This window comes from Puma concolor, unplaced genomic scaffold (assembly GCF_028749965.1).
Source record: "Puma concolor isolate L17-30 unplaced genomic scaffold, mPumCon1.1.hap2 unalloc_scaffold_78, whole genome shotgun sequence".
Lineage (NCBI taxonomy): Eukaryota > Metazoa > Chordata > Mammalia > Carnivora > Felidae > Puma > Puma concolor.
In genome coordinates this window covers 21,375-148,384 of record NW_028240289.1, presented here as the reverse complement: position 1 = coordinate 148,384, position 127,010 = coordinate 21,375, and the positions used below count along the sequence as shown (strand labels likewise).

Here is a 127,010-nt window from a genome sequence, read left to right as displayed (position 1 = left end):
TTACACCTTCCAGAAATGCTTGCCCTCAGTGTCCCTCAGTGATTTAAAACTGTTGTATCTCACGGACTCCCTTTTCCTAAATTATTATTAAGAAAGGCCCTTTCCTCTCATGGACCTTTTTTCGCCCTAAATTAAATTAGTTAATATTATAGACAACCCTTTGAAAACTTACAATAATGTCCTTTAGGATTGTTAAATTTCCATTATTTCTCTTCCCTTACATTGAGCCGACATGGTTTTCGGAATCCCAGCCTGCTTGTTTCTACCACTTTTAACGGGAACTCACGGCGTAAGGTCTTTCCTGCTCAGTCCCGACCCTGTACTCTGCTGTTTGCTCTCCTGTGGCCTCCAGGGTCTCTGTAAGGTGCTGTCTGTGCAGTTGCTTCTCCTGCGCCATGGGGGACCCGCCTTGCTGTGGAACATCCCGAAACACCTCTGCGTGGCTTTTCCTCTGTGCTCATGACAGAGCAGGATGAGTAAAGGTAGCTGCTTTCGTTTTTGCTTTTTCCGCATAGTATTAGGATAAGCTCAGGATGAGTGTCCTAATCCCTTGGTTGATATTTAGGATTCGAAAACTTTTTTTAAGTGTATTTATTTCGACAGGGATGGCGCAAGTAGGGGAGGGGCAGAGAGAGAGGGAGAGACAGAGAATCCCAAGCAGGCTTCTCGCTGTCAGTGGCGAGCCTGACGCGGGGCTCGAGCCCATAAAGCCATGAGATCGCGACCCGAGCTGAAATCAAGAGTCAGACGCTTAACCAACTGAGTCGCCCGGGCACCCCTGCTTGGATTTTAAAATTTTTTTTGTAAAAGTGTCAGTGGCATCCTCTTTGCTACCCCCCCTCCCCCCATTCACTTTGCCTTTGAGGCTCACAGCCATCTGTAACTTACCATGTGAGAGCTCATTCTTGGTTAGAACTTTTCTGCCGGTGGTGTTTGCGTGACCTGATGACCTATTTATAATTTATTTTAGCCTAAAATACCTAAATCACTTTGATAACCATACTTCATATATAGCACTGTAAAGGGTTTGGCAGTTTCTTGAAAAGTTAAACATACATTTACTTTTCGACCCACGAATTTCACTCTTACAGATTTACCTAAGATAATCGAAAACCTGTGTCCACAGGAAGACTTCTGGGTTCTTCTGGGTTCACACGAAGATGTTCACAGCAGCTTTATTCATAATATCCCAGAGCCAGAAAACACAAACATCCCGCACGACCCACAGTGGTAGAACAGAGAAACACATTGTTTTTGTTCACGCAACAGCATGCAGCGAGCCGTGGAAGGGACAGACCACTGGGACACGACAGTGGACGGCATCTCAGTGATACTGCGGCAGGCTGATAGACTCGAGTTCAAAACGGGACATGTTGCGTGAGTCCGTTTAGATAACATTCTAACGAGCAAGGCTAATCTGTAGCGGACAAAAGTCACAAATAGTGGTAGCCTTGGGGGCAAAGTCTGATTCAGAAGGACCGTGGAGATTTTACGGAGAGATTAAATGTTCCGTGTCCTTTGTCGTCGTTGCTCTTATTATTTTTATCAAGATGTTTATTATTTTCTGAAGGATTCTTTTGCTTAAAAATTATTTTATTTTTATTTTTGACGAATAAGAATGGTATATACTTCAGCGTACGTGTACATCATACAGTACACGATGACTTGATCCACGTGTGCCTATGAAGCGGTCGCTGCAGTCAAGTCAAGGGATGCACCCGTGCCCGCCAGGGCTGGGGTGTGTGTGGCGACAGCACCGAAAGTCTCCTTCCAGCGGTTTTCCATTTGGACTACAGCAGTTTTGGTTCCAGACCCGTCCTCTACATCAGATTCCAGAACTTTCTCATCTTATACCTGAAAGTTTGTAACCTTTTTTATTCAGTGTGCATAGTTAGTATTTCACGTTTATTTGTGTAGAAGTTATCACAAATGGGCAGAGACGTCCTAGAGTTGGCTGGCTTGTCCCCTACCTGCTGAAGGCCACGCTGTGTCCAAGTCCTTTGCTTTCTGAAACTCACACAGGGTGCGGGTTGTGTCCGTCTTCTGTGGACACGCAGGAAGGCTGCTGAGTAAACGAGCAGCAGGGGGATCGGTGCTTCCCTGGGCTGTTACTGGTCTCTTCTTTTCTTTGCGTTTTAACTTCCTTTTGTGTATAGACACTTGCTCTACGTAAAAGAAGAGAGAATTGCGTATTGACCACCGCATACCTGCCACCCAGCTTCAGTGATGACCGTGTCGCTGTGCCTTTCGTCTGCACATCCCCTCCCCTTTTTGATTGCTGGTGTAGTTTAAAGCAAATCTCTGTCATCGTGTAATTTCAGCCATAAAGGCTTCTGTATAGGTTTCTACTGGGAAATGACATTTTTTTTTACACAAAAACCTCAATTACATGCCATGTTCATGCCTGACAGGCCCACGTAGCAATAATACCTTCATCCTCGGGCCATGTTCAGTTTCCCTCAACTGTCTGAAAAGATTCTTTTTAAGTCGTTTTGTTCAAATCAGGGTCCTTAAGTGGTTACATGTGGCACTGGATTGGTATGTGTCTGTGTCTGTTTTACTCTTTTAAGTTCCTCTGTCTCTTTTTTTAAATGATCATCTTTTTCATTTTAATTCCGGTGTAATTGACATACAGTGCTACGTTAGTTTCAGGTGTAGGATATGGTGACTCAACAGTTCTACCTGTTACCCGGTGCTCATCACAATACGTGCACTCTTTAGTCCCGCTCACCTCTTTTCCCCACCCCCACCCACCTCTCTCCTGATAACCATTGATTTGCTCTCTGTACGTAAGAGTCTGGTTTTTGTTCCTTTTTCTCATTCTTTGTTTTGTTTCCTAAATCCCACGTATAAGTGAAATCATCTGGTATTTGTCTTTCTCCGACCCTTGGCATCATACCGTCTAGATCCATCCATATTGTTGCAGATGGCAGGATCTCATCCTTTTTTATGGCTGCATAATCTCCCATTGTGTATACACCACACCTTCTTTGTCCGTTCATCTTTTCATGGGCACTCGGGCTGCTTCCGTGCTTTGCCTGTCGTCAGTAATGCTGCTATAAACATAAGGGTGCGTACAGCTTTTCAAATTAGTGTTTTCATAATCTTTGGGTAAAAACTCAGAAGTAGAATGACTGGGTCATATGGTAATTCTATTTTTAGTTTCTTGTGGAGCCTCTGGACTGTTTTCCACAGTGGCTGCACCAGTGTGCATTCCCACCAGAAAGTTTGTAACCTTTGACCGTCTTCTCCCCCATTTCCCCCACACCCCAGCCCCGGACACCTGCCAATCTGATCTATACTCCTGTGACGTTGGCCTTTTAGATTCCACATGTAAGTGAGATAATATAGCGTTTGTCTTTCTGTGTCTAGTTTATTTTAATTAGCAGAATGCCCTCTAGTTTCATCTGTGTTACCACAAATTAGCAGGATTTCCTCCTTTTTTAGGACTGGACTTCTGTTTCATGTTTATTTTTGAGAGAGAGAGACACAGAGCATAAGCAGGGGGAGGGGCAGAGAGAGAGGGAAACACAGATTCTGAAGCAGCTCCAGGCTCCGAGCTGTCAGCACAGAGCCCGACACGGGGCTCAAAGTCACGAGCCGTGAGATCATGACCTGAGCCGAAGTCGGACATGTAACTGTGACTGAGCCACCCAGGCGCCCCACGGACTGAATAATATTCTGATATTATATCTCCTCTAGTTTGTATACATACATGGTGTGTGTGTGGCATTTTCTTGATTCATTCATCTACTGACAGACCACTTGGCTCTTGTGAATCATCTTTGCTGTGTCGATAGGGCTTTAATATTGGAGAGCTGATAGGACATTAATATGCAAGAGTAGCCATAAGAGGACATTTTGCTCTTATGATGCAATCGTGTCACTAGGAATCAAAGGAAGGGGGGTGTACTCACCCATCCGCCAGCTTAACGATTAGAATTTGAAGTCTGACGACGAAATTCAAACCCTAGGGCACAGATTATCACAGACAGCGCGTGTTGAAAAGTATTTTAAAGGCAGTGCGCTTTAACCTCCTTGTTTCGCAAATGGGAAGACGAAAGCTCGGAGGCACGGGGGGAGGAAAACCCGCGATAAGCTGCCCGTGTTGTGCATCGCCTCCTTGTTCCCACGGGTGACACCCCGTCCAGCCCAGAAGAGGTGGGGAACAGCTGTTCGTTCCTCTCCGCCCCACACCCAGGCCTCGGGAACGGCTGTGCTCTCCGAGGTGCGTGGTCAGAGCAAGGGGTCTGCCCGTGTATCGTGTTTATAGGGACTCCTGTCGGGTGACTGAGAACCCAGCTTGAGACCAGCTACAGTTCCCCTCCCCAGAAGAGAGAGAAAGTGTTCAAAGAACGAATTGGTTCGCGAACACCGTGTGTCTAGCGTGAGGTTTTTAGGCAGGAGGGTCTCTGTGTGTCCGGATCGAGGGATTCAGACGCTGTCCTCATGACTTAATCTGTGTCTCTTAGCCTCGCTCTCCTTTGGGTTAGCCTCAGTCTCCGATAAGCTCTTTCCCAGGACTTTGGGGGAAAAAAATGTACAACAAATGTTTCTAATTACTGGTGAGGAAGAGAGAGAGAGAGAGTATGTTAGGACGGAATCTTTTCTCTGGAGTTCCTCAAAACTGGCAGCAGTCAAGTTAGGATGCTGTTTACAGATGGTGAGGGAACAGCATAGGCTTTTGCAACCCCATACGGCCCTGCCACGCTTTGGGGGCATCGGGCTTTCAGAGTGCTCTTGATTTTTTCTGCCGGCCTTGCCCTGACACCGGGCTGTCTACCCGAGCAGAGGACCTGGGCAGTATCTGCAGCCGGACCGCAACTGGGAAGTTACGACTGATACGGCGTGCGCAGTACGGAGCCACAGCACCTGGTCGGGAGGCCTGTGGTCTGCGTGTGGCTGGGTGCAGCCAAGCCAACAGGGTGCCCGGGTTAAAGGGGGGGAGGCGGACCCCAGGTAGGAGGCCCGGCAGAGGCCAGAGCGGAGAACGCACCTCCCGCAGAGCCCGATCCGGGGGCAGACACGGGAGTGGCAGCACTAGGTGAGGGTCTCGGAGGAGCGGCCGGCAGTCTTGCGGCTGGTGTTCAAGCGCAAGAAGGAAGGCGTGCCGGCGGGCTTCCGTTCTGATGCCTTGGGGTCCCGCGCAGTTAGTTCCTTTCTGTCATTCTCGCTCCTGGGGAAGCTGTCGCTCCAGACTTCTGCGGGTCTTGCGTCTTCACCCCTTTGCAGCGACGATCGTCAGGGTGGGATTCTGTCAGCCTCTGGGAACGCCTGTGGCACACGTGTGTTCCGGACTGCAGTCGCCACAGGGGTTTGCACGCCAGCTGGGGCTCGCGTTTGAGACACACCTGAACTACGGCCCCCTGGCTGCCCTGACGTCCCCTGCCCCTCCTTCACTCAGAGGATCCTGGGCCTGTGAATTGGCTCCAGCCTGGAATTCGTCCAGGCACCGTGACTTGCCGCGGAGAATCAAGTCAAACTTGTGTCCGCTGAAACCTGGAACTTTTCCCGTGGACACGGATGAGAAGATAGCAGGCCACCCTGTCTCTTCCAGCTCCGGGGACACTGGGATCAGGCAGCCACCAGGCCGGGTCATTCCGACGGCGGCTTCAGGTCCGTCCAGGATGCGAGCCACCCCGGCTTCGTCTCTGAGTGTTGTCGTAGCCACATGGCCCTGCCGCGCCAGGCCCCACCCCCACCCCCCGCCGTGCGTTGAGAAACCCCCTTGGATGGGCCTTCCTGGCCCACACCACACACTTGTGCACACGTGCCACTGCACCCTCCGGGACGTATTTCGCACAACCTTGGTGCAGGGATCGTCTGTGATAATGCAGCTCGGGGATTCTTCTAGAAGAAATCCACTCTAGCAGTCCAGTGTTGCACAGACTGGAAGAGATACCAGGAAGGTCTGGTGTTTCAGTTGTATTTGAAAAAGCATTGGCCACTTTTGGAACGTACTCCCAAGCCAGCACAAGCCCGTGGAACCCAGCATCTCTGTTGAGTGCACGTTGTTGTGTGAATGCCCTGGGATCTCTTCTGTGCAGGGGAGGGTGTGTGATAGATTGCCAGGATCACCGGTACCTGTGGGCAGAATACTGAGGGACTGATTCATCCATTCTTTCGTCTGTTCATTCACATCCCTTCATTCCCCAGCCATTCGTTGAGAACAGTGCTTTGCAACGATGTGGATGGAGCTAGAGAACGTCATGCTGAGCTCAGTCAGCAAAAGACAAGGAGCATATGATTTCACTCATGTGGAATTTAAGAAACGAAACAAATGGAAAACAAAGGGGGGGCTTAAAAAAGAGGAAGAAGGACAAACCAAGAAACAGACTCTTCGCTATAGAGAACACACTGATGGCTACCAGAGCGGAGGGAGGTGGACCATGGGGGAAATAGGTGATGGGGATTAAAGGGTGCACTTGTGATGAGCCCTGGGTGATGCATGGAGTTGCCAAATCATGATATCGGACACCTGACACTGATAATGACACTTACACTGGCATTTAAGGAAGAAGAGGAATGGCGAGTAATCGACCTTTAGGAGCGAAAGGTATCTGTGTGGTTAAGAAAGAGAAAGGGGGCTTGAGATGGTGTCGTAGGCAGACAGTGACCGCATTTTGTAGAATGTGAGAGGCCACCCCGTGGGGAGTCTGCTATTCTAAGTGCAGTGGGAAGGACTTTAAGCCAGGATGTAACAGAATTTTATTTTGCTTATAGAACTTACCATGGTTGTTGTTTGGAGAACAGGCTTAGGGCGGCAAGCTTAGTGGTGAGGAAGCTTGTTAGAAGACAGCCTTTGGGTCCTTGGAGAGAAGTCACAGCGGTAGCTTGTGCTGGAGTAGCTAAGATCTAGCGTCCGCCTTTTCCCCAAACCCCTCTACTGCTGGTGTCCCTGCAGCCCAGAGCTTTGGGCTTCTGGGGGCAGCTAACTGGTCCTGCCATGGGGTGGCCATGAGAGCTGCTCCCTCCTGAGCCGGGGGTAGAGTTTGGATCGGACCAGGGTAGTGGCCCCATCGTGGCAGGTGGCTGGAGAATAATAACCTTCGTTTTACCCAGTGCAGCACACTTTTGGCAAACTTTTATGCTACTTTTACCAAATAGCTATATACAACTTCAGAAATAAAGTTGTAATTTGTAACACTTGATATTTTAATAGAAATATACATGGCGCCTATAAATAATTCTTTTTTTTTTACCTTCATTTATTTTTGAGAGACAGAGAGAGACAGAGCACAAGTGGGGGAGGGGCAGAGAGAGAAGGAGACACAGAATCCAACGCAGGCTCCGGGCTCTGAACTGTCAGCACAGAGCCCAACGTGGGGCTCGAACTCAACAAACCGTGAGGTTGTGACCTGAGCTGAAGTCCGACACTCAACCGACTGAGCCACCCAGGCGCTCCGATAATTTTTTAAGTTTTTATTTATTATTTATTTTTGAGAGACAGAGAGAGACAGAGCATGAGCAGGGGAGGGGCAGAGAGAGAGGGAGACAGAATCTGAAACAGGCTCCAGGCTCTGAGCTGTCAGCACAGAGACCGATGCAAGGCTTGAACTCACACGCTGTGAAATCATGACCTGAGCCGAAGTCGAAGGCTTAACTGACTGAGCCACCCAGGCACCCCTGTAAATAATTCTATGTCACAGCAATTTAATTTGCAATCAATTTTTTAGTAGATTATATTTAAATAAATGTTCTTTAAAAGCATAATGTGTAAAAGCATAAAATTATATATACACACACACACACACATAAAGTTATATAATTAATAAAATGTTTTATAAATTAAGGAATTTTTATCTTATTATATTTAATTATGCCCTTTCTTTTTCTTTCTTTCTTTTTTCTTTTTTTTTTTATTAAAAGTACCAAGATACGAATATGCAGGGAGTTGTGTATGAATTAAACAGCTACATCGAACAGCGATTAGATACAGGAGGAGACAATCAGTTACTCCTTTATGAATTGAGCAGCATCATTAAAATAGGTAAGAAATGTTTTATATTCCTTCTGGTAGAACTTTTGAACCAAAGTGTCTTTTATTCTGTTGCAGAAAATGGAAAGAGTAATATACTTATTACAAGGCAAATGCAAGTTATTTATTTGCTTCTGTTCTCGGGCTAAGTTTGAAGTGAAAATACTCTATTCTGAAACGACCAGAATGAGTCAAACCTAAAACTTCCTAACTTACCCAGTCTCAAAAAAGTATCTGCTAGATGTGCAAATGGAATATACTATGCTTTCTAAATAAAGCCTAGTTTCTTTGGAACGTGTAGTTTTGTTGAATTAAATCACATCTTTACGAAGGAAATCCTTAATTTTTAAGCAACACAAAGCATTTTAAATTTATTGGGGCAGATGGCAGATCTACGTACTTTGATCACCTCTTTTCTGATGGGGAAGCTGTGGCAAAGGCAGGCCAAATATTTGACCCAAGGCCGCACGAGTGAAAAGGAGTGAACCGTGAGTCTATAGGCAAGCGATCCTGCGGGAGTAATATCGGTTATCTGCCGTGGGAACTGCCTTCACATGGCCCTGAAGCAGTGTTAGGAGAGTTAAGCCGTGTTCTCTTCGTGAGGCTGCATGGATACGTGCATCATCCTCTTTGGGTGATGCTTGCCTTGATTACTCATTATTATGAATATTGTGTCTGGTATTTTTTAGTACTTTAACAATTAAATCCCGTTCTTAAACGAAACATATTTAACAATAGTTGTAACATTTAAAGTTTCACAAACATATTATTGCGTAGTGCACTGGCTGCTGTGTGCATGTGAGGATGTCACGTCTTAAAGTTTGCAATAGCTGATAAATAATGAATGAAAATGTTCTATGTCATTGAATAAAGCCATAAATTGGTTGGCTCGATTCGCTGCATGACCGTTAATTATGTTAACAAGCCCTTTCACAAGATTCCTCTCTGAGGTCTCACCTTAAAGAATTCATACGTGGTCTGTTCTTCCATTGAGATTAGTTTCTTCCTTTTTTATTACTTTGGCAGCCACAAAAGCTGATGGATTTGCACTGTATTTCCTTGGAGAGTGCAATAACGTAAGTATCTGAATTTAGATTCTGGTGCTCTAGATAAGAACGTGTCATAAGCTCTTTAAAAAAGGTCAGCTGGGCTACAAACCACAGACACATGGCAATTAAGTACTTCAAACTCATTTTGTATTTCGTTTCTGTCTACGGTTGTTGCCAGGTGAAAATCTCACCAGCGTGGCAACGTTTGGGCATGAAATCTCACAGTTTACTTACTGTTTTGGTTTTGGTCTGTCTTATGAATGGCACCTCTAGACCGTTCTGTACAGAAGATGCTTCGGCACTGTGGGCTGGGGTGTCAGGGACGGCGTATGCCCTTTTCAGCACACTGCCTGCAGTAGAATAAAGCAAGGACAAAAGTGGAGCATTTTTTAGGTGAGTTCTTTGGACTTCCTGAAGGCCACTGAAACAGTGTGGGGACGGCGTTACTCCGTGGAGACCCCTGAGCCACGGTGGCCAGAGCTCACACTTCCGTGGTGTGCCTGTCTTAGTGTTGCGTGCCACAGGCTGGAGCCTCTGTTTCTGTTGCAGCTTACTCAGAGCACAGCCCATGGTCAAATGCAGCGTGCATAAGCAGTTCAAGATGTTCAGCTTACTGGCATTTGATTTTTGTTGTGACGTTAAAACCACACACGTAACATCTTAAAAGAATATTCTGAGCCAATAAGAATTACGTTCATAGGTTAACTGTATAGAAAGCATTTATAAATACATTTGGAAGAATTTCACTGTGTATTTCTTATGTGTTAGGCATTGTTCTTGGAGATTTGGGGTTTTCTTTTGCACTGTGATGCTTGTATTCATGAGTAATCAAATGTGTGCTATTTATGGTTTATAAAATGGTAATAGGAATAGAGACGCAAGTATTCCGAGACGTTTAATGGTGCTCGTGAATAATACAGTAACGCAAAGGATGAAAAGTCGTTGCACAAAAATGTTTCCCGGCCGATTCACTGAACCCATCGTTGATCCTTTTTGTTCCCTCCCCTTGCATCGTAAAAATTTACGTTACAGGATTAAAAGCTCTTTGGGGCAAGGACCTTTTCTTACTAATCTTTGCATTCACCCAGCATCTCTCCTAGTGCCTTCCATGTACAGAGACAAGAGTTCCATTAAGTTGAATTATTCAGATAACACTCCTGCTTCCAAAAACTTTAAATGATACTTCAGACACTGGTAGTTTTAAATGGCTAAGTTACTAAAATAACAAAGAGATCTCATTCTTCCCTGTTCATTCTAAAAATTTATTTCTAAAATTTTGGGACTTTTATTTAAAAATTAAGAATTCCGCGGGGCGCCTGGGTGGCGCAGTCGGTTAAGCGTCCGACTTCAGCCAGGTCACGATCTCGCGGTCCGTGAGTTCGAGCCCCGCGTCAGGCTCTGGGCTGATGGCTCGGAGCCTGGAGCCTCTTTCCGATTCTGTGTCTCCCTCTCTCTCTGCCCCTCCCCCGTTCATGCTCTGTCTCTCTCTGTCCCAAAAATAAATAAAAAACGTTGAAAAATAAATAAATAAACGTTAAAAAAAAAAAAAAACCACAATGCAGTAGAGAACTTTTCATCTAAGATAAAGTAAGGATTACTACCAGCAAAAACATAGATGTGGTACAAGAAGCAAAATAAGGTGTTATATCCTAGTGATATAAATTTAATGCTTAAGGATATTTCATATGCCTCATCTTTGTGCTTCTTACTCACTTTTATTATACTTCACATCCTTCAGCAACCTGCTTTGAAACACCTTTCCGTGGGCTGTAAGAAAAAGTACAATTCAGATCTCCAGAAAACCAAAACATTACAAATTATATGATTGTAGAAAGATACATTTCAATGATTTGCTTTAAAAATGCATTTATTTTATAGTTATACGACGTGGACATTTAAAAATATAAATGTTTGTGGTGCCTGACTGGCTCAGTCGGTAAGGATCTGACTCTTGATTTGGGCTCAGGTCATGATCTCCGTCATGAGACTGAACCCCATGTCAGGCTCTGTGCTGAGTGTGGAGCCTGCTTGAGATTCTCTCGCTCTCTCTCTCTCTCTCTCTCTACCCCTGCCCTGCTCATGTGCTCTAGATAGATAGATAGATAGATAGATAGATAGATAGATAGATAGAGATAGATAGATGTTTTCCACAGTGACAAACTTACCCATTCTTTGGAATTACAGACATTTATTAAACTCTCCCATGGTGCCATTCTAAAAAATACATTAAAATATTTCTTCCTTTTTATTCTACTGATGTCCTCTTTCTCCTTCATTATGTTTCCTTGCTCTTATTGCAAAACTAATACCAATCTGAGAGGATAGTATTAGTCACTCAGATTACTATATGGCAATGTAGTGATGAATTTCAGATTGTGTTCCACGAGGTAATGAAAGAATTTCTTTTCAAGTCAGAAGTGCCTTTCTCTATTAATTTATGGCATTTTAAGACAAAACTGTACTACTAAAAGATTAAGAATGGCTCGCACTGACCCATAAAGTCAGGTTCCCTGGAAGGCATGGTGGCATTTATGTGGCATTCACTTACCATCAAGGAGCAGTGTTTTCCTCAGTTGCTTGGCCTCCTTGTCTGTAAGCTCAATCCCCATGTCTTTTAGAGTATTTTGTAGGTCCCTGGAATCAACCTTTTCTCCTTTGAAAAGACAGAATAGTTACAGGTTAAACTATTAACGGACAATCTGATTATTTAACACGATCTAAACATTTACTTTTGCTGCTCTAGTCCTTACTCTGATACCAGAATGAAAAGGAAAGATGGAGTGAAAGATTTTCTAATAAAAAGAGTCAAATGCTAAATAAAAAATAGAATTTGTCCCTCGATATTAGCAAATGGGATGTATCCCTAACACTGGGAATGATATCACATAGTACAGAAGCAAATCTGGTCATATAATTATCCAGAAATAAGGTCAAGAGACGGTTAGTATGATACAAGACACAATTAACAAAGTGTGACATATTTTACTTTACTTTGTTAAAACTATGTAATTAGCTGTTGGTAATGGACTTTTATTTCTACAGCTCCACCCTGCTTTTGCTGTGATCATCTAGGTTTGGGTGTATAAATAAGAGCCAGGCACTTTTACTGAAAAAAAGCATCAAAGAATATATGACTTACAATGAAGAAATAGTCCTTTTGTTTTACTTATAAACCCAGATAATGTTAGATTAAGATGTTGATCAGTAGATGCACATATTTATCAAAATGAATACTGAAAGTATGTGAATCTGTAAAGCAGTAGTAGAATTTTGAGAAAATGCTATTAAAATTTTTAGTGTAAACCACAATTTGTTGCAAATCATTTATAACAAATTCTTGCCTGTAAAAGCTTTCACTTCATCCTTCAAAGTTTTCAGAGCAACTGTATTATCAACTGTAACAGAAAAAACACATAACTTGAAGCTCATAAAATGATATAAAATAGCATAAGAACGCTCTCCTCCCCTTCAGATTATAACAGCATTTTGTTACTGGGCATTTTGTTATGCACTTTAAATAGCCATTCAGGAATTCAAGCTGATTCAAAGAATATGCTTGAATATAGAACAGAAGAAAAGATTTAAAATATTAAAAATATACTTATTTAAAAAATGTAAATTTGACTTTCTATTTCATAAAATATCAACTCTTGAATTTGATAACAAAAAGATGAGATTCAAAAGCGGCCATTTTGGAAAGGCAAACTTTGTTGTCCTCAGAACTTCGCAGACTCTTCTAGTGGCCATGCCACCTGTGTCCAAATACTACATTCTCAACTTCTTTGTCAGTGTTCTTGTCCCATCTACAATCTGGACCTCTTCTGCGTAAAAAGTTCCCTCGTTCCATTCCTTTCATTGCTAACGGTACATAACACCTAAAGCTCAAAATCCAATGGTATCTCACGTGCTCACCACTGACTGGCAGGTTTTCTTTCAGATCTTCAAGTTCCTGGTCTGTGAGCTTGATTCCCATGTCACCTAGAACGGTTTCCAGGTTTTTGATGTCAACTTTCCCTTAATCAGAAAGAGAAAGGCTCGTGAGGGAAATTTAGTGACTCTAAAAAAGTTATTTTTAGATTATTTTTTTAAGAGAGTAAGGGTCTTCTTACCAAGACTTGAAGCTAAAATTTTATTACCAAAACACGAATACCACAAAGCCCAACTCTGGGCAAATATTTATAATACGGAGTACAGTAACAGAATCAACATGGCATTTAAGGTTAATGGTAAAATATAGTCAGTGTTCCAATGGGAATTTAGGTTTATAGTGACTTTGTGCTCACCTGTAATAGCTTTCATTCCTTCCATCACGTCATGCAGATCAACATTCCCGTTTGCTACAGAAGTCCAAAAGAGACATGTAATCAATGACATGAGCTCAGAAAAAGATACACTTTGTTTTTAGAGTATAATAAAGTCCAGCTAAATTTGTCTCACAACATAATTTTAATTGATACCCCTTTAAATCGAAGATCAAGATAAATAGATCCTGAATGCTACCTTTGGTACTCACCATCAACTTGTAGGTCTCCTGACAATCCAGCAAATTCCTCGTCTGTGAGCCCCATTCCCATATTTCCCAAACTAGTATGGAGGTAATTCTTTTTAATCTTCCCATCTTAGGAAAGAGACAGTAAAGCAACACTTGAAAAAAAAAAGTTGTATAATAGTAAAATTTAAAAATGTTTTTTAGGAAAACTATTATTAACTTCAATGACCACATATTATTAAAACAAAAGAAACAAAAGATAAAATATATTTCATGCCTCTGTTATTATTACACTTTGACAAGGCTGAAATCCCAAATAGGCTTTTCCACTTAAAGACTCAAATAGAAAGTCAATGGAGTCAGAACCGCATTTCCTTTAGTCTATTCTTGTGGACAAGCCTACAAAGTAAGACAAGGTTAAGGTGCTGGAACAAACAGAACTGCAGACCACTAACTTAATTACTCTGCATAAAAAGTAGGGTTCTTTTTTGTTTACTGGCTTGACTTATTAGTGATTATTGTAGCTGACCATTGCTTTTCAATAACAACCAGGGTTTTTTGTTTGTTTTTGCCAGGGTTGGTTTTTCTTCTTGAGAAAAAGTTGAAAAAAATCTAAGAAGACAGTGGACTTCCTGCCAAGAGAAAGTGTATATTAACAGCAGGTAAGATGTAGTTACGCTGGGAGAATTATAAATAAAAGCTTATATAGGGCCAAGATTCATGCTTGGATGGTGTACCTGGAGACCTAGATAACATGCCTTATAATTTCGTTTTTTACTTACTTTTGAGAGACTTCATAGCCTTCAGTAGTCTATTACGATATAACTTTCCATTGGCTGTAAGAAAAGTCATAATTCATGTAATGGTAGAATGAATACGAGTTTCACAAAAATAGCATGAACTGAATAATTTCAGAAGCAGAAAATGCAGTCTTGTATCAACATACAAAAATCAACTGTATTGCTATAGAGTTGCAACAAGCAAATGAAAAGAAAACTTAAGAAAGCAATTTCATTTACAAGAGCATGAAAAGCATAAAATGCCTAAGAATAATTTTAACAAAAGAAGTACAAAACTTATACTCTGGAGACTCTAAACCACTATAGAAAGAAATTAAAGAAGACCTAAATAAATGAAAAGACATCCTATGTTTATGGATTGGAAGACTTAATACTGTGAATGTAACAATATTCCCTAAACTGATCCACGGAGTCAATACATTCTTATAAAAAATTCCAGCTGGTTTGTTTGCAGAAACTGATGAGCTGGTCCTAATATTCATATGATAAAGCTCAGGCTCCAAAAAGCAAAAGTAATCTTAAAAAGGAAAAAGAAGTAGGGGACTCACACTTTTGAGTTTAAAAACTACAAAGTGACAGTAATCAAGACAGGGAGGTACTGGCATAAAACTAGATATATACATTAATGGAATAGAATTTACAATCCAGAAATAAACCTTCCAATGTTTGGTCAGCTGATTTTTGACAAAGGTACTTGCACATTCAATGAAGAAAGAACAGTCTTTTTAATAAATGGTGCTGGGACAACTGGACAGTCACATGCAAAGAGAATATTCTTTTGGATCCCTAGCTCACATTTTATACAAAAAGTAACTCAAAATGGATCAAAGACCTAATTGTAAGTGTTAAAACTATAAAAATGTTGAAAGAAAACATGACTGTAAATTTTCTTAACCTTAGATTAGACATTTTTGTAATATATGACACCCAAACACAAGCAACAAAAGAAAAAGTTATACCCTGGACATCATCAAAGTTAAAAATCTTTTGTGCATCAAGGAACACTGTCAAGAAAGTAAAAAGATAATTCACAGGACAGGAGAAAACTTTTGCAATCATGTATCTGATAAGGAACTTCTATCTAGAAAATATAAGGGACTTGTATCTAGAATGTATAAAGAACTTCTACGATTCAATAAGAAGAAGATAACCAAATTTAAAAACGGATGAGGGTTATGAGTGGATTTTTCTCCAAAGGAGGTATACGTTTAGCCAATATTCACATGAAAAGATGCTTAACATCATTAGCAATCAGGGTAATGCAAGTCGAAACCAGAATAAGATACCACCTCATACCCACTAGGATATTATCAAAGGACAGAAGTAACAAGTGTTGACCAGGATGCGGAGGAACTGGGACTCTGATACACCGCTGGTGGAAATGGAAAGTAATGCAGCCTCTTTGGAAAACAGCCTGCACTTCCTCAAAAGGTGAAACACAGAATTACCATATGACCCAACAATTTCTCTCTTAGGTATATACCCAAGACAAATGAAAATATATATCCATGTAAAAACTTGTACATGAACGTTCATAGGAGAATTATTCATAATAGCTAAAATGTGGAAACAATCCAAATGCGCATCAACCAACGAATGGATAAATAAAATGTGTTATATCCATAGAATAGCCTATTATTCAGCAGCGAAAAGAAACAAAGTACAGTTGACTTTAGAAAAACAGAGGTTTGAACTGTGCAGGTCCATTTATACGTGGGTTTTGTTTTTTTTTTTTATAGTATAGCACTGTAAATGTATTTTCTCTTCCTTATGATTTTCTTAAATTATTTTTTTAATGTTGATTTAGTTTTGAGAGAGAGCTGTCAGCACAGATCCTGATGCAGGGCTCGAACCCACAAACCGTGAGATCATGACCTGAGCTCAAGTCAGACGCTTAACTGACTGAGCCACCCAGGTGCCCCACCTTATGATTTTCTTATTAGCATCTTATTTTCTCTGGCTTACCTATTGTAAGAATAGGGTATATAATACATATAACAACAAAATGTACGTTAATTGACTTTACGTTACCAGTTAGGCTTCTGGTCATCAGTAAGCAATTAGTAGTTAAGTTTTTGGAGAGTCAAAAGTTATACACAGATTTTCGACTACACAGGGAGTCAGTGCTCTTAACCCGTGTTGTTCAAGCGTCAACTGTATTAATACATAACAGGACAGAGATAAACCTGGAAAACATTATGTTGAGTGAAACTAGTCACTACGGACCACGTATTATATGATTCTATTTATGTGGAATATCCAGAATAGGGAAACTGATGGAGACAGAAAATAGATTAGTGGTTGCCCAGGGCTGAGGGAGATGGAGAAATTGGGAGGTGACTGTTAATAGGTATGGAATATCTTTCTGGGATAATAAAAATGTTCTAAAATTGATTGTTGTGATGAATGTGGTGAATACATTAGAATTCACTTAATTGTATGCTATATTGGGTTACTTGTACAATATGTGGATGATAATTCGGTAGTACCATTATAAATATTTCACTTATGGGGTGCCTGGATGACTCAGGTGGCTAAGCGTCTGACTTCGGCTCAGGTGGTGATCTCGCAGTTTGTGAGTTTGAGCCTCGCGTCAGGCTCTGTGCTGACAACTCAGAGTCTGGAGCCTGCTTCGGATTCTGTGTCTCCCTCTCTCTCTCTGCCCCTCCCCTGCTCGTGCTCTATCACTCTCTGTCTCTCAAAAATAAATAAACATTAAAAATTTTTTAAAAAATGTTTCACCTAAAATTTTCATCTTTATATAACAGTGAAATTAAGGAAGAGAAGGCTTTTTCTTTTTTTTTTAAATTTTTTTTTTTTTCAACGTTTATTTATTTTTGGGACAGAGAGAGACACAGCATGAACGGGGGAGGGGCAGAGAGAGAGGGAGACACAGAATCGGAAACAGGCTCCAGGCTCTGAGCCATCAGCCCAGAGCCCGACGCGGGGCTCGAACTCACGGAGCGCGAGATCGTGACCTGGCTGAAGTCGGACGCTTAACCGACTGCGCCACCCAGGCGCCCCGAGAAGGCTTTTTCGATATGATAAGCTGGTCCCCTTGAGTGGGCCTACTGTACTGTACAAATATCTCTTTGCTTTCTTTTTAATTCTGACTTTTATTTTTAATTTCTTCCATTGCTCGCTTATCTCTCTCTTTTTCCTTCTTATGGTATAAGCCCTGAAGGGAGACAGTAGACATTTGTTGGCTCTGATGGCAACTTACATCTGAGGAGTTGCTTGGCTTCTAAAATAAACTCTAAACGACACTTACTGTTTTAAGATGTAGCTTACATTTTAGTTTTTTAAAAATGTTCCATCATGTTTGAGAAGAAGTGAAAATTTTCATGCAGATCTGCAAAAATCTAATTTCCTTGGAAGCTCCCACAGACACTTGTATGACTCACCATCAATTGGCAGTATTTTCAGCAGCTTCTCTAGTTCCTCATCTGTGAGCTCAATTCCGAGATTTCCCAGAACATTTTTTAGCTCACTAGATTCAATCTTCTCACCTTTGAAAATAAGAAATTTGGTATACATCTTCATTTCAGATAGCAGTAATAATTTCTTTTTTTTTTAAAGTTTTTAAATGTTTTATCACTTATTTTTGAGAGAGAGAGCGAGTGGGCGAGGGGCAGAGAGAGGGAGACACAGAATCTGAAGCAGGCTCCAGGCCCTGAGCTGTCAGCACAGAGCCTGATGCAGGGCTTGAACTCACAAGCTGCGAGATCATGACCTGAGCCGAAGTCGGACGATTAACCGACTGAGCCACCCAGGCACCTCCAGATAATAGTAATTATTTCTAATGAAAAAAGTTATTTTAGGATAATTAATACCATCTCCTTGTTTTCAGACTGAAAACTACAGTAATAAAAACAAACAAACATTTTCAACTACAGAATCAATGTAGATGATAGGTCAAATTTATTTTCTTAATGTGAACAAGAGAGTCTTCTAAAATCAGGACAGACTACTTTCAGAATGAAATTTGATCTATTAGTTAGAAAAATAGATGCTTATATGAATTTTTCTTTGAAAAAGTATTTTAATTTAAAAAATAAGAATTATATGATAAATACAATAAATTCATTACTTCCATCAATTTTAGGCTTCACTCTCTAATTTGCTGTGCCATTCTATACTGTGGTTATTAAACACTGGTGAAGTGAATTACATTATTGGCATAAACAACAGAGATTGTAGAATTTGAAAGCAAGAAATAGTATGGTAATTTCATTGCAAAATCAGATAATTTTATATCAATACATGTAACACTAGAAGCAAATATTTCATTAATAAATATAGAGAAATGTCAGAATTTACAAGTCAGTGATGAAGTACCAGGAAATATTAGCAAAAACCAAAATTTAATGTAGATAATTGGAATCCTAATTTTATAGTAACTTTTCAGTCACCTGTAAAATCTGTGATGTTTTCCATCAGTGTTTCTAGAGGAATTTTCTCATCAACTATAAGAGAAGATAAAATCGCAGTATATTATAGATCCCATATATTATGGATCACATATATCATATAGACTTCAAATATTACATTCTAGATATAATACAAAAGTTTGTGGGAAAACATGGGAAGAACTATAACAGTTGCACTTAACTATGTGTCAGGCCCCATCATAATTGCTAATATTTACTTAAACAAATATTTTTGAACACACTTTTTAGATTATTATTCTAGTCCACTTTTATTCTAAGACAAGCATGAATAACAAGAAAATTCTAAACATGAAAACCACGCAATCGCAATGGTGCAGTTTGGCCTATAATATCTCAAATTTATTTGTGTTAGTAAGGGGAGGTTACTTAGAAGTGAATGTGTCTAAAGAATCTGCATTCTTGTATTCAAAACTGGAAAGACTCAACTACTAAACATGATACTTACAGAGAACATAAAAGTCATACATATCACACATATAGAAAACTGGTTTAATTTTGACTTTGTTAACTGGATACTCATAAACTCAAATGACATTCTCTGTGTTTTAGTCATTGATATGGTGTCTCACACTGCTCTTGGGCCTTCCCTTCTCCCTATGAAAAAGGGCATTTCCCCGCCCCCCCCCCCCCCCAAGTTTCTTGTAACTAACCTCTCTCCGGGGTTAACTAGTATATATGATAATATGCTTATCACCAACATGTATGTTTTCAGCCAGATCTTTAAGTTCCGTATCTGCAAGCTTTATCCCCAGGTTGTTCAGAACAGTGCCCAGGTTGTTCATATTGACCTTCCCACCTAAGAAAAGTGACGGTCCATAAGGAATATTAAATGACTTCAAAAGAGAATTTCTTACACTTTTTTGATACACATATCCCATTGTGAATTTCTTAAGCAGTAGATCATTATTCACAAAATTTGCTTCGGACCAAACAGAAAATGTTTGCTCTAAAGTGAAAAAAATAAATTAATGTTCAACAATTTTAGCACAGAGACAAAATATTCTAAGCAGTCAATTACAAATTTAGAACTATGGCTACTTCCCTTGAGACTTGTCTTGGGGACCAGCCTACAGAAACACAAGGTTTTAAATGGCATTTAATACTGAAATTAGTTTGAGAATAAGGTACAGAAATATGGGCTCAGAGTACAGAAAAGTCTCTCAAGAAATGGATGAAAAAGGGAAGAAAGAGATTGAGTTGTGGCCAAAAAGGGGTGTGGAGAGTTCTAGTTTGCTTATTTTATAGGATGGTGTATGTGGAACATGTGAATGGGCTGAAGAGGTTGAAAATGGCCAGTGGGGCAAGGTCTTAAAAGATACGGGAGACAGTGGAGTCAAGGGCATCCTGGTAAGCTTTGAGGAGGAAGAGGGACTTCTCACTCATCCTTTATACTAACATGGGTGTGCTTAAAGATACCTGAATAGGGAGGGATTGAAGATGTAAAGCTGAGGGCTATCACTCTTGCCAGCCTCGATTTTCTTAATGAATTAAAAAAAAAAAATCTGGTTGAGAAAATGGTGTTCAGTGAATGCTTAGGGAATTCTGGTACTGGAGGCAAACATTATTTAGTTCTAAACAATAGTAGGTTGACTTTTGATGAATGAACTGCCAATTTAGTTTTTTCTATTTATTACGTTCTCTGGATCACTGCTCATCATTTATATTTTTTCCCATGTAAACATGAAATTTGATATTTCTCTTCCTGAAAATTTCGAAAATGACAAGAAAGTGTGGTGCTTTACTTCCAAGACAGAACATCAGATTCAACTGCTAAAATAAAGATTGAGGTCCAAAAAAGCATACATTTGCAATCAGTACATATGACAGATGGCAGCATTCAAATTCACATCTTGGAAACAGTATAAAATGAAGATCTCATATTCATTTGTATTCTTATTATGTTTCTCACTCACCTTTAAGGGACTTTACACCATCTGGCAACCTGTTCTTAAAGACCTTGTTTTCATCTATAAAAAAGAACACAATTAAGGTCATAGAGAAATGATGTGGCTATTCACTAAAACTTTAGTAAAACTGAGATTTTCATGATTTGCCCTAGAAACTTCCCTCATTAAAATAAAGTTTGAGAGAAAATTAGGGAAAGTTTATAATATGGCAAGTCTATCTAAAATTTAGCATAGAAGGCACTCTATAACATACACAGCTTTTTTGGAAAATATCACCTCTGACCTTTTATCCCCTTCTAGTCTAACACCACTTCTTTCCCTTGGTTGCTTCCCACAATTGCCTATACGTATCTAAAAAGGTAAGGGTAGCCTCAGAAATGTAGTCCCCTTGATGGCATGAGTCAGCATCATGGGGATGATTATTCCAAAACAGAGAGTTAAACTGCATAGATGGAAATTTCCCTCTAGAATGAGTGAACATTTAAATTATTTTGTTTGGTATTTGTTTGTTTATTTACTGTTGCATCTTAGCAAATGGGGATAGTTTGAGTTTCTAAAAAAAAAAAAGCTTAAGAGGAGACAAAACAAACACGGGGTAAAAAAGCCAGGCAAAACAAGAAACAGACTCCTAACTATAGGGAACAAACTGATGGTCACCAGAGGGGAAGATGGCGAGGGAAGGGTGACACAGGTGATGGGGATGAAGGAGGGCACTTGTGATGAGCACAGGGTGATGTGTGGATGTGTTGAATCACCAAATTGTACACCCGAAACTAGTATTACACTGTATGTTAACTAACTGGAATTTAAATTAAAAAATCTTTAAAAGCTTCAAAGAAGACTTTAAGGTCACATCAGTATATAAATGCCTACCGTTGAAAGGCAGATTTTTCAGCAGCTTCAAACGTTCCTTATCTGTGAACTCTATTCCCATGTTTTTCAGAATAGCTTTCACATCTTTGACATCAACCTCCCTTCCTTAAAAAAATAGACATCATTACATATATACGAATTTAAAGGATCATCTAATGACTCCAAACAGGGAAAATTAATCTATGGCTATGTAGATTAAATCGGTACAGAATAAAGAGCATAGGCCAATGAGACCTCTCCAGATATACTGACGATGACTTTCACAGAAAAAGAATTTGATCTCTAAGTGCTAATAAAAGAAGTCACAGTCACAATGACAATGGCAAGGCAACTCTGAACCCTGTGAGATTTACATTATGTATCTGCTATTCAATTGGAATATTATAAATTACTTATTCAAATAAATGTATAAAATAAGGTAAGATCTGTTAGTCTCATTTTTTGTCAGTTATCTGTAGTCTTTATCAAAATTTTACTTCATATATTATTTCACTAGTACAGAGTTTGGCCATTCTAAAAAAGAGAAGAGCAAAATATACAAATAAAAAATATACCAGAAAACAAATGAGTTGCTAGTAATTTAATGAACAAATAAATGCCATAACTAATATGGCAATTGAGCAATAATGATGCAATATAATTACTATAAATACTAAATGTTTTAGATTCATAATTTCTCTCTTACCTGTAGTAGCTTTTACTCCATCCATCACCTCTTTCAGACCAACCATTCCATTAGCTACAAGAAAAGGCACAATGAAAATAATGTCAGAAGCCCAGAAGACAAATTTAAGGCATATATTTTAAGGAAACAATTCCATTAAAAATTCCTTACATCTTCATTTTACCTGAGACCATTTAGAAAATGCCTGGATCTCAGGGAGTTAAGATGATCTCCATTAATACAAAGGTCTCTTGTATACTAGAAACTGGGTCAGGAAAAGTGTGCTCTTCCTAGTATTTTGGATGCCATTATAAGCCATAGCTGAAGATACTATTGGAGTTGGCCAGGTATTCTGGTAACTTTACTTCATGTACCAACAAACAGCTGAGGAAGGGACCACTAATCCAGCTTGGTATGTTCTAAGATTGCTTCCTGCAGGAGATGTGTGTGAACTACATTAATGTATCAGAGCAGTTGATATGAAATATGGAAGGATGGAAGAGACTTCACATGGAGGAGAAGTTGAGAAAAATGTCCAGGGACATCATGCTATGCATGTGAAACTACAAGCAGCTCAACATGGCTTGAACAGTTAGAAAAATGAGAGAAGATATGTCCACACAGGCAGATGGAGCTTGAAGGTCTCATGCACTATGATAAAAATCTTTGAACACATTTTCGAGTGAAGATTTCATTAGACAGAAGGATAGATAGAAGAATGGCTTGACTTCTCTATAAATAGATTTTCATATCCCTATTATTTTGCTTTCTTATTATTTAGGCTATTAGAGTCCTGACAGCACCCTCTGCAGTTTTTGGTATATTTACGGAAAGATGATGCTGTTTTAGGTTAATTGTAATGAAGATCCAAGATTTATTCTGACTTTAAAATTGGGCTCTCCTCCAAGTGTCCATCAATAGATGAATGGATAAAGACGTAGCACATATGTGTGTGTGTGTGTGCATGTGTGCATGTGCGCGCGCGCGTGCGTGTGCGTGTGTGTGATGGAGTATTATTCAGCCTTAAAAAAGAATGGAATCTTGCCATTTGCAACAACATGGATGGAGCTAAAGAGTATAATGCTAAGAGAAATGTTAAAGACAAATACTATACTATTTCACTCATATGTGAAATTTAAGAAACAAAATGAGTAAACAAAGAAAAAAAAAAAAGAAGAGAGAGACAAACCAAGAAGTAGACTCTTAACTATAGAGAACAAACTGGTAGTTACCAGAGGGGAGGTGGGTGGGGGAATGGGTGAAACAGGTGATGGGGACTAAAGAGTATACTTATCACATATATATAGAATTGTTGATATATTGTATACCTGAAATAATATAATTTTCTATGTTAACTATATTGGAATTAAAATTAAAGACTTAAGTAAAAAAAATAAAATTGGGCTCTCCTCCAAACTTTCTAACATGTATCTGTCAATTAAATCTATTTTCAAACCTATCAGATATAAAGGAAAAATTAAAAAATGGCCTGAGGACATCTGTAGTGTTCACCATCAACTTGTAGATTTTTGGACAGCTTTGCAAGTTCCTCTTCCGTGAGCTCAAGTCCCAATTTTTTAAGGGTGTTGTCCAGGTTATTTACATGAACCTTTCCCCCTTAGGAAAGACAGAAGGTAGGAACATGAAAAAAAAAGTGTATTATGCCAAAATTCTGCATGCATATCAACTTTCTATTTATTTACTTATTATGTTTGTTTGTTTAAGGTGAAGTGATTTTTTCGTGCATGGAGAAGGGGTGTACAGAGTTGAAAAAAAATGCAAGTTCCATATGGAACTTCCTACAAGATAAAATATACGCTGTTATCAGTTAAAATGTGGGTAGACTGCAAGAATCATAAATAAGGAATGATACCAAAGTGAGGAGCCAGAATTCATAATTGGAATAAAAGTGTCAAGTTGGGGAATGTCAGACAGTATGACTTTTAATTGGGTCTTACTCACCATTGAGAGATTTCACACCCTTTAGCAACCTGTTGTGATATACCTTTCCAGCAGCTGTAAGAAAAGCCATAATTCATGCAATGGGGAAATTAACATGAAATCACAAAAATGGTGTGAAATAAATAATAATTTAAATAAATAATTTCAAAAATAACATTTTAAGAAGAGTTGTCTCTAATTTTTAGTTTATTTCATCTAATATAATGAAGTTTGGAAACAAAAACCTCTCTCCTTGTGACAAACTTCTTTATTCCAGTACCTGGGGAAGTCTCCTTGCTCAAACATGAGTATAGCTTCCCTTTGCTTTTAAATTTCTGCTTCCCATCTTTATTTTTTTGTCATGGATCTCCAATCTTTCTTTTTTTTTCTCTTCTCATGATATGAACAAATTAGTAGCTTGATAGGTAACAATATGTTTAGCTGTTAATGTCAACTCTTGTCTAAAGGGTTATTTAACTTCCAATATAAATTCTAAGCGACAGTAACAGGTTTCTATATACTTAAAACTCAATTTAATATTTTTTCTTTTATACTTTTGGAGAAAAATAAATAGAAACAAAGTTGGAAATATTTACACAGACCTAAAGACCAACAAAAGACCTCCATGACACCTCTATTAATCTCACCGTCAATTGGCAGTGTTTTCAGTAGCTTCTCTTTTTCCTGATCTGTGAGCTCAATCCCCAGGCTTCCCAGGAAAATTTTCAGGTCATTAGAATCGACCTTCTCATCTTTTAAGAGAGGGAACAATAGACATATAAGCTTTTGGAACTCTGGTATTCTATCAAGTTGTAAAATATGTTCTATGAAGTTTAATGATATCCTAATATCAAGATGAGGTGTTAGGCGAAGATGTTCTCAATTGCAGAACCGTTGAGCATATCTTATGGTAATAAAGCATATCTTTAGGAGCATATCTTATGGTATCTTATGGTAATAAAATACCACATTTATTATAAATTAAAGACCTTTTTTCCTAAAGCTGGAAAAAAACAACTTTCAGAATAAAATCTGATGAGTGAATTAAGATAACGCAGATTCGTATATAAATTATTCTTCAAAAACATTTGCTTTGGTAAGAATTATTGATGATATCAGGAATACATTATCTTGATCATTTCTAAGCTTCACCATGCCATTTTCTATACATTTCTAGATATTTTTCATTTAAACATTTGTGACCCAAAGCATGTTACTTGCACAAGTAACAGAAAACTTAGGATTTAAAATTGACATATAGTCTTGTATCCTAGTGTAGAAACTTTCCTAATGTCAATCCAGGATTCATATATTTAAAAATAAAACATCAGAATTTATAAGATACCAGAAATACCACTGAAAAAAAACTATTATAAAGGACCGAAACCCTAGATTTACATCAACTTCTCATTTACCTGTAAAAGTTTGCAGTTCCTTCATCGGTGTTTTAGGAGAAGTCCTCCTATCAACTGCAAAAGAAAATTAAAGTCATAATGAGATATAAAAGACTCATGAAATATCGTGAAAAACAATGTGGGAATAAATATAATAAATCCTAACTTACTATGTGCCAGGCATTATCTTAAGTACTTTATATATGCTTACTTAAGAACTATTTACTGAAGAATATCTTTCTAGGCTATTAATTTATTCAGTTTTCATTGTCTTCATTAATACTAGAAAGAAAAGCCTAAACATAAAAACATGCCATTTCAAAAATATTAATTTTACTTATAGTTCTCTACCATTTCAAAGCTATACGCATTAGTAATGGGAAGAAATTCAGAAGTACCGTCATCTAAGTGGCCTGCATGTTTCTTTTTAAAATGTGGAAGACTGTCCTCTAGTGACCATAATATGGGTAAAGAACATAAAAGACATTCATACAAAGGGCAATGTTTTCACGGTGACTTGGTAGCTGGCTGCTTATATGCTGTTTACATGCTTTGCCCGTACTTATAGCTTCCTACTATCAGTGTAGATTACCATTCCTAAGGGCCCTTTCCCTCGCAACCTTTATTGTCCAAGCTCTCCCAACATGGAACTATGGTATCTGGAAACTTGCTCACCATCACCAGGGAGATTTTGAGTCAGAGCCTCAAGTTCCTTATCTGAGAGCTTGATTCCCATATTATCCAGTATTGCGTTCAAGTCGTTGACATTGACTTTCCCATCTAAGGAAAGAGAGTCCATGAAGAAAATTATGTAACTTCAAAAAAGAGGTTCATAAAGCTTTTAGAGACACATGCCCTGTTGTGAATTGCATGAGCTATATGCTAGTGTTCACAAAGATTACATATCATTTCGGGAGGGGGGGGGGTCATATATTCTCTAAAGCCTATTCACAGACCCCCCTTAGTAGTAAGGTTAATAATCCTTGTTCTAAAATGTGAAAAAAAAAAACACACCAATTTTAGAACAAGAGACTAAGGACCTTATTATGCCTATAGAGAAAGTCAACTATGACATTAGAACGAAGGTCACTTCTCGTGAGATTTGTCTTGGGGATCAGACTATAAAATACAAAGTTTTAAATACCATTGAATAAATGCTAAGTGAATTCTAGTTCTGGAGGCAAACATTTTTTACTTCTAAACAGTAAGTTTTGATGACTGAATTCCCAGTTTAGTATTTATCTGCAGCTGATTAAATTCCCTGAATCAGTGCTAATCTTGTCTGTCACATTTTGCTATGCAAACTTGAAATCTGGTATTTTTTCTCTTGAAAAGTTTGGAAGAATCTTGAGAAAGTAGAAGGCTTTCTTCCTAGATATAAAGTAAAAGATCAGCAGCTAACGTGAAGCTTGATCTTCAGTGGGAGCATAAATTTGCAGTCAGTATATATGATCAGTATAGCAGCAACCACTAATACCTTGGAAACAGTATAAAAGCAAGGATCCCATATTGGTCTGCACTCTCATTATGCTGCTCACGTACCTTTTAGAGACATCACAACTTCTAGCAACCTGTTTTGAAAGATCTTGTCATCATCTATAAGAAAAGGCAGAATTTAAGTCACAGAGAAATGTGGAAAATCACAGAGAAATTAGGAAAAATGACTTTTCAAGAGTTTTCTCTTATTTTAATAAAATTTGAGAGAAAATCGGGTGAAATTTAGCACATCATGCACACCTCTGTTCTTCTTCCCAATCCTGCCTTTATTCACTTCCAATTATTAATCCTTTCTTCTTTCACAAATCCCAGTTTAACCTTTGTTTTTTCCTTGTTTGTTTTTCACTATTGATAAAAAGACCCATCGTAATGGAAATGCTGCTTCCTAATCTAAAAGTAAAACCACTTAGGGATTCATTTCAGGTATAAGTGGACATTCTAAAAAAAATTTTTTTTGAAATGGATTTTCTATTTTCTAGAACTTAGGAAATGGAGATAATTTTAGAGCTTCTCGCAGACACAGAAATCTAAAACTTCTTTTTGGGGACAGCTGGGTGGTGCAGTTAATTAAGCATCCAACTCTTGGTTTTGGCTCAGGTCATATCTCACGGGTTGTGAGATCGAGCTCTGAGTCCGGCTCTGTGCTGACAGTGCGGAGCCTGCTCGGGAATCTTTCGCTCTCCCTCTCTCTCTGCTCCTCCCTAACTCACACATGTTCTCACCCTCTCAATATGAATAAATAAACTTAAAAAAAAACCTCTCTTTGAATACATCAATATTTAAAATGCTTACCCTTAAAAGGAAGAGTTTTCACCAGCTCCAAGCATTCTTTACCTTTGAGCTCGATCCCCATGTTTCCCAGAACAGCTTTAACGCTATTGACATCAACATTTTCTCCTTAATAAAAAGATTAAAACAATGACATACATGGAATTTAAGTACAATCAAATTATTGCAAATAATTAAACTAAATTAGGATGCTAAAACAATAGGATTATGAGCTGGGGAAAGTAATGATCACTGAGCTCTGCCCAAATACATGGAGATAATGTCATTTATGGAAACATAATTGCCTTTTTTAAAATAAGTTTATTTATTTTTGAGACAGAGAGAGACAGAGCATGAATGGGGGAGGGGCAGAGAGAGAGGGAGACACAGAATCAGAAGCAGGCTCCAGGCTCTGAGCCATCAGCCCAGAGCCCGACGCAGGGCTCCAACTCACGGACCGTGAGATCGTGACCTGAGCTGAAGTCAGACGCTTAACCGATTGAGCCACCCAGGTGCCCCAGCTTTCTAAAGGCTAATAAGAGATGGCACTGTCACTCTTAAATACTGAGAACAATACTGAGGGGTGATCGGGGGTAGGGGAGAGGGGAAAGTGGGTGATGGGCATCGAGGAGGGCACCTGTTGGGATGAGCACTGGGTGTTGTATGGAAACCAATTTGACAATAAATTATACTTAATAAAAAAACAAGAGAGAGAGAGATGGCACTCTCAACGGTGGTCATGAGAATGTATCCACAGGAGTTCCAACTATGGAGAACATAATTAACCAAGGGCCCCACCTTCTGCTTTGAAAGTAACCTGTGTTTTTTTGCACTAATGCCATATGTATCATTGGCACTGGCCAATCACAAGTGCAGCCAAGATACTAGGGGAGCCCTGTTCCTGGAAGATACAGGATGGTGATTCTAACCAGAGGATTCTTGAAAGCACTTTTGCCAGGCCCTCCTCAGACTGCATGACAATCTAGGATGCTTCCGCCCAAACATTTCTTCCTCTTTCCTTCACCTGGTGACAGATTTGCCCTGCAGTCTGACAGCCTCCCAGCCTTTCAGGCATCCTCCTTATTTTCTCTTACGCAGGCATTTCCCCTAATAATGTCCTGGCATGTTTAACCCTGCCCCGGCTTTTGCTTCTTGGGAGGCTTGGACTAACATACTCAAAATGACAATGACACAAAGTGGGTATTATAGATCTCTTTTGTCAATTTTCAAGCTGCAGATGGCTTATCTTCATAATTCTATTGACATGAAGAATGTATCACCTCTCCTTTAAGTAATTACCAGGGACTTTTCCAAAGATCCATTTCACCTTTTATTGTACATTTTGGCTGTCTTAAAATAAGGAAAATGAAGTGTATTCGTGAAGAATACATCAGAAAATTCTCCAATTTCTGGGCTACTGGTTATGAAAACCTTAAACAAATAGGAGGTAAAAATGATAGAATTAGCCTAGCAATTAAGGCATGAAGAAAAACAGTTCTGTAAAAATTAGGATCCTATGTTTACATTAACTTCTCAATCACCTGTGACAGCTTTCACGCCATCCGTCACTTTATTCAGATCAACTTTTCCATTAGCTATGAAGAGAAGGGACAATTGAGACATGTAATCAATGTCATGAGCTCCAAAAAACATATACAAAGGACATACGTTGATGGAAAATTCCAGATAAATTCCATTAATATCATAATTTTATACACACTTATATTAAATCTCTGAATTTCAAGGATTTAAGCTGATCTATTTTTCCAGTGTTTCTGGATCATTGGTATTTATCAGCTCTCTGGTAGCACTTCAGGTACTGCTGTGAGCCATGAGTGCCATAGCTCATATAGGAACCACTAATTCAAACTAGAGTGTTAAATGAATACATCATAGAGTATGTAGTGCCTGGCAAGTTAAAATATCAGATTTTAACTAAAGGAAAGGGGAATGCATAGAAAGAGTCTTCTACATGGAAGAGAGGCTGAGAAATATAAAGTAAAACCACACCTGGGTACAACATATACAACATATACATATGCAGTGCATGGAGAACTATAGTCGGTTCAGCACTGCAGAAGAATAAAGTATGGATTTGGGAAAGGAAAGTTCATACAAGAGAGGAAGGTTGGACTCAGATTATTAAGGGATTTGTAAGTAATTTTAAGAAGCTTAGCCTTTATCTACTAGGTTATATAGAATCATTGAGTGGTTGGTTATAAGTTCAAGAATGATATGGACCAATTTGCATTTTATTTTAATTTTCTTTAACTTTAAATTATAATTAATTTTATTATTACAAAATTACATTTATATTGAAATATATAGAGAGTGATGTCATCAAGATGGTGACATAAGTTTTTCCTGACTTCAGTCCCCCTCACAAAAAGACCATCTTGCAAGTATCCACAGACAAGACACCATTGTGAAAATCCCAGGGTATGGTTGTGAGGCTGTGAATCTCCCTGAAACCACAGAGACTGAGAAGGACCACATTAGAAGGGTAAGACAATCAGCTATGCTCTGACTGCACTGCCCTCTCCCAGGCTAGTATAGTGCTGCACTGAGAGGGCTTCCCAGAGCTATGGTTTCTCTGGTGGGAAAAAGAGAGCCCAAGGTAGACATCCAGCTCCTCCAGAGTTGTGGGTTGCTTCCTGGAAGGCCCACCTGGGTCCTGTCCCATAGGTATTGGGGGGGAGGTATCCGTGGGTCTTAACCATTTGAGATCAGAATGAGATGGAGAAGGGAAACATGGCTTACGTTAACCAGCACTTGGATCTTGGCAGATTGTTTCTCCTAGCAGCAGTGCCTGAGTAGATATCTGACACAGTGGTTTTGCCCATCTGCAGAGCCAAAATGGTGGTCCCTCTGGCCAGGGAACCATTCTGCTTGATTTGGGTCCCCAGCCAATAAGCCTTTCTGGCCTGGGAACCTCTTCGATCACCCCATCCAGATGAGGAAGCAAATTCATGGCTCCTGCCTATTGCTGAGTATAGATAGTCCTCTGTCCTGCCTGACCAGAAAACCTATTGAGACCATCCCAGAGACTGTGTAGATTACCCTACAGCCCCTCTTACAGCAGCGCCTGAGTGAAGAGCCCACTCATTGGCTCTGTCTCTCTGCAGAACTGAGCTAGTGGCACTATCTGGCCAGGGATACTGATGGATACTCCTGCCCGACTCAGGTACCCAGCCAATAAGCCTTATCAGCAAAGGAGCCTATGATATAGAGACTGGGCTGGGAAGGAAATTCAAAGCCCTGACCAGGGATGAATATAGCTTCCAGCCTTATCTGACCAAGAAGCCTAACCAGAACACCTGGGAAGTTGCATAGTCCATCCTACAGATCTGGTTATAATGGTGCCTGAGCAGAGACCCCAAAATTGACAACCTAGAAGAAACGGATAAATTATTCCTAGAAACATACAACCTACTGAGATTGAATCATGAAGAAACAGAAAATCTGAAGAGACCAAAAACAAGTAAGGATATTGAGTCAATAATCAAAATCTTCTTCCCCAAAAGTCCAGGACAAATGGTTTTATTGCTGAATTTTTACCATTTAATGAAGAGTTAACACCAATCCTTCTCAAATTCTTCCCAAAAAATTTAAGAGGAGGGAACACTGCCAAACTCATTTACAAGGTAGCATTTACCCTGATACCAAAGCCAGACAAAGATACTACAAAAAAATTAAAACTATAGGCCAATGTCCCTGACGAATATAAATGCAAAAATTCTCAACAAAATTCTAGCAAACCAATTCAATAGCACATTAAAAGGATCATATAGCATGATTAAGTGGGATTCATCCCTAGGATGCAAAGATATTTCACCATGTGCAAATCCATAAATGTGACATACTGCATTAATAGAATGAAAGATAAAAATCACATGATCATCTCAATTGATGCAGAAAAAGCATACGACAAAATTCAACATCCATTCATGATAAAAGCTGTCACTAAATTAGGTATAGAAGGAAAGAATCTCAACATAATAAAGGCCATGTATGACAATACTCAATACTTAACATCATATTCTAACAGTGAAAGGTTGAAAGCTTTTCCTCTATAATCAGAAATAAGACAAGTGCTCACTCTTACCACTCCTATTCAGTATAGTACTAGAAGTGTTAGCTAGAACAATTAGGCAAGAAAAGAAATAAAAGTCACCAGAATCAGAAAGAAAGAAAGAAAGAAAGAAAGAAAGAAAGAAAGAAAGAAAGAAAGAAAGAAAGAAGTAAAAGTGTGTCTATTTGCAGATGACATTATTTTAAGTATAGAAAATCCTAAAGACTCAACCAAAAAAAAATAATAACTTGTTAAATTTAATGAATGAATTCAGTAAAGATGCAGGATACAAAATCAACATACAAAAATCAATGGTGTTTCTATATACTAACAATGAATTATCAGAAAAAGAAATGAAGAAAATAATCTCACTTACAACAGCATCACAAACTATAAAGTACTTAGGAGTAAATTTGGAAGAGACACAAATAGAAAGATATCCTGTGTTCATAGATTAGAAGAATTATTAACCTTAAAATGTCCACACTAAGGGAATGCCATCTATAGATTCAGTGTAATTCTTAAGATTCCGATGGCATTTTTTACACATACATAAAACATAATCCTAAAATTCATTTGGAACCACAAAAGCTAAACCAATCCTCAAAAGAAGGGTAAAGCTGGAGGATCACAATTTTTTACTTCAAACTGTATTATAAAGCTATAGTAATCAAAACAGTATGGCACTGGCATAAAAACACACACTTGGACCAATGAAAGAGAATCAAGGGCTTAGATACAAACTCATACATATATGGCCAACTTCTATTTGACACAGAAGCCAACAATATTCAAGCAAGCCTAGAATACTCAATGGAGAAAAGAGTGTCTTCATTAAATGTTGTTAGGAAAATTGGATATTTACATGACAAAGAGTGAGATTAGACCCCTGTCTTATACTGTTCACAAAAATCAACTCAAAATGAATTAAAGAATTAAATGTAAGGCCTGAAAGCGTACATAAAACTCCCAAGGGAAACGGAGAAAAAACCTCTTTGATGTTGCTCTTGGCAATGATTTTTTGGATGTGACTCCTACAAAGCACAAGCAACAATATAAAAAATAAATAAGTAGGGCTACATCAAACTGAAAAGCTTCTCTGCATGGCAAAATAACCATAAGAGACCCTTAAATACAGAGAACAAACTGAGGTTGATGAGGTTTGGAGGGGAGGTAAATGGGTGACAGGCACTAAGGAGGGCACTTTTCAGGATGAGCACTGGGTGTCATATGTAAGAGATGAATCTCTGGGTTCTACTCTTGAAGCTAAGACTACACTGTATGTTCACTAACTTGAGAATAATAATAATAAAAAAAGAATCAACAAAATGAAAAGACAGCCTATGTAATGGAAGAAAATATTTACAAACCATGTATCTTATAAGAGGTTAATATCCAAACTATATAAGGAACTCATATACCTCAATAACAAAGAAACCAAATAACACAATTTAAAAATGGGTGAAATATCTGAAAAGACATTTTTCCAAGGAAGATATTCAAAGGGCCAACGGGTCCATTAAAAGGTGGCTCATCCTCGCTAATCATCAGGGAAATGTAAATCAAAACCACAATGACGTATCACCTCACACCTGTTAGAATGGCTATCATCAAAAAGACAAGAGATAGAAAGTACTGGTAAGGATGTGGGAGAAAGGGAAGCCTCGTGCACTGCTGGTGAAAGTGTAAATTGGTGCAGCCAACGTGAAGAGTATGAAGGTTCCTCAAAAAATTAAAAATGGAACTACATATGATCCAGAAATTATGATTTGGGTATATATCCAAAGTAAACAAAATCACTGTCTTGAAGAGATAACTACATCTTCACATCCATTATAGCATAATTTATAATAGCAAAGACATGGAAGAAACCTAAGCATCCATTGATGGAGGGATACATAAAGAAAATGTGGGGTATATATACAATGGGATATGAGGGTATATATGAGTTTTGGAAGCGTGTGGGTGTTTAGGAATTTGTCCATTTCTTCTAGGTTGTCCAGTTTGTTGGCATATAATTTTTCATAGTATTCCCTGATAATTGCTTGTATCTCTGAGGGATTGGTTGTAATAATTCCATTTTCATTCATGATTTTATCTATTTGGGTCATCTCCCTTTTCTTTTTGAGAAGCCTGGCTAGAGGTTTATCGATTTTGTTTATTTTTTCAAAAAACCAACTCTTGGTTTCGTTGATCTGCTCTACAGTTTTTTTAGATTCTATACTGTTTATTTCTGCTCTGATCTTTATTATTTCTCTTCTTCTGCTGGGTTTAGGCTGCCTTTGCTGTTCTGCTTCTATTTCCTTTAGGTGTGCCGTTAGATTTTGTATTTAGGATTTTTCTTGTTTCTTGAGATAGGCCTGGATTGCAATGTATTTTCCTCTCAGGACTGCCTTCGCTGCATCCCAAAGCATTTGGATTGTTGTATTTTCATTTTCACTTGTTTCCATATATTTTTTAATTTCTTCTCTAATTGCCTGGTTGACCCATTCATTCTTTAGTAGGGTGTTCTTTAACCTCCATACTTTCGGAGGTTTTCCAGACTTTTTCCTGCGGTTGATTTCAAGCTTCATAGCATTGTGGTCTGAAAGTATGCATGGTATGATCTCAATTCTTGTATACTTATGAAGGGCTGTTTTGTGACCCAGTATGTGATCTACCTTGGAGAATGTTCCATGTGCACTCGAGAAGAAAGTATATTCTGTTGCTTTGGGATGCAGAGTTCCAAATATATCTGTCAAGTCCATCTGATCCAATGTATCATTCAGGACCCTTGTTTCTTTATTGACCGTGTGTCTAGATGATCTATCCATTTCTGTAAATGGAGTGTTAAAGTCCCCTGCAATTACCACATTCTTATCAATAAGGTTGCTTATGTTTATGAGTAATTGTTTTATATATTTGGGGGCTCCTGTATTCGGCGCATAGACATTTATAATTGTTAGCTCTTCCTGATGGATAGACCCTGTAATTATTATATAATGCCCTTCTTCATCTCTTGTTACAGCCTTTAATTTAAAGTCTAGTTTGTCTGATATAAGTATGGCTACTCCAGCTTTCTTTTGACTTCCAGTAGCATGATAAATAGTTCTCCATCCCCTCACTCTCAATCTAAAGGTGTCCTCAGGTCTAAAATGAGTCTCTTGTAGACAGCAAATAGATGGGTCTTGTGTTTTTTTTATCCATTCTGATACCCTATGTCTTTTGGTTGGCGCATTTAGTCCATTTACATTCAGTGTTATTATAGAAAGATACGGGTTTAGAGTCATTGTGATGTCTGTAGGTTTCATGCTTGTAGCGATGTCTCTGGTACTTTGTCTCACAGGGTCCCCCTTAGGATCTCTTGTAGGGCTGGTTTAGTGGTGACGAATTCCTTCAGGTTTTGTTTGTTTGGGAAAACCTTTATCTCTCCTTCTATTCTAAATGACAGACTTGCTGGATAAAGGATTCTCAGCTGCATATTTTTCCTGTTCATCACATTGAAGATCTCCTGCCATTCCTTTCTGGCCTGCCACGTTTCAGAAGAGAGATCGGTCATGAGTCTTATAGGTCTCCCTCTATATGTTAGAGCACGTTTATCCCTCGCTGCTTTCAGAATTTTCTCTTTATCCTTGTATTTTGCCAGTTTCACGATGATATGTCGTGCAGAAGATCGATTCAAGCTACGTCTGAAGGGAGTTCTCTGTGCCTCTTGGATTTCTATGCCTTTTTCCTTCCCCAGATCAGGGAAGTTCTCAGCTATGATTTCTTCAAGTACACCTTCAGCACCTTTCCCTCTCTCTTCCTCCTCTGGAATACCAATTATGCGTAGATTATTTCTTTTTAGTGCATCACTTAGTTCTCTAATTTTCCCCTCATACTCCTGGATTTTTTTATCTCTCTTTTTCTCAGCTTCTTCTTTTTCCATAATTTTATCTTCTAGTTCACCTATTCTCCCCTCTGCCTCTTCAATCTGAAGCGTGGTCATTTCATTTTGCAGCTCGTTTATCGCATTTTTTAGCTCCTCCTGACTATTCCTTAGTCCCTTGATCTCTGTAGCAATAGATTCTCTGCTGTCCTCTATACTGTTTTCAAGCCCAGTGATTAATTTTATGACTATTACTGTTAATTCACTTTCTGTTACATTGTTTAAATCCTTTTTGATCATTTCGTTAGCTGTCGTTATTTCCTGGAGATTCTTTTGAGGGGAATTCTTCCGTTTGGTCATTTTGGATACTTTCTGGAGTGGTGCGGAACTGCAGGGCACTTCCCCTGTGCTGTCTTGAATAACTCGCGTTGGTGGGTGGGGCCGCAGTCAGACCTGATGTCTGCCCCCAGCCCACCGCTGGGGCCACAGTCAGACTGGTGTGTGCCTTCTCTTCCCCTCTCCTAGGGGCGGGATTCACTGTGGGGTGGTGTGGCCTCTCTGGGCTACTTGCACACTGCCTGGCTTGTGGTGCTGGGGATCTGGCGTATTAGCTGGGGTAGATAGGCAAGGTGCATGGGGGGCGGGAGGGGCAGGCTCAGCTCACTTCTCCTTCTGTGATCCGCTTTGGGAGGGGCCCTGCAGCAGCTGGAGGGAGTCAGGCGCGCCGCCGGAGGTGTGGGTCCGCAGAAGCACAGCGTTGGGTGTTTGCGTGGCGCAAGCGAGTTCCCTGGCAGGAACTGGTTCCCTTTGGGATTTTGGCTGGGGGGTGGGCGAGGGAGATGGCGCTGGCGAGCGCCTTTCTTCCCCGCCAAACTGAGCTGTGTTGTCCCGGGGCTCAGCAACTCTCCCTCCCATTGTCCTCCAGCCCTCCTGTTCTCGGAGCAGAGCTGTTAGCTTATAACCTTCCAGATGTCAAGTCCCGCTTGCTGTCGGAACACACTCCGTCCGGCCCCTCCGCTTCTGCAAGCCAGACTCGGGGGCTCTGCTTGGCTGGCGGGCTGCCCCTCCGCCCCGACTCCCTCCCGCCAGTCTGTAGCACGCACGGCCTCTCCGCCCTTCCTACCCTCTTCCGTGGGCCTCTCGTCTGCGCTTGGCTCTGGAGACTCCGTTCTGCTAGTCTTCTGGGGGTTTTCTGGGTTATTTAGGCAGGTGTAGGTGGAATCTAAGTGATCAGCAGGATGCGGTGAGCCCAGCGTCCTCCTACGCCGCCATCTTCCTCTCCGTCCTAACTCTACTATTCACTGATTTAATACAGAATATTTTTCCCCCACATAGAAGAGGTGTCATATATTAATGTCAAATTAAAAAAAAAAAAGAATTTGCTACCAAGACACACAATTGAAATTATTTATTTTTATTTATTATTTTGAAAGAGAAAGAGAGACAGAGAGAGAGAGAGAATGAGTGAGTGAGGGGCAGAGATAAAGAGAGGGACAGAAATCCCAAGCAGGCTCCATGTTTTCAGGGCAGAGCCCCATGTGGCGCTTGATATCATGAACCTCAGACCATGACCCGAGTCAAAATCAAAAGTCAGCTGCTTAACCAACTGAGCCACCCAGGCACCCCAGAATTTAAATTTTATTACTAACATGCAGAGATTTAAAAGTGTAACTCTAAGAAATTAGATAAAAAACGATCTATCAAATGAAGGATAAAATGGTAGAAAAAGCAAAGAAATAAAAGTCTTTGAAATATAATTTTGAGTAAAACTTATATTCTTAGATTTATATTAACTTCTCACCTGTAAGAGTTTTCACTCCATCCATCAATTTATCAAGATCAACCTTCCCATTATCTATAAAAAAAGGTAAAGATAAAAATAATAAAATGATGCAGACTCAGAAAAACAGAGTATTAAAACCTTATATTGTGAAAGTCCACTTCTTTTCATTGTGCTCTATGTCAATCCTCAACTTATAAATCCAGTTCTTCAGAAATTCTAGGATAGAAGACGTGCCCTATTCCCTATCAGAGGTGAGCCAACTATCGTCCATTGGCCAAATCCAGCCCACTGCCACGTATCTTTTTATTTGTTCACCACCTAGCTTTATATGGCCCATGAGCTAAGAATCATTTTTACATTTTCAAATGATTGTAAAACCCAAAAGGATATTATTTGTGACACATAAAACTTACACAAATTTAAAATTTTAGTGTCCATAAATAACATTTTATTGGAACACAGCCACACTAATTTGTTTACACATTGTTTACAGCTGCTTTTGTACTACAACAACATTACTGAGAAGTAGGACAGAGATCACATCAACCACAAAGCCTGAAGTATTTATTATTTGACCTTTATAGAAACATTGCTGACCCTGCCCTAGAAGATAGAGTCCACTCAGAGGCAATTTATACTCCTGAATTGTTTAGATTCACCCTACTTTATAAACCTGGAAGAAACTATTATTGATGTTGGCCATGTTCTATGACCCTGCTCAATTATGGTATATCCATAAAGCCTACCTATCATTGTATGATAAAAGGAAAAATGAAGTAATCTTTCATATATTCCCAATATAATTTTTTTTGAAAAGTCTTTTCAATTACTATGATAATCATGGAATGGCCAGTGACATATGACTGGTGTATTTTTGAAGCAATTGTTAAAAAACTTCATTCATCTCATCATAGGCAAATTTCCCTTTTTTTTCTTATTTTCCACTCTTTACTTAGTCATCATACATTAGTTACTGACAAGTGGTCAAGAAGTTCCTAAGAAGAGTTCCTAAGAAGAGGTATGGTATTTAACAGGATCACAAAAGATTGCCACTGAAACTGCTAGGTTGGCTCGTCACATCTCCACAGATTTTGATGGTAATGAGACAATGAGCCCAAATGGATTAAGATAGTTTATTACTTATACCCAAGAAGTAAGATCAGCATGGTGTTGGATCTCTGCCACTTTAGTCCCAGAATACAACACGGAACCAGCTGGACAGTGGACGGGTGGGACATGCGATGAGTCGTTCTGCTGCTGGGAAGCTCACTCAAATGGTACCCAACAAGTTTTATAGACTTATACAGAAATCTGCAGCTCTATCCTAAGGGAGAGAGGCGGAAAGTTGTGTTCAACTGAAACTAAGGAGATGAATGAGAAATGACCTTGTGACCGTCTCCTGTAGATAGGGAAACAGATGGAGACACTGCTTGGTGGCAGCTCTTCACAAGGCTGTCTACTTCCCCTTGTTCCAGGAGGAACTGTGACGCTTTCAAGAAAGACTATGGTAAGATTGTGGTCAAGATGTATTTATGTGGCCTAGGTGGAGATGTGCAAAGTTGTGAGAGAAGAACCATTTCCCTCAAATTACGTATCTAATATTTGAAATGTGCTAGGTCTTAAGGGCACAAAGATAATTAAAGTACACTTTCTACTTTCAAGGACTTCAGAGTTCGGAAAAACTGGTTATGCTGAGTAAACAAAATTCAGAGATAGTGTACTTTTATGGAAGACTCTGATCAAATTGCCTGAAATTTTCCCATATACACCACATAGGAATTTTCCTTTTCCATAAATAACAAGTTAAATTAGGAGATTAGTATCTATTATTGTCGAGCCAAGTATTTTATTTATTGATATATATTTTTTAATATAATTTACTGTCAAATTGGCTTACATACAACACTCAATACTCATCCCAACAAGTGCCCTCCTCAATGCCCATCACCCTCTTTCCCCTCTCCCCCACCCTCCATCAACCCTCAGTTTGTTCTCTGTATTTAAGTATCTCTTGTGGTTTGCCTCCCTCCCTCTCTGTAACTATTTCTTTTTTTTCCCCTTCCCATCTCCCATGGTCTTCTGTGAAGTTTCTCAAGATCCACATGAGTAAAAACATATGATATCTGTCTTTCTCTTACTTATTTCACTTAGCATAATACCTTCCGGTTCCATCCACGTTGCTGCAAATGGCATGATTTTATTCTTTCTCATTGCCAAGTAGTATTCCATTGTATATATAAACCATATTTGCTCTATCCATTCATCAGTTGATGGACATTTTGGCTCTTTCCATAATTTGGCTATTGTTGAAAGTGCTGCTGTAAATATTGGGGTACATGAGCCCCTATGCATCAGCACTCCTGTATCCCTTGGGGAAATTCCTAGCAGGGGGTCATAGGATAGTTCTATTTTTAGTTTTCTGAGGAACCTCCACACTGTTTTCCAGAGCGGCTCTACCAGTTTGCATTCCCACCAACACTGCAAGAGGGTTCCCATTTCTTCACAGCCTGGCCAGCATCTATAATCACCTGATTTGTTCATTTTAGCCACTCTGACCACTCTGATCACTTGGTGTGACGTGGTATCCCAGCGTGAGTGTGGCTTTGATTTGTATTTCCCTGATGATGAGTGATATCGAGCATCGTTTCATGTGTCCATTGGCCATCTGGATGTCTTCTTTGGAAAAGTGTCTATTCATGTCTTCTGCCCATTTCTTCACTGGATTATTTGTTTTTCAGGTGTGGAGTTTGCGAGTTCTTTATAGATTTTGGATACTAGCCCTTTATCCGGTATGTCATTTGCAAATATCTTCTCCCGTTCCGTTCCATCGGTTGCCTTTTAGTTTTGTTGATTGTTTCCTTTGTAGTGCAGGAGCTTTTTATCTTGATGAGGTCCCAATAGTTCATTTTTGCTTTTAATTTCCTTGCCTTTGGAGAGGTGTCGAGCAAAAATTGCTGTGGCTGAGGTCAAAGAGATTGTATTTTAAATATACATATGTCCTATTGTAAAAGATAGATTACAAACTGTAAGAAGAACATGAAAATCATCTAGGCCTGGAAATAGGCTAACTTCCTTTTTTTTCCCTATAATTTAGAAAATTTATTTTATATCATTGAATGATGTTTAGAGTTAAGCCGATTTTTAAAATATCACTCTTATGCAGGGGCGCCTGGGTGGCTCAGTTGGTTGAGCGTCCGACTTCGGCTCAGGTCAAGATCTCGCAGTCTGTGAGGTCAAGCCCCCCACCTCGGGCTCTATGCTGACAGCTCAGAGCCTGGAGCCTGCTTCAGATTCTGTGTCTCCCTCTCTCTCTGCCCCTTCCCTGCTTGTAGTCTCTCTCTCTCTCTCTCTCTCTCTCTCTCTCTCTCTCAAAAATAAATAAGAAACATTAAAAAAAATTTAAAAATTAAAAAAAATTAAAATGTCATGCTTATGCAAACATAAAAATATGTGAGATACACTTGCAATTACTATAATTTCATATTTAGAATCTAATTCTTTTAAATTGCTGTTCAGCTCTTCAACTCAGAATCACTGGTGTCTGCTTTTGTCTCCAAAATATTGTCCAGTGTGCTATCAACAGCACTGGTGACACAGCATTTCTTAGATGAGGGCTCCATTAGAGTTTTTTATTGAAAGCAAACAAGAAATTAAAAATGTTTCTTGAGAGTAGTTGACACATAAGGCTACATTGGTTTTAGGTGTACAACGCAGTCATCTGATAGGTTTTTATACGTGATGCCACAGCACCACAGGTCTAGCTACCGTCTGTCACCATACAACGCTATTACAATATCATTGATTATATTCCTTATACGGTGTCTTTTATTCCCATGACTTATTCATTCCATTACTGGAAGCCTGTATCTCCTACTCCTCTGCATCCATTTTGCTAATACTCACATCCCCACCCCTCCGGCAATCAGTTTGTTCTCTGTATTTACAGGTCTGATTGGTTTTTTGTTCGTTTATTGACTTTTTTTTAGATTCTACGTGTGAGTGAATTGATATATTTGTCTTTCTCTGACTTACTTCACTTAGCATAATACCCTCTAGGTCCATCTGTGTTGTCCCAAATGGCAAGATTTCATCTTTCTTGACGAATATGGCTGAGTAATATTCCAGTGTGTGTGTGTCTTCTTTGTCCATTCATCTATTGATAGGCACTTAGGATGCTTCCATATTGTGGCTATTATAAATAATGCTGCAATAAACATAGAGTGCATCTATCTTTTTGAATTAGTATTTTTGTTTTCTTTGGGTAAATACTCAGTAGTGGAATTATTGGATTATATGGTATTTCTAGTTTTAATTTCTTGAGGAACCTCCATACTGTTTTCCATAGTGGCTGTACCAATTTACATTCCCATCAGTAGTGCACAAGAGTTCTTTTCCTCTACATCCTCACCAACAATTGTTATCCTCACCAACACTTATTATTCTCATTGTTTTGATTTTAGCCAGTCTGACAGGTCTGAGTTGATATCTCATTGTGGTTTTTATTTGCACTTCTCTGATAATGAGTGATACTGAGCATCTTTTCATGTGTCTTTTGGCCATCTGTATGACTTCTTTGGAAAAGTATCTATTCAGATCCTATGCTCATTTTAAAAATCAGATTTTTTTTTTTTTTTTTTTTTTTTGGTGTTGAGTTGTATAAGTTCTTCATATTTTTTGGATATTAACCCCTTATTGGATATATCATTTGCAAATATCTTCTCCCATTCAGTAGGTTGCCTTTTTGTTTTGTTGATAGTTTCCACCACCGTGCAAAAAAGGCTTTTATTTTGAGGTAGTCCCAATAGTTTACTTTTGCTTTTGTTTCCCTTGTGTTAGAAGACATATCTAGAAAAATGTTGCTACAGCTGATATCAAAGAGATTACTGCTTGTGTTCTCTTCTAGGACTTTTATGGTTTCACGTCTCACAGTTAGGTTTTTAATACATTTTGAATTTATTTTTGTGTATGGTATTAAAGAGTGGTCCAGTTTCATTATTTTATATGTAGCTGTCTAGTTTTCCGGACAAATGGTCCAACAATACCATTTGTTGAAGAAACTGTCTATTCTCTATTGTATATTCTTGCCTCTTTTGTCATAGACTAATTGACCATATCATCACGGGGTTATTTCCGGGCTCTCTATTCTGTTCCTTTGATCCCTGTGTCTGTTTTTATGCCAGCACCATACTGTTTTGATTAGTATGGCTTTGAAGTAGATCTTGAAATATGGAATTGTGACATCTCCAACTTTGTTTTTCTTTCTCAAGATTACTTTGGCTATTGGGGGTCTTTTGCAGTTCCAAACAAATTTTAGGATTATTTTTTCTAGTTTTGTAGAACGCGCTTTTGGTAAATTGCACTGAATTGTAGGTTGCTTTGGATAGTATGGACATTTTAACAATATTTGTTCTTCCAATCCCTACGCATGGAATATCTTTCTATTTGTTTGTTGTGTCATCTTCAAATTCTTTCACCAATGTGTTATAGTTTTCAGAGCACAGATTTTTTTTCCCTCTTTGGTTAAATTTATTCCTATTTCATTCTTTTTGGTGCAATTAAAGTTAACAAGAAATTTTGACAAGTTGATGTCTGATGTCCATCCTCATTGCTTGGAACTTTATTTTACCTTTGTGAGGGATTTGGCAGTTTCTTTTGCCTTCACTTACACTGTATGGTGTATCATAGGCAATTCTTTTGTGTATGCATCATTAACAACAGGTAGTATAGATTTTCTACTTGTGGGTTTCTTTCTTTCTTAGGTCCAAAAAGCATTTTGTTGTAGCTTTGCAATAAAATTTTGAAAAACAGAATTGTGGTCTTTCCTCCAATGGTGAGATGTTTTCTTCACTAATCATAAATTTATACTTTGCCACTGTTCCCATGCTTTTCCTGTATACACAACTTTCCCTTCAATTCTTAATGACAGCGCAATTTTTTTGGAGAAGTTTTTAAACAGCAATTAAACTCAACGCATGGGGTACCAACAATACACAACTGAAAGTGGTAATGTGCCACAGTGACAGGCTAAAACCAAATTCACAAATGCAGACTCAATGACAAGAATGTAATAACTCTACTATGTGATTGGTAACAATTATAAGATGCATCCTGATTCACATGCTAAAATGTGAAAGTATTATTTACATATATATATTTTTTAATTTTTTTAATTTTAAAGAATATATATTTTTTAAATAATGAAATATGAGGCTGATTCTGATTCTGCCATGGCCGTATCAGCTCTCTACAATCTATTTTTCCTGATGATTAGACTAAAAGTCTAAAGAAAACACAAAAAGCAACAACACTAGACTATAGAAGAGAACCAAAACTTGCAGAAGTGACTGGCAACGGGGGTGAGCCTTCTGTTTTGGTTTTCTCTTTTCCCTAATGGCTTTGTCCTGAGGGTGGGGCCCCAATCACAGAACTGCAAGGCAGAGCAGGAAGCTAAGACTGATTAAAAACTCCATCTCTTTGACCAGGGAAACCTGGAAAAGAGGCCCCTTCAGGCTGGAAAATATGGGGTAATTCCAGAGAGGAGAGAACAATGGAGAAAGGGATCCCCTAATTCTGTGTATGAATCTGTAAAAGTCTTGGGCTCACTTTTGAGTTGTGCATGCATGAGACAGATACAAAGAAAGCATTCTTGCAATGGCTTTGAGAACTGAATTAATATTTAAACCAGGGCCCAAGTCTCAGACTAACCCAAGTGGCACATGCAGACAGACCCATAGCAGTAAAACAGAGCTTTGTAGAATGAACTGAGACTGGAACCATCCAGAGAAATGGGAGATGGAATTTGTGTTCTGAATCTCAGAGTTGATTACCTGCTAAAACAAAACCCACCAGCATTCTCCAATGAATTTTAAAAGGACCCAGAGTCTACACAACAAAATAGTTGACAAGGTTGAGGATACAATTCAGAATTATTTAACATACAAAAAGTTAGGAAAATGAGATCAATTATCAAGTGAAAAGGCAATCAACACATGCCAATCCTTGGATGACTCAAGTGTTAGAATTATCAGGAAAAAAAAAAAAAAAAAAAGGCTCTAAAACAAATATTTTGGTCACAGAATCCCTTTACACTGTTAGAAGTTTTTGGAGACTCCAAAGAGCGTCTGATTATCTTGTATGTTAAATCGTAAAACAAGTGTTAATAAAATTCAAAGGACTGAAATCATGCAAAGTATGCTCGCTGACCACAACAGAGTTAAATTAGAAATGAACAACCAAAGGAAATCCGAGACATTCAAATATTTTGAAATCAAACAACACATTTCAAAGTAATCCATGAGTCAAAGAAGAAATTACAAGAGAAATTAGAATGTATTTTTATCTGAATAAAAATTAAATACATGAGACACAGTGAAGGTGGCGCTTAAAGTAAAATTTATAGCCTTAAATAACTATGTTAGAGAAGAAGAGAGATCTCAAATCCATAATTAAGTCTTTATCTTCATCTAGGAAAGTAAGAGCAAGCCAAACCAAAGACAAGCAGAAGGAAGAAAATAATGAAGATTAGAGAGGATATGAGAACAATGACAGAGAAACTCAATGCAACCAAACATTTAGTCTTCGAAAACATCATCAAAATTGACTAGCCAAGAAAAAAAGAGAGAGGACACAGATGACTACAATTAGTAATGAAAGAAAGGATTAACCCATTGAACTTAACAGTAATTTAAAGGCTAAAGAGGGAATACTGTGAACAACTTTATGCCAGAAATTAAACAACTTACATGAAATAGATTCCAAAATGGACACAAGCTGCCAAAATGGAATAAAAAAGAAACAGAAAATCTGAATAGTGTTGCAACACACAAGAAAATTTAGCATTGGAAATTTTCTCAGAGAGAAGGGACTATGTCCAGATGGCTTCTTTGGTAAATTATTACAAATAATTAAAGAAATAATATCAGTCCTACATAAATTATTTCAGAAAACAGAAGTGGGAAAAAACACCAATTCATTCTATGAGGCTAGTGCTACCTTAATACGAAAGCTAGACAAAGACATCACAAGACAAACTCCAGTGGTGATGCCTTGTAATGATACTGGGAAGGGATGAGTTTTAGTAGAAAAATCAAGAGCTCAGACTAAGACAAGTTAAGTTACAAGTTATTTGAGCTATCCAAGTGGAGATTGCAAATAGGTAGTGAATAAACCAAATAGAGATCCAAGGAGTGTTTTAGGTTAGGAATAGCTATCAGTGATTCATTACCATACAGATAGAATTCAGAGCTCAAAAAGTAGGTAAGATCACTTAGAGAACCCATCAGAGCCTTGAGTTATTTCAACGTTTTGAAAGAAGGTACAGAAAAGTAGAAGAGGGGAAGATAAGATGGGGAGAAAAAAACCCCAACTAGTTTTATGATCAGGTTTACATAGAAATGGATCATTCTGCCCACTGTGTGTAGAGTGGATTTAAAAGTAACAAAATTATAGGCAGAGAGAGAGTTATCTAGCAGTCTAAGAAGAGATAAAAAGAAATAGAAAGAAGGGTAGTGATACAGAGCTAAAGAGTAGGAATGGATTTTAAAAATATTTAGGAGTTTAAATAGGCAGCAGCAAGTAATTAAGTGGGTAGAGATTTCTGGCAGGGTCAGTGAAGCAGAAAAAAGGATGATCAGTTTAAAAAGATATGGAATATATTAGATTACAAATTTTATCCTTGAACAGCTATTTGGGGTGGACTGAATAGAAATGTCTCAGAAGATTTAGAATAAAATAGTTTGAAGACTGGGGAGAAGACTGGAAAGAACATAACTGATGGTTCAAACAGATGGTTAAAAGTAGGGGTTCATAAAATCACTCAGGGAGAACACATAAGACAAAAAAGCAAATGGTTCAGATTGGAAGAACTAAGAAATGAAGCGTTAGCCAGCGTACGATCACTTTTAAATTTAATCCGTAGAAGTTTTATTCTACATTCTGACTATTCCTCAGATAAGCATTCTGGCTTCTCTGCTTTCTGTATGAAAACATGTTGATAACTTTAAATTTTAAAAATGAGGCAGGATTTCTTTTTACTTTAGAATGGGTTCTACTCTAAGATACATTTCCTTTCAGCATCAAATAATCCTAATTTCAAAAATTCTCATATGCACATTCACAGGCAAAGCTCTGCAGAAACGCAGAGAAATAACCACAGTGCTTACCGTTAACTGGTAGGTTATCTGTTAGACTTTGAAGCTCCTCTCCTGTGAGCACGATTCCCATGTTTTCTAGAACAGTATTGACTTTACTTCTTTCAACCTTCCCTCCTCAGGAAAGAGACATAAGGAATGACAAAAAATACTAAAATATGAAAGAACATTAAATACTAGAAATCTATCAGTGCTCTGTTACTATTATATTGAAAATGTTTTTACTATTAATATGAAAAAACTAGGAATAAGGAAAAATAGAATCCTTTTCAGTACTATTAATATTGCTTTGAAACATGAGTACCAAACTCTATTTTAACATCGTGTTAAAGAGCCTTAAGCTTTGCCTTGATGAAACTATGGACAAGAAATAATTTATGAAGGGATTTTGCAACTTAAGCTAAAGACAACTAATTGAATTTGCTTTGTGTCTATGTCAGACAAAGCATTATATAGATGCTCAGAAACATAATACATATACTTCAGAATTTCAGGGAGAGTTTTCATTTACTGAGTAAATATGTTCTTATTCATCCTCGAATAACAACAAAAAAATGAGACGGGATACAATAGTGACAATTATGCCATTCTAAACCCCTGACAGAACAGTTGACAGTCTCTCTATGCTGGTTTCTTTATCCTTTGATTTCTCTTGTCCAATTCTTCTAAAATTCTCTCCCCTAATCACATTCCTTCATTTTTTTTTCTAATAGTTTTGTCATTGGCCAGAGGGCATGACATGACAGCATTTATTTTGCCCCTGGTGGCCTGGGTTATATATAGAGAGAGAGATATATAGATTGATAGATATAACTTAAAATCTGCCTTTTCTAATTACTTTAAATATATATATATTTTAAATGCTAGAAGAGAAATTTAAAAAAAATTAAGTTTATATATTTAGAGAGAGAGAGAGTGAGTGGGAGATGGGCAGAGAGAGCTAGGGAGAAAGAGAGAAAGAATCTCAAGCAGGCTCCATGCTGCCAGCACAGAGCCCTGCGCAGGGCTCAGTCTCACGAACTGTGAGATCATGACCTGAGCCAAAATCAAGAGTTGGACGTTCAACCGACTGAGCCACCCAGGCGCCCCTAAAGAGAACTTTTAAAACTTCTCCCATGGTACCATAAAGCTAAGTATTCTAGAAGGCTACTAAAGTATCTTTATGGCTTACCATCAACTGGAAGCTTCTTTAGCAGCCTCTTTTGTTCTTTATCTGTTAGCTCAATACCCATGTTCCTCACAAAATCTGATAGATGTTGCACATTAATATTTTTCCTTTGAAAATATGAAACGTGATCATTCAAGAATTTTATAGAATAATTATTTCAAGTAATAATTTAATAGTGTTAAGCATGTTTCTTCCTAACTTGAGCAAGTTCAAAGATATAATAAGATATATACATCCATACAGAATTGAGAAGGGTCATATATCAAATTTGCTTAAAAATACTGAAAAGTATGTTTTCTTAATCTGACAAGAAGTCAAAGTAGAAGAGAATAGATTTTACCTAAATAACTGTCTGATTAATGAAATATCAACATCAATTCATTTATCCATCTTACCAGAGAATACTATATATTTTAATTTTTTTCTGAAATATGTTATTTGCTCTTGATACTGACAATAAATAAACTTTTTTAAATGAATATAATCTATTGTCAAATTGGCTTACGTACAACACCCAGTGCTCATCCCAGCAAGTGCCCTCCTCAATGCCCATCACCCACTTTCCCCTCTCCCCCACCCCTTCATCCACCCTTAGTTTGCTCTCTGTATTTAAGAGTCTCTTGTGGTTTGCCTCCCTCTCTCTCTGTTTGTAACTATATTCTTCCCTTCCCTCCCCCCATCATCTTCTGTTCAGTTTCTCAAGATCCACACATGAGTGAAAACATATGATACCTGTCCTCCTCTGACTTATTTCACTCAGCATAATTCTTTCCAGTTCCAAGAATGGAAAAAAAAAAAAGCTTTATTTTGCTGTTGCTTGATATACTCTGATTTGGGAATCTATTAATAATGTTGAAGTAAGTATTATTAGTATAAAAACTCCAGAAAGTTCAGAAGTTATTAGTAAGTTATAGGCTTTTAATTACTATATATAAAGGTAAACCGTGGGACATTAGGAGCAAATGTTCCATTAGAAAAGGTTGAAAGCTACAATTTACAAATCAGCAATAGAATGGTAAAAAATATTATTTAAAACTATACTACTACATAAAGTCTGCAGATCTTGGTTTTATATAACTTCCCACTGACCTGTAAAAGCTTTTAATCCACTACACAACTTTTTCATTGTAGTTCTCCCATATACTGTAAGAAGAAATGCAAATAATAAAAAGAGACAGTGAAACACACAAATAATAGGAGAGGAAAATATTCCAGCAACACTTCCGTACTAATAATATTCTCTACTTTTACCCACTTCTTGAGAATGAGTGTAAAGAGGTTAAATATGAAAAATATAACATCAACAATACAACTATGACTTAATTCTTCTATAAAAAAATCAAACCTACAATAGTCAAGGGATAAGAGTCAAAAGCCACTTACTGTCCAGGGTCTACTTTTTAGCTCTCAGACTTTGAAGAACTTTCTTATTTCTATCAGGCCATGACAATGGGTTTATGTTTGGTACATGCTATTCAAAAATGTTTAAACTTGGGTTTCAGCAGTGATTTTCTCAGGTAATGTGTTCTCATTCAATATTCCCTGGTGTTTTAACAGACCCAGAAAGATTTATTTCCTCCATTTGGATTACAAGATAAATTATTAAGCACTTTGAAGACAAATCCTTTATATTAGCAATTGGGGGGGGGCAGTTATCACACTGATAGACTAACAGATTTTATTTCCAATTTAATATTTTTTTTGAAAATTTTATTTGGGTAATTGTAGATGCATATGAAGTTAGTAGGAAAAAATAGAGAGAGATGCCTTGTACATTTTTGTCCAGCTTCCCTTAATGATAAGACTTACAAAGCCATAGAATAATACCAAAAACAGAATACTGGCATTGATACAATCCACCGATGTTATTTAGATTTCCTTAGTGTTACTTGTACTCATGTGTATGTCTCTGTATTATTAAATTCCAGACAATTTTATTACCTGTGTAGGTTCACGTATGCACTGCCACAGTCAAGATACTGAACAGTTCCAGTCCCACAAGGACCCTATTATAACCACATCCACCTCCTTCTGCCTCCACCAATCCCCTATCTCTAAATCCAGGCAAGCTCTAATCTGTCCTCCATTTCTAAAATTTTGTTATTTCAAAAATGATATGTAAAGATCTTACAGTATGTAAGCTCTGAGGTTGGCTTTTTTAGCTCTGGATAACTATCTGGAAATTTGTCCAAGATGTTGCATGAATCAGATAGTGTACTTTTACTGATGAATAATAGTATTCCATAATATGTATGTACCACAAGTTTGTTTAGCCATTTACCTGTTGAAGGAGACTTGGGCTGATGCCAGTTTTTGGCTCTTACGTTCATGTACAGATTTTGTGCGAACCTAAGTTTCAAAGGTGTAATTGCTACGGTAGCTCTATGCTTAGTTTTGTAAGAAACTGGTACTTTTTCTATAGTGATTGTATCACTACATTCCCACTACCAAGTATGAGTAGTCCGGTTTCTCAAGCATCCTCATCAACATTTGGTGTTGTCATTATTTTTTATTTTAGCTATTCTGATAGGTATGCAATGATATCTCACTGCAGTTTCAAATGGCACTTCCTTAATACCTAATGACGTCAAGCATCTCTTCATGTGTTTATCTGATACCTGTATATCCTCTTTGGTGCAATGTATTTTCATTCATATAGTTTCATATATTTTCCCCATCTTCTTATTGGTTTGTTTGTATTTTATATTGCTGAGGTTTTCTCAAATCAAAAAAAAAAAAAACCCCTTTTAATGTTTATTTTTGAGAGAGAGAGAGAGAGAGAAAGACAGAGCACGAGAGGGGGAGGGGCAGAGAGGAAGACACAGAATCTGAAGCAGGCTCCGGGCTCTGAGTGGTCAGCATAGAGCCCAAGACGAGGCTCAGCCAAAGTCAGACGCTCAACTGACTGAACCACCAGATGCCCCTATATTGCTGAGTTTTGCGTGTTCTTTAAATGCCATAGATGCTGCTGCTTTGTCAGATGTATCATTTGCAAATATTTTCTCCCAGACGGTAGGTTGTCTTCCACCATCTCCACACAGCTTTCCAGAATAAAAGCTTTTAATTTTAATGAAGTACAATTTATCAATTTTTTCCTTTTGTGAATCATGCTTTTCGCATAATATGTTTCTAAATCAATTTATTCTTACTAGGCAGCATAAGCATAAATTACATAACTCAAATGTTACCAATAAGAATACAGTGAAAAATATGTCTCCTTTATAAACATCTCCATTGTCAGAATTCTCTTCCTTCTAAGGAACAAACATTGACATTTTTTGTTTATCTTTTTTAGAGATACTCTATGCATATATTTGTATATAAGAATAGAGCTGACTGGTTCTTTTGATGGCTCCATATATTAAATTGACTAGATGTTCTGTAATTATGGAATCAATTTTAAAATGCATCAAAATGGGTATAAATTGCTTTTCCTTGCATTTTCAGATATATTGTTTTAAGAGAATATATCTTGTTTGTTCAAATATTCTCTTCCCCTCTGTATCAAGTCTGTCTTATGGGAGGATTGTACTGCTGTTCCCAATGATATCGTGCAATTTGCTTTGTCAAATGAAATATTTGAGTGTCTTCTGAGTAGAAACTTTAAGAACTATCACATGGCTCCATCATCTCTCTTTTTCCTGTTACAAAAGTGACACTGTCCAGACAGGGACTGTTCTTGCATCCTATGTCCTATAGTAGAGAACAGATGGACAGCCAACCTATGGGCAGTGTCTAATATTGAGTGTCATGCAAAAAAACTCTGTTGCCACTGAGATTTGGGGGTTGTTTGTTGCTACTGCAGCATAGCTAGCTGATAATAGGAACTGGAACCACAGGGCGCCTGGGTGGCTCAGTCGGTTGAGCGTCTGACTCTTGGTTTCAGCTCAGGTCATGATCTCACCGTTCATGAGTTCAAGCACAGTGTTGGGCTCTGCACTGACACTGAGGAGCCTCCTTGGGTTTCTCTGTCTCTCTCTCTCTCTCTCCCTCTTACTCTGCCCCTCCCCTGCTTAGGCCATCTCTGTCTCTCTCAAAATAAAGAAACTTAAAAAAAAAGGAACTGGAACCACAAGTGTGTTGCTGTCTTAGCAACAACAAAAGTAGTAGCAAAAACACCAAAACTATGTGGCATTGGCTCTGGTGCTGGAAGTGTTTGGTGAAGAAATTGTTACTGGAGGCTGGAATGAACCCATGCCTTGCAATGGTGTTGGTGAGTTTAGCAATTCCAACAACTTAGAAGGCAGAAAATGTACTGAATATGCTTGTACTTTAAAAGAAGAAGCTGTGTGGGGCGCCTGAGTAACTCAGTCATGTAAGCCTCCAATTCTTGGTTTTGGCTCAGGTCATGATCTCACAGTTTGTGGGTTCGAGCCCCACATCGGGCTCCATGCTGAAGCCTGCTTGGGATTCTCTCTTTCTCTCCCCCTCTCTGCATCCCTCCTCCACTCCCTCTCTCTCTTTCTCTCAAAAATAAATAAATAAACTTAAAAAAAAAGAAGAAGCTAGGAAATACAGTGTTACTAGAGTATCTGGTTGATATTGGCAGCAACGGACAAGTTACTACAAAAAGAAATGAACCCAGAAAACAACTGGCTGGCTAGCAAGCAAGGATAAAGGAGAACAGAGAGAATCCAGAGATTCAGGGTGCGACATGGCACAAAAAATGAACTAGTTCTCATCTTCTACAAATAGAAGATAACACCTGGAATTTCTTTTAGTGACCAAGGGCATTCAAAACTAAGTCTTCTGGCAAAGGCAATATGAAGAGTGTGATCATCATTCCTTTTGTTGAAACCTCTGATTTGATTAACATGGTGCCTAGTAAATCCTCCAAATTTGAAAAAAATAATTCAGGAACAAGCATCTTAGGTTGTGCTTCTCCCCAGGGAAGTCTGATAAAACTCAAGGGGTCTACAATTAAATCTAATGAGAAGCACATCTCAAAAAGAATTGTAGATGTAACTATTGGCACATTAAGCAAGTTGTAATCAATCAGATAAAAAGTCAACCCTATTTTAGTATAAAACTTAAACTAAAAGGTACTCTGTTCATGACTTAAAGTGGGGTTCCTGCCCTCTACAAATAGGAAGTACGCTAAGAAAGTTGCCCCAGCCCCCAAGAAGGGGTTATTCTTCAATGCCTTCTTCAGATGTGAGAAGAAGAAGAATGGAAAAAGGTAGAACTTCTTCAATCCCATAACCAAGATCCATAAAGAACAATGAGCTGGGAATCTAATCATCATGGTAAGATTTTTCCCAAAGAACTTAAAAATATTTTCAATGCTTACCATCAGTGGGCAGGTTGCATTTGAGATCCTTAATTTCGTCTTCTGTGAGTTTCCATCCCATGGTTTTCAAAACTGAATCAAGTTTATTGGCATTAACAATCCCTCCTTAGAAAAGCAAAATGGTCAAGAAATAGCCAAAGGAAAGAAAAATACAGTTTATATATTTAAATAACCTATGGGCCCACATGGCTGTAGTGTAGGTGGAAATATAAAGGGTGTCCCCTGTCAGAAATATTTTTCTTTTGCAGGCAAGGGATCTTTTTCTAAAATTTTTGTTTGGGGGATTTTAGTTCTTAGAAAGTTCCGTCTGCAGAAAAAAAAACCAAAAACTGAAATCTTGAACTAATTGTCCAAGATGCATTATTATAGTCAATTAGCATGCTGTATAGTTTTTGGATTTAAATAACTTAAATAGGCTCATATATAGCATGACAGTTGACTTGTTTTAGCAAATACATCAAATTGTTGACATATACTAACGTCATTTTCAGCAGGAACATCAAGTGTCTATAGTACAAAGCGGGTCAATAATAGATAATAATAGATAATAGCTCTTTAAAAAGAACCTCTTTCTTTAGTGGGATCATGGGGACAGGTTTACAAAGCATAAGCTTTAAAAGGGCCTGCATTAGTATTTAATAATTCATAGTAATGAAAAACATTATTTTATCTTCTCACTAATAAGTGGGCTCATTTTTGTTTATTTTATTGTCTCAACGCCTAACCAAATTCCCCAAATATTTTCCCTTTAATTTTACTGTTCTGACACAGACTTTATTTTCTCTTATGTAAAATTTATTTAAATTTCTATATGGAGATAATTTGCTCACAGGTCTATATCAGAAGCTAGGAATGATATCAGTATTTAAGGAGGTTAGTGAAGTTCACAATTGGATATCTAGGAGACAGTATAATGTGTCTCTTAGAATCATCTGGCTTGGTATTATGCTTCTCACTTACCACTAAGAGACTTCAAACCATCCAGTAACCTATGCTTGTAGACTTTTCCTTTAGCTACGTGGAAACATAAATCAGGTCATACACAAGTAAGTGATGTGGAGATTCACCAAGGCAGCAAGTCATTATTTAATGTAAGGAGGATTTGTAATTTTCTCTAGAAAATTTCCAATTTACTTTCAAATTTTTAAAAATGAAATAGCCACCAATGTATCCACTCTATTCAGTTATTGACACTTAAGCATGTGAATCTTGTAATCTTGGTGCTTTTTTTTAATTCCTTTTCAGCTCTCTAATGTCCTTTTCTGTTCTCTCACCTGGTTAGCACCCAGTATAACTTTTACAATTCCCCATCTATAGAACCACAACTACAAAAGGTACTTCTTAGCCCTGATGGCAGGTTGTGAATAAAGCAGCAACTGATTTCCAACTAAAAATTAATGGAATTCCTTCTTAAAAATCTTCTCTTGAAATGTTTTTATTGTAAAGAATTTTAAATATATACAAAAGTAGAATGGAAACAATGAATCCCCATAAACACTCAGCTTACAGTTACTGATGTTCTACCATTAGATAGCATCCTTTTAAGGTGAAAACGTACCATTCATTTTTTTTAAAAAATTATTTGCATACATAAGTGTATAAATTGAACCATATCACAATGGCTGTACTTTTTCGGTCTTTGTTTTTGTTTAAGTGCCTTTTTCTGCTTCTTCCTTCTCAGTCTATGGTGCAGCCACAAGTCCCTAGATGATTCATGTTAACAACCTAGAATATACCTACATATTATCTATCAGTATGTGAAGATACATAATTACATGAGTGAAATCATTCATACTAAGTAGTTTTTGAAAGCATTTTTTCTATGCTATCAGAAAGTATATAGAAGTTCTCATAAACAAAATAAGAAATGTGTGCTTCCTTCAAGACCATATTAATATTTTAAATGCTCACCATTAACTGGCAGCTTTTTTACGAGCTCTACACATTCCTTATCTGTGACAGTTACTCCCATGTTTTCCAGAACACCTCCTACATCACTGACATCAACCTCTCCCCCTTCAACATAACAAAATGGTCACAGATTAGTAGAGAGAAGGGCCTAACCACAGCCCCCCCCAAACCTGTTGACCCTTTACAGCTTCAGCTACAATAGCTGAATGAGCAAACACACACAATATGTTAACTGTTCGCCACTGTCATTAATTGGGGGTAGAAATAGAATTTCTCTCTTACGCTTAGTAAAGTAATAGACATACTGATGCAGTTTATATAATACAAATTAGGACACTGTAGGCATAAGATCCATTTATTTTGTAAGGATATTCTCTCTCCCCTAATCTCTTAATGATAACAGAATTTTATCTCTGTGAAAGTTTGCTGTATCATCAGCTATGCTAATTCAAATTTAGGCTTTCAAAATCAAGAATAGTGACTATTCTTGGCAAATATTCCAGAAACTAAGAAATTTGCTACTATAAATTCACACAGAAAAATTAGTGCTAAAATGCAAATGTTCTAATGTGTAATTCTGGGCAACTGTATGCAGATATTCATCAATATAGAAGAAAAATGGGTAGAATAGAATAAAAAAGGGAATGTAAAAATGATGGTTCTACATAAAAATATAAATTAGCTAAAGAATAAAGACATTAGATTTATAGAAGCTTCTAATTAACCTGTAATAGTTTCCACTGCTTCCATCAATTTTTTGAGCTCAGTCTTCCCATTAGCTGTAAGAAATACCATAATTTGGCAATATTATAAAAAGATAAAGGAGCTAAATTAAGAAATAGAGATTCTCCCCACAATTTAATCTCACCAGCCAAAAACTTTTATGCAATGGATTGCAAAGAATTCATTCTATGGTAGATAGAGGGTTTACCCAAGAAAGCTTTCTCTGTCTTACACTTGCAGGAATGTTACGGTAGGCTAAGTATGTTGTTGTTTGGTCTCTGATAGCCCTTCTGATGCAAATGCAAGGTTCTTCCCATGATTGATGTTGAAAACATTTTTCATGTTCTATCTTTTACTAATACTTTTCTTTAGTTATTTCAACTATTAACTTGGAATGGCTGGTTATGTGTTCTCAATCTTTTGTTACCAGCACATGCATAAAGTTTGGGTAAATGTTTCTACCTTTCTATGTTTGGGAAAAAAGAAATCATTAGCTAAAGCTAGAGAGTTATAGCAATATGGCATTGTGCCAATATCAGGAAGGATTGGTCAACCCCCTAAGACCAGCTACTTTATTTACTGGGCCAAGTACAAAATGAAAACGTGGGACCCCTTGTTCAAAAATCAGGAAGAAAAACTTTGCTTTTTTTTTTCTTCCACAGTCTTGTTCCCAAACTGTCATGGTGGTGTTTTTGTTTTAGTTTTTGTTTATAAGTCAGCTGGTAAATGTTGCACTGTCACAGGCATGGCATCTTCTAGGGTTGAGTGCAGAACCTCACAGGCACCCTGGGTGGTCCCATTACTCAGCATGCACGAGGCTCACTAGCAGCAGACTTCCTTCCTTCCTCCTGCCGCCAGAACCACACATCTGAAAAGTGAGTCACGTGTCTCACTTTCCAATGCACTGGTTGCCTCAACTCACTATGGACAGGCGACTCCCAAGAGTAATGCAGCCTTGACGTGGGGACACACTAGATACCTGGAAGGGGATGAGGAACAGGCTTGACCCTGCCAGCCCAAAGTGGGGACTGCTGCTGCCACGTCTTGTCACAAGATGCCTTCAGGTACAGGTTGCCAATGCCAGCCCTCCCTGCATCCATGCCCAGGTCCCTGCTGGGGTCAGGGGATGCAGATGTTGCCAGGCATGGTGGTGAAAGGGAGGTTGGCCATACCAGAGGCTGTGGAGTGGTTGACCCAGAATACATCCTGGGGACTAAATGGCAGCGGCAGTCACATGCCTGAGCCAGGGTGCCAAGCCCCAGCCATGCTCTAGTTTCCCATCAGACTTCAATTAGGAAACACAAATTCAAAGATAGAATTGTGAAGACTCTCTTGTGGCACTTGGGCAGCTCAGTCGGTTAAGCGTCCAACTTCAGCTCAGGTCACGATCTCACGATCCGTGGGTTCGAGCCCCGCATCGGGCTCTGTGCTGACAGCTCGGAGCCTGGAGCCTACTTCAGATTCTGGGTCTCCCTCTCTCTCTGCCCCTCCCCTGCTCACGCTCTGTCTCTCTCAGTCTCCAAAATAAATAAACATTAAAAAATTTAAAAGCAAATTATGAAGACCCTCTTGATGGCCAAATCAGAGCACTAAACCCCAAGCATGGCACTCTTGAGATCACGGCTGTGTCCAACTAACCTCACTGGTTGCACACCACCATTCCCCAAAGCAAAATAAAGGAAGGCCTACAATGCCACAAATCTATAAACCAAAAGCCTCAAGAGGATAGCTGACTGCATAAACCATAACCCCTGTTCCTTAGGTCTTTCTAACATTTCTGAGTGATGTTTTAAAACATAATGAGAAGGTAAGTGATTCGACTTGAAGAACGTGAAGCTGGAATGGGCAGGTGACAGAGAAGCCAAGCATGTGCAAGAGAAGCAAAGAAGCCCAAGACTACACCTTTTTTCTGTTAACGAGCCAGTTTCCCCATTGCGGAACTCAAGGCTTGTCTAAGTTGTGGTTGGTTACAGGCTCCTTTAGGCATTAACAGTCCTCAGCTGGGGACAAAGCAAAACTATCTGCTGCAATCTGGTGTTGGGCTTGTTACCTGGAAATATATACTGTTAACCTCAATGAAGATGACTAGGAAACAGTTTTCCTTTATGGATTTATTTTGATTTGATTTCGTTTTATTTTATCTTCTTCAGTTCTAGTCTCACGGAGACTTTTTAGGGAAGGTCTCCTGGGCTTCAAATCACATGGTGCATGTATATTTGAGGCAACTGTCAATGAATACAAAACAAAACACAAAAAGCAGCTAACTACCTACCAATACTCTGATTTCCTCTCAGAGCATAGAATCATAAATGGAAGTGGATGCCCAGACAGATACTACATCTCTACCGCCCCACCTCCGCCTCACATTTATTTAGGTGCAGCCACGTGACCGGTTCTCCACAGAGGAATGGCTACGGAAATAACGCGTGCACTCTCTCTCCTTCATGCTCTCCTTTCCATTCCATTATTAGACAGAAACGATGACAAGGCCTTAAAAAGGAATCCGAGAGGCAAGGAACCTGGGTCCCTGGATCGCTGAATGGAGAAGAGCCACTGTCCATTACCCAAAGATACTCTCGCCTTGGACTTTCACGGGGGAAAGAATTTAACTTCTGCTGCATTTACCCGGGACATAATTTTAGGTTTGTTTTTAAATAAAAATGTAGTTTACCCTAAACAATACGTGATCTGTTCTTAAATGAAGACTGTTCATCCCTATCTTTGCAAATGCTTCTAATTTCTTTTGGTATACCAAATATCACTAGTTAATATACATTCTCTTACACAAGCTCATAAATGTAAACTCCTAAGGCTCATTATTATCTACAATGCTTACCACTAAGTGGCAGATTTTCTGCCAGAGCTTCACGTTCCTTTTCTGTGTGTTCAATTCCCAGATTTTCCAGAACATTGTCTAGGTTATATTGGCTTTAACCATTCCTCCTTAAGAAACAAACAGGAAGTAATCATGAAAAAAAAATTACGTGATTTCCAAAGATTATATATAATTTTTTTTCTCACATGCATTTTAGTATGATAAAAAAAACAAAGAAAAAGTACAATTTATTTGTATTAGTGAACAGGCATATAAGGTTGACTCAGTAAATCACCTAAAATGATGTCAAGAACAACTTAGATAAAATGTTCTGAGGTTGGGGGTGCCTGGCTGACTTAGTCAGTAGAATGTGTGACTCTTGATCTTGGCGTCGTGAGTTCAGGCCCCACATTGGGCATTTAGCCTACTTAAAAAATATTCTGAGGTTGAAGCATTACTGGGTGACAGGCTGTGATTATGTGTTTAAAGTTACTATTTGTAGTATTAAGTAATACTCATCTGTTAAAAGAGGGGCCGAAAGAATACCAATGATAGGACTGTCCCCATCGGGAAAACAGAGAGAGTACTGTGCAGGTCTGTCCCCAAAACAAAGCCAAGGTATCAGCTGAGAGGGATAGTTCAAGATTCAGATCATCAATGTTCTGCTATTGCAATATACAAAAAGTGTATGAAAGATGAAAAGACTATAAAAATGGATTCAATGCTCTCGAAGAGAAAACTGTCATGAACAACACATTCACCACAAAATTCTCCAAGAATGTTGCTGACTGGAATTATTCCAAGTATCTGGGATGTCAGGAGGCCAAGTGCCACCTGCAAGAGGCTTCTCTCATTAAATAGCAGCAAACCTTCTACCCTTTTCCTCTTTCCCTTCCTACTTCCCCTTCTGGTCTCTTTTTCTAAGGACCTACAGGAAGAGGAAGTAAAAAAGCATTTTGGCCACAATACCATGCTTCTTTTCCACATTTGCTGTTGCTGCTATTGTTGTTAACTGGTCTTTAGGAAAGAATGTTTTAGAGAAAATAACTTGAGGGGCGCCTGGGTGGCTCAGTTGGCTGGGCGTCCGACTTCGGCTCAGGTCATGATCTCACAGTTTGTGAGTTCGAGCCCCGCGTCGGGGTCTGTGCTCACAGCTCAGAGCCTGGAGCCTGCTTCCAGTTCTGTGTCTCCCTCTCTCTCTCTGCCCCATCCCCACTCATGCTCTGTCTCTCTCTGCCTTAAAAATAAAATAAAATAAAATAAAATAAATAAATAAATAAATAAATAAAAATAAAAAAGAAAATAACTTGATTTGTGCCATAAAATTATTAAAGGTCACTCCAAAATCCTTTGTATTGTTGTTGGGCAAACGCTCAGAAAAACTGCCTATGATATTCTGTATATTATGTGTTGTATAAATTAGATTTCAAATGATTCTTTGGGGGTGCTATTTAGAAATATTCTCCAAGAGTGAATGGATCCCTTGCAATACTATACCATGGGTGATTATGCAAACGTGCTTAACATAATGAAATAAAAAAATCTAAATACAGGAATGTAGACATGACTCAAAACCTGGTGGTAAGATGTTTGTGTTGATATTTGTGTTGACATTTAGCAGACTTTTCTGCTAATCATGGTTCTTAAATACCTTTTACAGACTTCACACCATCCAACAATCTGTTCTTATACACCTTTCCAGCAGCTATTAGAAAAGAAAAACCATAATTTATATCCAAAGGAAAAGAACATGGACACACAGTTTTTGGGCAACTGGGTAATTCTAGGAGCAATCTTTTTTACTCTTTCCCTAGGAAATCTGTTCTATCTCCTCATCAAATAAAAATTATTTTAGGAAAAAAATTGTGACAAAAATGTACCCAGTGTTCAGCAACCAAGAAGACTGCTGGGAAGACTATACTGTGCAGGAAAAAAAAAAAAAATCACTACTTCTTTGTGTCCCCTCCCCCTTTTTTTTTTAACCTGTGTCTCACTTCCCTCAGTTTCCTTCCTATCATGCAGGCCTCTCAGGGCCGTGACTGGGTAGTGTTATTACAACCTGCATCAACTCTGATGGCAATATGGTTATGGTTAAAGAGCTGGGTTGACAGATTGAATCTGTACGTCAGCAAACTTAATTTGTTTTAAAAATTATTTTCAGTACTTTTTAGGAGAAACAAAGAGACAACAATTTAGAACTGCTGACAATGGGGCGCCTGGGTGGCGCAGTCGGTTAAGCGTCTGACTTCAGCCAGGTCACGATCTCACGGTCCGGGAGTTCGAGCCCCGCGTCAGGCTCTGGGCTGATGGCTCGGAGCCTGGAGCCTGTTTCCGATTCTGTGTCTCCCTCTCTCTCTGCCCCTCCCCCGTTCATGCTCTGTCTCTCTCTGTCCCAAAAATAAATAAACGTTGAAAAAAAAAAAAATTAAAAAAAAAAAAAAAAAAAAAAAAAAAAGAACTGCTGACAATGACCCCACAAAACCAATGTCCCCGGAAAGGCTGTTCTGAGACTTAAATGGCTCACCGTCGATAGGTACCGTCTGTCTCAGCCTCACTAGTTCCTTTTCAGGGAGCTCGATCCCCATGGCTCCCAGGACCTTTAGCAGATCGTTGGCATCAATCTTTTTTCCTTTCAAAAGACAGGAACATCAGTGCGTGACAATTTGGAATCTAATGATTCCAGATAATGAAAAAATGATCACCTTCGGCTCGGAAGTAGCGAGCGAGTAAAAGGAAACACATACAACTACACAGAATCACAGGGAGGCCACAAATAGAACACAGGTCCTTAATCTCCTAAAAGGCATACTCTCTTAGTGATGGATCTGTGTGCATCTAATGCAGCAGAGGGTAGATTTGCTTTTAAGATTGGCCAGCAAGTTAGAATGATGGAAATCATGGAAATTTATAACTTTGGCAGGGGAACTTAGAATTCTGGGGAGATCCTAAATTATGTGATTTTTCTCTTCATATATGCCTATCAAGGTATGGGATTATTTGAATATTAGTGAGGTAAGTGATATTATTGCTTTATTAAAAACATTTGGGCCAGATTTCTTACCAAGACACAGAATCGTCATTGTATTTTTAAAATTTAAGTTGTACAAATAAATACAGCCTAAGACTCTGAAAACAAGTATTCAATGAGACATAATATAAAGACATATAAACAGTTTGGGGCAGTTGAGGAGATATTTTTAAAATAGTACAATTTTATAGTAACTTGCCACTCACCAGAAAACATTTTCAATGCATCCATTAACTTTTTCACTTCAACCTTCCCATTATCTGTTAAGAGAGCCACGTAAATCAAATACAAATCTAACACCGGCACTCATTAGCAATATGGAATTTAAAAAAGAAAGCAATATATGTATACTCCAATATTTTATCCTATATTCATCTTGAGCCAGAAGTTCTAAAATATTACTAGAGCTTTGATTCATTGAACTACAGAAAATTAAACCTCTGGTAGTTAAGGATGAGATATAAAATTAAGTCACCATTTCCCACAGAGTCGGCCTCATGACTCCTATACGTTGGGAAACTCTCCACTGTTTACATCAGGCACAAGGAACAGAATTTACAATTTTTGTGTGCTACATATTAATGTTTGTATCTGGCTCTTACAATTGATCTCCTTATGTAATAAGCTGATATTTAGTAGTTCCTGACTTTTTTTTTTTTTTTTTGACACAGAGTTTCTTACTCCTTTATTCCCTATGAGTAAATTAATGATCACTTCAGTGATTGGCTTGAGATAATTTTAAAAGTAGAGATTCTGTATATTTTTAAATCAATATTTAAAGACATTAACATGAAAGCATATTACAAAGATAGAAATTTGGGATTCTATAGGATCTCAGATTCATTTTTCCTTACTAGACCAAAAACAACTAAGACACTGCATTTGCACACATTATTATGTTTTGTCTAATTTGTAGATGACAAATATGTAAATAGAAGCTTCATGTCACTTTTGTTCTTTATTATCTTCTGGCTCTAAAAGTACAGAGCAGGCCAATATTCATTTTTAAACAATTTATTGAGATATAATTTGCATACCAAACAAATTCATCCATTTCAAGTGTACAAGTGAACAGTTTTAGGATATAGACTGAATTCTGCAACTACCACTGCAATCTAATTTTGGAACGTTTTCATATTCCGCAAAAGAAACCTCATCATAAAAAAAAAGAAGCCTCATGCCATTAATTTGCAGTTCCCATCTACAGCCCCAACCGCAGTCCTAGGCAATCACTAATCTATCTGTGTCAGGGAAAGTGTCAGGACTAAGTGTCAGTATATTATATGAGGACAAGATTTCTAAAAATCCAAATGGAAACATTAATATGTAGTACATACAGATCTGCTTATTCTGGACATTTCCTATAAATGGAATCATACAATACGTGCTCTTTTGTGACTGGCTTCTTTCACTTAGCATAATATTTTCATTGAACCACTGCATTTCAGCCCTCATTCAGCTTCAATTGTATTTCAGTGTTTCTAGTTCTTCAAGGGAACTGCCTGAGAATGTGGCCTTTATTTAGATCATGGAATTTGAAATAGGAGTGGGATATTATGTAGCTTCAGAAAAAGGCAAAATTCTGTATGTGATAGCCTGAGTGTTTGCAGACCGCTCTGAGAAAATGAATGAGTGCTATCATACGGCTTTGGAATGTGCCTCTCATGTTTAGACTCCCACATTTTCTCTTTTATTTTCCTATTTTTTCTGTATTCATCTCCTCTAGACCGTTTTTCATGCTATTTTCACCCCTAATTATTTATCTATTCCCTCACTTTTTGTAGTCCTAATCAAAGAACTATGTTTTTAGCATTCCTTTGGATCCAGAATTAAAAAGATTGATGAAATATGTTAATAAAATGACAAGAAAGAATATTACTTTATTTTCTTTCCGAGCTCATTTCTAAGTTTTTACAAATATCTTCTTATTGGCAAACAAACTTCTTCAGAGATGATTTTAGAGAAGCTCACAACTCAAGTTATATTCAGTGATGCAAAAATTTATATGCTTACTCACCATCAACAGGTAGGTTCTTTATCAAATCGCTATTTTCCATTCCTGTGAGATTCATTCCCATGTTTTGCAAAGCAGTGTCTAGGTTAGCAACATCAACAATCCCTCCTTGGAAGAAAGAGAAGAATGTAAGCAACATTGAATAACCTTAGAATGTGACAATAGCTATGAATTCCTGTGTGTTATAGATATTGGTTTCACCTTAAAGAAAAAGGTCGAATGTATATTCAGTTGTATCTAAGAGTGTCAGTAATAAAGGCGGAATTAGAATTTCCTCCAATGAGTAATTGTGGGAATCCATTTATATAATTAGCTTTTAAAGACTGTGGCAGAACTTCAAGACGATTTACAGAAATACAGAAAACAAAATTCATATGCTTCTGCCAGTAGGAAAGTATTATTTTTGTTTGCTGCACAGTTTACATGGTTCTTTCCTCTGAATAAATTTTCCCAAAAATGTCTAATAATTTCTCTCATCTTGTGAGATTGAAATATATATAGAGTAGAATATGCATGACATACATTTACCATTTTAACCATTTTTCAGGATAGAGTTCAGTGGCATGGAACATACTCACCTTGTTTTAGAACCATCACCCACTATCCATCCCAGAACCTTCTATCTTCCCAGATTAAAAGTCCGTACTCCTCAAACAACACTCCTCATTCCTCCCTACACCCAGCCTCTGTCTCTATGAATCTGACTGCTCCAGGTTATCTTACATTAATAGAACCGTACAGTATCTGTCTTTTTGTGATTGGCTTATTTCACTTAGCAAAATGTCTTCAATGTTCACCATGTTGTAGCCTGTGTCACAATTTCTTTCCATGTTAAGGTTGATGAACACACAGACTGAGCCCATCTCTTGGCTCTTTGAATAGTGCTGGATATACACATTTGGATACGCACTACAAAAGCCTGAATGTCTGTGTGCCCCCCTACCCCCTGCCATTCATATATCGAAAACCTAATTCTCAAATTGATGGTATTAAGAGATGGGTCCTTTGGGAGGTTATTAGGTCATGAGGGCAGAGCCCTTATGAATGAGATTAGTGTCTTTATAAAGGATAACCTGCAGAGATCCCTTGCCCCTTCCACCTTGGAATGATACAATGCGAAGTCACTGTACAAATACAACCCAGAGGAGGGCCCTTACCCGCCATGCTGGCATCCTGATCTTGGGACTCTAGTCCCCAGAACTGTGAGAAATGAACTTCTGTTGTTTATAAGCCATCCAGTCCCTGGAAATTTATTATAGCAGCCTGAATGAACTAAGACACAAGCCCAGAAATGGAATTGCCGAATCACGTAGTAATTTTAAGTTTTTGAGGAACTGCCATACTGGTTTTCATAGTGGCTGCACCATTTCACGCTTCCACCACCAGCGCACAAGTGTTCCAACTTCTCCACATTTTCACCAACACTTGTTATTTTCTGTTCCTTTTTAAAAATTTTATTTTTTTAAATGTTTATTTTTGAGTGGGGGGGGAGTGGAGAAAGCATGAACGGGGTGTGGTGGGGGGGGCGGGGAAGAGAAAGGATAGAGGATCCAAAGCACAGCCTGATGTGGGTCTCACACTCACGAACTGTGAGATCATGACCTGAGCTGAAGTTGGATGCTTAACTGACTGACTGAGCCATGCAGGCGCTTCTGTTCCTTTTTATAAAATCGCCATCCTATGGGGTGTAAGGTGGCATCTCATTGTAGTCCACTATAAGTCTAATTGCTCATTTGTAGGTAGTCAGAATGCACTGTGGTTGCCCGTAGGGTTTTTTGTTTTGTTCTGTTTTGGTGTTCTGTGACTTGCTTACGATTTGATTAACCAGAGACCTCTGAAGCAACCTTTTAGGACTCATTACGTGCCCTGTGTTTTAGGATCCATGTCTTTGAACAATCACAAAAAATTACCAACTGTTAGGTCTTCAAATTAGCATTTTCTTTCTTTGTCTCTGCTAGCTCTTTTGTATACTGTTGGATAAACGGGCCGATTTTTCACTCTGACCCTCAGGCCTCTTACTCCTCCTTCCTGTTTGTTACTTTTTTGTCTTCATGCTGGAATCTTGGCAATTTTTTCAGAGTTCTATTCCAGTAATCCAATTAATTCTTCATTTCCATCTGCCAATAAAACCATTATGGTTTTAAATTTTCCAGGCTAGACAGTTCATTTCTAGAAATTTTGACTCCTTTCAAATCCATGTTTTCCTGTGCTAGTTTTTAAGAGTATTTCCATTTTCCTTTTGTGAATTCAGTCATTTAAAGCATACTTATTTTATGGTCTATCTAAAATATTTGTGTCATAGGAAGTCTTTGGGCGTTCCACTTTTTATCGTATATATTGGCAAATTTTTTTTAAATATACTTTATTGTCAAATTGGTTTCCATGCAACACCCAGTGCTCATCCCAACAAGTGCCCTCCTCAATGCCCATCAGCCACTTTCCCCTCTCCCCCAACGCCCATCAACCCTCAGTTTGGTCTCAGTTTTTAAGTCTCTTCTGCTTTGCCTCCTTCCCTCTCTAACTTTTTTTTCCCCCTTCCTCTCCCCCATGGCCTTCTGTTAAGTTTCTCAGGATCCACATATGAGTGAAAGCATATGGTATCTGTCTTTCTCTGCCTGACTTATTTCACTTCGCATAACACTCTCCAGTTCCATCCACGTTGCTACAAAAGGCCAGATTTCATTCTTTCTCATTGCCAAGTAGTATTCCATTGCATATATAAACCACATCTTCTTTATCCATTCATCAGTTGATGGACAGTTAGGCTCTTTCCATGATTTGGCTATTGTTGAAAGCACTGCTATCAACATTGGGGTACATGTGCCCCCATGCATCAGCACTCCTGTATCCCTTGGGGAAATTCCTAACAGTGCTATTGCTGGGTCATAGGGTAGATCTATTTTTAATTTTTTGAGGAACCTCCACACTGTTTTCCAGAGCGGCTCTACCAGTTTGCATTCCCACCAACAGTGCAAGAGGGTTCCCATTTCTTCACATCCTGGCCAGCATCTATAATCACCTGATTTGTTCATTTTAGCCACTCTGACCACTCAGCGTGAGGTGGTATCTCAGCGTGGCTTTGATTTGTATTTCCCTGATGATGAGTGATGTTGAGCATCGTTTCATGTGTCTGTTGGCTATCTGGATGTCTTCTTTGGAAAAGTGTCTATTCATGTCTTCTGCCCATTCCTTCACTGGGTTATTTGTTTTTCAGATGTGGAGTTTGCGAGTTCTTTATAGATTTCGGATACTAGCCCTTTATCCAATATGTCATTTGCAAATATCTTCTCCCATTCCGACGGTTGCCTTTTAGTTTTGTTGATTGTTTCCTTTGTAGCGCAGAAGCCTTTTATCTTGATGAGGTCCCAATAGTTCATTTTTGCTTTTAATTCCCTTTTGGCAAAATTTTTTCATCTTTTGTAATTTTCTGTTTCAAGGTCATTTTAAGAAAAGTTTTACAGGGAAAATTCTTCGGACCATGATATGAGGATGAATTTCTTGAATACTAGAGTTACTACAATGCTGGCGCAAACTTTAAAAAATTTTTCTTTTAATATTTATTTCTTTTGAGAGAGAGAGAGAACGCACATGCGTGTGAGTGGGGGAGGTGCGGAGAGAGACTGAGACAGAGAATCCAAAGCAGGCTCTGCACTCTCAGCACAGAGTGTGACATGGGGCTCAAACCCACAAACCATGAGATCATGACCTGAGCCAAAGTCACACACTCAACTGACAGAGCCACCCAGGTGCCTCACTTTTTGTTAAATTTTTGTGAGTTCCTGGCCCATGCAGGGAGTGCAAATATGAATTGGAACCAACATGAACATAGGTCCATAGTCATGAATTTTCAAAGAAGACATTTCTTCATGATCTTAGAATCCATGACTATACACATAAACTTCCTTTTACCTACTTGTGCTGATTAGACATTTTTCTAGTTTACCATTTCCTTAAGGGTGAAGTTATTCAAGAGTTCTACTTTTATGTGGACTTTTGCTTCCATCTTAAGGTAAAAGAATGGTACAGGAGGCCATTTCGTAAAATAAATACAGAAAAGATCTTTGGAAAAAACATGAATGTAGTTTTACACACACATACACACACAGTGGCAAAGGCTTCTCGTCTGCTTTTCAGATTCAGATTCATCTGCTTTTTTGCTATAACTGTCACTCACCTTTAAGGGTTTTTACACCATCCATCAACCTATTTTGGTACACCTTTCCAACAGCTGTAAGAAAGAAAGAAATCAGACCACACCAATGAAAGATTAAGTTAGGCATTTAGAAAAGACAGACATCATAATTTACCCCCAGAAAAGGCCTAATTTAATTGTAAATAACCAAGAAAACAGTTAACAAGTAGAGAAAATTTTCAATATGGCCCCCTGGCTTCTGAGGGAGTTATTATGGGCACTCTACTATGCTGAAACACACACATCTTAATTCCCTATGCCTCCCTTTAATGTCCCCATTTTCCCTTTCTGGTATTTTCTCACTCTTTTTACTTTCCTGTATGTCCCTGTTTATTCTTGAGGATGCCTTCTGACTAGAATCAAAAGTTAGAATAGGCACTTCCTTGACTTAATACCAGGTTAGTGACTGAAGGGGCCAATGATTCTATAAACAAAGTGGCACCGCTGGGGTTACTTCTTAAACTGGAACTGCATAATTCCTTCTAAATCCTGTTTTTATCAAATGGAAATAATTCTAGAACTTCTCAAAAAATAAACACAAGTCTGAGTTCCTTAAAGGCTACATTGTTTTTTTAAATACTCACCATTGACTGGCAGACATTTCTTTAGTTTTGAGCACTCCTTATCTGTGAGCTCTACCCCCATTTTCTCCAGAATACTTTGAATATCACTGACATTAACTTCTCCTCCTTCAAAGAAAGAAATGTAAGTCGATGAAAAGTTTGACTATGACCTAAAATCTCCAAAATATGAAGAAAAAGAAGTCATTTATCTATTCAGCAGATCATGCAACAGCTATAAACAAAGTAGCATGAGACCTTTGCGCCATCAGACATCATGGAAACAGAATTGTTACCTTTACTCAAAAAATTCAATATCTATAATTATGGAGTAAAGCAATTTTTTTTTTTTGAGTAAAGCAATCTAAGCAAGATGTAAGTGGCTTGGGGGATTCCAAGTTATTTAAAATATCACAGACATTTAAAATTCAGTGTCTCTGTTATTACCTTAATTATGAGTGTTGTGTCTGGTTTTACTTCACTGCTTAATATGTTAATTCAGCATAATGTGCATTTGCCTTTGAGAACATTTAATTCTATTACACAAGTGAAGTAAGTACATTAGTTCAAGTTTGTAGTTTACAAAACATGGGCTACATCTTTTAAGATGTTTTGCAGTACATGGGGCGCCTGGGTGGCGCAGTCGGTTAAGCGTCCGACTTCAGCCAGGTCACGATCTCACGGTCCGTGAGTTCGAGCCCCGCGTCAGGCTCTGGGCTGATGGCTCAGAGCCTGGAGCCTGTTTCCGATTCTGTGTCTCCCTCTCTCTCTGCCCCTCCCCCGTTCATGCTCTGTCTCTCTCTGTCCCAAAAATAAATAAACGTTGAAAAAAAAAAAATTAAAAAAAAAAAAAGATGTTTTGCAGTACAGACAAGTAGTTTTTAAGTAAAGGGTATGTAAGTTAGATAGAAGGGAATGAAAGAACTGAGCAATATTTAATACTCATGAGGCATTACATGCACATGGAGAACATGTTCACTAAATACATGTTAGACTAAATGTATAAGAAGCGCTAAATATTTGTGATACTCTAACATTGCTTGAGGCACCAAATATTCAAGATGTGGTAAAGATTTATGACACTTGTTCAAATGACTCTAATTTGGCAATCCATTGGTGACACCATTTTTAGGTCTTCTGTGTCCTCTGCTCAAGGAACACAAAACCTATGGCTCTTTGATGGCCTTAATGGCAAACTACAACTATTAACAACAGGTACTTGTCCTTGTGTCTTTCTTTTTTTGTTTTTGTTTTTGTTTTTTTAAGTTTATTTACTTTGAGATAGAGTGGGGGAGGGGGCAGAGAGACTGAGAGAGAGAGAGAGAGAGAGAGAGAATCCCATGCAGGCTCTGTGCTGTCAGTGCAGAGCCTGACATGGGGCTCGATCTCACGAACTGTGAGATCATGACCTGATACAAAGTCAAGAGTCAGATGCTCAACTGACTGAGCCACCCAGGTGCCCCTAACCCTGAGTCTTTCTGAAAGAGTTTGTGTCACAGGCTAGAGCACTTTCCATCTGTGGTCCATCTGCTTGAATCTCAATTCTGGTCCTTATAACCACATCAGCAGCAGGAAAAACTAATGCTGCTGAACAGAGAGAGACACAAAACTTATTATGCACATCACACACCTTAGATTCAAGTAGTGTAGTCCTTCCATTCACTCTACCCTGAATTTGTTAATGTATTCCATATTTCTGCCCCATTTTTGCTGTGTGTTTTTATTTTATTTTATTTTATTTTATTTTATTATTATTTTTTTTTTGCTGTGTGTTTTTAAATGATTTAATACTGTGTGACTCAAACATTTTAACTGGGTCCATCAGCCTTTCTGTCCTGCGTACTCTGGGCTAGTACTTTGAGGCTACAATTGCAGAAAGTCTGTTTCCCTTGACACTCAGATTATGCATATCAAAGTACTGTTTGGAAGAAACCTCAGAGGATCAAGAATTTTTTATCAAGCATTGCACTTCAGTATATAGTGTAAATATCAAAAGTTAAAATTCCATACAATTTATCACGTATACAAGGACTACTTGGAGTAAAAGAGGGTATTAAAAATAATTCGTTAGGGGCGCCTGGGTGGCGCAGTCGGTTAAGCGTCCGACTTCAGCCAGGTCACGATCTCGCGGTCCGTGAGTTCGAGCCCCGCGTCGGGCTCTGGGCTGATGGCTCGGAGCCTGGAGCCTGTTTCCGATTCTGTGTCTCCCTCTCTCTCTGCCCCTCCCCCGTTCATGCTCTGTCTCTCTCTGTCCCAAAAATAAATAAACGTTGAAAAAAAAAAAAAATTAAAAAAAAAAAAAATAATAATTCGTTAAAATTAATCTCCCTCAGTGGTAAACCATAACAATCTAGGATGTAAGATCACTCTGAAGTTAAACTCTAGGCTAGGAGTCAGCCAACTTTTCTATAAAAGTTTATAAACAATAGAAAATATTCTAGGTTTTGTAGGACTTATGATCTCTGTCACAACTACTCAGCTCCACCTTTGTATGGTAAAAGCAGCCATAAATAACGCACAAACTAATGGGCTGGATGTGTTCCAATGAAATCGTTTACACAAACGGAAGCAGATTTGGCCCAAGGGTCAGAGTTTGCCAACCCGTAGTTTAGACAATTAAAGTAGAAACACTTCCCCAATAAAATGGTAAAATGGCAGAGTAAAAAGGTAGTGATGGGAGAGTTGGAATAGAGCATTAAAATATAACTTAATGTACGAATTAGGAGCTTAGAGTCACAGTAATTGTTCACTAACCTGTAACAGTGGCCACTGCATCCATCAATGTGCTGAGCTCAACCTTCCCGTTAGCTACAAGGAAAGCCAAAATAAGGTAATAAGGCCAGAGAGCCATATATAAACAGACAAAAAATAGGGTAAATTGGGAAATAAGAGATCGAAGTTCATTAGCTCCACTGCTTTATCTGACTCAACTATAAGGATATAAACCCTGGATTTAAAGAATTAACTCCACATTAGTTGAGGGAGAGTCTTTATCTCTTGGACGAAATGGAGTCTTGAATGTACCTCTTGAATTTGAAGGCTGCTCTCCATCTTACTGGCAGGGTGAAAGGTCCCAGTGACTTATTTGGCTGTGTAGCCATTTATCAGCTTTGGTTCAGCCACATTTGTCAGAGGAGTCTTTGGGGACCACCTTTCTTGTCTTCTTACCTTTTCCCAATTTGTCTTTCTCTAGTTTCTGTGTCTATCACAACTATCTTGGGATTTTTGATCACACAAATTGGTGACCTGTTTCTTCTATTAACACTACATATACTTGTGTGTAAAGATAGGTATGTATTTCTCTTTAACCCTAAAAGACGGGTAGATATTTCAGAGAGTCTCCAAACTGAAAGGACTTGTGGTAACATCATAACTAGTCACAAAGGGGATTCAACAGTTCACTGAAAGCTAATGGGTTAATAAAAATTCTATGGGGCGCCTGGGTGGCGCAGTCGGTTAAGTGTCCGACTTCAGCCAGGTCACGATCTCACGGTCCGTGAGTTCGAGCCCCGCGTCAGGCTCTGGGCTGATGGCTCAGAGCCTGGAGCCTGTTTCCGATTCTGTGTCTCCCTCTCTCTCTGCCTCTCCCCCGTTCATGCTCTGTCTCTCTCTGTCCCAAAAATAAATAAACGTTGAAAAAAAAAAATTCTACATGATGAGTTGAATGTGTAGACTTGCTCTCCTATGTCCTAAGGCTTCATGAAGTCCTTGTGTAACACTAGGAATTATTTTTTTTTTTAAAGGGTAACGAGTCATAAAAAAAAAAGCAATAAACTTTAGAAGAATATTATGCCTTATTGGGAATAACTTGGAATGAGGATGGTTCTGAGGGGGGGGTTCAAGAGAAGGCCAAGTTTGCACCCGTGTGCTGAGTATGAACAAGTATTCCCTTGTATGCCACTGAAATTGGCCAGGATGTTGCTGGTTGTTTCAAAATGAGTATAATTTCTGCCAAACCTTCTTTGGAAAGCAGAAAACTGCATGAGTGATGATTAGGCAATTGTCTTTTTGCTTTGATAACATTTATACCAATGATTTGGAGCCCTTTGGTTATGTACTGCTCAAATGAAGTGTTAGAAGGCCAGCCTATATTTGACGTTCCTCTTGAAGACTTTCTGTCACTTTGAATTATTTGTATTTTTCACTGTTTTTCATTTGTTTAGTCTAATTATTCCATCATTCCATTCATTCTTCAATATTTATTGCCTCTAAATATAAGATGATGTACGTATGGTTTCTACTTACAAGAAAATCACAGTTCATAAACAAAGAAGAGTGATATAAAGACACTCCCTTTTTATACAATATGCTAAGTGTATAATAATATATGTGTGAATAGGATGAATTTTAAACTAAGAGGAAGAGTAAATAAAGTGAATTCCATGGATCAGGGAGCTCTGGGAAAGGTAAACTTTGAGATTAATTTTATGGGCAAGAATTGGCTGGTGAAATATGCCTAAGTATTTTTGTTCTAGGAGTTGGAGAGTATGTGGAAAAGGACAATTGGATAATCAAATCAGATGCCATGGTATAAGCATTAAATAACAAAGAAGATCTGTATATTAATTGAAGAAAATTTTATGAATTATCTACTAAATTTCAGGCACCATATGAGGCACCAAAGATTAAAATATATTTAATAATAAATTTAATATAATTTCTGAACAAGTCAGTTTCTGGGGTGAGACGGACAAGTAAACATACTGTAATAGAGTAGTTGGGTTGACATACAGCAAATGATAAAATCAGGAGATGCTCCCGCTAAAATTCATCCATTTATAGCTACTGCTTTGCAACAGGGTGGAGAGCCGACTATATAAGAATCTTGCCTATATCCAATACTATGGTTCAGACACCTCAGTGTTATAGGGCAATGTGGAAGCAGGAAATAATGTAAGATAAAGCTAAAAGGAAAGCAAGGGTCAGATCACAGATGTATGAAATAGTCAGCACTCCTAATTGGTAGGACTTGGTATTCAATGAGATGTGGCACTAAGGAAAAGTTGCAGTGAAAAATACCAATTCGGTTTTTTTTTAATATTTATTTATTTTTTGAGAGAGAGAGAAAGAGAAAACGAACAATTGGGGGAGGGGCAGAGAGAGAGACACACACAGAATCTGAAGCAGGCTGTAGGCTCTGAGCTGTCAGCACAGAGCCCAGCACGGGACTCGAACTCGTGGACAGCGAGATCATGACCTAAACCAAAGTTGGAGGCTTAACCGACTGAGCCACCCAGGTGCCCTGAAAAATGTCAATTTTTAAATTTGTTTTACTAAGAACATGATGGTGCCACCAGCTGAGAAAGGGAATGTATAATTAGGAGATAGTTTGGGGTAGGTATTTTTAAATATAGTGAATTTAAGATCTGAGGCTTTGCTGAGCAAGAATGAATTTGGCAGATACAACCCAACAGGAATCTGGATGTGGTTTTACCCAACCCATATTTGGGGAGGAATTTGGGCTGCAGAAAAACATCTAGAAGTTTTCAGCATATAATGACACTTGGAAATAGGAGTGTGGATAACACTGTCCACTGAGAATTGTAACACGGAATTGTAAAAGTTAAAGTGATTAATGGGCTTAGGACACAACTATTTGAGGGATACTAATAATACGGAAATTAGTCATATTTTTCTTCCTTCCTTTCTATTCGCCAGCCTATGAGATTCATTTTGCTCCTTGTAAATTCATTACTGGATCAGAAAGTAGTTATAATAGTTCTGTGTGTGATGCCTGGAATCCAAAAGAGAAGAGGTTAAAGATATGGGGCTTATAGAAATGAAGAGAAGCCTAGTTTCTTCTCTAAGCTTTGCAAAAATGTCATTTTGATACTAGGTAAAACTAATTATGGACACACTCATGTACAAGTGCAGAAAGTCTCCTGTAAGATACAGTAGTATGTGAAACACGCACCGGTAAGTGGTAGATTTTCTGTCACATCTTCGTGTTCCCTTTGTGTGAGCTTGATTCCCAAGTTTTCCAGGACAGTGTCCAGGGTATTCACCTTAACTCTGCCTGCTTAGGAAACATACAGGAACGAAACATGAAAAAAAAATGAGTTTAAAATATTAGAAATATATTTGTGAATGCGAATTGTTATCTGAATATATATACTTTGTCATTATTACAATAAAAAACAAAAGAGAAAATGTACTTCTGTGATTATTACTTTTCTGTATGAACTCCCATTTAACATGTCTAAGAGCATTAAATAATCAACAGAAAAATCAGAATTAGTAATTCGTCCTTTAAACCTTGAATGGAAGCCTGTATTATAAACAGCTCATGAAGGGATAGGCTACGTGATTTGATTATAACCAATATTAGAGAGAATAGGAATGAGCTTTGATGATAGGACCTCACTAATTTATTAACTAACTAATATTAAAACAGAGTGACGATCATAAGGTAACCTTAAAAACAAGCAGAATCTTAGCACTTTTTTAGATAAAATCAATCATTTTAAAGTGAACACCTCAGTGGAATTTGGTACATATTCACAATGTTGTACAAATATCACTTCCAGTTCCAAAACATTTTCATCATCCCCAAAGGAGAGCCCATACATATTAAGTAGTCACTCCCCACTCCCCTCTCCACCCAGCCCCCCGCAACCCTAACCTACTTTTTGTTTCTATGGATGTGCCTTCAATCTTCCTTCATAACAAGCTTTCCTTACACAACTCCCTAAAAATTCGGTAATTCTTTTCTTCATAATTTGCTGTGTATGATTAGGTTTTTGGGGTTGTGAGTATGGATTCCTAGCAAGATGGATTGAGACATGATAGCGTAAAATATTACGATGACGAAAGTAACTAAGTAACTGGGGTGCCTAGGTGGCTCGGTCGGTTAAGCATCCGACTCTTGATTTCAGCTCGGGTCGTGATCTCAGCGACGGGGAGTTCAAGCCCTGCGTCCGGCTCTGCACTGTCAGTGCAGGGCCTGCTTGGGATTCCCCTTCTCTCTCTCTCTCTCTCTGCACTCCCCCACTTACCATCTTTCTCTCTCAAAGTAAATAAACAAACTTAAAATGAAAGAAAGTAACTAAGTGATCTATACATAGGAAGCTAGACAGGACGCTGTCTAAATGATAAATGTGAACCTTGAAGATTTCAGATGTCTCTGCCTTTCTTATCAGGCTTTTAACCTACCCTGAGTGGATTTCACCCCATCCAGCATTGCATTCTGAAATACGTTTCCAGCAGCTATAGGAAAAGGAACAATTCATGTCAGAAGGGAAATGGTATGAACATCCACTTACTTATAACTTCAGTAAAACAACTGTAACTGAGTGGGACATGTGTTCTGTCTCAGTATTAAATTTAAAAAGAAGTTATGGAAAAGAAAACTGTCTCAGTGTGACAAATATATATATTTTCTGGCAAGTAGGAGACTGACAGCTGAGGGAAACACTATTCTGTTGAAACAATCACACCTTTCCTTTTTCTGTTCACTTCCCCTTTTATTTCTTTTCCTCGTCCCCTCCAGTTTCCTTCCTTTTCTTCCTGAGGATATAGGCTGATCAACTACCTGACACTCAGATGGCAAAGCTATGGCTGAAGGGTTTGGTAAACTGCAGACTAAATCCAAATGACAATGCCTTTTCCTAATCAATTTCAGGATTTTTCAGAAAGCCCTCGACAGGTAAAAATTTTAAATTGTTCACACGGGCCACAAAACCAAGTTCCCTAGAAAGTCTTTGTGGCTTCTGTATAGCTCACCATCAATTGGCAGAGTTTCCTGCAGCTTTTTAAGCTCCTCAGCTGTGAGCTCGATCCCCATGCTTCCCAGAACTTTCTCCAGATCACTGACATGAACCTTTTTTCCTTTGAAAATACAAGAACATTAATGTCTGAGAATAATCATTCCATGAAATGGTGAAAAATTCATTCTCATTATAATGCATCCCCCCCCCCCCATTTGAGGAAATGGAAGGGGACAATGAGACACGTCTACACAGAATTATGGGGAAGTCACATAATAGAACATAACCCCTTAGTGTTTACAAAAGGAAGGTCTTTTATTTCTGGGAACAAGTCTGCCCTGCTGAGAACAAATTTGTTTTATAATTGGCCAGCAAATTAAGATACTAGATGAAAATAGTATAAATTCAGCTATCATTTATTGTATTTATTCTTGTCTCTGAATAATGTGACTTTTTTCTTCATAATGACAATAATTTGATCCTGTCAGGGCTTTACAATGTAACTGGAATAAGTGTACAATGCACAATATAATGATTCCACAACTCTAGACCTTAATCGGTGCTCATGATAACAAATGAACTCTTAATCCCATCAATTTATTTCACTCATCCCCTCCCCCACCTCCCTTCTGGCAACAATGTGGTCTCTATAGTTCAGAGTCTAGTTTTTTTTTGGTTTGTGTTTCTGTTTTTTTTTTTTTTTGTTTGTTTGTTTTTTAAATTTTTTTTAATGTTTATTCATTTGTGAGAGAGAGAGAGAGAGAGAGAGAGAGAGAGAGAGAATACAGAGCGTGAGTGGGGGAGGGGCAGAGAAAGAGAGGGAGACACAGAAGCTGAAGCAGCTCCAGGCTCAGAGCTGTCAGCACAGAGCCCAATGAGGGGCTCAAATTCATGAACCATGAGATCGTGACCTGAGTCGAAGTCGGATGCTTAATTGACTGAGCCACCCGGGCACCCCATTCCTTTGTTTCTTAAATTCCACATGAGTGAAATCAAACGGTATTTGTCTTTTTCTGGCTGATTTATTTCACTTAACATTGTATCCTCTAGATCTACTTAAAAGTAATTTCTTATTGAAAGATTGAGCGACATTGGCAAAAACAGCTGAGCAGTGAGTGGGTTGCTTCATGAAACTATCCTTCCACCGGAACACAATGAGTGAGAAAGAACTATCAGAATCAACTTCCTTAGAACTCTGGAAAATAGTCAAAGTTTGGTACCTCAACCAAGTGAAAGCAGAATTGAGAAAAAGGTGACTTATAGTAAGAGAGCTTTGTGGCATTTTGACCCCCTTCCCCAAACTGTTTTTGATCATCCATCCCTGTGAGCAAAATATTTTCCAGGACAAAAGTGACAGTCTCTTATTTACCTGTAAAAGGTTTCATTCCATCCATGTGCGTTCTCATTTCAACCTTCCCATGAACTGTAAGAAAATGTAAATCAAATACATAGTGGCATTCACTGAGAAATGCAAAACAGGAAGCACAATGGCATTCATTGGCTACTTTTTATCCCCCACCTACCCCAAGGAGCACAAAAGGACATGGAAAATAATCACTCTGCTTGTTATAAAGGTGCCCGTTTTAACAACTGCTTTCATCCATTGTCATATGGCAAAACGCTAAAGGTGTGAGATTCAAAAGTCACCTCTTTTCATCAGACTTTGTTTTTAGCTTTACACTTTGGAAAACCAAAGATGATTTGGGCCACGCCAGGGAAAACAAAATTTAAAACTGGGATCTTATTCACCACTGTTTTAACGGGACTTTTGAAATGATCTCTTTCTTTACTGAGATTCTAATTACTATTTCCTTTCATGTTCACTGACCCAGGCAGACCAGTTTACTCTTGATTTGCATGACGTACGATTTGCTTGAGGGCAATATTCATTTTGAGCTTAACTTCCCAACTCTAATGATTTGCATAGTTTTCGTAGTAGACATAGTAGACAAATTGAATTTCATACAAATTAATATTTAAAAAGACATTAATATGGTAAAGAACAGAAATATCTCACGAATAGATGATTTTTGAGATCTATATTTTGCCAAGAAAGAAAAACGACCTAAAAAACTGTCACTGTTGGTAAGTTACTTGAAAAATTCCTGATTTTAGATTGTAAGTAATAAATTACAGTATACAGTATCTAAAAACCCCTATACCATGGAAAATTTACAAATGAAGGTCCTGGATAACTCAAAAAGATTTACTGAAGTATTAGAAGTACGCAGTGACTCTTAGCAGAAGCTGTGTGACACTTACATGTACACAATAACAAGTATTAGAACAGTGAGCAGGATAAATATACATTTATTCATTGGTTGCTAAATCTAGGCTAAACGAGAATCTTCCTTGTTTTTCTTCTGGATCTTTTGAGGCAGAACATTCCAAAAGTTATTTCTGTAGTAAAACCAATTAGTGAGGTCAGGAAAGCATGAAGATATGTGTCAGTTTTACGGGGCCACCGGAAATTCTCAGAAACAAAGATGATAACACCTATTTGGTGTAAAATTCGCTATTTAACTTGGGTCCCATTTCAACTGAATCTTGCCCTCTCCAGTAAATTCATATCTCCGTCCTGACAGACACAGTATGAGAAAAGCTTTGCCCTAAATGGGGTCTTTCTGTCCCAAATGATATAATTGGGGCTCTATGCTTGAGCCTTAATCTTTCACAAAACTTCTTTTTAAGCTCAATACTGATGGTAACTCTTCAGATGAGCAGATCACCAATAAGCAATAACTTAAAAATTTTAACTCTGGGGGTGCCTGGGTGGCTCGGTCGGTTAAGCATCCGACTTCAGTTCAGGTCGTAATCTCACGGTTCATGAGTTCAAGCCTGCATCAAGCTTGCTGCTGTCAGCACAGAGCCCATTTTGGATCCTCTGTCCACCCCCCTCTTTGTCCCAGCCCCCGCTTACGCTCTCTTTGTGTCTTTCAAAATAAATAAATTAACTTAAAAAAAATTCTAACTCTGATTTAAAGAAAAAAGGATTAATCATTCCACATGTCCATTTTATTTCATGTGTACTTTTTAATCTCACAATGATTTTCATTATGTTGGTTGATCTGAAATTATTATTTTAAAATAAGGAACAGAAATCATTGGCAATACCAGAGGATAGTTTCAAATAATTGCTATATTTCCACCCATAATTCTGCTTTTTTTAGCAATATGAAAAAAAATTCCACCATAATCTCAAATAGACAAAAAATAGTTTTCTATTATGAAAGCTGATTGTTCCATATCTAGTCTCATTCACGGATACACCATTGCAAGCAAAGAAAACAAGACAGTGAAGACCACTTGCATGGTCCTTCTAGTACACTACCAGAGGTAAAAATTAGAGAATAAATCAAATGAATTAACAAAAATATTTTTAAGGGTACACTGCTTATCTTACACAATGACGTGAATAAATGCACCTTAATAAGATGAGCAAGTATTGATTCATCTAAGGTTATATGATAGTTAAGGCATGTTCCAGACAGATACTTCTTAGCCCTACTATAACGTTCTCAGGCTGATATTTAACATTTGCTTATTTAGCTTGAGAATTCTTTTAGCCCCAATTCAGAATGTACTAAACTTGAGACTTTGTCTCTAGCCCATCAAGGGAGATTAGAGCTTTGGGAACAGTCAGTCCTTGGACCATGGAATCCAGCTCAGAATGATGGGATGTAAGCAGAGGCATAGGTGGGGCCGCTGAGCATTCAGACATTCCACACATTCAGGCCTGAGTGGTTACTGTTCCTTTTCCCCTCAAGGGTATCTGGAAAACTTGGTCCTATTCTTTTGGTGCAGGAAATAGGTCCTACACTTCATATTCCTCCTTTATCATGCTTTTTTTTTCTTTTAAGAGAGAGAGAGTGAGCGCGCGTGTGCACGAGAGAGACAGAGAGAGAGAGAGAGAGAGAAAGAGAGACAGAGAGAGAGAGAGACAGTCCAAAGCAGGCCACACTCTGCACAGAGTTGGATGCAGGGCTCGATCCCACATCCCTGGGACCATGACCTGGGCCGAAATCAAGAGTTGGACGCTCAACAGACTGAATCACCCAAACGCCCCTATTCTGCCTTTCTACGTGTCCTTGAAAATGGTGAGGCAAAGACAGAAATGCTATTTTAATAACCTCCCACTTAGGGGTACCTGGCTGGCTCAGGTGGTAAAGCATGCAACTCTTGATCTCAGGTTGTGAACTGAGCTCGACACTGGGCCTAGAGCTTACTTAAAAGAAATTAAAAATAATTTCCCACTTCGGGCTCTGCTCTCTTTTCTCTATAATTTTTAAAAATTTTTTCTGTGTTAAAGTTTCTTCTATTTAATGCACCCCACTCCCTTCCCTCCACAGCAGTGTCTCTCTCTAATTTTGTTCAGTTCTAATAGCGGCCTTGGCCTTGGCCATACTCCAAGTGGAAATGAAGTTACTGAAAATGTCAAGGGGCAAAACATGTTTACTTCCAGTCTGAGTCATCTTTCATGTTTTCCGTCTTCTTAATGCCAAAGTAGAGTTTTCAGAGATTCTTTTATAGAAGCTCAGATTAACCGATTCAAACGTATCTTAAATACTCACCGTCGGCTGGTAGGTCACGTGTCAGATCATTAATTTCCTCTTCTGAAAGGTTCATCCCCATAGTTTGCAAAGGAGAATCCATTTTATCGACATCAATAATCTCTCCTTGTGAAAAAGTAAAGAATACGGGGAAAACTCACTGATTCCAAAATGTGACCACTCGCATTACTCATAGTGCATTAATGATTATCAGTCTCATGGGGAAAACAAGATTTAATATAGTCTATTCACATATATCAAGGGGGTCAATAAGGATGTTAGAATTCGAATAGAAATCTTCCAGGTGAATGAGCAATTTTCAAATCTTTCACAGCAAGTGGTAAAATCAAACTGTGGCTGACAATGAGGGTTTTTGTTTTTTTTTTTCCTGAACTCCCAGATTAGATGCCTCAACTCCTGACAAAAATCGATCATCAAGTTCTGTTTCCATTTATGTGGAGGACGATGTTATTCAGACCAACCTTCCTCTGGAAACTGAAATCTTGGATAAAATGTAAAAAGCATCTCCTCAAAAGTGCTAAAGAGCTGATAAGAGAGTACGTTACTAGTGCAAAGCCTCATCAAAAGTAGGAACCTAGGGAGGTAAGCAGAGCCCTGGTACTGCTTCTGTTCTAAATATACTTGCTCCATCTGGATTTGAACTGTCATGTTGATGACCTCATGGAGTGTGGGTGATTCTGTCCAAGTGCCCAGCAGAAGCAAAGGCAAGTATTCCTTGGGAACATGCTTCCATCCTCACCCTCAAAGGTTTCTTTCTATAATTTTCCAAGGAAAATAGCTCACACTCAAAAGAATCAAACACAGAGCGAAACAAGCTACTTGAGAGAGAATAAGCAGAAATAACAGGCAGCAGCAACATGCTCATAAAAACTTTAGATTTAGAAGTTATCAGGCACAATGAGAAAAAATGAAATCTGGCCTTTTGTAGCAACGTGGATGGAACTGGAGAGTGTGATGCTAAGTGAAATAAGCCATACAGAGAAAGACAGATACCATATGGTTTCACTCTTATGTGGATCCTGAGAAACTTAACAGGAACCCATGGGGGAGGGGAAGGAAAAAAAAAAAAAAAAAAAGAGGTTAGAGTGGGAGAGAGCCAAAGCATAAGAGACTGTTGAGAACTGAGAACAAACTAAGGGTTGATGGCGGGTGGGAGGGAGGAGAGGGTGGGTGATGGGTATTGAGGAGGGCACCTTTTGGGATGAGCACTGGGTGTTGTATGGAAGCCAATTTGACAATAAATTTCATATATAAATAAAAAATAAATAAATAAATAAATAAATAAAGAAGTTATCAGTCACAAGTTACAAAACTATTGTGCTTCCTATGTGTAAAGCAATGGAAAACAAGCTAAAAGTATCTGCATCTGCAGGAGATAGGAAACAATACAAAATGACCCAGGATAGCCGAAAAAGAGAAAAAAATGCTTAGAAATGAAAAGAAGGGGGAAAGAGGAGGAAGGAGGGAGGAAGGAAACAAGACAGCTGTATGGGAACATGAAGGGGACCTTGAACCACATGGAACTCATCCTCTACCCACTAGTGAATCTAGGGCTGCGGGAAAGTCCTTTGGGACAATCCTTGGTTTAGTGCCAAGTAGCGGTGGTGTGTCTTTCCCGAGCTTCCTAGTGGGCAGCTCACGGTGTCTATGGGGCACTCTTACTGGTGCACACCGTGCATATGGCATTGTCTGCACCCACGGAGGCCGGAGCTACAGCCAAGTGGGTACATCACCACGTGGTTAAATCTTGACTCACAATAACGCGGATCTGTATTGAATGTGGAAGATTTCGATGTTAAAGTTGAAAGGGTAGTCAGTATTTCTATACCACAGAAAACAAGAAATAAGGGTGCATGATATGCTTTCATATTTCTTCATTATGTTGGGATTTAAACTTGGCACAACAGTAAACACGTACATGTGATAAGTCCTCTCATAATACAAGTGGTTTTCAAACCCTAACAAATCAATCTTCTCACCAGGAAATATGTTACACAGCAAATGGAAAATGAAAGAAAAAAAAAAAAAAACAAGACAAATACACTCCTACTAAAAGTCACACAAAAAAGATGTTTCTATAAAGAACAGCCAGAACTGGGCGGGGTGGACAAGGGAGCGTGTGTGTGTGCGTGTGTGTGTGTGCGTACAAGGGCTGAGGAGTGAGGGGTTAGGTCTACTCATATCAAAAGACTATAAAGCTGTTATACTCAACACAATTTAGAGCATGAATAAGCAGACCAATAGAACAGAATGGAAATTCTCAAAATAGACAAGTGCACATAGAAATCAAGTATATAGTTAGGATGGCATCTCAAATTCAAGGATGTGGTGACAGACTTTTAAATAAATGATTTGGGACACCTGTAGAGCCGTTTTCAAAAAGATAAACTAGATTTGTATTTCCCGATGGAATGCAATGTGAAATAAACAGTATTACTTATGAAGTATTCTTGTCAAAAAATGTTGAAGATGAAAATAATTAAGCCATCAGAGCTGACTCCTGGTTTATGAGGAATACGGACAACAGAGAAACGAGAGATGAGAAAACAGACAAAAACGGGTAAATTTAGTAGATGGGAAATTTTTCTTTTTTTAGTATATAGAAATGCTACCAGACGATCGGCAACCCAGTTTCTAAAAAAAAAATCAGTGCCTAAAAAGAAAAGACAAAGAAGGTAGAGGAATAGCTGTAGAGTACGTGAGATTTAAGTGTCATAATAGATGCAGTGTGTAAAGCTTGTTGGGTTCTTTATTTGAATAAGCTCACTGTAAAAAATATTTTAAAGAAGGGAAATTTAAAAATAAACTGTATAATGGTATTGCAGTCATGTAAAAAAATCCATACTTTTTAAAAAAAAATTTTTTTTTTTAACGTTTTATTTATTTTTGGGACAGAGAGAGACAGAGCATGAACGGGGGAGGGGCAGAGAGAGAGGGAGACACAGAATCGGAAACAGGCTCCAGGCTCTGAGCCATCAGCCCAGAGCCCGACGCGGGGCTCGAACTCACGGACCGCGAGATCGTGACCTGAGCTGAAGTCGGACGCTTAACCGACTGCGCCACCCAGGCGCCCAAAAAAATCCATACTTTTAAGAAGATGTGTACTGAAGTATATAAGGACTAAATGAAAATTTGCTTTGAAATAAATAAGAGGGGCGCCTGGGTGGCTCAGTCGGTTGAGCATTGGACTTCGGCTCAGGTCGGGATCTCGCGGTTTGTGAATTCGAGCCCCGCGTCAGGCTCTGTGCTGACAGCTCAGAGCCTGGAGCCTACTTTGGATTCTGTGTCTCCTTCTCTCTGCTTCTTCCCCGTTCATGCTCTGTCTCTGTCTGTCTCTCAAAAATGAATTAAATAAATAAATAAGAAGCAAGTGAGATGAATCTTCATAACTGTTGAATCTAGGTTCATTCTATTATTCTTTATTCCTTATCATTCATTATATTATTCTTCCTACTTTGTATATATTTGGAAATGCTCATTAGAGCCAAAAGGCAGAAAGAACCCAGATGCCCATCAAAGGATGAGTGAATAAACACAACATATACACATACAACAGAATGTGTTATTAGGCAACAAAAAGGAATGAAATTGTATACGCATGTTCACAGAACATATTCACCATCACTAAAATGTGGAAGCAACTCGAGTATCCACTGATGGATGAATGAATATATATACCTATAGTAGAATATTATTCAGTCTTAAGAAGGAAGGAAATTTTGACATATGTTACAACCTGGATGAAACATGAGGACAGTAGGGTAAGTAACATAAACGAGTCACGGAAATAGACACTGCATGATTCCACTTATATAAGGTATTTAGATTAGTCAAAACCATACAGACAGAAAGTAGAAGGGTGGCTGTCAGGGGCTCGTGGCAGGGGAGAATGGGAAGTGTTTTCGTTTTTGTTTTTGTTTTTAACGGTTATTTACTTTTGAGACAGAGAGAGACAAGGCATGAACGGGGGAGGGGCAGAGAGAGAGGGAGACACAGAATCGGAAACAGGCTCCAGGCTCTGAGCCGTCAGCACAGCGCCCGACGCGGGGCTCGAACTCACGGACCGTGAGATCGTGACCTGAGCCGAAGTCGGACGCCTAACTGACCAAGCCACCCAGGCGCCCCTAATGGATACAGAGTTTTAATTTTACAAAATGAAAAGAATTCTGGAGACGGATGGTGGTAGTCATTGCACAAAAAATGTGAAGGTGCTTAATAACACTGAACTGGACACTTAAAAATGGTTAAGGTAGTAAACTTTATGTTATGTGCATCTTACCACCATAAATAAATTGGAAAAAAGGAAGAATGGAATACTGATACGTGCTACAATATAGATGAACCTGAAACCGTCATACTAAGTGAAAGAAGCTAATCATAAAGACTACATACTATCCCGCTTATATGAAATGTCCAGAATAGGTAAATCTATAGGGACAGAAAATAGATTAGTAAGTTGCCTAGGGCTCGTAGGGTGGTGGGGAGAGAATAAAAGGGTGATAGCTAAAGGATATAGGGTTTCGTTTTGGGGTGTTCTGGGTATTCACAGAGTCCTTTGATAAAGCTACTAACTATAATGAAATTGTAATTAGTCCCAATAAAGTAAATGATAACCCAAAAAGGGACATTCGGTGCCTCAGACTAGAAGGACATGGGGGTAGAATGGGGAGACGACAAAGAAGAAATTGGAAGAAAATAAGGGAAGTTTCGGTCTCGATCTCTGCATTGTCTATGAAACCATCTTTCTACCATGTCACTGAGACTTGAACAGACTGCAACAGATTACAAGGTTCCTTGAGCGGAGCACCTGGGTGGCTCAGTTGGTTAAGTGTCTGACTCTTGATCTCAGCTCAGGTCATGATCTCATGGTTCGTGGAATTCAGTCCTGCGTTGGGCTCTGTGCTGACAATGCAGAGCCTGCTTGGGATTCTCTCTCTCTCTCCTCGCTCTCTGACCCTCCCCCACTCTCTCTGTCTCTCAAAAATAAACTTTAAAAAGAAAGAAAAGTCCTATAAAACTTACAACACACAATATTTGAGTGGGAAAATTGATCTGAAGACATAAATCTGAGTATTTTGAGGATATAGGGATGATGGGGGAAAGGAAGTTTTTTCAGAGAGTGTTAAATGAAATAATGAACTACAAACAGAACTTCATTCTGCTCCCTGGAGTTTATAAAAATGAAGAAATAGGACTTTTACATTAGGAATTAATCCCTCCTTAAGATCTGCAAATATCTTCTGAGTGCTTTAGAAATTCTGGTATGCGTGTTCACAAGCGCTAACTCCCTTCAAAGACACAGTTATTTCTAAAATCCTCACCATTAAGTAGCAGGTTTTCGGTCAGCTTTTTCTGTTCCTTTTCTGGGAGCTTAATCCTCATTTCCCCCAGAATGCTGTCCAAATTACCCACATTACCCTTCCCACCTTAGGAACGCAATAGGGATGGGAAATAAGAAAAATGGAATGTTTCTACAATATTAAAAATGCATTCGTTTCTGTGTATTATTAACTTAATTAGCCCGTGCTAAGGATATGAAAAAAGAGAGAAAGTGTAATTTATGTCTTCATAGTATCATTTAACATTTTAAATAGGAGTACCAAGACTCATTTGACTTTTCTAATTATCTGGAAAAATTTAATAGGATGGGTAAAACTAGAACCTGTCGCCTTTCACCTTATCTTGGGACAACTTGAGACAGCAAAAGGTGCCTAAGGTATATTTTAGCACCTTAGGGCTATTAGACCACAGATCTCATTGCTACAGACAAGAACAGGAGCCATTCTCATTTTCCTGAACTCCCAGGTCACTTCCACTGAACCATTGCCAGTACTTCACTTCAATGTCTGCGGTATAGACCTAGATTTGATTTTCCAATTTAAGATGCTTTTTCATCTTACTTCCATGCTCCCTATCCCTCTGACTCTTCTCTGGCCTTTTGTGGCCTGTGGAAACCTCAGCATTACTTATGATTCACAGTGAAAGAAGTTGTTGATATAATAAACTTAATATAAGTTTTTAGGATAGCATTCATTTCTATTTAGAGATGTGTTCTGTGAGTTTTTAAAATGTCTTCTTAGTGCCAAATTAGTGGCTTTCGAGAGTCTTTCCATCACTTCCTAAGCCCAAGATTTCCCAAGTGGTTCAATGCTATATTAAATGCGCAGCATTAATTTGTAGATTCTGTCTCATATTTTTAGGTTCCTTTTCTGTAAGATTCAACCTCATGTTTTCCAGAACAGTGATTGTTGTTATATCAACATGATTGTTGATATCAATCATCCTCACCCCTAGGAAACTGAAAGAAATAACACCAAAATGTAGTCACTCTTAAATGTGACCAAAACTATTAATTCGTGGATAATATATAGTTACAAGTTCTAGCACAAAAAACATAGCTAACTACATTGTTCAAATATTTAAAATATGTTCAATAATAGAGTTAGAATAAAATATCTTCCTTTGGTCAGTCCATAGAGCAGAAAGCTTTAAAGGTAATCGGTGAGCTACTCAGTGAAATACACTAGTGGGGATAACAAATTTCATCCTTCCATCCAATAAGCATGATTTTTTTGTGGATGATACCCAGAGAAAAATATCTTTTTCTGAGTAAATTTCTTTAACCATTACTAATTTTTTTGTTTATTAATCACTTTTCAGACTAGACTTATTTTCTTCTTTGCCACAAATTATAAACTTTTCAATAAGTTATGGAACTCTATCCCCCAGGATAGAACATACATTGTCTGCAAAAGTATGGGCGGATTAAAAGAAGCATAAATATGCTATCAAAATATCTGAAAAGTGGCAAGTATCAAAATTTAACATCTTATGTATATTTTCATCTTTAAAGGCCTTCATTGCACAGCAAAGGAAACCATCAACAAAACAAAAAGGCAACTACTGAATGGGAGAAGGTGTTTGCAAATGATATATCCAGTAAGGGGTTAAAATCCAAAATATGCAAAGAACTCATACGACTGAACACCGAAAAATGACAAATAATCCAATTTAAAAACGGGCAGAGCACATGAATAGACTTTTCCAAAGAAGACATGTAGATGGCCCACAGACACATGAAAAGATGCTCAGCATCACTAATCATCAGGAAAATGCAAATCAAAACCCAATGAGATATCACTTCACACCAATCAGAATGGGTAGTATCAAAAAGATAAATAATAAGTCCTGGTGAAGGTGAGGAGAAAAGGGAGCCCTTGTGCACTATTGGTGGGAATGTAAATTGGTGCAGCCACTCTGGAAAATAGGAAGGAGGTTCCTCCAAAAACTAAAAATAGAAGTACCATATGGTCTAGTAATTCCACTTCTGGGTATTTACAAGAAAAAAATGGAAACGCTAATTTGGCAAGATACTATGCCGTTTTGTTTGCTGCAGCATTACTTACAATAGCCAAGACGGGGAAGCAACCTAGGTGTCCATTAACCGATGAATGGATAAAGAAGAGGTGGTACACATACACATAACGGAATACTACTCGGCCGTAAAAAAGAATGAAATCTTGCCATTAATGACAACATGGATGGACCTGGAGGCTATTATGATAAATGACGTAAGTGAGACAGAGAAATACAAATATCATATGATTTTGCTTACTTGTGGAATCTAAAAAGTATAACAAACAAACAACAGACTCATAAATAGAGAGAACAGGTGGTTGCCAAAGTAGAGGTGGGTGGGGGATTAGGTGAAATAGAAGATTAAGAGGTGCAAACTTCTAGTTATAAAGAAAATAAGTCAGAGGGATGAAAAGTATAGCATAGGGAACAGAGTCGATAATGTAATAACTATGACAACAGAAGGCAACTACACTTACCATGGTGTTTCATAATGTGTGTAATTGTTGAATCGCTATGTTGTCCACACGAAACTAATGTTATATGTCAGTTATCCTTTTAGAATAAATTAATGAAAAAGGCCTCTGTGCCAACCATCAGCCTATCCTGATAGATGTATCAGCTTTAAGAAGCATACAAATCAAAATCTCACCAAAATTCGTTATTAAGCAACAGAGAAGCCATCATTTCACAAAGTCAGACTTTACCTTTCCATACAGTACAAATATACTCTCAATGATTTTTAAAAATATATGAAACGGAGAAAATAAGGCCACTCTTCATTCACTGGCACCTAAGGCACTTATTGCTGGCCCTCTAACAGGCAGAACCCCTCCCATCCATTTATTCTTTGTAATTTCTCATTTATTTCCATTTCATACTTTTCAATGCCTTCCTTTTCCTCTTCTCATTTTAAAATTTCAGAATCACAGTGTATTCAAGAATAATAGCCAGGATTTCTCAACCATGGTCGCAGGATTTCTGACTAAAGCCACCTCATTCCCAACTAAGAATGAGAGGACCCCGTAGGTATGTCTTCGTAAGAGAAAACAGTCATTACCTTGTAAAAGATTTTTTTGGACAATCTTTTTCACTTAGATATGAAATAGAATTGTTAGAGAAATTCTCACCATCGACTGGCAGATTGTTCACCAACTCTCCCTGTTTCTTATCTTTGAGTTCTATCCCCATGTTTCCTGGAACTTTTTTCATGTCATTGACCTCAACCTCTCCTTCAAAGCAAAAGAAGGGAGACTTCTGGTATTACTGTGAATGATGTCGTGATTCCACACAATTAAAAAAAAAAAATTGCCTTTGTAGCATTACAGCTAACTGCTGAATGAAAAGAGACCCAGCCTAAAAAATAGGCCTTTGGGCCTACAGAGGTTTCTTGTTATTTCTAGTATAATCTCTGAATGATAGGCAGGGCAACAGAGCATGCGATTATGAGTATAAACTTCGCAGTGCATTAGAATGATACAGATTGCTGATCTAAATAGTTTTCTCAGCACTTTTATTGCTTTGAGATCGCCTCTAACTTTACCAAAACTTTCCTTCACTTTTTACTGTGTTAAACTGGAATTTAGCTTTCCGCCATAAAAGAAGGTATGCTAATTATTGGCAGAGATTTCAGATAATGACTTGGGAAACAACAAAGAGCGCTGAAGTTTTATTGCTAAAAGTTCTGATAATCTATTATCTAACTGTAGGCATTTATACATAAACATTTTTATAAGATGTGTAAGACAGATTTTAAAAGTCCATGCAATCATGATGTGGAAAGAGCATTATATTGTAATTTAGTGGAAAGAATTTGGTTCTTAGATTTCTAGTAGCATCTTACTCTTAGTTGTTATTCTATTACCTGTTTTGGCTTTTATTCCATCCATTCCATCCATTAAGATACCAACATCAAAGTTCCCATTAGCTGTTAAAAAAAAAAAAAAAAAAAAAGACTTAGTTGGGATCCAGAAAATGATAGAGCTTTAGAATGAAAACATAAAGTACCCATACTGTAAAAAAGCTTAAGGCAGAGTCCAGTATTTCCACTATTTTATTTGAGTCCATTTTTAATTTTTAATTTCAGGCTTTCTGGGGTTCAATTTGTATTTGCAAAATGGACTCGGAGTCTAGGAAAAACATTTTATGATGCCACACTAGTTCATAAACTCTACAGGACAGTTCATGCTCTCTGTGTTCATCTTTGTTCTGGCAGGGACAAGACTCATGCAGGTACCAAGAGTAAAAGAAGTAAAGGCCATAATTCTCATCTCTTGTCTTTTACTAACATACTTTCTCCTCTTCTTTCTTAATCACTGCGTGCATTTCAGTATGGCTGCTGACTAATTATTACTCTACCACTGCAGTAATTGCTATTAGTTCTTTATGACTCCAAATAATTATTATTTTTTCTTATTCTTTTCTGCTCTTTTCAGTTTATCTCTTGATTCATCTTTCCATACTCATGAATTATTCATTTATTAATTCATACATAAAGGGAGACAGATATAAAGCCTCACTCCAAGGAACCACCAAACAGACCAAATAATGACAGTTCTTAGGCAATAAGGCTTTGAAAGAGCTCCAGTTCCCCTCTGCTCCCTCCAGTGGTTTCCAGGCTACTAGTTTTCACTGCAAATAGAAAATGTTATTTTTCAAGGCTATTACGGAGCTGTAAGACAGAGGATGGGAATAGGGCAAATTAAAATATCACAAAGCTCACTATTCTTACTGAGATTCAGTCTTTTTTCTCTTAAATCCTCCCAGATTGCAGCAAACCTTTGGTTAATTTCCAGTTCTGAAAATGTTAATTTTGACCATTTTTGCCAGTTTGCTCATTGCTCTTATGGAGGAGAGAGTTTTTCGGTGGTTCCTATTCTGCCTTTTATCTGACATCCCCAAGTGAGTTTCTGAAGCTAAAAATAACCTCTGGCAATTGTTGATAGTCCCACTTAGTTATTTTTTTCCAGATGTCCCAGGGAAACTTAAAAGCATAAAGAAAATAAGCAAATAAAAAACTAACTACATGTTTTTCATTGGTACACAGTAGTACTTGAAAATTAAGGAATGATTCAATAAAAATATCTTTTGGGGAAAAAAAAAACTCACCCTATCAGAAGGGTATAAAACCCATGGCAAAGACATAACTAAATAGTATATGAATCATGTGAAAAAAAATATTTTTTCAGGTAAGAGGCAGTATTCAGTAAAATGTTTCTAGGTGATATTGCTTGACCTCAGTGGATTGTGCTCAGCTAAATATATTCTTTTTTGGTTTATTTAAAGTGGGGATTACTTTGTGATGCATCACACTTCAATCCTAATATTTTATTTAATACATACAATACTGACCTTGAATCGTGAAGTCTGGTCCAAGGATATGATGATCCATGCCTATATAGAAGTGGCAAAAATGTCATTCATATTGGCTGAAACCAAAGCCCTTGTTCCTGTGAAAACTACTAACCTGACTGAGGCCCCAGCAACATTCTCAGCCTCTACTAGAATACTAAGAATTGTGATACACTAGACATTAAGTTCCTTGGGTCAAGGACTATGTCTGTATTTCGTGGTCATTGTATTTCTGGCACTGAGCAGAATACATGCTATATAGTGCTCAGTAAATATTTGTTAAATAAACGAATAAGTATCAACTTTAGATTAATATATTGAGAGAAAAAATAATTCTTATTTCAGCTACATAAGTCCTATAAAAAATGTCAGCTGCAAAACCCAAATTTTCATGAAGGCATAATGATATCTAAATCACTCACCATCAACTGGTACATCTGAAGCATCTGAAGCAACTCGTACATCATTAAGTTCCTCAGCTGTAAGTCTGATTGCCATGTTTTCAAGAATAGAGTCAAGGTCATGGTCATCATCTTGCAACCCAACAAAAGAGAAAGATACGAGGATATTAAAATAAAAATCAAAATATAATATAAATTCCTAATGTATGGTGGTATCAATTTCATCATAAAAAAAAGAGGCTAAGGACATTTAAATTTTTAAAGAGAAATACTAATGGACTAAAATTATCTATTCATTTATACCCAAAATATCCCACACTGAAGATAAGCTTACATAACACAATACATCAGAATAAGGCTGAGACACCACTCAGGTTAATTTTAGCAGCAAAAACTGCAAATATAATAGTTATTTTTTATATAAACATTTATACAAGGAGATTCAGTTTGGTCACTGTATTTCAAGATATACTATCTTAAATTTTTATAGCTGGGCCTAAATTTTATTATTTCCACATCAAAAATCTAGGTAAACCTAAATATTTAGAACACCTTTTAAAAACAAGACAGAAAATTATTTAATCAGTAGGAACATATGTGTGTATTAAAACTAATCATGGAAATATATATGAGAATGGCAGGGGGCAATATTTAATAAGAAAAAAAGCAAAACACAAGAGTCTCAATCTGACATCTTTATTTGAATCTCACTCACCTTTTACATCTTCTGCACGATTCAGCAAACTAGTCTTATATATTTTTCTACTAGCTGTAGCTGCAAGAAACACATAATTTAGGTCATAGAGAAAATATCTAGACATGCTAAAACAATATCAAATATCCAAGTTCAGAAATATACAGCATAAAATAATTTGCTCCTAAAATTTACCTAGTATCTTCTAGAAATAATAAAACAAAAAATGTAAACGAAATTCTTAATATGGTAAATCAATTCTTTAGCACCTGAGACAATTATTAATATTTGCCAGGCCAAAGCAAAAACACTTCCTTATGTTGTGTTTTTTCTGAGTCCACATTTTTCCCCCTCTACTAGTAAGGATAGTTCTACATCTCTCCTCGTCCTCCTCCTTTGTCCTAGAGGTCTTAACCCAAGGCATCTCAATGGAAGGAAAAATAACTATCAATATTCCTTAGTCCAGATGGCAAGACTGATGATTGATGAGCCTCTTGATTTTGACATATTTTTAAATGGCAATTTATGTATTCCTAAATATGAAAAATAATTATCTTTAGAATTATGGATATTTTTAACTCTAACTTCTAAGTGATCTAGAATAAACATGGAGATTTGGATTATACAAAATTTGTAGGCTATAATTCTAATTCCCTCAAGATTCTACCTGATACTTGCAATGGCTGAACAACTCCCTGGATGACTATATTAACTCTCTTGAAGACTATTCTGATATTTGAAATGCCCACCATTAATTGGAAGTAATTTCTTTAGCTCCGAATGCTCTGGTGAGGACTCTATCCCCATATTTTGCAAGACATTTTCCAGGTCACTGAGGTCAACTTCTCCTCCTGCAGAACAAAAGAAGTAGAGAAAGATGACACTTTAAAAAATAGCATAATTTCCAGTTATTAAAGAGAAATAAAGCATAATGATACCTGCTAAAAAATAAGCAGTCAGCTACAGACACAAAATGAACAGTGTTTCTTTAACACTGGCAAAAGAGATGCTCCCATAATAATGGTTATAAAGTAATATTTCACAATTGAATAAGGTTCATATAACTTAAAAATTATTAGAATAATAAAGATGATCGGTACAAATAACTTAATATAGGGTATGGAAATTAAGCTAGAAATCAATAGCAAAAGCTACTAGGAAACTCCCCTAACTTTGGAAACTAAAGAATGCCTCTCTAAATAAATCATGTGTCAAAAAAATAAACCAAACTGGAAGTTAGAATATTTTGAATTGAGTAAAAATAATAATATTACATATTAAAACTTAAAGGATATGGTAAGGTTGTGCTGAGGGAAATTCACAGCCTTAAATGCATGTAATAGAAAAGATGAAAAGATCAATAACCCAAGGTTCTATCTTAAAAAGTTAGGAAAGAACAGCAAATTAAACCCCTCAAAAGGAGAAGAAAAGTTCTAAGGACAAAAGCAGAAACTACTGAAATGAAAAGCAAACTTTAAATAAAATCAATACAGCCAAATGTTGGGTTTTGGAAAGACCAACAAAAGTGATACATACCCGCACTAAGACTGACAAAGGAAAAAAAGAGAGAAAGCACAAAGAATAAATATTTCTAATGACAAAAAGGACATTACTAAGAATAGCCAAGAAGAGTTTAGAGAAGTAAATAAAATTGGGAGGATTTATGCTTCAGATATCAAGACAGATTAAATCTACATTAAAAGAGTAGGTATACTGGTGCAAGGACCAGCAGATAGACCAAAGAACAAAAAGAATAAAAAGTCCACACGTTTATTATCTTTGATTTATGAAAAAGCTAGCCTTACATTAAAGTAGGGAAAGGATCATCTTGTCAATAAATGGTGAATATCCATTTAGAAGAAAAAGGGACCCTTATCCCACATCATGTAGAAAAATCAATTGAGTGGATTATAGATCTAAATGTGAAAGGAAAATAATAAAGCTCCCACAAGATAAAATAGGAGACGTTTTCATGACCGCGGTGTATGGAAGGATTTCTTCAACAGGCTCCCAAACATTCTAACTATAAAAGAAAAAAGGTTGACTAATTCAACTACGTGTCAAAGAGAAACTTTTGTTCATCAGAAGATAAAATACAAGAGGAGACACCACACAGCACTGCCAATGCCCCCGCGGAGAAGCTGAGATCACCACCGAATTTGAAATATTTAAAGTGGATTCAAAATTGTTTCAGTAATGCAGACAATTAAGTGCGTTGTTGTGGGTGACGTTGCTGTTGGTAAAACATGACTCCTGATATCCTACACAACAAACACATTTCCGAGGATGTACCGACTCTTGGTGACAACTATGCAGTCACCATTATGATCGATAGGGGGCCATACACTCTTGGACTTTCTGATACTGCGGGGCAAGAGGACTATGACAGATTACAACTGCCAAGTTATTCTACAAACGTATTTCAATGTATCTACGAATACATTTCTACAAATGTATTCCAGTCTGTTATTCAGTGATCTCTGCCTCCTCATTCGAAAATGTGAAGGAAATGTGGGTGCCTGAGATAACTTACCACTGTCCCAAGACTCCTTTCTTGCTTGTCGGGACCCAAATTGATCTTAAAGATGACTCCTCTACGACTGAGAAACCAAGAACAAAGAGAAGTCTATCCCTCCGGAGACTGCCGAAATGATGTGAAAAGCTGGCCCATGACCTGAAGGTGGTCAAATATGTGGCGGGTTCTGCACTCACAGAAAGGCCTAAAGAATGTATGTGACGAGGCAATATTGGCTGGCCTGGGGCCTCCAGAACCAAAGGAGAGCTGCTGCTATGAACAACTCTCCAGAGCCCTTTCTGCACTGCTGGTGTCAGCATTGTACTAAAAGCAATGTTAAACTAAAGATGAAAAATTCAAATTCATTTCTGCAATAATGACAAGTGCCTTGCACCTACAAACATGCACTTGTGTGAGACAAGGCCCATAGGTATGATTCCCTTCCCTTTCTCAATATTAGTTAATTCAGTAATTGTGTATTGTCAGAAAGGGATTAGTACTAGGTTTTTATCTTGTTGTTTCAAAAATATTTTTTTTGTTGTTTAAAAGCAAGGCATGCTTGTGATGACTCTGTAATCGACGAATTTGGGTTGTTAAAGCTACTCCCAGGCTCCATCCACTCTCGAGTTGCAAATATTTATGTGCCCAACATGAAAGCAGCCAAATCCATAAAGCAACTATTAATAGATATGTAAAGGAAGAAATTGATAGCAATGAACTAACAGTAAAGGACTTTAACATCCCACTTATACCAAATATATAAAGCAACTATTATTCTGGAGAACAATCTGGGAAATCCAGTTTTTTTCTTTTACCTTTATTGGCGGGGAGGAGAGAGTATGTGGGCATTTGTTTTTATTTAGTCATGCTTTTTAAATTCATTAGCCACTGGACAGCTCTTAGGGGGAAGAGGATGGACTGACTCCACATTCCATTTCCTAGATCAAGTTTAGAACACTTGTCCCCCACCTGGTGCTCTTAGGAAGGAGTATAGTAAATGCCTCATTTAATAACATACTCATAGTTAAAAGTTGCCTTTTCTCTCCACCCATGAGTAGGCCCAGTACTGGATGAAATTCCTGAAAGTAGGGAGAACCTGTCTGGCCCCTCCTCTTTTCTAGGATGTACTCTATATGTGACTGTGACTTTCAGGGAAATTTGATTGCCATATGCTATTTTTTTGACGTTACTTTCTAACTTCTTTCACTGATAAATGAAGAAAAGTGTTTTGGGGGGTATTTTGAAATACATCCAATGGATTGAGTGTGTAATTAAAAAACATTTTTCCCTATCAAAAAAAAAGACGATAAAATATAAGTGAAAAGTCAAACTATACAGCAAGATATTTATAGTTTATATAACCTGCAAGGGACTTGTATCTAGAGTACATTAAAAAAAAAAACAAACAAACAGGTAAAAGATAAACGAAAAATGCAATAGGAATTTCTGGGAAAGATGGCAAGGTAGGAGGATCCTAAGCTCATTTGTCTCATGGATACCCCTCGATACACCCATATCAGTGTAACCAACCCAGAAAATAACCTGAAGACTGTCAGAACAGACCCCCCACAGTTAATTGAAGAGAAGAGGCCACAATGAAAAGAATGGGAGGAATAATGGAGATGTGGTTAGAACCAGACCCCCAGGAAAACCAACCACAAATGTGAGGGACGCCACAAGCACGGAAAAGGGAGAGGAAGAGATCTCCTACCAGGCACCCCAGACATGGGTGACCTGCACTGTAAAGACAAACCCCCATAATATTTGGCTTTGAAAGACAGAGGGGCTTAACTTTTTTTTTTTTTAACTTTTACAATCACTGGAGCTTAACACCTAGAATTTTAAAAATCAGTTGGCTTGGCTCTGGGAGAGCTGGAGGGCAAGAGGAAACAGTCTCCATCCTTAAAGAGACAGCATAACAAACAGCCCTGCAGGGATCCAGCATAGAAGTGGCAGTTTGAAAAGTGGCTGGGATATAGAGAAAGGAGATTTATTTACTAATCTCAGAACTTCTCCTGGAAGGGCAGGGATCTTTAGGAGACTTCTCCAAGAATAAAAGACCTGGCAGGCACCATTTCTCTCCCCTACCCCCACCCTAATCCAGATACCCAGACAGCTGCAGGAACCAGCTGGAACACTTGCCATGTAGCTTGCTAACACCGCTTGACCCACCCCTGCATTCTCCTGCAGACTGCCCCCTCCAACCATCCCCACTGGGCAGGAGTCCATCCAAAGCAGCACTAGATGCCTCTCATTTTGTAAGCAGCAGGCAGCTCCAACACTGTCCAGGACCACTCCCAAGTGACTCTTGCCCTGGGAGAGGGAACATAATCACACACATCAGTTTGACTATATTCCCAGCTCTGGGATGGGTACAGACCTCTGACTGCCAGCTCTACCCACCAATGAAGATCTCACAGCGGGCAGCAGAAAGTGAGCACCCTGATGTTTGGTGCAACCACAGCTCTGGCAAATGGGGTGAGGGCAGGCATCTGGTCTGACCCAACTCAAGCCCAAGGTGGCCCCAGACTGGCCCTTTAGCATCACAGGGACCAAACCTTGTCCACAACAGGCAAAGAAGGCCATTGCAGATGACAACTGATGGCAAACATGACTCAACAATCACAGCCCTAGGGCATGCAACACCCAGAGAAGACAGCTGAAATGCTAGTTTTTGGTGAACAGGGGACATTACACAACAGGACACTACAGGGCCTCTTCTTCATAAGACCGCTTTTTTCAAGATCAGGGACATAGCTGACTTTCCCAATACATAGAAACAGACACAGGGAGTTAGACAAAATGAAGCTGCGGCCTATGTCCCAAATGAAAGAACAGGTCAAAATCACAGCAAAAGAGCTAAATGAAACAGAGATAAGCAATATACCCGATAGAGAATTTAAAGTAATGGTCATGAAGGTACTTACTGGATGTGAGGAAAGAGTAGAGGATCATAGTGAGAAATTCAACAAAGATATGAGAAAATACAAAAAAAGAACCAGAGATGAAGAACTCATTAACTAAAATTAAAAACACACTAGAGTGAATAAATAGTAGACTAGAGGAAGCAAAAGAACAGATCATTACTGAAAGAACAGTAATGGAAAGCAACTAAGCTGAAAAGGAAAGAGTAAAAGAACAATATAAAATGAGAATAGAGAACTCAGTGACACCATCACATGTAATAACATTAGCATTATAGGGATCCCAGAAGGAGAAGAGAGAGAAAAGCGGCCAGAAAAGTTTGTTAGAAGAAATAATAGCTGAAAAATTCCCTAATGTGGAGAAGGAGACAAATCAAGATTCAGAAGACTCTGAGTCCCCAACAAAATAAACCCAAGGAAGTCTACACCAAGACACATAATAATTAAAATGGCAAAAAATAGTGGTAAAGAGAGAACTTTAAAAGCAGCAAGAGAAAAAAGTTATATGCAAGGGAAACTCCTTAAGTCTATCCGCTGATTTTTCAGAAGAAACTTTGCAGTCCAGAAGGGAGTGGTATGATATATTCAAAGTGCTGAAAGAAAACAACCTGCAACCAAGAATACTCTATCCAGCAAGGCTATCATTCAGAATAGAAGGAGAGACAGAGTTTCCCAGACAAACAAAAGTAAAAGGCATTCCTCACCATTAAACCGGTCTTACAAGAAATGTTAAGAGGAATTCTTTGGAAAGGAAAGGCCATAATCAGGAGCAAGCAAATTAGGAAAGGAAAAAAATTCACGGGGGCATACAAACATAACCAAAGTGGTAGATCAATCACTTATAAAACCAGTATGGAAGTTAAAGCACAAAAGCAGTAAAATCAATTATAGCTATAGAAATCAGTCAAGGAATTCACAAAATAAAAGGAAGTAAAATATGAAATCATACATATAAAATGTGTGTGTGTGGGGGGGGAGGGGAGAAATTTAGTGCTTTTAGAATGGGTTCAAACTTAAGCAACCAGCACCTAATATAGGCTGCTTATATGCATAGGATATTATATATAAACCTGATGGCAACCACAAATAAAAAAACGTGTAATAGATATGCAAAAAACAAAAGAAAAAGATATTGACGCATATCACTAAAGGCCATCAAACCACAACGGAAGAAAGCAAGAGAAGAAAGGAACAAAGAAGAACTACAAAAGCCACCAAAAGCTACTAGAACCGATAAATGAAATCAGCCAAGTTACAGGGTACAAAATCAATATACAGAAATCTGTTGCATTTCTACACATTAATAATGAAGTAGAGAAAGAGAAATTAAGAAAACAATCCCATTTTCAATTGCACCAAAAATAATAAAATATTTAGGAGTAAATTCAGCCACAGAGGTGAAAGACCCATACATTGAAAACTATAAAATATTGATGAAAACATTGGAAGATGACATAAACAAATGGAAAGATATTCCATGCTCATGAAGTAGAAGAACAAATACTGTTAAAATGTCCATAGTATGCAAAGCAATCTACAGATTTAATGAATTCTCTATCAAAATACCAGTAACAAATATAACAAATAGTCCTAAAATTTATACGGAACCTCAGAAACCCCGAACAGCCAAAACAATCTTGACAAAGAAGAACAAAGCGGGTGGTATCACAATTCCAGATTTCAAGTCATACTACAAAGCGGTAGCAATCGAAACAATATAGTACTGGTATAAAAAGAGACATATAGACCAATAGAAAAGGGTAGAAAGCATATAAAGCATATTTAGGCATATAATCCACAATTATATGGTCAATTAATCTTTGACAAAAGATTATACAATGGGAAAAAAGACAATCTCTTCAACAAATGGTGCTGGGAAAACTGGACAGCTACATATAACAGAATGAAACTGGACCACTTTACACCCCACACCAAGGGATACTAAAATGGATTAAAGACCTAAATAGGAGACTTACTGCTATAAAAATCTAGAAAAGAGCACAGGCAGTAATTTCTCTGACATTGGCCGTAGCAACATTTTTTTCTAGATATGTCTCCTGAGGCAAGGGGAATAAAAGCAAAAATAAACTATTGGGATGCCATCAAAATAAAAACTTCTGCATAGCAAAGGAAATAATCAACAAAATTAAAAGACAACCTATTGGATGGGAGAAGATATTTGCAAATGATGTATCTGATAAAGAGTTAGTATCAAAATGTATAAAGAACTTACACCAAGTCAACATCAAAAAGCCCCAAATAAACCAATTAAAAAATGGGCAGAAGACACAAGCAGACATTTCTCCAAAGAAGACATACAGATGACCAACAGACATGTGAAAACAAGCTCAATATCACCTATCATCAGGGATACACAAATCAAAACTACAATGAGATATCACCTCACACCGGTCAGGATAGCTAAAATCAAAAACACAAGAAACAACAAGGGTTGGTGAGGATGTGGAAAAAAAGGAACTCTCGTGCACTGTTGGTGGGAATGCAAACTGGTGCAGCCACTGTGGAAGACATTATGGAGAGTCCTCAAAAAAATTAAAAATAGACTACCCTATGATCCAGTAATCACATTACTGGGTATTTATCCAAAGAATACAAAAACACTAATTCAGAAGGATATGTGCACCTCTATGTTTATTGCAGCATTATTTACAATAACCATACTATAGAAGCAGCCCAAGTGTCCATCAGCTGATGAATGGATAAAGAAGATGTAGTGTGTGTGTGTGTGTGTGTGTGTGTGTGTGTGTATATATACACGCACATATATATATATATACACACACACACACACACACACACACATACACATACATATATATAATGGAATATATATATATATAATGGAATATATATATAATGGAATATATATATAATGGAAATTATATATATAATGGAATATATATATAATGGAAATTATATATATAATGGAATATATATATAATGGAATATATATGTAATGGAATATTATTCGGCCATAAAAAGAATGAAATCTTGCCATTTGCAACAACATGGATGGAGCTAGAGACTATAATGCTAAGTGAAATAAGTCAATCAGAGAAAGACAAATATCAAAGGATTTCACTCATATGTGGAATTTAAGAAATAAACAAACAAAGAGAAAAAAAAAGAGTGAGAGAAACTAAGGAACAGACTCTGAAGTACAGAGAACACACCGATGGTTACCAGGAGGCAGATGGGTGGGTGGGTTGGGGGATGAGTGAAGTAGGTAATGGGGACTGAAGAGTACACTTAGCTGATGAGCACTGAGTAATGTATAGAGCTGTTGAATAATGTATAGCTGTCACTAGAATGTATACCTGAAACTAATATAACACCTTATGATACATATACTTGAATTTAAAAAACAAAAATTTTTTTAAAAATTCAGTATGTAGAACACAGACATCCAAGCAAATAGGCAACAGACATGAAAGGAGCTTTATAGGGGCGCCTGGGTGGCGCAGTCGGTTAAGCGTCCGACTTCAGCCAGGTCACGATCTCGCGCTCCGTGAGTTTGAGCCCCGCGTCGGGCTCTGGGCTGATGGCTCAGAGCCTGGAGCCTGTTTCCAATTCTGTGTCTCCCTCTCTCTCTGCCCCTCCCCCGTTCATGCTCTGTCTCTCTCTGTCCCCAGAATAAATAAACGTCGAAAAAAATATTAAAAAAAAAAAAAAAAAAAAAGAAAGGAGCTTTATAGCAGAGGTATCCAAATAACCAGTAAACATGAATGCTCAACATCATTAATCATTAGGGAAATCCAAAAATAACAGTGGGATACCACAGCATGCTCACCAGAATGGCTACAATGGAGAAGAGAGATAATACCAAGTATTAGCAAGGATGTAAAGCAATTGTTGATGTGTCAAATGGTACAACTGCTTTAGAAAATGGATTGACAATATCTACTCAAGTACACACAATCCCATCTTACAACAAAGAAATTTCATTTCTAGGTGGATGGCCTAGAATTGTGCACATATGTTCACCAAAAGGCATATACAAGAATATTCATAGCAATATGTTCTTCATAACTGCTCCACACTAGAAATGTCCTGTGATGGTAGACTGGATACATATCTTGTGGTATACTGACCCAGTGGAATATCGCACGGCAATTCAGGTACAACGAGCTAGTCAGAAATCATTTTACCTACTACCGCACATTCTCTAAAGATCTCCTTGACTATAATTTGACTGTACAATATGCAGCAATGAAAACTAACAAACTGCCGCTACATGCAACAATGTGGACAAATCTCAGAGAATAAGATGTAATACAATGTTACATGAAAGAAGTCAGACATCATGGAACACAGATCAGATGACTGCATTTATACAAATTTCAAAAGCGGGTGAAACTAATCTGTGGTCCTAGAATACAGGCTGCAGTTACCTCCAGAGAGTCCAGAGGACATGACTGTGAAGTGGTATAGTGGCTCTTCTGTATTATTGATAATGTATTCCTTCATCCAGGTGATAGATAAAGATGTATGTTCACTTGGTAATAATTCTTAAGCTGGACACATTACACAATGTAGTAATTACGTGTTTCATACTTCAGTAAAATCTTTATCACAGGAAAAAATATAATTTAGTGTAGACTTGGGATCTCATATTTATAGTAATTTCTCACTGACCTGTAATAACTTGTACTGAATCTATCAATGTTTTTAGATCAGTCTTCCCTTTAGCTAAAAAATAAGACATAATGGAGATACAAAGCAGGTTCTTTAAAAAATTATAAAATAAGAAACCAGAAATAAGCTACATTTCATTATTCCACATCACCATTTGGGCTCACTTGAATTGCTTAATTCTTAGTTTTATGACATTGATTCTATTTTACTTTTTTAAATTTTTTTAATGTTTTAATTTATTTTTCTTTGAGACAGAGAGAGACAGAGTAGGAGCAGGGGAGGGGCAAAGAGAGAGGGAGACACAGAATCCAAAGCAGGCTCCAGGTTCTGAGCTGTCAGCACAGAGCCTGACGCAGGGCTCGAACTCACAGACTGTGAGATCACGACCTGAGCTGAAGTCGGACGCTTAACCGACTGAGCCACCCAGGTGCCCCAAGACATTGATTCTATTTTAGTAAGCTGGCCTTTGACCCTTGAACCATAAAGTCTGGCCCATGGAAAAATATGCTTTTACTCAGCTCTTTTAGTCCTTATAAACAGGATAGAAAATACCATCCATGCAAGTTAATTCTCTAAAGGCCCTCAATTCTGGTAATGCTATGACTCTTAAGTATGAGTCTCTAGTGAAGAAAAGTCTATTTTCATCTCTGGTTCATTGCTAATATACTCTGATTCTCCCTGTTGCTCAGAATTGCTGCAAATGATTACAATGTACTAGAAGTAAGTATTAGTGGCCTGACCAAAGGCAGTTTTTGTTTTCCTTAGGAATCATTCACTTTTTCGCTCATTTACTCTATCATCTCTCACTCAACATTTATAGGGTGCTTACTTATAGGCCAGACACTCTGCTACGTACTAGATACAGAATAACCTTTTCTATTCTAAGGTCACATTAAAGTGACAAGACAGGCAAATAAACATACATTTACACAATGTGGCAATTATAATGAAAAATGTATGCAGTTATTGTGGAAACACAGAGAAGAGACATCTAATGGAGCCTGGGTATTTAAAGAACTTACTAGAAAAAGTGCCCTCAACTCTAATAAGCAATGGTGAGGAGTAGGTCAAACAAAGGGGAAGGGGAAACCCTCTGAATAGCGGGGAAAGTATAAACAAAACAAAGATGCGACAAAAAGCATGATATATGTATGCTTGGAATAAAAGTTCAATGTTAGTGAGGGTAAAATACTAGATTGAACAGATAAGGCCAACCCAGATAATGAAAGAGCTTGTTTGCCATAAAAAGGACTTGAGACAATCCCAAGTACCTAACTGAAAGCCATTAAAGGATTTTAAATTGGTGCAGAATGTCATCAGATTTGCATCTTATATGGATCACTCTAACATCTAATATTTTGTGGAAGCCGTTGTAGTAGCTGAAGTCAGGAATGAAAGGACCTAAAATAGGGCAGTGGTAGCAGGGAGTGAGAGAAGCTGATGCATTTACCTATGGGATTTTTTCCAATGGTTTATTATGAAAATTTGTAAACATATAGCAAAGTTGAAGGAACTGTGCAATAAACACCCATATGCCCACCATCTGATTCTACTATTTAACATTTTACTATACTTGGCTTGTCACATATCCATCCATCTACCCATCTGAGTGCAGTAATTTTTAAATTTAGGTTTATATAAAGGTAAAACTTACAAAATTAGGTGACAGATAATCCAGATAGTGGTTGACAGGAATTGGGGGAATCAAAAATGAATTCCATATATCTAGCTTAGGTGAATAGATGGATAGGGAGAGCACAAATGAGATTGAGAATACAGGACTAGGAGACTGGACAGGAAAATACTGAATTCAGTTCTAAATTCTAAATTCAGTTCAGTTGGGAAAAAGAAGCATCCCATGGAATATCCAAGTAGAAATGTCTAGCAGGCATTTGGATACACCAGTCTGAAGCTGTATAGAAACACAGATTTACAGTCATAAGCATGTAGATGATAGGTTGAACAAAAGACAGTGATGAGATTACCCAGGTAGAGTATGCAAAATGAAAATCAAAAAATGAGAAGATCCAGGTTAGGAGGAAAAAAACACAGAAGCCAAAGGAGAATAATTTCAAGAAGGTGAGGATTATCACCAATACAAAAGACCGTAGAAAGCTCCAATGAAAAGTGAATAATGTCTAATGCAACTAGCAAATGGCAGGTTACTGGTGCCCGGAGAGAACTTTCAGTGGTATTATGGGGCTGTGTCCGAAGAGAGGGATGATGGGGAATGTGGGAAGGGTACACAGTGGGCTTGCATTTATTTCCTTTCCCATCGTTTAACTGTGCTTCCTCAACATTCCCAGATGTGAAAGATGGTCTTGGAATCAGTCTAGTCAAGTGCTTTGTGTTCTATATACATTCAGAAAATGGAAGACAGGATTAGTTCTTGTTCTAGAACTACATTTTTCCCTACATTTTACATCACAAAATTAATCTGGTTTCAGAATAACGCTTACATAGACCCTCGAGACCAAATTTTCCTGAAAGACTTTTTATATCTAAAATGAGTCACCATAAAGTGGAAGTTTTCTTTTCATCTCTCCAGAATCTTCTTTGGCGAGTTCAAAGCCCATGTTCCCTAGTATCTCGTCCAGGTCTCTGACAGCTACTGTCTCTCCTCAGGGAAAGAGAAAAAAATATGAAAATTCCTACTAATGCTGAAATGTTCCATATATTTTACCCATTCATTATAGACTTGGCAGAAATATGCAAGATCCATGGAACATGTTTCAGTTTACGGCAGGGCTTCAATACGGTTAGAATTAAGCTCACTTCTCTTAAACCTTTTTGGAAAAATAACCATATACACCATAAACTTCTAAAGGAACAGAATTAGTTTCCAGTGTATAATTTTTATGATAGAAACAGGCAGGGGGCGCCTGGGTGGCTCCGTCAGTTAAGTGTCCGACTTCAGCTCAGGTCATGATCTCACAGTTCCTGGGTTCAAGACCCACATCTAGTTCTGTGCTGACGGCTCAGAGCCTGGAGCCTGCTTCAGATTCTGTCTGTCTGTCTGTATGTCTCTCTCTCTCTCTCTCTCTCTCTCTCTCTGCCTCTCCCCCACTCATGCTCTGTCTCTGTCTCTCAAAAGAAAATAAATGTTAAACATTTTTAAGAAAAATAAATGGGCAGTTCCAGTGAAACGAGAACATCACCATGGTTGGAGTAAGAACACAAGGGTTGAATATTGTTCTCTACTATTTATTATCTACTGGAACTTAGGTAAATAACCTAACTTTGAGTCCTAGTTTTCTGTTGTATGAAACAAAGATGAGACTATCTTGCAGAGCTTCTGTGAAGATAAAATAACACTTATGAAAAGATCTAGAATTCTGTCAGGTATGTAGCAGACGTTTGATACGTTTTGTTTTAAATTTTTTTTTACATTTATTTATTTTTTAGAGACAGAGCGAGACAGAGCGAGACAGAGCAAAGCGGGGGAGGGGCAGAGAGCGAAGGAGACACAGAATCTGAAGCAGGCAAGCATTCAGCACAGAGCCCAACGTGGGGCTCGAACCCACGAACAGGGAGATCATGACCTGAGCTGAAGTCGGTCACCTAACCAACTGAGCCACCCAGGCGCCCCGCGTGATACATTTTAATAACTACATCTAAGCCAAAGTAGCATTGGCTTCCTTTTTTTTTTTTTTTTTTTTTAGCTCTAACTAGATTCATTGCCTGTGCTAACCAAAATCACAGAATAATTACATTCTTATTCTGCATTTCACAATTAACCTGCAGTAATAAATTCTGTCTCTTGTCTTGGAAAATTTGTTAAAATTCATATCAATAAGATCAATATAAAAGCCCCAAAGAAAACAACCTGCCAAGATAAAATAATTTCAATTATATTGAATCCATATGTTGGAGAGTATCAGGATTCTTTATCACACGATTAGGAAGTAAGACAATAAGTGATCCATTGCGAGTGGTTTGTTGATTCATCATCAATCTCACCTTGGAAAGGTAAGATTTCACAATGATACAGCTTCCTGTTAGCTAAAGACAAGGCAAAATTCAAATCACAGAGAAAGAGAAGTAGAATTCATAAAACTGCTTAAGTTTCATAAAGAAGCACTTTTCTCATTTGGCTTATACATCTGGAATACCTATCTCCATAATAATATAAAAGTTAGGTCAAAATCTTTTCCCCTTGAAGCAGCTGTGAGTGACATCCTGCCATGTTGAAACATGTGGAACAGGTATGACATTGTAAATTGTACTCATGTATTTTTCTTCTTCATATTCCTTTTCTTCCATAAAATTTTTCCTATTCAGCCATAGAATTTATATAACTCAGAGGAAAGAGGGTTTTTTTTTAATTTTCAAAAGCTACTTTTTATAAAGCAAACCTGAAAATCTAACATTTCGTTTTACTGTGAACCAGAGGGTTGAAAGGGAAAAAAAAAAATGACACAAGGAAGCTCCCTTTCCCCCTTCTTCCCATATCCTATTTGGTAAGAAGAGGAGGGGAAAAGTCTGTTAACTACCTGAAGGGAGTGGGTGAGGGGAGGAGAAACAGGTGATGGCGGAGAAACAGTTTCACATCTGAAAGTGGTATCACACTGTATGTTAACTAACTGGAATTTAAACAAAAACTTAAAAAATAGAGTTAACCTAGCTTCTTCCGGTTTAATATAAAAAGTTCCTTTTTGGGGGCGCCTGGGTGGCGCAGTCGGTTAAGCGTCCGACTTCAGCCAGGTCACGATCTCGCGGTCCGTGAGTTCGAGCCCCGCGTCGGGCTCTGGGCTGGTGGCTCGGAGCCTGGAGCCTGTTTCCGATTCTGTGTCTCCCTCTCTCTCTGCCCCTCCCCCGTTCATGCTCTGTCTCTCTCTGTCCCAAAAATAAATAAAAAACGTTGAAAAAAAAAAAAAAATTAAAAAAAAAAAAAAAGTTCCTTTTTGGTTGACCTAGTTTATTTTGGGAAATTCTCAGTTTTTCAAATCTTTCCGCACGTCCGCTCTGAGAGGCCTCCTCGTAGTATCAGGGAAAGCTTGGGGGTCCTGCTGCCCGTAAAGGAGGGCGGCCAGACCTTGGGTTGCCCTCTGGATTCTCGATAGCTTCTTCAACAAAATCCACATTTCATGAGCCCTGACAGCCCATTTCATGAGTCCTGACATCTCCTGCTGAAGTTGATGGCCTGAGAAACTTGTGGTCTGTGTCGTTGTGGTCTGTGTCGTTGTTGTTTTGTTTTTTAGCAAAGTCAAGGTTCTTTGGTCCTTCCTTCACTAACTTGGTTGGCTAAGCCCTAGCATTCACTGGTGATGAGGTCCTCTGTGTCTCAGTCAAGTATTCTATTAGTCCCGAGACCATACTGCCTACTCCATAGCCTCTGGAGGGATCACCTCTCCCTTTGACTTGGTGTCCCATGGCAGACCCACTGACCTCCATCTCTGAGAAACCTTCTACATTGCTTACTGGGAGTACGTGGGAAAACTGGATATCCTTCATACCACACAAAGCCAAAGGGGGCAAAGCGGCGGCCTGTTTCCAGCCCTCCCTCTGCCTAAGAACACCATACCACAATATCTATTCTGGTGAAAATGGCATCTTGTCTGGACACCCAATGAGGTGGTGACATCCCAGAGTTCCAAATAGGAAGCACGACAAAAGGTCTCCTTGGTTTTTTCTATACCCTCACTCCCATCCCATCAACACATCTAGAGTTTTTCTTCTATCTTACCTCCTATCAAGGTTTGATTAGAAAGAGGGGTTGAGGGTAGAGATGACGGGGATGTGCAGCAGGCAGCAAGAACACTTAAACCTTTTTTTGAGAGAGAGAGAGAGAGAGAGATCTTTATCTCTATTTCTCCCCCCAGTTGCACTTTCTTAAACCATAGATTCATAAATACAGAGAACAAACTGTTGGTTGCCAGAGGAAAGGGGAGTTGGGGGGGGGGATGCATGAAATAGGTAAACAGAGTCACAAAGATGAAAAGTACAGCATAGGGAATATAGTCAGTAATATAATAACGTTGTATGATGACAGATGGTAACGACATTTACCATGGTGAGCAGTTAAATAGATAATTATTGAACCGCTACATTGCACACCTGAAACTAGTATAACGTTGTATGTCAACTACACTTCAATAATTTAAAAAATAGTGCTAAGAATACTGTTGCAAAAATATGTTTTAAAAGCATTACTATCTCAGGTGCGCCTGGGTGGCTCAGTTGGTTAAGTGTCTGACTTCAGCTAAGGTCATGATCTCATGGTTCATGGGTTCAAGCCCTGCATCGGGCTCTGTGCTAACAGCTCAGAGCTTGGAGCCTGCTTCTGATTCTGTGTCTCCCCATCTCTCTGCCCCTCCCCCCCTCGCAAATCAATAAAACATTTAAAGAAGTTTAAAGCATTGCTCTCTCAGTTTTATATCAACTTCTTACCTGTAACGGTTTCAGCTTTATTCATTAGTTTATTAGGTTCAACTGTTCCATCAGCTGTAAAATGAGGTACAAATTACAGAGATCATAATGAGATTCAAACACATGAAATTCTTTTTTTTTTTTTTAATTTTTTTTTTTCCAACGTTTATTTATTTTTGGGACAGAGAGAGACAGAGCATGAACGGGGGAGGGGCAGAGAGAGAGGGAGACACAGAATCGGAAACAGGCTCCAGGCTCTGAGCCATCAGCCCAGAGCCCGACGCGGGGCTCGAACTCCCGGACCGCGAGATCGTGACCTGGCTGAAGTCGGACGCTTAACCGACTGCGCCACCCAGGCGCCCCTCAAACACATGAAATTCTTAACTGTGAAACAGAGCATAAGAAATCAACAATTTCCCATGATTTTTACTACAACTGTACTTCTCTCCCCCCGCTCCGCCCGTGCCTTCATATTCTTTTCTGTGCTCCACCCCACCAGGTACATAACCCTACACACCAGTATTGCCATTCAAAATGCTTTTATTACCTGCCCTGGTCTATAAAGTCCACGTTAGGACTACCTCACCTCTATTCCCACTTCTCTGCAAACTAGGGGGTCTGGGACATGAGCAGTCATCTCATGTAAAAATAATTCCATTTTTACAGACTGATTCATTTAGTCCTGTTTCCTTCACATCCAGTTCCCTGTCGATGTCAGTTAGGCCCTTCCACTTTCATGCTCCCCTTGCCTGTGGAACCCTGTCTGGTCCTAGCTGTGGTTCCCATTGCTCGCTCATCGCCCTCCTTGGTCAACCTTGTGACCGTCTCAGGTATGATCATATCACCAAAAGGGGGGAGGCAAGATAAGGGCTTTTTATCACATTTTGATTTTTTTTAACATTTATTCATTTTTGAGAGACAGAGAGACAGCGCGTGAGAGGGGGAGGGGCAGAGAGAGAGGGAGACACAGAATCCAAAGTAGGCTCCAGGCTCTGAGCTGTCAGCACAGAGCCCGAAGCGGGGATCAAACTCACCGACCGCCAGGTCAGGAACTGAGCTGAAGTCGGACACTAAACCGGCTGAGCCACGCAGGTGCTCCTCACATTTTGTAATCATATAAAAATAGTAGATAAATTGCTTAATGGTTAGGTTGTTCCACAACTTTCAACATTTTGATATTTTTTCATCAGATTTGCAAGTTAAAGGATTTGTCAGTGTTTCTTTAAATGACAGTAATGCACGTTACCCTATGCATAAAATGTTCTTAGATTTATAAAGTTGAAACTCCTGCCTTTTAATATTGTAAAAAACAAACAAACTTGTATCTTGTAAATTTTTTCCTGCATTGAGCTATTTAATAGCAGTGTAATACAGCTGTATTTATTCTATAGAAATCCTTTTCTTCGGAAGCTGATTCTTTATCATGTCTTGATTCTGTTTTCAAAGTGCAGAATAGCATTTTAAAAGGAGAAAGGAGGAAAAATTGAAAAAAAAAAGTTTAAAGAGCAGAATGTTGTGTGCCAGGCCTTTCGTGGTGGATTGGACTGGGTATACATGGTAACGGTGGCAGTTTAGGATGCTACCCCGCTCCTAAAGTCCGAGCCCTTCGTCGGGCTCGGTGCTGATGGCTCAGAGCCTGGAGCCTGCTTTGGATTCTGTGTCTCCCTCTCTTTCTGTTCCTTCCCCGCTCATGCTCTGTCTCTCTCTCTCTCTCTCTCTCAAAAATAGAAAACATTAAAAAATTTTTTTTAAATAATAAAAAGAATATTGTGGGATCTTAATGATGCTTTTTGAATCAGTGATACAGAGGAAAGGTTGCCAAAGTATTCCTAGAAACGTAAGTTTGGATCTAAAGTACTAACATAACATAGCAAATACATTTCCATCTTTCTTCCACACCTCCCAAATGGAACTTTTGGAAACCGTAACATTTATTCTCAAGGAGGAGAGCCTAAAGCATAACACTTAAGGTAACTTTTTTTTTATTTTTATCATTTTCTATGGTTCTTTCTATAAGAATTTTATATCTAAGAAGTTTACATTAATAAAAAGACTTCTCACAACATAGAACCATGTGAACCATGTCTATGTCTATGTCCCCTTCCACTGACAGGTGCTTCAGAATCTTACAAAACTCTTTACCTGACATCTCCATCTTCATGTTTCCTAGAAAAGTGTCTAAGTTGCTGTCATCAACCTTACTTCCTAGGAGAAAAATAGAAGCGGTAAAAGCTATGAGAATGGGAAATGCTAATAATTTTCAATTTCAGAAAAATACTTCCTATTATCTTCACATCGCTATATTCCATTTCAGTGTGAAAAGAAGAGTCTTTTGACATGTATTCAGATGCACACTTTCAGTTATTCTATCAGAAATAGAAACATGTTCTTTTGATCATTTTAAAGAGAATATGGCTATAAGCACAGGAACATTTAACCCAGTACAGCCCATATGATATTAGACAAGAAGTGTTACTGGCTGATGTTGAGGGAACAGTTAGGAGCCAGTATGTAAAATGTGGTAGGGGCACCTGGGTGGCTCAGTCGGCTGAGCGTCCGACTTCGGCTCAGGCCATGATCTCACGGTCTGTTAGTTCGAGCCCTGTGTCGGGCTCTGTGCTCACAGCTCAGAGCCTGGAGCCCGCTTCGGATTCTGTGTCTCCCTGTCTCTCTGACCCTCCCCCGTTCATGCTCTGTCTCTCTCTGTCTCAAAAAAATAAATAAACATTAAAAAAATGTGGTAAATAAAGAGTCATGTAGCCATAGAATGAGGAATCAATTTTCAGCTTGTACTCAGAGGAAAAAGTGATTTCTCTTCCAATATGATACATTCGGTATTCTCTGCCAGCCAATTCATCAGGAAGATATAACAATCATAAATGCAGATGAGCCAAATTAGAGAGTCTAGAAAGTATATAACAGAACTGACAAAATTTCATGGAGAAATAGAAAATACAACAATCATAATGAGAAATGTGAGCATCAAAAACACATGAGAAAAAGGTAGTAAATAACAAACAAGGCCAACATGGTTAATAGTGCTTAAATATTAAGTTTAGATCTGAAACTTTTTGGAAGCTAAGGCATAAAAGGGAACTCAGGTTATTACCTACACAAAGAAGCACACTGGTCTTTGGAAGAGAGAATTTTTTTTTCTGATATTAAATTTCAAGGAGTGCCTGGGTGTCTCAGTCAGTTAAGCATCCAGCTCTTGATTTCAGCTCAGATCAGGATCTCATGGTCAATTGTGGGATGGAGAGCCACATCAGGCTTCACGATGGAGCCTACTTAAGATTCTTTCTCCCTCTCCCTCAGCCCCTCCCCTGCTGGTGAGCACACGTGCCCTGTCTCTCTCTAAAAAATCAATCAATCAATCAATCAATCAATCATCTAAAGTTCAAGACACTTTTCATCACTAAATAATCTAATGGGCAACATCTTCTGAAGATATAGTGACACTCTTGATATGGCTATTTTTAACACCAGTTCCCAAAAGCAGTTGATATATACTATCAGGAAGTTGTCTCAAAAAAGGCATTTCTAGGGACGCCTGGGTGGCTCAATCAATTAAGCATCCGACTCTTGATCTCAGCTCAGGTATGGATCCCAGGCATTTCTACAAAACATCTCTCCATAAATATTTTTTTGCTTATCAAAGCTACATATATGTGCTTATCCAAAAGTAGGTGGAAATGGTCAAAGAAGTAAACCTTGAATTTCTGCAACCATAGAGGGCACTTAAAAATGGACAATATGAAGTGGTTTGAATGTGTGTATAATTTTGGCTTGGTGTCAGAGATATTCTTCTCACTTAAATGTGCAAAATGTAAATCATTCCTTCCTTTTCAGCACCATCTGGCAAGAAAGGGCAGCTTATCAGAGAATTCAGAGGCTTAAGGTTACAGAAATACTATGCAAACCAAAAGAAGAAAAGGGTCCTTAACATTGTAATTGACAAACATTGTGCTAAAATTAAACTTTGAATTAGTGTATAAAGAGAAACTAGGGGCAAAAACATGGAGCTCATACAAAGAAATAACCGAAGAAAACAATGTTGAAATAACAAAAGAAAAAAAACAAACCTGAAGAAAAATTCTCCTAACAGTAACAAAGATTTTCACTCATTTCTTAAAGAAGAATTATTGTAAATCAATATCAGGAACCCACTATTTATCATACTCATATGTCTCACACAATTACACTTGAGTTAAAGTAGAGTAACTTGCAAACAGTGTAATTCTAAGTGCTGGTTTAGTCATTTTAATTAATGTGATTTTTTTTCTTCACAAGGTCCTTAGTGGAAAGATAACTGCAGTCAAGACTCTGGTCTCAGACTAGGCAGAAGAGGTAACTAGAACTCTCTAAAGGGCATGTTCTCATGTGCTACATACACATTTGACATGTGTGGAGTAAAGATACTAGAAAATTATGCCAGTGGTAAATCAGTTTAAGACCATCTCAAAATCTAGCTAGGGTTTTCCCAAGAGATCTATAACCTACATATCATTAGCTATCTCCATTCAACTGAAAATTCTTACTTTCAGGTAGAAATGAAAATCCTGAACTGACTAAATTGCCAATGAACCCTTCTAAATTCACTTTCCCATCTTCTGAAAGAAAACATGCATGTCAGAGAACAAGGAATATGAACAGAGATTGGCAACTGTAATTGCTATACTGAAAAACGTTTGATATTTTGTAGATTCCATCAAAAAGACAGACTCATGCGTATCATTCAGACACATACCCTCCTACCGTATAGATCCTCCTCTGTATGATGCTACTTAAAATAAGTAGAACCCAAGTGGGTAGTTGGTAGAAAAGAGCTCGGATAATCCATGAAGTGGATAAACGCTTTAAGGATTCTTGAAAAGTTCAAACACATGCATGTCAGCTAAGATAAAGGATACCTAGAAATGTTAAATACTCACCCGTGATAGCCACATTCTTCCGGGATCTTTGAATCGCATCTTGGGGTAATGGAACTCCTATATTTTTCATCATGGAGTCTAGATCATCAGGAGTGACCTCATTTTTCCTAATGGCGGCCAAAGTTTTCAAGGGGCCTTCTTTTTCTATATTCAAAAAAATATGCAATACATGAAGTTAAAAAATATGCAATATTCAGTGGGTCCTGAGTGACAATAATTACTACTAGTAGTACTACTACTGCTACTTCTACCACTTATTAAGTATTCAGCTTAGTGCTTGCTAAGCACTATGCTGAGTGCTTTATACACACCATCCCATTTTATCGTTTAAAAAAATTTTTAGAATGTTTATTTACTTTTGAGAGAGACAGAGACAGGGTGGGAGTGGGGGAGGGGCTGAGAGAGAAGGAGACGCAGAATCTAAAGCAGGCTCCAGGCCCTGAGCTGTCAGCACAGAGCCCTAGGCGGGGCTTGAACCCACAGACCGCGAGATCATGACCTGAGCTGAAGTCGGATGCTTAACTGACTGAGCCACCCAGGCACCCCTCCACCATCCCATTTTAATACAAAGATTCTGTGAGGTTGTTACCAATATTTCCCTTATTTAACAGATAAGGAAACCTAGCCTTAGAGAGGCTAGTCTGTCTAAGCATACACAGTTATTAAATGTAAAGCCAAGTGTGAAGTGCAGGCTATCTGATTTCATAGAATGTTTAGGCGCTAGGCTAAACAGGGCATTGTAAATATTTAATTTGAGATTGAGGAATGATTACATATAAAGGAATCTCAGGACATCCGCTTATACTCATCTCTGGCATATCAGAGGCTGGGAATTCCATTAAAGCTAGGATAACTAAGCATAAAAGTAATTCTAGCAATTCTCTTGCCAAAAATTAGATAACCAGCCATAGTTTGATGTGACTATTCTTAATTTTTTTCATTCAGTGGATACTTGGATATATCCAACACATACATACAAAAAGTCCCCCAAATAATGGAAGGATTAGTTAGCACTGCTATCAATACCAAAAAAAGGTAACATTCATTTCTGAAAGTATCATGGTTCAATTGTTCAAGTAAGAAAACACATTTTAAACGTATTATGATAAACACTATCACATCATAAACATTAATCCTGTAAGAGATTTGCTTATAAACCACATACCTAGGAGAGTTTTATAGATCCCATTCAGAAAACCAGAGATTAAGGACAAAATATTTTGTCAGTTGAAAAAACATACCATTTGGGTCACATCCTAAACACCTACACTCTAGGGAATAATTTCATTTTTGTAGCTACCTAAATTAGGCCTTCTGAATTTTGTTCAGTTTCAATCTTGGGAATTAAAATTTAGAGGAAATTAAGCCATTTCAATTAATCTCAAGAACAAAGGCTCCAAGGAGACCCAGAAGTTCCACAGATATCACAGATATCTCACAGTTGGAGATGTCAATTAAATGAACACATTAAAACCAGATTACATTCAATGCCTCATGGCTAAGGCAGTGGAATAATGAGATGAATACCTCTTACAAAATATGGAGGAAGCTTGTATGTTTCAACATATTCCTACATGTTTCAATAGTTAATCTTCTCATGATAAAATCCCATTTTTATGAACATATAATAGGATAAAAAAAGAAAAGGTAACATTGATTTTTTTTTTTTTTTTTTAGTATAGCTGACACACAATGTTACATTAGTTCCAGGTATACAACTTAGTAATTTGACAAGTTTATACGTTATGCTCTGTTCACCACAAGTGTGAACCATCTGTCCCATTACATCACTATTACAATATCACTGACTGTATTCTTTATGCTGTGCCTTTTATTCCTGTGACTTATTCATTTCATAACTGGAGGCCTGTATCTCCCTCTCACCTTCACCCTTTTTGTCCAACCCTCAAGACCCTCCCTTCTGGCAACCATGAAGTTGTTCTCTGTATTTATAGGTCTGATTCTGCTATTTGCTTATTTATTTATTTGTTGTTTTGTTTGGCTTTATTTATTTATTTATTTATTTATAATTCTTCTTTGTATTTTTAAGTGAACTCTACACCCAATTTGGGTCTTTTTTTTTTTTTTTTTTTAACATTTATTTATTTTTGAGACAGAGAGAGAGCATGAACAGGGGAGGGTCAGAGAAAGAGGGAGACACAGAATCTGAAACAGGCTCCAGGCTCTGAGCGGTCAGCACAGAGCCCAACGCGGGGCTCGAACCCACGGACTGTGAGATCGTGACCTGAGCCGAAGTCGGACGCTTAACCCACTGAGCCACCCAGGCGCCCCCCCCCCAATTTCAGTCTTGAACTTAAAAGCTTGAGATCAAGAGTCACATGCTCTACCAACTAAGCCAGCTAGGTGACCCTGTTTGGCTTTTTTTAGATTCCACTTATAATTTGAATCATATGGCATTCATCTTTCTCTGTCTGATTTATTCCACTTAGCGTAATACCCTCTAGGTCCATCTATGTTGTCTGCAATGGCATGATCTCATCCTTTTTATGGTTTCCTTATTCATTCAGCTATTAACACTTAGTTAATCCCTTTTGAGTGATGGAAAAATACTATAAGTTCATAAAATTTAAGTCAAGAAAAGGTCAGGACTAGGATCCCTTCCTGATTCATCATCCAAAGTACATTTGTTACATACATGATGTGCTTCAGCATTAGAAAACTGCACAAATGCATATAATCAAAGCTAAAGGATTCCACTCAAAATTTTTATTGTTAAAAAATTCTCACTTACTTTGAACTTTTGTAAGATATGGCATTTTCATTAACTGAGTCAGGAAATCTTTTAAGTTCACTTTCCCCTCGTCTGAAAATGAAACATCAAGAAATGAATGGTCTTTCACCCAAAGATACAAAGGGATGAGGTCAAAAGATATGCATGCTTACCAAATCTTCAGAACCAAGTTAGTCCTGTTTTCTAACTCTGATTCTGCTAAACACACCTCAGACTATAAAAAGGAACATGATTATGATAACTCTTGCAGTCTTTTTTCTTGTAGAGCCAATGAGTGTTTCATGAATTTTACACACATTTTAACCACTTGGGACCATTGTTTTTTGGTAAGTTTCCTCTCTGGTATGACATTCTCTGAATTTTTCAGCATTACAAGTCCTACTACCACTATCTATGTTACGAGGGAAGAAGATATTCCCTACAAGTACCATAAACCAAACCCCAACCGAAATACCTAATGGAGACTATATATATACTTATAAGCAAAGATATATTAGTAAAGGAAGTGTGCATCTTTTGTTTTTTATTAGCCATGTATTTGGAACTGAAGAAGAAGAAAAGTACCCCTTTGCTCTGCATGTAAGTTAAACCTCCCACTGGCAGGATTCCAAAAACACCACTGTAGCCCTCTGAGGACCGTGGGGAAACCAAACTGGTAAGTGTGTGTCACCACACTAAGGCTTGGCCCTGCATTTCAGGGGCTTGAGAGAGCTGCACAGCTCCTGTCCAATAAAAACGTATGATTCAAACCTCAGGAGGCAAAGCGATGGGATGAAGACAGGAAGATTATACATCCCTAGGATAATTCAATATGAGACTAATCCAAAGCAAATTCTCAGCCAAGCCTAATAGGGAAAATCTAATGTTGTTGAACTCACTGCATCTGATTCCTAATCAATCAGCTCTGTGGGTTTATGAGTGAAAGTAAACACGAGTGTGATATGGAATAAATGACTCAGAAAAGAAATACTTACTATCCAGAGAAATGGATGTAAGCATCTCCTGCAATTCTTCCTCTGGCAAATAAATCCCCAAGCCTTTCAGTATAGGTTTTATATCATCAACAACAACTTTTTCATTGGTGACTTTGTTTAACGCCTTTGCAAGTTCATTAACTTCTATCCGGAGAAAATACTTTCAGTTTAGATGCAAATTCTAAACAATTAGCTTAAACTATGATTCAAAAAACTAATATAGATACCTAGCATTTTTTAAGCATTCACCTTAAACACTCTCTTGAGGTACATACACATCTAACTCTCATTGTATACCTACAAAATAGATCACTTATAGGGCAAACTCATAGTAGAAATTAAGCCTTGATATCTGTCTCCTTCTGTCCATCTATCTTTGCCTCTCAAGTTTCTTACATCCTTTCAGTATGTGTCCAGGGATCTCTCTGCTGCCCCTAGTCACTGCCACCTCAAATCTGCCTCTTTCCCGTCCCTTTATTAAACTTAATTTGTCTTATACTGATTCTCTTGTACTTAGAGCTGAGAACCTTGGTATACACAAGTAACCGCTAATTAATCTGCTGATAGAATTGTTATTGTTTTTAATATATGAAATTTATTGTCAAATTGGTTTCCATACAACACCCAGTGCTCATCCCAAAAGATGCCATCTCTTCAATACCCATCACCCACCCTCCCCTCCCCTCCCTCCCACCCCCCATCAACCTAGAATTGTTATTTTTTTAATAATTGGAAACCAATGTTAACAGAAGAGAGAGCTTTGCTTCCCCCTCCGTGTCAGTTTCCTTCTTATTTAATAACAATACTTTAATAGTGGCCTAAGATAGGTAATACAAAAGAATGTCTTAATGATCGTAATTTCTGATGCTGTGAAAGATCCTAGAGAGCTTTTTTTTTAGAGGTTAACTATCCTTCCTAGCACTTTAAGTACTTACGTATTCTGTCTAGGAAAAACCCGTATTTATTCTCTAATAGTATATAATCAATCTGAATTTAGCACTTTGGAATATGGATTTATAACTTCTGACTGTGATGACTGTACTTCCTAGGTACAAAATGTGCTGACACTGCCTTTGTATTCAGGTAAAACTTTTCTGCCTAGAAATAGACACCTAAAAATATGATAGCTATAAGGTAGTTAGTAATTCCATTATGTATTTGGGGAAAGACAAACTCAGCCATATTATAATTTGCACTGTTATAAAGTAGGTATTTTATCATTCAGATTTTGTGCATTCCCAAATCTATCCCACATCTTTCTACTTTATTCCTCACAGACATCTAAGTCATTCTCACATGTTTTCTTTGGGCAGGCTAGTCTCCTCATCTAGAATATACATCTAAATTCTCTCCCCAGTCCAGCAACCGGTTCAAGGTCCATCTGCTCCTTTAGGCTTCCCCAGATTATCATAGTTCATTCTGATATACCATGATATATAATAATGGCATAATATCAGTATATATAAGATGTATTCTTCTCATTATACTTAAATTCTTGTAGCTCTTGTGGCTGGTGCCACATGATCTAGTATACAATCTTCTAAATGTCTTTTTTCTTTCATCTCACCATAACCTCCCTTATGAGCACAAGACCCGTGTGCTATAATACTTCTACGATCTCTACCATGCATACCAAATAGACTCACTAATTGTTACTTGATTATTGACTAATGTATTTTCTCCTCTGCTCCCTTAATGTTTCCATTCCTCTAGCCTATTGTCATGCCTACCTACTATTCTACTTCCCTCCATTCTGTATTACTGAGCTTCTCAAATGAGTAATTTAGTATTTCTTGCCCCTATTTCATCACCCAATCTCTATTTTAAGCCCCCATAGCCCTCTTGGAATGATACTACTTTACATTTGACCACTTTTTATAACTTATGGGGTACTTCTATATTACTTCTTTTGACAGCCACAAAAAAATCTTACGAAATATATAGGACATGTACTATTATCTATAGTTCAGCACATATACCTGTATTTTATATTTAGATGAAGTGATTTGTCCAAGATCATGAGGAAGAAAACATGAGACTACAGGTCAAACATTCTGATGCAGAGCACAATGCTTCTGCTATTACAAAGAACAGCAAATAACCTCTCAACCCCCTTCTTTGTCAGATCTAATAATCTTAGCCTTCACCGTCCTCTGTACAATTTGGGTAGCTGACTACCTGCCCTCACGTCTTAATTAGCCTCCTTCCTTCCAATTACAGAATGAGTACACGCCATGCCACGTGCTTAATGATTTACATTTTAACGGTGTTTGGTCTTAATACTCTTTAATATCAAGTTTCATTTCATTTAGCAATGTATTTTCAACATTTTCCCTTGTCAGCATATTATTCTAGGAGTATTATTTTTAAATGACCACATAGTATTCCACTGCATCCTATCTTTCTAAACCAAAATTCAGTGGAATCCTAATAATGAACCCTCTTAGAATTTTCTTTCAGAAGAATTGGCCCAATTTACACGAATACGTAGGAAGTGAAAAAAAAAAAAAAAAAGCCATTCATTTCACCACATCCTTTCCAACTCCTATTTTCTCCTTATTCTCTTCTTATTCTTCTGGAAGAACTGTAAGATCATGCTGTCAATCATTTCCTCCAACACCTTCCCACAAAAACATCTCTTCAGGAATTATATTACATTTATCAATTAAAGAGAAGTGACTTATGCATGATATGCGACATCTATCCATAAGATGGTAAAATCTTTCTCATTTTACCTTAAGGGGATTAGCATTAACTCAAAGATTGATAAAACAATCAAAGTAAAGAAATTGACTAAACAGATTAAGAATCTAGCCTAGAAGGTCTTGGTCATTGCTTTTTCTTCTCTATATTATCTCTGAGATTTATTTCTCCTGATTGTTATCCAGCTGTTACCTCCATGAGGCAATTACATGGCCAAATTACAGCTCCAGCTTTTCTCATGTGCCTATTTCTCTGGATAGTCTCTGAGGTACCATCATTGCTACTAACTTGAAATAAATATACTTTCAACTAGATTCATTCCTTCATTAACCTAAGTTGGAACCCATGGTTCTGTTTTCATTTGTTTCTCTCTAAACCCAGACACCACAGTTTTTTCCCCTTTTAGCATATCTCTTTCATTCATTTTTCCCTACTAGTCCATACTGAGGACCCTTTTCAGGTCCTCACCTCCCCAGGCCTGTATTATTTCCAAATGTTTCTAAATACTATTAAATACCACTCTTTCCCTCTCTCAATCCAATCTCCACACTGCAACGGGAGTGACTAGATTGATCATATCACTCTGTTGTTTAAAATCATTTCATTGGGGGCATCTGGGTGGCTCAGTCAGTTAAGCCTCTGACTTCGGTTCAGGTTATAATCTCGTAGTCCGCAAGTTCGAGCCCCACATTGGTCTCTGTACTGACAGCTCAGAGCCTGGAGCCTGTTCAGATTGTGCCTTCCTCTCTCTCTGCCCCTCCCCTGCTCACTCTCTCTCTCTCTCAAAAATAAACATTAAAAAAATAAATAAATAAATAAAAACACTTCATTGGTTTCCATTATATTTTGAACTCGATTCAAATTCCTTACCTTTATTTTCATTAAAGAATCTGAATGATCTGGTCCATGACCATCACTCGAACATCATCTTTTGCCAGTCTCTCCTTTTTTCACTAGACTTCAGCCAGAAAGGCCTTTCAGTTTCTTAAACATATGTGTTATTTCCTACCCTAGAACCATTCACAGCTTCTTCCTCTTGTCTGAAAGACGCTTCTGCCAACTCTTCCAGCAGCTGATTCCTTCTAATCCTGTAGGTTTCAGCCTAAATGTCACATGTCAGAACACACGCTTCCCTGGCCATCCTATTTAAATTAAGTCACTGCACCTTAACGCTCTACCGCCTCCTTGTACATTTCCTCCTTAACATTTAGCACAATTTGTAGTTATTTATTTGCTCAGCTGTCTTTCTTCAGTGAATTCTCTGGGGTCAGAGACCAGTATTTACCTGTCTTGGTTACCAGCATAGTGTCACTCATTTGCTGACTGAATGGATTAAATAAACGATCTTCCTGCTTCTAGTGGCTCCTTAGTCCAATCCACTGTTAAATCAATCTTTAGAGACAGCTTAGTACCTGACACTCTCTTGCCCAAAGAGTGTATTGAGACCTGTTTTGAGCAAAACATTTAACAGCTCCTCCAATGTAGACCTACCAACTATCTCTCATTCCTTATCTTTCAAATCCTACTTACACCTCTGATCTTTTCTTCCCTTTTAAATCTCTAGGTGTCAATGTTTTCTGGCTTTCCCTCTACCTATCAAGCAAGATGCTACCCTTCCTTCACAGTTCCTCCATTTTTTTCGTAGGAATCTAATCTTCACCCAAACTCTTAAAATAATATGCATCACTAATTTGCCCTTACAGAATACTAGTTATATTTTCATGTCAATGACCTATCTTTTCATCTAGATTTTAAGATTTCTCACGGCCTACTTTATGCATATTTTTGTGTTCAATACATGTGTGCTGATCACGATAATATTAATCGGTAAGTTACAGCATTGAATGAATTTTGAAACTGAACCATTAAACTACAATACAGTAAAAGAAATATCTGCACATGGAGTCCAACACTTGCTGTGGGGTCTTAGGTAAGGTACAATTTCCTCGAACTTCACTTTTCTCTTTCTTTATTGTAAGATTTCTACTTAACAGGATAGTCATAAAGAATAGTTAAAAAATAAATTATGTGAGGGGCGTCTGGGTGGCTCAGTCGGTTAAGCGTCCAACTTCGGCTCAGGTTATGATCTCATGACGATTTGTGAATTTGTGATTTCGAGCTCTGCATCAGGCTCTGTGCTGATAGCTCAGAGCCTGGAGACTGCTTTGGATTCTGTGTCCCTCTCTCTGTCCCTCCTCTGCTCATAGTCTCTGTCCCTCTCAAAATAAATAAATATTTTTAAAAAAAGAATAATTATAAAAAAATAAATTATGTGAAAGTGCTTGGTAAAACATCAAACACTATGCAAAAATATTATTTGCCAACCATTAATGATATTATTTGAAACCAAAGAAAATAAAGTATACCTTTAGAGACTATGAGATAAAACTATGTACTTTTGACCCTAAGATACTTTTAATACTGAAAATAAGAGTTAAAGAAGAGTTTTGGTAAGTTCCTAAAACATTAGGCAATTAACTCATTTTTAAAGTGAGTTAGATATTTTCAAAATTATACTCAAAAGTTAGAGCATCCATCATGGGACGCTGCAAAATGTTTCTTGGTACCACAATCGAAAAGACAAAGATTCAAGTTGGAAGGATCACTGATCCCAATAAGTTAAATATATGAATTTCCATCAGGGGTGCCTGGGTGGCACAGTCAGTTGAGCGTCTGACTTTGGTTCAGGTCACGATCTCGGGCTCTGTGCTGCCAGCTCAGAGCCTGGAGCCTGCTTCGGATTCTGTGTCTCCCTCTCTCTCTCTGCCCCTCCCCTGCTCACACTCTGCCTCTCTCTCTCTTTCCAAAATAAATAAACAAAAAAAATTTTTTTAAATAAAAATAAATTTCCATCAGAATGAGAATTCACATGTTCTCTATGCAACTATAAAAAGGAATGAGAAAGGCCTTTATATTCTGATATGAACAAATATCCAAAATATATTACTGTATTAAAAAATCAAGGATACAGAACAATGTACATGTCATGCTCTCACGTAAAAAGTGAGGGAGGGATAGGTATGTGTATATATATATATATATATATATATATATATATATATACACATTCATACATATATATACATACATATATTCATATTTTCTCGAACGATCTAAGTACTTCCTGTCTCAAAAATAAATAAAACATTAACAAAAAATTAAAAAAAAAAAAAGAAACTAGTTACTTATTAGTTAGTTACTGGGGAAAAGGAATAGGAACTGAACAGACCAGGCAAGAAGGAGATTTTCATTGTGTATCTTTAAATACTTTTTTATTTATTTTTACTTAAAAAAATTTTTTTTAATGTTTTATTTTTATTTTTGAGACAGAGACAGACAGAGCATGAGCAGGGGAGGGGCAGAGAGAGGGGGAGACAGAGAATCCAAAGCAGGCTCCAGGCTCTGAGCTGGCAGCACAGAGCCTGATGCTGGGCTTGAACCCATGAACTGTGAGATCATGACCTGAGCCGAAGTCGAACGCTTAACCAACTGAGCCACCCAGTGCTCCAATACTTTTTTATTTATGATCTGTGTGAATGTATTACCTAATCAAAAACCTTAAATTTATTAAAACATTTTTAGGGTCACGTATTTTTGGCAACCTTGTTAGAAGACATATTATTTGCTTCAATTACAAACTTATAATGTTTCAAACTAGACTTACATGAACACAGGAAGCTCACCTTCATCTGAATACCCAAAATACTGAATGTATACCATTCATTTAATCTTGTAGCATATTAGTTATATGTTGATGTAAGTAGCCCATCACTTTTCAACAACTAGCTAAAAATTTCCTATATTCTGTGTTCAAAACTTCCTAATTATTCTCACCTCTAAAATCTCGAAAACGCTTAATGCTCTTCAGTGCTAAAAGGGCAGTCTTTAGAGAAGTATCTCCCTTTTCTGTGAAGACAAAAACAGAACAAAGAAAAATTAGTAGATTCAAGAAACATAAAGTACTTCCACAGCGAGCTAAATCGGTTCTCTTGCTGGCCCTTAAGGCATCTTATGGTTTTCTAGCTACGTAAACTTTTGTCCTGAATGCAATCTACAGTCTGCCTATTTAAATCCTATTCATGTCAAAACCAGCTCCTAAGTCTAGATTTCTAAAAAGCCTTCTGTTGAACCTAGATGATGCCCTCTAACCACTACTCTTTCCTTTTCCTTTCCTTCCCAAACTATTTTCTGGAAAGAAGTGTTCTTATTCATCACAATCATATTGTCATTCACACATCAAACTGGTCTTATCTAGCTTCCACCCTCTCAAAACTGCTTTTACCAAGTTCACCCATTAACTATTTATTGCCAAATCAATGAATACTTTTTTGGGGTCTTATTTAATACTTTCCTCTTTCATTCCCAAATTAATGAATACTTCTTAATTTGTTGGTCTTATCTAATACTTTCCTCCTTCAAACTCTTTTTTCTCTTTGTTTTGTTGCTATAGCTTTCTTTTGGTTTCTCTCCTACCGTTCGTTCTAGTTACTTCCTGTTACGTCCTTTATAAACTATTCTTTCTCCACCATTACTTAAATGTTAGCATTTCAGTGTCCTTGGCCCTCTTCTTGTTGCACTCTATAAACCATTCCTGAATTCTCTTGTCACTACAAACTGTATGTTGCTGACTCTCAAGTTTCTATTTCTAGGCTAGACCATTGTCTACTGCACATCTTCAACTCCGTGTCCACTCCATGCCCTCAAACACAGTATTTCCTTTTTGTGTGATATATTGAATGTGGTTCAATGAATTCAATGTGCGATATATTGAATGTGATTCAATGAATTCAGTGAATTCAAATGAACTGATGATTTTATTTCCATGCAAATAACAACTCTTTGGGACAGATCAGATACATTTTTTTACTTCCATATTGCCAAATTTTAATTTGACCGGTTCTACATTTATCCCCCTGTGGCAGCTGGAGCATTGACAGCAGACAGAAACTTTCCTCATTCCAGTCTATCAAGGAAAATCTGCAGTTAAAAACTTTGATCAGCAGGCATTCAGAGAATGGTAGGTGGCAAATAAAGATCCTAGTGGATTATTCTAATTGCATTTTGTTTTACCTTCATAACTTAAGAAGCTGTAAGAAAAGAGAGAGGACAACTTTCTCTGTGTGTGTTTTTCTTTTAATATAATTTATTGTCAAGTTAGCTAACATTCAATGTATACAGTGTACTCTTGGCTTCAGGAGTAGAATCCATGATTCATCGCTTACATACAACAACATACAGTGCTCATCCCAATAAGTACCCTCCTCAATGCCCATCACCCACTTTCCCCTGATCCCCACCCCCCCATAAATCCTTAGTTTGTTCTGTGTATTTAAGAGTCTCTTATGGCTTGCCTCCCTCTCTGTTTGAAACTATTTTTTCCCTTTCCCTTCCCCTATGATCTCTTGTTAAGTTTCTCAAATTCCACACATGAGTGTACACATATATCTCTCTTTCCTTGACTGACTTATTCCACTTAGCATAATACCCTCCAGTTCCATCCACGTTGTTGCAAATGGCCAGATTTCATTCGTTTTCGTTACCGAGTAGTAGTCCACTGTATATATAAACCACATCTTCTTTATCCATTCATCCGTTGATGGACATTTGGGCTATTTCCATAATTTAGTTATTGTTGATAGTGCTGCTATAAACATTGGGGTACATTTACCCCTATGAATCAGCATAATTTAGTTATTGTTGATAGTGCTGCTATAAACATTGGGGTACATTTGCCCCTATGAATCAGCACTCCTGTATCCTTTGGATAAATTCCTAGTAGTGCTATTGCTGGGTCATAGGGTATTCTGCTTTTAATTTTTTGAGGAACCTCCACACTGTTTTCCAGAGAGGCTGCACCACTTTTCATTCCCACCAACAAGTGCAAGAGAGTTCCCATTTCTCCACATCCTCACCCACATCTGTTGTTTCCTGAGTTGTTAATTTTAGCCACTCTGACCTGTGTGAGGTGGTATCTCAGTGTGGTTTTGATTTATATTTCCCTGATGATGAGTGATGTTAAGCATCTTTTCATGTGTCTGTTGGCCATCTGGATGTCTTCTTTGGAAAAGTGTCTGTTTGTGTCTTCTGCCTGTTTCTTCACAGGATTATTTGTTTTTCATGTGTTGAGTTTGGTAACTTCTTTATAGATTTTGGATACTAGCTCCTTATCCGATATGTCATTTGCAAATATCTTCCTCCCATTCCATCAGTTGCCTTTCAGTTTTGTTGATTGTTTCCTTTGCTGTACAGAAGCTTTTTATTTTGATGAGGTCCCAATAGTTCATTTTTGCTTTTATTTCCCTTGCTTTTGGAACTCTCATCACTGTTATTTAACAGAGTGTTGGAAGTCCTAGCTTAAGCAATCAGACAGCAAATGAAATAAAAGGCACCCACATTGGCTAAGAAGAAGTCAATCTTTGGCTTTTTGCAGATGACATGATACACTACATGGAAAACACAAAAAACTCCACCAAAAAGCTGCTAGAACGGATACATGAATTCAGTAAAGTCACAGGATATAAAATCAATGTACAGAAATTGGTTGCATTTCTATACACCAACAATGAAACAACAGAAAGAGAAAACAAGAAATCAATCCCATTTACAATTGCACCAAGAACCATAAAATACCTAGTAATAAACCTAACCAAAGATGTAAAAGATCTATATGCTGAAAACTATAGAAAACTTGTGAAAGAACTTGAAGAAGACACAAAGAAGTGGAAAAACATTCCACGCTCATGG

The 127,010-nt window shown here is 38.1% G+C and overlaps 3 protein-coding genes and 2 long non-coding RNA genes across 5 annotated transcripts in view; 1 reads left to right on the top strand and 4 right to left on the bottom strand.

The window, feature by feature from the left end:
* Positions 1-5,356: 5,356 nt before the first annotated feature.
* On the bottom strand, positions 5,357-47,894 carry LOC147570864 (uncharacterized). The gene is made up of 26 exons (XM_086696727.1): positions 47,834-47,894; positions 46,675-46,779; positions 37,532-37,585; positions 29,353-29,406; positions 27,836-27,940; positions 27,089-27,142; positions 26,222-26,326; positions 25,568-25,621; positions 24,800-24,904; positions 24,174-24,227; positions 23,724-23,828; positions 22,233-22,286; positions 21,548-21,652; positions 20,681-20,734; positions 19,462-19,563; positions 18,729-18,782; positions 17,721-17,825; positions 14,299-14,352; positions 13,541-13,645; positions 13,311-13,364; positions 12,940-13,041; positions 12,369-12,422; positions 11,576-11,680; positions 10,741-10,794; positions 9,262-9,686; positions 5,357-5,866 (listed from the first exon to the last, which is right to left on the bottom strand). Exons 1-26 carry the CDS (start codon positions 47,892-47,894, stop codon positions 5,357-5,359), a joined length of 2,793 nt encoding a protein of 930 aa, XP_086552853.1.
* Positions 47,895-48,918: 1,024 nt separating this feature from the next.
* On the bottom strand, positions 48,919-54,090 carry LOC147570863 (uncharacterized). Its single transcript, XR_015247966.1, has 2 exons — positions 53,121-54,090; positions 48,919-48,973 (listed from the first exon to the last, which is right to left on the bottom strand). It is a non-coding gene; the product is annotated as an uncharacterized LOC147570863 (long non-coding RNA).
* A 4,349-nt stretch (positions 54,091-58,439) lies between these two features.
* On the bottom strand, positions 58,440-92,569 carry LOC147570862 (uncharacterized). Its single transcript, XM_086696726.1, has 16 exons — positions 92,464-92,569; positions 91,770-91,880; positions 91,348-91,389; positions 80,641-80,745; positions 77,439-77,492; positions 76,086-76,190; positions 75,516-75,569; positions 74,278-74,379; positions 71,118-71,171; positions 68,388-68,492; positions 67,786-67,839; positions 63,615-63,719; positions 61,804-61,857; positions 61,094-61,198; positions 60,221-60,274; positions 58,440-58,697 (listed from the first exon to the last, which is right to left on the bottom strand). The coding sequence occupies exons 1-16, from the start codon at positions 92,567-92,569 to the stop codon at positions 58,669-58,671; spliced, it is 1,239 nt and encodes a 412-aa protein (XP_086552852.1). The 3' UTR covers positions 58,440-58,668.
* Positions 92,570-93,141: 572 nt separating this feature from the next.
* On the bottom strand, positions 93,142-121,570 carry LOC147570861 (uncharacterized). The gene is made up of 8 exons (XM_086696729.1): positions 121,552-121,570; positions 117,564-117,707; positions 116,590-116,661; positions 113,838-113,981; positions 111,049-111,111; positions 108,928-108,981; positions 105,053-105,157; positions 93,142-93,293 (listed from the first exon to the last, which is right to left on the bottom strand). The coding sequence occupies exons 1-8, from the start codon at positions 121,568-121,570 to the stop codon at positions 93,151-93,153; spliced, it is 744 nt and encodes a 247-aa protein (XP_086552855.1). The 3' UTR covers positions 93,142-93,150.
* A 3,666-nt stretch (positions 121,571-125,236) lies between these two features.
* Positions 125,237-127,010, top strand: part of LOC147570859 (uncharacterized) — a 20,757-nt gene continuing 18,983 nt past the window's right edge. The window contains exon 1 of the long non-coding RNA XR_015247967.1: positions 125,237-125,283. This is a non-coding gene — a long non-coding RNA (uncharacterized LOC147570859). The remainder of the gene's footprint in view (positions 125,284-127,010) is intronic.

What these genes read in the sequence shown, in the direction of transcription:
- LOC147570862 (XM_086696726.1), bottom strand. Translation starts at nt 92,569, where the DNA reads ATGTCTAGATATTTTCTCTATGACCTAAATTATGTGTTTCTTGCAGCT. An exon ending in ACCAGACTTCACGATTCAAG is followed by an intron (nt 80,746 to 91,347) that starts GTCAGTATTGTA and finishes CTTTTTCACAAG; the next exon opens with GAGAGATTATTGATGTCGAT. An exon ending in TGGTGTAAAAACCCTTAAAG is followed by an intron (nt 63,720 to 67,785) that starts GTGAGTGACAGT and finishes CTTTCTTCCAAG; the next exon opens with GAGGGATTGTTGATGTTGCT.
- LOC147570861 (XM_086696729.1), bottom strand. An exon ending in TACATCCATTTCTCTGGATA is followed by an intron (nt 116,662 to 117,563) that starts GTAAGTATTTCT and finishes TTTCATTTTCAG; the next exon opens with ACGAGGGGAAAGTGAACTTA. An exon ending in GAAGAATGTGGCTATCACGG is followed by an intron (nt 111,112 to 113,837) that starts GTGAGTATTTAA and finishes TTTTTCTCCTAG; the next exon opens with GAAGTAAGGTTGATGACAGC.
- LOC147570864 (XM_086696727.1), bottom strand. Translation starts at nt 47,894, where the DNA reads ATGGGTATTGAGCTAACAGATAAAGAACAAAAGAGGCTGCTAAAGAAG. An exon ending in CAAAAATCTACAAGTTGATG is followed by an intron (nt 22,287 to 23,723) that starts GTGAACACTACA and finishes CTTTTCTTGTAG; the next exon opens with CTAATGGAATGGTTGGTCTG. An exon ending in GAAAATACTGCCAATTGATG is followed by an intron (nt 14,353 to 17,720) that starts GTGAGTCATACA and finishes CTTTTCTTACAG; the next exon opens with CCAATGGAAAGTTATATCGT.